Source organism: Rana temporaria, chromosome 3 (genome assembly GCF_905171775.1).
Source record: "Rana temporaria chromosome 3, aRanTem1.1, whole genome shotgun sequence".
NCBI classification, from domain to species: Eukaryota; Metazoa; Chordata; class Amphibia; order Anura; family Ranidae; genus Rana; species Rana temporaria.
The window spans coordinates 374,527,970-374,672,148 of NC_053491.1; the positions used below are offsets into that span (position 1 = coordinate 374,527,970).

A 144,179-nucleotide genomic window follows, 5' to 3' on the forward strand; every position below is an offset into this window, starting at 1 on the left:
GATTTGTCTTCCAACAAGACAATGATCCAAAGCAAAATCTACAATGGAATGGTTCACAAATAAACATATCCAGGTGTTAGAATGGCCAAGTCAAAGTCCAGACCTGAATCCAATTGAGAATCTGTGGAAAGAACTGAAAACCTTCCAACCTCACTGAGCTCGAGCTGTTTTGCAAGGAGGAATAGGCAAAAATTTCAGTCTCTCGATGTGCAAAACTGATAGAGACATACCCCAAGCGACTTACAGCTGTAATCGCAGCAAAAGGTGGCGCTACAAAGTATTAACTTAAGGGGGCTGAATAATTTTGCATGCCCAATTTTTCAGTTTTTTATTTGTTAAAAAAGTTTGAAATATCCAATAAATTTCGTTCCACTTCATGATTGTGTCCCACTTGTTGATTCTTCAAAAAAAATTACAGTTTTATATCTTTATGTTTGAAGCCTAAATTGTGGCAAAAGGTCGCAAAGTTCAAGGGGGCTGAATACTTTCGCAAGACACTGTATCAGTCGGTACCTGGGCGACAAGTTGAAGGAGATCCAGGCATAACTCATCTAAGGAGGATTATCTCTGTAATTACCAAATCAGAGAGGGCTTGTGGCAGGGGTGACTCCCTGAAGTTCACCAAGGAGGGTCTGTGGCAGAGACTTTATCATACAAATGTTCGAGTGAAACTCCGGCTGCCAGGTCAGTGAGAGAGGCCTGTCCGGGTGCGCTAAACCCACTCTGGCAGGAGTGGCGCAGAGAAGTGTTACGCTTGGGAGCAGGACTGTTTCCCTATCATCACGCCTGAATCTGCTGTTCTTTCTTCTTCAACTTTACTTTCCTCAGTACAAGTTTATTGTTTTTACCCGGCTGGGTAATAAAGAGCACAGCAAAGAGCACCTGTTGTGGACATTCCTTTACTTCTACTAAATGCAATACGCATCATTCACCCCTAGGAATTCGGAGGAGCCATGAGGTAAATGTGCCACCCAAAACAACCAGCAGCTCCTCGGGGGTAGTGCTACATTTGGTAAAGTGGATTGATCGTGGTGGACACAAGGAGTCATTTGTCTATGAGATTTATACTCATCCTTGAGGTGAGCAGGCATTTTAGCAGGTGGTGGTGTGCACTGAATATTGGATCCATTTAAATACGATTTTACACAGCGGTGACAGCTTTGGAAACCTACATATGAACTGTTTTTTTATTTTTCATAAATTGTTTTATGGAATGTATAATTATTTGTTTATATAAGATTTATAGATACACAGTGCTGCACTATTTTCACAAAAGTGATATGGTATCTGCTTACCAGAACTCCATGACTCTCTTTCTCAATAGAAGTCTGTATAAGATAAACGTGAAAGTCCAAAGTGATGAAAAAGTCTTTAGTGTCTTCCAAATTGAAGACTTCACTAAATAGTGCACAACAGGTTGAAAGTGCTGGTGCTCTCCTCCACCTCAATATCCTAGCCGCTCACCTTAAAATCTGACCCCTGTCTAACCAGCAGGTGAGATAAAGCAGATCCCTTCTGGGAATAATCAATGAATCGCCCTGGCCTGGAACTCCTAATCCCTCCCTTTCACCCTCTCTCTCTCTTTACTGGCTTCACCAGTCTTAGACCTCCCTCAGGTGACTCCGGTACAACATAGGATAAAAAAAACACCAGATCTAGTGCTCTCTGTTTGCCAAAGGTTTATTTGTCCAAGTAGTAACAACATACGACATACTCACAAAAGAAGCACTTCAGCAGTGCAGGCTAAGGATGCAATGAACAATGATACTTGCGGAATGACATCACCACTGTGACTCCTCCCCTATACGAGTTACATCAAATGGGTGTGACTTCATCAGTAAAGGGTGGAGACAAGGCATCTCACCGATGTTTGTTTATATACACTGCCATTCCCTAGTAATGTGCAGCGACTCCTCCCTTTATATCCAGATCCTTCTACAGTGCCGGCTGCGTTAAACACAACCACGTGTCTCACACAGGAACAGGAAGTGGCAAAATTGCACTAATACTAACGGGGACACTCGGTTAATACACCAAATCTTCCCAAATTTGGCTAAATAAAAATTAGCTGGTGACTCCATCACGCAAGTACCCTCTTCATACATACAGTGGGGATCGAAAGTTTGGGCACCCCAGGTAAAAATTTGTATTAATGTGCATAACGAAGCCAAGGAAAGATGGAAAAATCTCCAAAAGGCATCAAATTACAGATTAGACATTCTTATAATAAGTCAAAAAAAGTTTGTTTTATTTCCATCATTTACACTTTCAAAATTACAGAAAACAAAAAAATGGTGTCTGCAAAAGTTTGGGCACCCTGCAGAGTTAAAATCTTGTACTACCCCCTTTGACAAGTATCGCAGCTTGTAAAAAAGTCTTTCAATTCTTGTTTGAGGTATCTTTGCCCATTCTTCCTTACAAAAGTCTTCCAGTTCTTTGAGATTTTTGGGCTGTCTGTCAAGCACTGCTCTTTTAAGGTCTATCCATAGATTTTCAATTATGTTGAGGTCAGGAGATTGTGAAGGCCATGGCAAAACCTTCAGTTTACGCCTCTTGATGTAATCCCCCATGGATTTTGAGGTGTGTTTAGGATCATTATCCATTTGTAGAAGCCATCCTCTCTTTAACTTCAGCTTTTTCACAGATGGCATCAATTTACCATCCAAAATTTGCTGAAATTTTATTGAATCCATTTTTCCTTCTACTCGTGAAATGTTCCCTGTGCCACTGGCTGCAATACAACCCCGAAGCATGATTGATCCACCCCCATGCTTAACAGTTGGACAGAGGTTCTTTTCATTAAATTCTGTGCCCTTTCTTCTCCAAATGTACCTTTGCTCATTACGGCCAAAAAATTCTATTTTAACCTCATCGGTCCACAGAACTTGTTTCCAAAATGCATCAGGCTTGTCTATATGTTCATTTGCAAAGTTCAAACGCTGATTTTTGTGGTGAGGACGTAGAAGAGGTTTTCTTCTAATGACTCTTCCATGAAGACCATATTTGTACAAGTATCTCTTTATAGTGGAATAGTGTACCACAACTCCGGTGTCTGCCAGATCTTTCTGGAGGGAACGTGCAGTCAAACGTGGGTTTTGAATTGCTTTTCTCACAATCCTGCGAGCTGTTCTGTCTGATATTTATTTGGTCTTCCAGATCTTGCTTTAACTTCCACTGTTCCTGATGACTGCCGTTTCTTAATTACATTCCGAATGAGGATATTGACATCTGAAGACGCTTTGCTATCTTCTTATAGCCTTCTCCAGCTTTGTGAGCGTCAACTATTTTCAGTTTTCTAGACAACTGCTTAGAAGAACCCATGGTGCTGATTGTTGGGGCAAGGTCAGATGAGTCTGGGCATTTAAAACCTTTGAGATTGACATCACCTGGTCTTCCTAGACGATGATTGAGAACAATCCATGACACTGCCAGGTCTCAGCTTTGCAAAGGGGGCAGTGCATGCTATAAATTCTGCAGGGTGCCCAAACTTTTGCAGACGCCATTTTTTTGTTTTCTGTCATTTTGAAAGTGTAAATGATGGAAATAAAATCTAACTTTTTTTTACATATTATAAGAATGTCTAATCTGTAATTTGATGCCTTTTGGAGATTTTTTCATCTTACCTTGGCTTCGTTAATACAAATTTTTACCTGGGTGCCCAAACTTTCGATCCCCACTGTATATATAGCAAACAGTAAATAGTTCATATAATTACTCAAATACATATATAATTTGTTTTTTTAAATAATTTTAAATAGAGAAAAAACATATTGCAAGTCGACAATGAAGCAATTCAGGTCGAAGACAACATTCAAATCCCTCGGCCAGAGAACCTGAGGCCCCTTTCACATTGAGGCGTTTTTCATGCGGTACAGCGCTAAAAATAGCGCTGCTATACCGCATGAAAAATCATGCCCTGTAGTGTTCAATGTGAAAGCCCGAAGGCTTTCACATTGAAGCGGTGCGCTAGCAGGAGCGCTCCAAAAGTCCTGCTAGCTAAAATGGTGTCTGCAAAAGTTTGGGCACCCTGCAGAGTAAATATCTTGTACTGCCCCACTGCCCCCTTTGGTAAGTATCACAGCTTGTAAACGCGTTTTGTAACCAGCTAAGAGTCTTTCAATTCTTGTTTGAGGTATCTTTGCCCATTCTTCCTTACAAAAGTCTTCCAGTTCTTTGAGATTTCTGGGCTGTCTGCCACGCACTGCTCTTTTAGTGTCTATCCATATATTTTCAATTATGTTGAGGTAAGGAGATTGTGAAGGCCATGGCAAAACCTTCAGTTTACGCCATTTGATTTAATCCCCCGTGGATTTTGAGGTGTGTTTAGGATCATTATCCATTTGTAGAAGCCATCATCTCTTTAACTTCAACTTTTTCACAGATGGCATCAAGTTACCATCCAAAATTTGCTGAAATTTTATTGAATCCATTTTTCCTTCTACTCGTGAAATGTTCCCTGTGCCACTGGCTGCAATACAACCCCAAAGCATGATTGATCCACCCCCATGCTTAACAGTTGGACAGAGGTTCTTTTCATTAAATTCTGTGCCCTTTCTTCTCCAAACATACCTTTGCTCATTCCGGCCAAAAAGTTATATTTTAACCTCATCGGTCCACAGAACTTGTTTCCAAAATGCATCAGGCTTGTCTATATGTTCATTTGCAAAGTTCAAACACTGATTTTTGTGGTGAGGACGTAGAAGAGGTTTTCTTCTGATGACTCTTCCATGAAGACCATATTTGTACAAGTATCTCTTTATAGTGGAATAGTGTACCACAACTCCAGTGTCTGCCAGATCTTTCTGGAGGGATCGTGCAGTCAAACGTGGGTTTTGAATTACTTTTCTCACAATCCTGCGAGCTGTTCTGTCTGATATTTTTCTTGGTCTTCCAGATCTTGCTTTAACTTCCACTGTTTCTGATGACTGCCATTTCTTAATTACATTCCGTAAAGAGGGTATTGACATCTGAAAACACTTTGCTATCTTCTTATAGCCTTCTCCAGCTTTGTGAGCGTCAACTATTTTCAGTTTCAGTTTTCTAGACAACTGCTTAGAAGAACCCATGGTGCTGATTGTTGGGGCAAGGTCAGATGAGTCTGGGCATTTAAAACCTTTGAGATTGACATCACCTGGTCTTCCCAGACGATGATTGAAAAAAATCCATGACACTGGCAGGTCTCAGCTTTGCAAAGGGGGCAGTGCATGCTATAAATTCTGCAGGGTGCCCAAACTTTTGCAGACGCCATTTTTTAGTTTTCTGTAATTTTGAAAGTGTAAATGATGGAAATAAAATCTCAGGGCCAGATTCACAAAGAGATACGACGGTGTATCTACAGATACACCATCGTATCTCTGACTTACACTGGTCCTATCTATGCGCCTGATTCATAGAATCAGTTACGCATAGATAGGGCTTAGATCCGACAGTGTTACAATGTGTTACACTGTCGGATCTTATTTTCGATTTAAAAATGGCGCCGGGGGCGTTCCCGCTGATTTACCTTGAATAATATGGAAATCAGCGAGATACGCAAATTCACGAACGTACGCGGACCCGACGCAGTCTTCTTACGACGTTTCCGTAGCGGCTTTCCCGTCGTATACTTACCCCTGCTTTTATCAGGCGCAGCCAATGTTAAGTATAGCATGCGTTCCCACGTCGAATTTGAATTTTCTAACGTCGTTTGCGTACGCCGATTCACAAACACGTGCGTCGCAAGTCACGCTCACGTCGAAACCACTGACGTCCTAGTGACGTCAGTGGGAGCAATGCACGCCGGGAAATTCCCCGGACGGCGCATGCGCATTTAAATCGGCGCGGGAACGCGCCTGATTTAAATAGTACACTCCCCCTAGCCGCGGAATTTGAATTCCGCCGGGGGATTTAGGATCCACCGCCGCAAGTTTGGAGGTAAGTGGTTTGTGAATTAGCCACTTGCCTCTCAAACTTGCGGGAGCGGATCTTAAATCACGTAGATCCAGCGGATCTATAGATCCGCTGATCTACGTGAATCTGGCCCTAACTTTTTTTGACATATTATATTAGATATATTAGAGTTGTCTAATCTGTAATTTGATGCCTTTTGGAGATTTTTCCATCTTTCCTTGGATTCGTTATGCACATGAATACAAATTTTTACCTGGGGTGCCCAAACTTTCGATCCCCACTGTATATATAGCAAACAGTAAATAGTTCATATATTTACTCAAAAAACATTTCTTTTAAATAATTTTAAATTGAGAAAAAACATATTACAAGTTGATAATGAAGCAATTCAGGTCGAAGTCAACATTCAAATCCCTCGGCCAGAGAACCTTAGTCTTATAAAACCAGAAGGATTCCCTTTTACTGAGTTGTCTGATGTAGTGACCACCCCTCCAATGTTTTTCCACCTGTTCGATACCCCAAAATATAAGCGAACTGGGATCCTTATTATGCACCAATTTAAAGTGTTTTGAAAAACTATGGGTAGTGATCTCTTTTTTAATATTGGTGATGTGCCCCCTACTCGGATTTGCAGGTTCCTAGAGGTGCGACCTATATATTGAAACACGCACTCATATTCCAGCATATAAATCATGCCAAAAGAAGAGCAGGTTACAAAATCTTTAATCACGTATTTTCTCCCTGTACTCGTAGACAGGGCCGCCATCAGGGAGGTACAAGCAGTACACATGTAAGGGGCTCGGATGGCAACCCCCTTTTTCTGTAAGGGGCCTGGAGGTCCCCAAGGCCCCGGATGGCAACCCCCCTTTTTTTTTTGAATTTTTTTATATATGTATTTTTTTGTTTGTTTTTAATAAAGGGCCCAGAGGTCCTCAGGGCCCCGAATAGGCAACTCCCTCTTTTTTTTTTTATAAAATTATATATAAAATAAATTAATTATTTTTTATGTATATATTTTTTTCTTTTTTCTTTTTATTAAAGGGCCCAAAGGGCCCCAGGGCCCCGGATGGCTACCCCCCTTTTTTTATATATATATATTTTTATTTTTATTTTTGTAAGGGGCCCAGAGGTCCCCAGGGTAACCCTCCCAATTCGTGGCACCCCCGATTCTCAATTCACGGCTCCCCGCTTCTCAATTTTCTCAATTAGTGGCGGCACCCCCCACTTCTCAATTCGCGGCAGCCCCCTGCTTCTCAATTTGAGTTGGCAGCACCTCCCCCCCCGGTTCTCTGCTTCAGGGGGCCCATGCCTGAAGCTATGTAAGTGGCCCCATAATTCCTGATGGCGGCCCTGCTCGTAGATATCAATTCTTTCCTCTTTTTGGTATTACTTCTGGCATGACAAGGAGGCCCTACATCTGCCGCATGCAAAAAAAACTGTAAACAATACGATGCACTATTTGATGCGAAACGCGTCGAGGGACTCCACCACTGCCACTTTGTACATTTGAAAGCGCTGATCACCTTTTATAATGTAAGTGTTTTTACCCACATTAAACATTGGTACCTTTCAGTATTACGCTATGTGCCTTTCTCTTCTTCTCCTACATCTCTACATATTGGTTTACATTTTGGCCCACATTGGGTACCCCTGGAAGCGACTTTTTTCCTGATTCGATCCCTGGGTTCCTCTCTGATTGACGTGCGAGACGTCTCTGTGAGAATTGCAGCCAATGATCCAGGCCTGAGAGTGGTTTATACCCTGCTTTACTGGCCCTCTGGGCACATGTCCATTAGGGTACAGTATCTCTGGTAAGCCTTCCATTCAATGATCGGTGGTGGATTTCTTTACTGCACTTCATTCCGAAGCATTAGGACTATTATCACCAATTTTCATCACATTGGACTTTTTTTTCACATATATTTATTTAGATTTTTTTAGGGCTGTGGAAATTAACTATTAATTCATCGATTAATCTTTAATTTTTTTGATCGATCAAAATTATTTTGATTGGTACTCACCTCTCTGCCGGCTTCTGGGCCTTCAGGGAATTCCGTCGGAGATCCGGTGACGTCACGGACACCGGCGGGGCTTGCCGTGTCCATCTGAAGGGCTCCTTTGCTGTGCCTTCATATCTGCATGCCGGCGGGACCTTACTATCTGCCACACGCAAGGGCTGTTACACTTCCCTTTATCAATCTGGGATTCTACAGCCATCCACTGGGAGTTGTGATAGTTCCCTTCACGGGACATCTACATGCCGATGGACTGATGTTAACCCCTCCTCATCTGGATTCAGCAGTGGTATCATTGTACACATTTTTATACCAGTATCATACTTGGCTACATGTTTTTAAGACTGCTTTTGCTACCGTTTGGTATTACTCGCATCATTTTTACAGTTTATGTAGCTACATCGATTTTATCTCCAGTGCAATATTTATTTTGTTACCTACTTGAAGACTATAAAAGTTTTAATGCTATTCCCATTGAGCGCTGCCTTTGTGTGTTTTTTGTATCCTGCTATCCATTTTTCCAGTGGTTGGTAGCTGCACTGGGAATCAGACTGCAAGGAGGAGATCAGCCAAAAGTAGTTGGATCTGTATGTGCGTTATAATTAATCAAAATTAGTCGATTAATCGATTTAAAAAAAAAACGATTAATCTAACACAAAAATTTTGATCAGTAACAGCCCTAGATTTTATATATACACCATCCAGTGTCTATACATATACATCACTTTTTTGGTTGATATATTGTCATCATAATTTTTTCACCATTTGTTTGATGCACTGTTTATTCATCCTTTCATTGGGTGATCTATTAATTTTATGCGCTACACTTTTTATGTTTGTTTTGTATTCCACCATTGTCCATTGGTAGTGTGAGCTGCTTACTACTGATAGCGCAGCATTTAATTTTTTCTGATATTTGGCACTGAAATTGTATTTTTGCATATTGTATTTTTGCAAATTTTTTTGCAGGTTGAATCAAGTTCAGTATTCATTTTATTATTCGCACATTTATATGATTGGCAGCGCAGCACTGTTATGGTATTTATTCAATTAATGTGAAGTGGATACATTTTGTGTGTTAGCAGCAGCCAGGTTTTGCAAATTTGCACTAACGTTGTTATTTAGCAAATTTTTTCACAGATTTATTCATATTTTTTATCACCAATTCTAATTTTTGCTCTGATAGAAACTTAGGCCCAGATTCTCAAAGGCGCTACGACGGCGCAACACCATTTGCGCCGTCGTAAGTCCTAATCTGGCCCCGGGTATCTATGCGACTGATTCTTAGAATCAGTTAAGCATAGATACCCATTAGATCTGACAGGCGTAAGGCTCTTGCGCTGTCAGATCTTAAATGCAATTTTTTTTCCCGCCGCTAGGTGTCGCCGACGTCGTTTTCCCCGTCGCTTATGTAAATTAGCAAATTACGACGATTCCCGAACGTACGCGCGCTCGACGCAGAGAATTTACGACGTTTCCGTAGCCTTTGCGACGCGTAAAGTTGCCCCTGGGGTCTATGAGGCGCAGCCAATGTTAAGTATGGCCGTCGTTCCCGCGTCGAAATTTAAAAAATCTACGTCGTTTGTGTAAGACGTCCGTGAATGGCGCTGGACGCCATTTACGTTAACGTCTAAGCAAATAACGTCGGTGCAACGTCATTTAGCGCAATGCACGTCGGGTAATTTACCCGCGCAGTACGCTCGGCGCGGGGACGCGCCTAATTTAAATGGTGCCCGCCCCATTTGAATTGGGCGGGCTTGCGCCGAGCGCTTTTACGATACACCGCCGCAAATTTGCAGATAAGTGTTCTGAGAATCAGGCACTAACGCTGTAAACCTGCGGCGGTGTAACGTAAATCACATATGTTACGCTGCCCAGGAGCAACGTAATTATATGTGAATCTGGGCCTTAGTGTTGTACTGTCTCTCCTTAGCCAAGGAAGACGTGAGGGTACAGGAACACCTGAAAAATAGAAACGCACACAATATTCTATACTATATCTACCCCTATAGTAATATCTATCCTACAGCAAACATTTTTTTTTTTTATATACCTGAAATGCAGGGCTTTTTTTCAGGGGGAACTTGGGGGAACTCAGTTCCACCACCTCTGGCTCAGATCCTTTGGTGCCTGCTCACCACAATCACTTGTAAACACAGATGTCTGGTTTCTGTGTTTACAAGTGACAGCTTTGTAACCCCCTGAACTCTGCACTCTGTATGTAATGCAATTCTGGTATTTAATGCCCCTTAAAGACCCTTCTACTGTTTGTGAAATCTGAACGGGTCGTGGTTGAGTTCCTGCACCTATTTTCTGAGAAAAAAAGCTCTGCTGAAATGTAATGAAAAAGTATTATCACTATACATTACACTTAAAGAACACATATCTACATATTTCTATTTAGAACATTGTCTACTCTCAGCCGAGGAAGACAAGAGTGTATAAGGTAAACTCACATTAGTATATTTTTACATAATCTACAGTTCTACCAATTAAAGTGGTTGTAAACCCTCTCTGCCAAGTTGCACCTACAGGTAAGCCTAGATTAAGGCTTACCTGTAGGTGTTTGCAATATCTCCTAAACCTACACGGTTTAGGAGATATTTGCCAAAAAGAATACACCGTTGTCTAAAACGGCGCAGGCGCACTGAGAATGCCGGTTTTCTCAATGGGATCTGCCAGCTTTGACGGCTCCCGCGCGCATGCGCGGAGTGACGTCATCGCAGCTCCAGCCAATCACAGCGCCGGATCGGCGATACCCGGATGTAACCTTCCGGAGAGATGTCTGCAGCCGGAGGGGGAGACGAAGATGGCTTCAGGGGCTTCGATCTAAGGTAAGTAATGCATAATGAGCTAGTATGCTAGTCATACTAGCTCATTATGGCTTTGTCTTACAGGTTTAAAAAAAAAATTATTGGGTTTACAACAACTTTAACTGTACACTGAAATATTAACAGTATGAAGCGGGCCCTTCTCCATAGAGAGTAACACCTTCTTCCAATAAGGCCCCGTACACACGACCGAACATGTATGCTGAAACTGGTCCGCGGACCAGTTTCAGCATACATGTTCGGTCGTGTGTAGGCGCGAGCGGGCCGAATTCCAGCAAACATTTGCCCGCCGAGCCTTTTCCCAGCAGACAAATATTCCTGGACGTGTTTTAAAACCGTCCGCTGGAATCCTGCCCGCTCGGACATGTACGGTCGTCAGTACAGACCTACCGTACATGTCCGAGCGCCCGCCGTCCCTCGCATGCGTCGAATGACTTTGACGCATGCGTGGAAGCCTTTAAATGGCAGGCCCGCCCACGTCGCCGCGGCGACGACGCGGACACGCCCCGCGTATTTTTTACGTGCGGACTTCTGTACGATGGTTAGTACAGCCATCGTACAGAAGCCCTCTGGCAGACATGTACGGTGAAAACGGTCCGACGGACCGGTTTCATCGTACATGTTTGCCCGTGTGTACCGGGCCTAAGTATATACACATCCTATCAATATACCTAAAATACTACATTTCTAAACGAACGATTTCTTCGAGCGGCAACATGCACCCAGCCTAAATGTGCGTCCACCCTACGCCGGCGTAAGCAAGATACGTCGGCGGGGTGTAGCCTGGTTTTAGGCGCATATCTGTTTGTGGGTCTGGCGGACAGATACGACGGCGCACATTTGCACTTACGTCGGCGTAACTTGTTATACGTCGGCGTAAGTGCTTTGTGAATCTGGGCCACGGTCGGTCCAAACCGATGAAAACGGACTGAAGGACCTTTTCATCGGTCCAAACCGATCGTGTGTGGGCCCCATCGGTCAGTTATCCTTCGGTCAAAAATTTTAGAAACTTGCTTTAAAATTTAACCGATGGACGCCTAACCGATAGGTCAAAACCGATGGTTAGAATGCAAAAGAATCGGTTAAAAACCCAAGATTTTCAAATCAGCTCTGGAAACTACAGGATACACCATGCTTGCTTTTCCGTCTGTCAGCACGTGGATCCAAGATGGCGATTCATGCCATTGCGTCCCCTCCTTTGCAGAGCGACCACTCCTCCCCCTGCCAAAGGATTTGTCCAGCTGCTCAGCAAAAACTTCAGTGCCTGCCTCTTTCTTCCAGCAGCATGCCAAAACTGTTACGGAATCTGCCTTAACCCCTTAAGCACTGGTGTAAAGTGACAAAAAAGTCTCTGCCAGTCAGTGGCGTCTCCAGCTTTCATATTTAGGGGGGGCACATGGGGGGACAGGGACAAAAGTAGGGGGGCCAACTATAAAATGCAATTATATATATATATATATATATATATATATATATATATATCCTGGGGCCCTTTACTACGATCCCACTATGGGCCCTTTCACATGTTCTGCAGTGAGCTCCCTTCCTACTATACTGGTGCCCCCCAGGGTGGCAGAAAACAAGAGATATATGTCACCAGCACACCAAGAAAATATAAGGGTCCAAAGCAGTGGGAGAACTATCAGGGTTGCAAAGGTTGTCTTGCCACCGGGCCCTGGTGTTCTGCCACAGTGGGGATCCCCAGCTGTCCTGTCCCTGCTATTTACAGCGCTGGTCTGACGTCTGTCTCCTTGGCCTCGGCGGTAGTCTATTAGGACCTAGTGCTGGTGACATTATGGGTGCATGCAGGGGAAGGCTGGCACTATTTGTTATAGAGAGCCGAGCCCCCAGCTGGTCACCTAGCAGCAGTAATGCTGTATAACCTTCTCTGTTGACATGCTGATCGGCATGTGATCCAGGTGATGCTCCCAGTCAGATCTAATAAACACAGTATTTATTAGCATCAAGAGTACAACCACATAAATATAATCAACCGTATGATCAGCAGCCATGTGGGCTCTATGCCTGTAAAGTGCGGGCTCTATGCCTGTAAAGTGTGGGCTCTATGCCTGTAAAGTGTGGGCTTTGATCAATAAAATTACTGATATTTATGACTAGGATTTGACTAAGAGCATCACCTGGATTGCATCCCGATCAGCATGTCAGAGAAGGGTCCACTGCTGCTCAGCAACCTGCAGGGAGCTCAACTGTCTACAACCAATAGAGATGGGCTCCGGTGTGTTTGAAATCCCACATGCCCGATCACGCCAGGAAGCCGACACTCCACAGTGCTAATCAATGTATGGGCTGCCTAAGAGCTAAGACCAGCCATAGACAGTTTAAATCTCAGCTGGTTCAGCAGAAACTGGCTGAGATTTGAACCATTAATGAGCAGATTCTCTTATAATTATCACTAGTGGTTACTGTATAGCCACTGGTGATAATCACTGTTTGTCGGGAGAATATAATTGCTGGGCAGGAGGGATATTCCCCTGTCACCACTGTCTGTTGATGGGGGAATCATGCAAGTTTCTTTCCTGCAATCTGTGGATGCAGGAAAGAAATTTGCACCGTATATTATCTGCCTAACTGAAAGTGAAAGTAAATTGTGAATGTTTTGAAAGAACAGGAGAGGGGGAGGGAGACAGATGGGGGGAGAAGGGATGGAGATAATGCAGTTCAGTGATTACAGTGTACTGCAGTCTGCAGTGCACACACTTAAACACGGCCCAGGCTAGAATATCTGGTTGTGTGAGTGCTCGCATTATGCAGTGTCGGCGAGCAGAGGGAGGGGGAGGAATCCCCCGCAGAGCTGACTGGGGACGCTCTCCCTCTCGGGGAGCAAAATACAAAAAATAAATAAAAAATAAATAAAAAATTTTTTTTTTCTTGGGGGGGCACATGGTGGGGCACAGCATGATGTTGGGGGGGTCAGGACCCCCTCTGGCCCCCCCTAGGGACGCCTCTGCTGCCAGTTCACCTCAGTCCACAAAGTGATATGCTGACTTGTTACTTTGAAAGATTAGGCTGAAACTCTCCTCTGAGTTAAAAGACAATTAGGTTCTTCCCCATGTGGTTTACAAGAAACATAGCACAGTCTCTGAGGTACACAAACATTACTTGCTACTCTCCCACGGAGCCAAACAAAATTCCTGTGTAATTATAGTCCGTTACTAGAGGCGACCATAAAAATAACGCTTTGCCCCACGTTGGGGTGAAAGATGTAGCGACTCCCCCGATTTTCCAGGGAGCTTGATGGTGACTACTGGGGGTAGGGGTGGATGATGTACATTCCCAGGGTGCAAGTTTGTGGGCTTGGTGGGTGATGAACAAGAAAGAAATTGGGCGCCAGTCACTTTAATGCTTTAGAGAAGTTTATTTCTCAAACAGGAAAATGTAGGAGAGAGGGGAATAAGGCACAGGACACCCTTAATAACGATCAGAAGCAGGCAGATTGCCAGACTCCTTAGACAAAAATACGTGAGGTGAGGTAGACAGCAGTCCTGGAAAAGGAGCCTTTAAGCTGAACCAGCACATCTGTACTTTGTAGTTTCGTCTAGTAACTGAACTTTACTCATAGATTCACACACTGATTTCCTTGGATGAGTTCTCTCTGAAGTCCTCCCAGCCATTTCATAGCCTCCAGCTCATGAAAGTCCCCTCTGGTGCTTCCTTAGAACTCCATACCTCTAGAATTGTTTTGCCCCCAATAGGGGTAGGCTGGTACAGGCTACCAAATAATGTATTGTTATAGGAACAATCTTATGAACCAAGGTAACTCGGTTGGTTACTTAGGATTAATGTGACAATTTTAATCTGTACTGTTAAGTTAATACTTTCAATAAAAATCTATTGTTAAAAAAAAAAAGAATTGTTTTGCGGATCTTTGGCAGGCTTTTCTCTGCATAAACTTGAACAACTGGATAGGCCTCGGACAGGCCTAGCTGCTGACAGCCACCTGGATAAGCCTTAGGCAGCCAGGAACTGTACACACATCCACCCAGGTCGAAGCTCTGGGCGGGAACACTGACCCTGATTACCTGACTTTGTTCCATTAAATCGTTTTTCCCATACTGTAGTCCTCCTTAAAAAACTCTGGTCCATGGTGAGGTCTAGCTTGCGTATTTCAGGATTTATTGCAGACACACCGCTCTGGGATAACCCCAACTTAGTGGAAGTGTCCATCAGACGGCTTCCAGTCCTGGAGACTGGCCGGTATCTGCAATATTGCCCAATTGTATAATCAAAATGTACTTAAAGGGTCACTAAAGGAATTTTTTTTTTTTAGCTAAATAGCTTCCTTTACCTTACTGCAGTCCTGGTTTCATGTCCTCATTGTTCGTTTTTGCTCTGATGTTGCTGTAATTCTGCTCTGTTCTGGACACTTCCTGGTTGTCTGTTTCCTTTGGACCACAGTACTGGGAGCTTCTAGTTTCGTTTTCCAAACCCTCACTTCTCTATGGCTCTATACAGCACAGAGGCAGCATAACATGCTAAAACGAAACTGAAACTAAAGGTACATTATATGATTGTTTTTTATCTATTTTTAATCGTTTTTAAAAGGAATCAGTTAACTATAAAGGCCCGGATTCACATACATCGGCGCATATTTATGCCGCTGTAGCGTATCTTTTTTATGCTACGCTGACGCAGCGCAGAGAGGCAAGCACTGGATTCACAAAGCCAGTGCTGCCAAATCTGCGCTGGGTTTCTTAGGCGTAAGTCCTCGTAAGTGGAAGTGGGCGTGAGCCATGCTAATGAGTCGTGACCCCATGTAAATGATGGGCCGAGCGCCAGATAAATACGAATAACGAACGGCGCATGCGCCGTCCCGTGGACGCATCCCAGTGCGCATGCTCAGAATCATGTTGGAACGAATGCCTAAGATACGACGGATCACTGCCTACGGCGTGAACGTAACCTACGCCCAGCCATATTCACGTACAACGTAAACTACATAAAATACGACGGCTTGTGTTCCCTGGTCCATAACTTTGCATGGGTTGCGCCTCATATATGGGGAATAACTTTACGCCGGACGTACGACTTACGCAAACCGCGTATATTATGCGCCGGGCGCACGTACGTTCGTGAATCGACGTATCTCCCTCATTTCCATTTTTGAATAGGAAATCAATGGGAGAGCCAGATGTGTCCAGCGTAAATATGCGCCCACGATACACCGGCGTAGGCAAGTTACGTTGGTCGGATGAAGCCTATTTTTAGGCGTATCTCAGTTTGTGGGCATGGCGCATAGATACGACGGTGCATATTTACACTTACACTGCGTATCTCGAGATACGTCGGCGTAAGTGCTTTGTGAATCCGGGCCTATGTCTCTATACCCTGTAAACAGTCATTTGAGCAAAACATTTTTTTTCCTTTACAACTCCTTTAAATCATTTCAGGACTTGCAGACTGAATTTAACCTCCCCAGACACCAATTCTATAGATATCTTCAGGTTCGGCATGCCCTGCAGGCCCAGGGTCAGATTTCTGTTCTCCTACTCTCTAGTCATCCCTTGATAAAAGACGTATATTTTTTGGTCGGAGAAAAAGGGCCTTATATCCCATACCTATTCCAGTCTTTTGTCAACCGTACAGGACTCAGCGACTTTACCAAGTAGAAGAGGTTGGATGGAAGACCTAGGGGTCATCAATGGCGAAACATGGGACACATGCTTACAAGCAGGTCCTCTCACTTTGGTTTCACAATCACACAGACTGTCTCACCTGTTTCTGTTAAATAGGGCCTACCGCACGCCTATACAATAGTTTCGTTGGGGAAGAAGAGATTCTTCTCTATGCCCTAAACATTGCGGGGAAGAAGGGTCGCTCATTCACCTGATGTGGCGCTGTCCTAAGTTGCACCAGTACTGGGGTAGTATTACTGAGGTTATTTCCTCGGTTTACCAAGTTAGGGTCCCTTTGGACCCTTTAATATGCATATTGGGTGCAGTTGATGAAGAACTATACCCTCACCCAACTAATATTGCAGTGATCAGACTCTTGTATTTAGCACGAAAGTTGGTGGCTAGATTTTGGTTATCCCGCATGTCCTGACCAATAAACAATGGGTTGAACAGGTTAACCTCATCCTTATACGGGAGCACCTTATATATCAGCATAGAAATGCTGCCAGGAAATTTTATTCCATATGGCAGCCCTGGTTGGAGACCCCTGGGTTGGCACCCCCTCGACTGATTTTGACTCGGTTGCTGCAGGTATAAAGGGCATTTTTATTCAGGGAGGAGATCTGTCTCTGTTTGGAGTACACATCACATAGGTGCTGCAATCTAGGCACACGTCTTCGATTACGGTGGGAAGTGGTTCAGAAAACGTGGACAGACTGTGGGGCATAGTGTTTAAGTTGTGGCCCGTTGGCCTCATGTTTGGTTGTGTTGGGGGGTGAAGTCGCAATTGCCCGCCCAGCACTGCCTACCTTATCTTTTCTAGCAAAATGTGTCATGATGATATTCTTGGTGCCACTGTTTTATTTCACATGATGTACATGCTTTATTGATGTGTTACATGCTGTTTTCTTAACTGAGGTTTGTTCCCCCCCCCCTTTTTTTTGGCACAATAAAACATTTTTTCTGATTTAAAAAAAATATATAGTTTTTCCCAGCATGCAAAGCAGACAATATGATTGGCTGGGAAAAGCATGTTTATCCATAACTTGCATATACCGTAGCTCATCATACTAATGTCAAAAGCAACAGTGCCACCTACTGACAAATGGGAGAAGCCACAATGGAATAGAACTGGAACAGAAATCATTTGACACTTAAACACTACAAATTAGCCAGGCTGGCTACCACCCAGCATAACTAAATTTACCTGTAGCCATATTCTAGGGACAAAGGTGCTACATCTCCATGGGATCGGAGGCTGAACTGAGCTCTTTTCCATGCTCTGACCGGGAGAAGCAGACAAAATCCCCAGTCTCCCATATGGGCTATTATCAGTGGGTAGGGGTAGGAGGCTTGCCCCAAGTCCCTTTCAAAAGCCATTGTTGAGTCTGTCATATATACCATATCTGAGATTTTTCTTTAAAGCTTGGAGGGCAGCAGCATGACATTGCGCCAGCCCACTAATCCAATGGGAGCTGACATAAAGCGGAGTTCCACCCAAAAGTGGAAGCACCGCTTATCAGACTCCTCCCCCACTCTGGTGCCACATTTGGCACCTTTCATGGGGGAGCAGGTACCTGTTTTTGACAGATCTTGCCGCGGCGAGAACACTCAGAAGTTTGGCGCCCCTCCTCAATACCCCGCCGCCGGGCCATTCAGAAAGCGCAGCGCACTTCTCACATGGGCAGTAGGGAACTGGCTCCGAAGCCGAAAGGCTTCTCTGCCGGATTCCCTTAATACGAATGGCGCAGTGTTGCCAACCGTCCCTATTTTTATGGACAGTTCGTAAAAACAGGCACTTTTTTCCCCCGTTCGTAAATGTCCGTGGTTGCGGAAATGTGCCAGTAAAATTCGGCTTGGAACTGCGCATGGAGATTGGAGGCAGGGGGTGATTGGAGGCAGGGGGTGATGGTGGCACCACAGAGGGGGATGGAGGCAGGGGGCAATGGAGGCAGGGGGTGTTAGTGTCAGGGGGTGATTGGAGGCAGGGGGTGTTGGTGACACTGCAGAGGGGGATGATGGAACCGCAGAGGGTGGGGGATGGAGACAGGGGTTGTTGGTAGCACCGCAGAGGGGGATGGAGGCAGGGGGTGATTGAAGGCAGGGGGTGTTGGTGGCACCGCAGAGGAGGATGGTGGCATCGTAGAGGGTGGGGATGGAGACAGGGGTTGTTGGTGGCACCGCAGAGGGGGATGGAGGCAGGGGACAATGCAGGGGGTGATTGGAGGCATGGATGGGCACTGTGGGGTGGCACTGATAGACACTGTGGGGTGGCACTGATGTATCCATGTTGCCAGTCAGTGATTGGCATCTTTTTTTTTTTTACTGCCTTTTTTTTTTTTGCCCTTCCCTGGTGGTCCAGTGTGGCGATCCGAGGGGGGGCAATCAGCGCGAACCCCCCCTGTCAGGAGTGCCGCCGATCAGCTCTCCTCTAATCGCGTCTGTGAGACGCGAGTGAGGAAGAGCCGATCAACGGCCCTTCCTGTTTATATCGTGAACTGCAGGTCAAGGTCTGAAGACACAAAGGAGAACACTGCTGGGTTATCCTCTTACTTCTATAGATCTGGACTGGCTCTGCAGGTGGGGAAAGGGGCGGAGCTCTATCATCAGTAAGTTGCCACATGTAGGCTCCAGGAAGAAAAGTTTGGGGACTTTCACCCCTCAGTTCTCAGTTGTCTCATGTGCAGTACTTCTTTTCTGACACTAGATGTCCTTACCCTTTCCGACTCAAGGATGAGAAGTCTGTAGGGGCGGGACTCAGGGCGGCGAGTCACACAGGTTATAGACCAAGCGGTGACGAAGCAGTCTGTAGGAGGCGGAACTCAGTCAGTATGGGGGCGGGGTAAAGGCAAGTCTTCTAGTCAATCTGAGGGCTGAGTTCCTGGGGGTGAAGTAGTGGGCGGAGCTCGGTGCGGTGAGTCCGATAGAGGGCGGAGCTCGGTGCGGTGAGGTAGTGGGCGGTTCTCGGAGCAGTGACGCAGCCGGTGGTTGTTGACGTGGCCGTAGCAGTTGTCGGTGTGTCGGTGAGGCGGAAGGATGAGTGAGCCCCATAAGCAGGATATTGTCGCCATCTTCAAGCGGCTCCGGTCAGTCCCCACTAATAAGGTGAGCGGTCCGTGGGGAAGGTCCTGCAGGGCTGTCCGCTCCCTGGGCTGTGCCGGTCCTCATTGGAGGAGTACAGGGCCGGGAGGTGGCGGTGTCACCTGGTTACTAACTTTAGTAGTGTGCACACAAGTAGACAGGTCATTGGGGGTATGAAGGGAGCTTAGTGACCCCAGACAGAGCGATGGAGGAAACAGCTGGGTGACTCAGGCAATGCCAGGGGGTAGGTGGGTGGTGAGACAGCTGGGGGTCACAGGCATTGCTAGGGTGACACAGTGAGGGGTGTCACAGCTGAGTGACTCAGGCAATGCCAGGGGGTAGTTGGGTGGTGAGACAGCTGGGTGACACAGGCAATTCCAGGGGGTAGTTGGGTGGTGAGACAGCTGGGTGACACAGGCAATTCCAGGGGGTAGTTGGGTGGTGAGACAGCTGGGTGACTCAGGCAATGCCAGGGGGTAGGTGGGTGGTGAGACAGCTGGGGGTCACAGGCATTGCTAGGGTGACACAGTGAGGGGTGTCACAGCTGAGTGACTCAGGCAATGCCAGGGGGTAGTTGGGTGGTGAGACAGCTGGGTGACACAGGCAATTCCAGGGGGTAGTTGGGTGGTGAGACAGCTGGGTGACACAGGCAATTCCAGGGGGTAGTTGGGTGGTGAGACAGCTGGGTGACTCAGGCAATGCCAGGGGGTAGGTGGGTGGTGAGACAGCTGGGTGACACAGGCAATGACAGGGTGACACAGTGGGGGGGGGTCACAGATGGGTGACACAGGCAATGACAGGGTGACACAGTGAGGGGGGGTCACAGATGGGTGACACAAGCAATGCCAGGGTGACACAGTAAGGGGGGTCACAGCTGGGTGACACAGGCAATGCTAGGGTGACACAGTGAGGAGGGGGTCACAGCTGGGTGACACAGGCAATGGCAGAGTGACACAGTAAGGGGGGGCACAGCTGGGTGACACAGGCAATGGTATGGTGACAGTGAGGAGGGGCACAGCTGGGTGACACAGGCAATGCTATGGTGACAGTGAGGGTGGTCACAGCTGGGTGACCTGGCATGGGGGAGGGAGGAGACAGCTGGGTGACACAGTGAGGGGTGTCACAGCTGGGTAACCTGGCACGGAGAGGTGGGGGGGGACAAGACATCTTGATGACCTAGGCAGGATGGGGACACCTGGGTGTAGGAGCTGGTTGACCTGAGCAGTGGGGGGGGGGGGGCAACTTGGTGGACCAGGTAGAGTTAGGTGGGGGTGACAGGCATAGGGGGGGGGGGGCTGGCTGGGTGACCTAGGCAGAATATGGATGAAGAGGAAACTGGGTGGCTTGGATAGATTTAGGTGGGGGTGACAGCTGGGTGACCTAGGCAGAATTGGGTAATGGGGACAACTGGAGGGGGTAGGGAACATCTGGGAGACCCAGGCAGGGTGTCAGAGGGGCCAATATGGACAGCTGAGTGACCAGGGCTCAATAGACAGACTTGGTCCCCTGGGCAGAGTAGAGTACAGGGGTGGTAAGTGGCCAGCAGTGTGATTCAGGGTAGATGTAATCTGGGCTGTATGATGTGCAGCATATATATGGGCTGGTACATGGCTGTGTGGGATGGAGATGAGAGGTCTGGCTCAGCTGTGATGATGTCTTCTCATTCTATCTACATATAATTTTCTCTGGCTGACACTAGATGTAGAGAAGTGTCTGCTGGTATATGTGGTCACGTGGAGGGTGCTCCTCATCTGTATGTGGTGGAGGTCCCCCTTGTTATTGGACTCAGTCTGTACATCTCATGCAGTGACACATGGGACCTTCTCGCTGTGTGATGGGATATTCATACAGGTGTGAATAGAAATCCAGATGAAATAAAGTGGACTAACAATCCGGCCAAACTCCGACATGTGGTGTACTTCGTTCTCAGTGTGTAAGCAGCGTGCATGTTTAAAGTTTTTTTCTTTTGATGTGTGATCTGTAGTATGACCTGATATTATTATTTTTTTTTTTTTTTATCCCTTTAACAATCTTAAAATAAAAAGTCTTGTGTGTGACATAATCCTACAGGATAAACAAGCAATAAATACATGGTCATTCCATCATCTTAGAAAACTGCTTTGTTTTAGTACTTTGTAGTTGGATCAGGCAGCGCAGTGATTTCTCAGTTGCTTGTGTTCTCCAGTGCACATCTATCATCTGTTCTTTACAATCAGGGTAAAGAGAACCAGTCACAATTTGCCATGAGCAAGAATTGCAATATTCAGTCTTAAATTGTTATGAACATACCCAAAAATTCACCCAGCTATAAGAAAAACCTACTTACCAGGCCGTACTTCCATGTACCCAACTGTGCTGCCATCTTACATTCACGAAGCAGCTGTCACTTCATGATGATCATACAATAATCCTACGCCATTCTCCCACGAGATGAAAGGTAAGTAGGGCTTAAAATTGTGCGTCAAAGAGGACATATACAAATCTAAAATCAATCCAACTTTATTCCAAAGTTCAACTTCAGTTAAAAAGAGGGTACGCAAAAGAAAATCCATCACCTTCTCACAACTGACATCTTGAAAACATATCTGGAGTTTCAAGAAAGTTTGAATGGGGTGACGCATTTTACAATATTCTTGCTTTCTCAGGATCCGCCTCATTATAAAGAATGATTTGGTCCAAAGAATCTGCAGCAAAAGATATAAACAGAAATGGAGTACAAGGCTGACATCATAATAGACAGCAAGGGATGGTGTAGTACATGTCCACTAAGATAAAAATCTTAACAATGCCAATGCATGTAGGTCACGCCAGGTGTGCTTCCAAAGCGAAAAATAATATGGTTGAACTCTTCCTGAATGACAGAAACATGAATGAATGGGAATAGAATAACTTGGTTGCCGTTCATCCTCACAATATTTGTGTGTCTAACAGATCCCACTTGCCAACCCACTCACAGTAGCTATAATGCAAGTGGGTGGCACAACCAGATACTGCAACGTACCTATAAATTGCGGTGTACTTCCTGGTTTGGCGGTGCGCACGTGCATGCCCCCTGCTAACCAGTGCTATGATTGTGCACAGCAAGAGTTTGCCAGCAGATTTCAGCTGAAACCTGTTGATCGCCTGGGTCCAATCACTGCACAGAGTTCTGTGTTTACAGGCACACAGGACTCTGTGTACAAAAAACAGCAATCTGGCTGTTTCTCATCCCTGAAAGCGGGGAGGAAAAACAGCCAGATCTGTAAGTAAAAGCAGCACACTTTACACTTGTTAGGCACACACTTAACCCTTTTCCCCTTGATGAACCCCTTCCCAGCCAGTGTTATTGGTACAGTATTATTACTGTCAGTGACCCTTCCAGTCAGTGTCTGATTGCTCGCCACCCTATCGCAGTCACACTATAAGCCATATATATTACACTGCTCAAAAAAAAATTAAAGGAACACTTTAAAAACATATCATATCTCAACAGGCAAAAATCTCATGCTGGATATCTATACTGACATGGACTGGGTAATGTGTTAGGAATGAAAGGATGGCACATCATTTGATGGAAATGAAAATTATCCACCTACAGGGGGCTGAATTCAAAGACACCCTGAAAATCAAAGTGAAAAAATAATGCAGCAAGCTAGTCCATTTTGCTGAAATTTCATTGCAACAACTCAAAATGGTCCTCAGTAGTTTGTATGGCCCCCCAAATGCTTGTATGCATGCCTGACAACATCACTGACCCACCACTAAACCGGTCATGCTGAACGATGTTACAGGCAGTGTAAAGTTCTCTGCGGCTTCTCCAGACCCTTTACTGTCACATATGCTCAGGGTGAACCTGCTCTCATCTTTGAAAAGCATGGGCACCAGTGGCGGACCTGCCAATTCTATGTTCAATGGAAAATGCCAATCGAGCTCCACAGTGTCCGGAAGTGATCACAGAGCACACTAGAGGACGTCGGCCCCTCAGGCCACCCCCTTGAAGTCTGTTTCTGATTGTTTGGTCAGAGACATTCACACCAGTGGCCTGCTGGAGGTCATTTTGTAGGGCTCTGACAGTGATCATCCTGTTCCTTCTTGCACAAAGGAGCAGATACCGATCCTTCTGATGGGTTAAGGACCTTCTACGGCTCTGTCCACCTCTCTTAGAGTAACTGCCTGTCTCCTGGAATCTCCTCCATGCTCTTGAGATTGTGCTGGGAGTCACGGCAAACCTGGCAATGACACGTATTGATGTGCCATCCTGGAGGAGTTGGACTGCCTGTGCAACCTTTATAGGGTCCAAGTATCGCCTCGTGCTACCAATAGGGACACTGACCTTAGCCAAATGCAAAACTAGTGAAAAACAGTCAGAAAAGATGAGTAGGGAAAACAATGTCAGACACCTCCACCTGAAAAAAAATTCTTGTTTTGGAGGTCGTCTCATTGTTGCCCATCTAAATTTTTTTGGGCCAATTTGTTGTTGGGCAGATTACAAAACACAAATTGCCGCAAAAACACATTATATGCTTTTCTGCAGCTTCTCCATTGAAGTATATTGAACCAAAAAAAAAAAAAAAGCACTGTTTTGCGTTTAAGTCCTTGCCCTTTCCAAATACGCAGCAGCTGAAAAAAAAAATCATGGATGTGAACGTGTCCCATAGGAAAACATGTAAATGAACTGTAGTGTGTTTCTGCAAAAAGCACCAAAAAACAGAGGTGTGACCCCAGGCCTGAGATGTTTAGTAACATAATGGGGTTAAAAAAAAGTACAAAGCAAATAATCGCTACTGTAAGGGGTTCATTTTTTTTTTACTGTGGGACAGTGAAAGTAATATTTACAGTAGCGATTTGCTTTTTTGTACAATAAAGGGCTAATCTTATTTTTTTTTAACCCCATTATGTTGCTGGCCGATTATTCGATTATGAAAATTGTAATCGATTAGTTGTTGATTAATCGATTAGTTGTTTCGGCCCAAAACTGATTAACAACTTCCTCTGTATACACCCCTCCCCCCTCTGCTACTTAACTGACAAGATCTATATCCCAGGAGTTCTGATTCAAAAGTGTTGCTTACATTTTTTTGAGCAGTGTATATATAATCGTAAAGAATAAAAATCGCAATCTTTATTTTTCCCTTCCTGATCTTCAAAACGGCATGTCATGATCTTTCTAAGGCCCCTTTCACACGTGCGGACCGTTCATTTCATCAGTTCAGTCACATTTTTTTTTTTTTATCATAAGTTGTTGTCAGTCAACATCAGTTTCTCATCCGTTTCCGTTCATCTCCATTTTACATCCGTTAACATCCGTGTTTTTTTTTATTTTTTTATTTAATATTATTTTTTTTTAATGTATTCATATATCATTACATATTTTGGTTAAAAACGTATGTCAGCTGATCGGATGAAAAAATAGGGTTTTCTTCCGTCATGAAAAACGGAGCTTAGCCAAGGCGGGTGTTAGCGGATGATCATCCGCTATCCCATAGATATGCATTGATTCATGAACGGATGGATGAAAAAAACAGATGAACGGTCCGCACGTGTGAATGGGGCCCATCTAGTGCAGAGAGTCCTCTCAGCTTGGGGGGGGGGGGGGGGGATCCGGTAACTGTGCTGCACTTGCGGATCAGTTTGGAAGCAGCCCAGTAACCACTGCAGAACAGATATGCCCATATACACACTGTGATTTTATTAATAAGCTTTCCTTTAATAACAGTCTTCCATTCAAGTATCGCCAGCTGTTGCTGTCCCAGACAGAGTGCATTTGGTATCACTCCGCCTGTGATGTGGCTCTGCTCCGCAGCTGCTTGCTTCCTCTACCACTGACTTCATTCACAACACTGATGCTCTGGAATGACAGGTCAGCAACCCGTGATCTTGGCTTGTCGACCGCCCCCAGAGCACAAGGTCGCGGGCCACATCAGAGGGCTCCGCGGGCCACAACAAGTGGCACCCGGACCAGTGGTTGGGCACCCCTGCCGTAGAGAATAAAATGGTGGTTGTTGCAATAATTTATGTCACACCGTATTTGCGCAGCGGTTTTTCCTTTTTTTTTTTTTTTTTTAAGTATACTTTCATGAATAATAAACAAAATAAAAATTAAACCGCAAAGTTAGCCCATGTTTTTGGTATAATGTGAAAGAAGATGTTATACCGTGAGAGAATCGTGATCTTTATTGTAAGCCAAAGAATCGTAATTCTCATTTTAGCCAGAATCGTGCAGCTCTAGTTTGTAGACCCTATAACTTTACACAAGTAAAAATAATATACACTTATTGGGCTTTTGTTGTGTTTTTTTTCGTAACCAAAGACATAGCAGAATACATTTTGGTCTGAATTTATAAATATTTTTTTATTTATTTTTTCCCAAATGGCTATGTTTTATAAAAAAAAAGTAGAAAATAAGATATATTTATTACATTTCCAAATGTTTGGGTATTTTTTTATATAATGAAAAAATTAAACCCAGCAGTGATCCAATACCACCAAAATTATTTTTTGTATATAAGAAAAAATGATGTAAATGTAATTTGCGTACAGTGTTGCAAATTGTGCAGTTGCCAGTTAAAGTAACTGCTGAATCTGAATAGCAATAAATGCTCTGTTCATGAAGGGGGTAAAACTTTGCAGGGGTCAAGTGGTTCAGAAAAACAATGCTTTCTTTTCATGATCTTGTTTTGCAACAATTTATATATTTTTTTGCAATCCTTAGACAATAAAATGCAACAAAACTAAACAAACTGGCGGCAGAGGCAAGAGGAGGGGGGCTGAACTTCCGAGGGACAACGCCATGGCGGACTCTACTGAAAGTGGGGAAGGGTACCTGTCAAAAACAGAAAGGTGGGACGGGGGAGGAAGAAGCAGATAAGTGGAGGTCCCACTTTTGGGTGGAACTCTGCTTTAAAGTGTTTGTTACTTTTTGAATACTTTTAAGTGCAAAGGAGGCATTTGGATCTTAGGCTGCTGTGACGGTATCGGTATGATATCCCCGCCAAGCATTCCCTCCTCTCCATACAAGAACATCACAGGATTCCCCACACATGAGTCAAGACTGGATGCTGGAACCAAGACACTTTATTGACACAAAAACTCAGCTTATATGTGGTTACAGCCTGTTAGGAACGCCCCCCTCACACAGTGGGGTTTCCCATACAGATTATAGGAGACAAGTCGGAGCCGACCATGCAGACACGTTTCTTTAGATAAAGACATCACTGGAGTTAATTACTACACTGAAGCAATCAGATAATTAACATACTACTTCTCTAATCATTTAGCCTGATGATACAATACACATCTTTTAAGGGTAAACACAGATCTTCTTTACACAACACAATAGATCAATTAACGTTTAGAATAGTGAGGGGACATTAGCCCGTCAATAACCGGTCAGAGCAATGAATCACACATGAAATTCCTTTCTACCTCTAACCCATATGGCTAGCAGGGAGCAGTACACTGAGACATATAGGCAAATGTATCACAATGGCCCCCCTTTTGCTCCCTGCTCCGGCAAATCCGGTTGGACCTTCCCTGGTCCAGTAGGGTTGACGGGTTCAGAGCTTTTAGTCCGAGGTTAACTCCGTTTGGCATGACTGACCTCCCTTGGCAACTGCTTCAGACTCAGGTATGTCACCGGGTCGTCAGATCACACGCCGGTCAGTCCCCAAGTCTTTGTGCGATCTGCAAAGTCACCAGAAGTCAGTGTGAAGCCAGCGAATGGGTCTGTGCGCCGCCGTCTAGGTGTCCCACTATGGGAGGGGGCAGGTTATGGCTCTGAAGTGACAATCACAGGAGATTCATAAAAAGGAAAAGTTATATTTGTTGTAGCACTGGTGCTCAGAGTCCGGGGGGGGGGGGGGAGAGGGGACTCAGAGCCCCATAAGGTCAGCCACCCCCTGCTCCCTCCGCAGCCGCCGGTTCTCCTCTTGGAGCTTCTCCAGCTCCATCTCCAGTTCATGGAGCCTGGGGGGGTCAGCCTGCTGTGACCTCAGGTGGTTGTTCTCCTCCTCCATGCGGCTTATGCACTCCTCCAGCTCTATGTACTCACGGATCAGCTCCTGCTTGCTCATGTCCTGCAGGCTCTCCACGTGGTCCTTCATCATCAGGAACTGGGTGGTGGTGTAAGGGGCCACCGGTGGGCCCTTGGCGAACATCTCGGCCCGCATCTGGGACGCCCGCTGCGACTCCCTCTCCTCCAGTCGCTTCTTCTCCTCCCAGGTCCGCTGGTTATATGACTTCCAGGACCTCTTCTTCTTGAAGGGTGGCCGGCGGTGCCTCTTTCTGCCCAGCTCCCTCCAGGGCCCCTCCCGCTCAGGGCAGGAGCCCATGACCAGCTGACAATGGTGTTCCCTGTTGTCCGTAATAGCAGATTGTACCATGAGGGCTTCGTAAGGGGTGCCCAATGGTTCTTCCTGACCCAGCTCCTGGGGATCCCAAGCTGAGTCTACACAATGGGCTGCTGCTGGTGGGCGGTACCCAGGTTGAGACCAATTTGACCTGGTGTTGTCATTCATGGGGCAATTCTGCTTGAAGTGACCCAACTGTTTGCACCGGAAGCAGCGTTGTTCGTTGTCCTCCTGGCGTGGGTAGCGAGGGCTATATGTCATCGGTCTGTTAGGCGGTTGGTATCTAGCGGCTGGTGGGTGTGAGGGCGCCGTTGGTTGTGGGGGTTGTACCCGTGGTGTGACCTGGTTTGTCTTGCGAGTATCCGCATATTCATCCGCCAACTTCGCGGCCTCTGGTAGAGTCATGGGCCTGCGATCTCTCACCCAATCCTTGATGTCCGTCTGGATGTGATTGTAATATTGCTCCAGGAGCATTAGTTGCAAAATGTCCTCTGCGGTGGTGGCCTGGCTGCTGTTAACCCAGTTAGAGGCCGACAGGGACAGCTGGCATGCCCATTCTGCGTAAGAGTCTTCCGTGGTTTTGCGTGAGTCCCTGAACTTCTGTCGGTGGGACTCTGGGGTTACTGCATAACGAGCCAGGAGCGCTTCTTTAACCTCTTCCATACCGGGCAGTTATACACACTTCCATACCAGGCCTATTCTGGCACTTCTCTCCTACATGTACAAATCATAATTTTTTTGCTAGAAAATTACGCAGAACCCCCAAACATTATATATGTTTTTTTAGCAGACACCCTAGGGAATAAAACGACGTTCATTGAAACCTTTTATCTTGCACGGTATTTGCGCAATAATTTTTCAAACGCCTTTTTTTGGGAAAAAAATTGTTTCATGAATTAAAAAATTTTAAAAACAGTAAAGTTAGCCCAATTTTTTTGTAAAATATGAAATATGATGTTACACCGAGTAAATAGATACCTAACATGTCACGCTTTAAAATTGCGCACACTCATGGAATGGCGCCAAACTTCGGTACTTAAAAATCTCCATAGGCAACGATTTGAAATTTTTTACAGGTTACCAGTTTAGATTTACAGAGGAGATCTAGTGCTAGAATTGTTGCTGGCACTCTAACGCACGCGGCGATACCTCACATATGTGGTTTAAACGGCGTTTACATATGTCGGCGGGACTTGCGTGTGCGTTCGCTTCTGCGCGCAAGCTACCGGGGACAGGGGCGTTAAAAAAATTAATTTTTATTTCTTTTTTTTTTATATATATTTATTTCTTTTTTTACACTTTTTTTTTTAATTTTTTTTTTTTTTTATCACTTTTATTCCTATTACAAGGAATGTAAACATCCCTTGTAATAGGAATGTGTGTGACAGGTACTCTTTATGGAGAGATGCGGGGTCAATAAGACCCTGCATCTCTCCCCCAGGCTGGAAACCATGAGATCGGTGAAAAAAAATTCACCGATCTCATGCTTGTGGTTGCTTAGCAGCCGCAATCGCGGCTTTGTTTACTTACGGGGACCCGGGCGTGACGTCATCACATCGCGCCCGGGTCCTCCGACGGTCATAGAGATGACTGGTGACCATCTGGTCACCAGTCATCTCTATGCTTCCTGCGAGCGCCGGACGATTCGTTCTCCGGGCCCCCGATGGCACGGGAGAGCCCGGAGAAGCACCGGATGGCGGCGGGAGGGGGGGGATGTCCCCTCCCGCCGCCTGTAAGAACGATCTAGCGGCGGAACCGCCGCTATGATCGTTCTTACGTTGTGCAGAATCGCCGGCAGTTTAGAAGGATATCTGAATGATGCCTCTAGCTGCAGGCATCATTCAGATAACCACCCGGAAAGCCCAGGACGTCACATGACGTCCACTCTGAACGGCAGAAGTTCTTTGTGGACGTCATTTTACTATGGGCCGGTAGGGAAGTGGTTAACCCTGGCGTAGCTATGGATATCCTGATCTGGCACGGTCCGGAAAGCATCAGAAGCTTTGCCTGACAGTTTGCCTGACAATATTGCAACCCAGTCTCTTCTAGCTATTCGGTGCAGGTTACATTGTCGCTCAAAGTCTGCCAGGTAGTTATCAATCTCACAGTCCTTTTCATCAAAAGCTTTAAAAGCGCTAAACGGAATCTTCCTTGCGTCTGCTGTGCTGTACTCACTGTTCGTAGAAGGTGCGGCTGCTTGTTGGACTGCTGCCAGTTTTAACTGTAGCTCTGCGTCCCTTATTTGTTTATCCTTCTGTAGCTCTGCGTTTACGAACATGTCCATCACTTTCAGCACCACATCCGGCGTTGGGTTCGGGCCGAACCACGCTAGCTTCTCTCTCATTAGCTTGTTGGTTGGTGACTCCTCCTGAATCACTGGTGTCTCCATCTCTTGTACTGCTGGCGTTGCTGCAATCACGTCCTCCTGGTCTAGCTCCATTAATTCTGCTATGATGACCCGCTTGGTTTTGTTGCTAGCAATCCTTTTCAACGAACTTCCAGTAGTTCTTCCAGTGTCTGCTTGGAATCCGGGTGTGAAGGAGAGTAGAAGGGAAGATCCCGCTACTGCCAACCAATTGTGACGGTATCGGTATGATATCCCCGCCAAGCATTCCCTCCTCTCCATACAAGAACATCACAGGATTCCCCACACATGAGTCAAGACTGGATGCTGGAACCAAGACACTTTATTGACACAAAAACTCAGCTTATATGTGGTTACAGCCTGTTAGGAACGCCCCCCTCACACAGTGGGGTTTCCCATACAGATTATAGGAGACAAGTCGGAGCCGACCATGCAGACACGTTTCTTTAGATAAAGACATCACTGGAGTTAATTACTACACTGAAGCAATCAGATAATTAACATACTACTTCTCTAATCATTTAGCCTGATGATACAATACACATCTTTTAAGGGTAAACACAGATCTTCTTTACACAACACAATAGATCCATTAACGTTTAGAATAGTGAGGGGACATTAGCACGTCAATAACCGGTCAGAGCAATGAATCACACATGAAATTCCTTTCTACCTCTAACCCATATGGCTAGCAGGGAGCAGTACACTGAGACATATAGGCAAATGTATCACAGCTGCATTCACACCTAAGCGACAGCCGCGTTCGCGTGTAGCGGCAGATTTGCCGCGAGTACAAATGTTTCAATTTTTTTTTTTTCCTAAAAGTATTCCCATTGCTGTCTATGGGAAAACGCGCCTGTCGCGTGAAAAAAAGGGTCCGGGACTTTTTTTCAGGCGACAGGCGTTGCGCGTCTATGAGATGTGAACCATCTCCATAGACAGCAATGGGAATTCTCCCCTCTAGCGGCAGAAGCGTCCCGCGTCGGGCGTTTTGTCGCTTAAGTGTGAATGCAGCCTTATAGACCCCTGATTTCTCCATAAAGAGTACCTGTCGCTGACTATTACTGTCACAAGGGATGTTTTTAAAACAAAAAAATTATTAATGATAAAAAATGTAGAGAGACAGTGAAATAGAAAAAAATAATAATCAAACCACACATGTGAGGTATTGCCACAATCTTTGGAGCGAGAGCCAAAATTCTAGCATTAGACCCCCTCTGTAACTCTAAAATAGTAACCTGTAGAATTTTTTTTTTTAAAGCGTTGCCTGTGGAAATTTTTAAGTACCGTAGTTTGTCGCCATTCCACAGGTGTGTGTGCAATTTCAAAACGCGACATGTTGGGTATCTATTTACTCAGCGTAACATCATCTTTCATATTATAAAACAAATTGGGCTAACTTTACTGTTGGGTGGTGGGTGTTTTTTTTAATTTTATTTATTTTCATTAAAAAGATCCAAAAAAATTGCGTTTGAAAGACCTCTGCGCAAATATCATGCGACAAAATATTGCAACGATTGCTATTTTATGTTCTAGGGCAGGGATCGACAAATCCCGGGCGCCAGGTCGCCATGGCGACTAGAAATAGTGTCCTGGCGACTTGGTTTGGAAGGTGGGAAAAAAAAAAAAAAATTTTTTTTTTTTTTTTTTTTTTGTGAGCTGGTGCCATCTGGTGGTGAGCCGTTGGTATTACAAGTTAAACAGCAATTCTAATGTAATTTTTCACTATTTTCACTGCCATCTTCTTCCCCCAAACATTATATATATTTTTTATTCTAACACCCTAGAGAATAAAATGGCGACCGTTGCAAAACTTTCTGTCACGCAGTATTTGCGCAGCGGTCTTACAAGCGCACTTTTTTGGGAAAAAATTACACTTTTTTAAATTAAAAAATAAGACAACAGTAAAGTTATCCCCATTTTTTTTTTAATATTATGAAAGATAATGTTAGCAGAGTAAATTCATACCCAACATGTCACGCTTCAAAATTGCGTTTGAACACCGTTTACATATGCGGGCGCTGCTCACGTATGTGTTCGCTTCTGCGCGCAAGCTCGTCGGGACGGGGTGCGTTTTCTGGCTCCTAACTTTTTTAGCTGGCTCCTAGATTCCAAGCAAATTTGTCAACCCCTGTTCTAGGGTCTCTGCTAAAGAAAAATTACAGAATGTTTGGGGATTCTAAATAATTTTCGAGCAAAAAATGCAGATTTTTAAATTGTAAGCAACAAATGTCAGAAAAGGGCTTGGGCATGAAAGGGATAAAGACTGCTCAGTTCTCAGTGAGCAGAGAGCAGGTGACTAACAGTTTCTGACTCTGTGCTCTACCCTTCCAGCACTCATTGGAGTGCCGAGCTGTGAAGAATGGCAGCAAATGGCCCATTCTCTTAGTGGTGCACTGAGAGGCTGAACCAACTGCGGCTCAGGCATTTGGGTGGATCTGGAATGCAAATTTACTGCTACAGGGCGGCCGTTCTATATATACGTGATTCTGCAGTTATGGGTAGGGGGCATGTGCGGCTTCTGCTGTTATTTGTCACAGCCGAAGCTGATCAGCGGGCGCTGGCCAATGGATTTTCACTAGCACCCGCTGGATGGAGCTCTGCCTTTGCCACTTTTTGACACAAGTTAAGCCCCTTTCACACGATAGGCCTGCTCGGACCCGCCTGTACGTTTTTTTAGGCAGATCGGAGCGGGGTAGGCGGATGTCAGCAGAGATGTGTTCTCTGACACCCGTCTGCCATCTGATCCGCTGAAAGCAGATGTGTGGCGGTATCGTTAGCCATCCATCTGGCGGATTGGATAGGTTCTAATTAAAACAGACTTGAGTGATCTCCTGCTGAGTGGATCTGCTCTGTGTGAAAGGGGCCTAATGCCGCATACACACGAGCGGAATTTCTGACGGAAAGAGTCAAACGGAAGCTTTTTATTGGATATTCCGTCCGTGTGTATGCCCCATGTGACTTTTTCTGTCGGAATTAGATGGAGAACATGTTCTCAATTTTTCAGAATTTCCGTTCGTCTGGATGCAATTCCGACGGGCTAAAAACCACGCATGCTCAGAATCAAGTCGAGGCATGCTCAGAAGCATTGAACTTAATTTTTCTCTGCTAGTCATAGTGTTGTACTTCACCGCGTTCTTGGCGGTCGGAATTTGGTGTGACCGTGTGTATGCAAGACACCTTAAGCGGAATTCCATCGGAAAAACCGCCTGAGTTTATTTCGACAGGAAAACCAGTCGTGTGTACAGAGCATTAGAGAATGAAAGGATTTGCTTGCTGAGGTCAACAAAGTTGTTTTTAATTTCTAAACTAAAATATTGTATAACAGTCTGTATAATTGCCCAATTTGTTTAAGCTTCTAAATAAAATAAAACGCAATAATTGAATACTTGGATGTGTTTCCTAATTTTATATTGTTGCTTCAGTTTTGTTTGTTTTATTCAGGAGGAGGCAAATGTTTGCTTTGAGAATTCCCAGGAACAATAGTCACCTGTGTTTGTTTTTAATTTCTCTCTTTATGGTGTAAAGTACACCTGCCAGTTTCCCTTGGAGGTATTCTAGGGGCTGGGAGATCTGCAGGAATGTTTTTGTTTTGCTGATCTGAGTCAGTCTTATTTAATTATTATTATATTAATATATTAAGGCTGAAGATCTGCTTTAAAAAAAAAGGGGGGGGGAGAGAGAAAGACAGTTAGAAGCTACAAATACTGTTACTGCTGACACTAAGGACACTTGCCTGTTCAGGGATCCCACAATGATGTCAATCGGCTTTGGGAGAAGGCGCCGGCATTGTAAGTAAGAGACTTGCTGTGCTTTCTGAATGGTCCCACCATTTTCTGGGACCTGTGTGTGTCCCAGAAGGCAGCAGCAATGAGGAGGAGGGCCAGAAATCCATCGCTGTGGCAAAACCAGGTACCCCCTACCCTACTATATTTTTATTTTTTATCCCTGCAAAGAAAATCCAGCACATCTCTTCTTGAAAGCACCATATAGTAAACTCAAAAACACTGATAGGCACACATTTAACCATTTGATTGCTCTAGATGTTTAACCCTTTCCCAGCCGGTGTCATTAGTACAGTGACCATGCATATTTTTAGCACTGATCATTTAGCACTGATCACTGCATTAGTGTCACTGGTTCGCACAAAGTGCCAGATTGTCCACCATTGTGCCATTACTGAACAAACTAGGGTTGTTCCGATACCACTTTTTTAAGACCGTACCGATACTTTTTTTTTTTTTTTTTTACTCGCCGATACCGATACTTTTTTATTTTGTATGTCATGTGTCAGTAGTGTGTTTTTTTATTTATTTATTAAAATTGTTATTTTTTACAATTCTTTTTTTTTTTTTTTTTTTTTCCTGTTGGGGGGGCTTTGGTGAGATTTCCGGGGTCTTAACAGACCCCTGACATCTCCCCTTTGAGAAGGGGACTAGGGACACAGATTCCCCAGTTCCTTTCTCTGCAGCCTCCGCTAAAATAAATGGAGAGAAGACAGCGACTCCTCTCCATTCATAAACTGAAGCATGGTAAACACAGGTTACGATGTTTCGGTTATGTGACTGGACAGAGTCTGTTCATTCGGAGAAGGAAGGAGCTGGGTTTTCCAGCTCCTACCCCCGCTCTCTATCCTGACAGATTGAGAACAGAGGGGGACATGGAGGGGGACACGGAGCGCGGAGGGGGACACGGAGCGCGGAGGGGGAGAGAAGCACGGAGGGGGAGAGAAGCACGGAGGGGGGACTGAAGTAGGATACAGGGACAGTCGGGGGTGATTGGTGCAGCTTTGGGGGGGAGTTTCAAGCACCGATCACCGCTGTATAAATTTCACTAAAGCAGATGAAAGGGGAGGCTTTATTGAAATGTATACAGTAGAGCTGCACGATTTGATCTTGATTCATCCCCCCCCCTACCCCACGATCTCCGGATGACCTACGATTTTCGGGTACAGCCATAGTAAAGTCCCTGGCTTAGGGCTAGCTCTGGAGCGGTGGCCATCTTGGTATCTTGGTACACCCGGCGGCGGCTGTCTCGTCAGGAAGTGACGTTTCATTGTCGCCATCTTGCTCCACCCCACACAGTAATGTTAGTGAGAAGGGGGCAAGCGGACATCTTGTTACACCCAACAGAGTATTACATTTCAAAGTTATTTTCAACACAAAACTGGCCTTGTGTGCTTAAATACAGTATATGAAAATCTGACACTCTGTTTACATGTTACATTTTAAAAGCAGCAGCAAACCTTACATGCTTGCTAATGTGACAGAACACCTCTGATTTTCACATTTAGTTAAGGTGTCCTTTTATGAAAATGCGGTTAAAGCGGAAGTAAACCCATCTATTTGATAGTTTAAAAAAACAGTTAACATTCCCGGCATGCCGGATATGCTAGGTGTCACATTTGCTTGTGCTCTCAACCAAACTGTCAAACCATCCAATGGCTGGTTTCATAACTGATCACATGTGCAGCATCGTGGCAGTTGCAGATTAAACAGAGGCCAAGATGGCAGCTTCCTTGGCTGAAAACAATAGGAGGGTTTACTTCCACTTTAATTACCGCTATTCAGTTCTCAGGGAAGATCGCTCTCCTCTGCCTGTTTATGAAACTTTGTAGCTCGCTTCTCAGGTTGAGATGAGAAGCGATCTACAAACGGCAGGAACTCCTAAAAACAGCTCCTCACTGTAATCTCGCGTGATGTAGCGGGATTACAGTATGAGGAAGTGAAAAATACAAAAGTTGAACACGAATCAGTACACGTTGTACACCACATATTAATAAAATAATAAAGCTAAAATCCCCCTACCAGGGTTTGACAAATTTGCTTGGAACCTAGGAGCCAGCTAAAAAAGTTAGGAGCCAGAAAACGTGCCCCGTCCCGACGAGCTTGCACGCAGAAGCGAACACATACGTGAGTAAGCGCCCGCATATGTAAACAGTATTCAAACCACACATGTGAGGTATCGAATCGATCGTTGGAGCGAGAGCAATAATTCTAGCTCTAGACCTCCAAGTACTCTGGGAAATGCTCGGTATCGATACTAGTATCAGTATCGGGACAACCCTAGCACAAACCAATCAATATAGGCTTCATGGCTTTTTATTTTAATTTTAATTTTTTTACCAAAAATATGTATTAGAATACATATTGGCTTAAATTTATGAAGAAATTTCATTTTTTGGGGTTTTTTTTTCGGAGGCTGGTATTTTTTATTCTTTCTTTGTTTATAGTGCAAATAATATTAAATGCAATGGTAATCAATACCACCAAAAGAAAGCTCTATTTGAGGGGGGAAGAAATTATATCAATTCAATTTTATGTATAGCGTTGCATGACTGCGCAATTGTCAGTTAAAATAACGCAGTGCCAAAATAACAAAAAATGGCCTGGTCATGAAGGGGTAAATCTTCCAGATGTCAAGTGATTATACACAATTTACATTTAAATCTTTCCCTGAATTAGTAATTTCTTGGCGCATGTGCAGAACTACTGCAGTTATTCAGAATTGCCCAAGGTCCATCTGTGCATGCTCCATCACCACATGAATGACTCAGGCTCCATGTACACGGGACGCTTTTACAACTGCTCCTAAATGATTAAACTTGACAGATAGTAACCCACATTTAAAACGTCAGTTTTACCGTGTTTACGTGGCGCGTTTAGCGGCGTTTGTGTTTTAGAAGCGTTTCAAGCGTTTTTTGTTTTTGCCCTATAAACAAAACGCTGCTAGTCGCGTTTGGCATCTGAAATGTGGAAATCTTCTGTGTCTGAACCCATTTTTTTTTGCTTTCAAAGAAACGCTGTTAAATGCAACTGCCTAAAAATGGCAATAACAAGACTGTGTACATGGTCGCTTAGGATAACATTGAATGAGTTCAGGGGCAGTTGAAAAAAGCATCCAACTGCCTCTGAACGTACGTTTAGCAGCGTCCCGTGTACATGGGGCCTTAATAGTGTATGTTCAACGGTGCTGCTGGCTTAAAGTGGATGTAAAGCCACTCTTATCCTTTCTAAACTACTGCCATAGTGCTGATCTATAAGGATATAGATGCCTCCTGCATGTATCCTTACCTGTCAAATGTCTGTTATAAGAACTGAAAAACTGCAGATTCTGTGGGTGGATCTGTTGTCTGGAGCTCTGTGTGTGGAGTCGTGATGTCACTCCCCGCCCTCCTCTACACTCCCCTTGTCAACATGCATTTTGTCCTGTGTATTCCTTACACTAAATTGTGCTATGATCACCAAAATCCAGAAAAGTAACCACATGACTTCAGAAAAGGAGTGGGGATGGGAATTAAAAAATAGTGCCTGTCTCAGGCTAGTGCATGAGATATGTAAATAACCTGTCATTCACAGCAAGGGGGCGGAACGGACTAAGGTTTTTCTCTGAAGCCCGTTTTATTTCACTGAACAATAAGAGGATTGCTCAGAGCTGGATTCACTTTGTGTGGTAAGACTGGGCACAGATAAGAAATCTTATGCTGTACATTGTGACATAAAAAAAAAATAAAAAAAAAATTGGGGTTTACATCCACTTTAAAGTTTTTTGCACATCGGTCCTGAGCATTGATGGTGGCCATTGAGGGCCATGAACACTGCATGCTTCAAACATTAGTACAAAGTTACATGCTTATAGTGTACTGACCAAAAAAATACATTTGTGTGCATGAGGCCATAGCAAAGACATGAGTAATAGGTGTTCTCTGTCTCATGAGGTGATGGGCAACGCAGGAAGTTGTACAGCTCCAAGGTTGCGGTCAAAGGTCTGCAGTTACATCAGGCTGGTGATACAACGTGGAACTTGGCCACTTGTTTATTCTTTAATCAGTCTCAGGTGCTTGTTAAAAAACATAATACATTTTTTTGCACATTGCTCAAATTCCCTGATAAATTTCCCCCTTTTTTTTTTCCTCTAGTAATCTGTAAATTGATGGCATAAATCCCTGGTGAAAACTTTGTGGGTGAAAACTGGCTATTTAATACAGTATTATTACTACTACCATTGTTCTACTAATGTTAGTATTTTTATCCTGTGGAAATACCTGATACAATGATGAGGAGGGCACTTTGCAAGGCATGCTTTATATTGCTGCTGACCTGCTAAGTATCGAGTCCGCTCAGCAGGTCGCATAGGGCGAGTACAGAGGTGGGAGCTTTGTAGTGCATAATTGGTCTGTTTGGATATTGGATGCTCAGCTGGTCACATGACCTATGTCATGGCGTTGCTTGTGTTAGCTGGGGTTACAATCGCATTTTATGTAAATCTATATGAAGAGTCGGCCAATCAGGGGTTTGCCTATAGGTCTACTTTAAAAATTTTGTAGAAGTTTCTTATAAGATGGAAAGTCTTCACTATTTGAAATCCTGTCCAATTTAAAAGGAATTCTTGCATAGCATTTTTATTGTCCTTCAGCTTTAAGTCTGGCTGTAGTGTATTAAAGCATGGCTGACTTTCATATTTAAGACCAATTGTGTCTCTGATATGCAGACTTAATTTTAGCAGTAAATTAAATGGATTTTTTTTTATTTTTTGACGCAGTGTCACATTATTGCCATTTTCTTATGTTTTAGTCATGCTTCGACTGTCGAGCCAAGAACCCCAGCTGGGCCAGCATCACATACGGTGTTTTTTTATGCATAGACTGCTCAGGAACACACAGATCTTTGGGAGTGCACCTAAGTTTTATTAGGTAAGTGCTTATGCTGTTTCCTCTTAGCTTTTATTAAAGTATAAAGTAAGTGTGTTGTGTTTTTTTTTATTTTTTATATATAATATATTATTATAATATATATATATATATATGTGTGTGTGTGTGTGTGTGTGTGTGTGTGTGTATATATGTATGTGTATATATGTATATATATATATATATATATATATATATATATATATATATAAATTACACATACACACACTTGTTACACTTGCCTGCCCTGTCAGTGGTTTTGCACAGGGCAGCCTGGATCCTCCTCTTCTCAGGTCCCTCTTCGCTGCTCCTGGCCCTCCCTCCTGTCGAGTACCTCCACAGCAAGCAGCTTGCTATGGGGGCAGCCTAGCCGAGCTGCAGCTCTGCGTGTCCATTTAGACATGGAGCTGCCGTTCGGCCCCACCCCCTCTCTCCCCTGATTAGCGAACTGACTTTGACAGCCGCGTGAGCCAATGGTGCCGCTGCTGTGTCTCAGTTAATCAGGGGAGAGGGACTCCTGGACAGAGAGGGGGCTCAGCTAAGTAATAGGGGGTACTGCTACACACAGAAGGTGTGGTGTTTTTTTTTTTGTTTTTATCCTAATGCCTAGAATGCATTTAGATGAACCTTATGTCTTGCAACCCCTTTTTAATACAATGGTTACATCTTCAGATGACATTGGGCCGGATTCTCGTAGAGCCGCGCATCTTTCTGCCGGCGTAGCGCATCTCATATGCGCTACGCCAACGTAACATAGAGAGGCAAGAACAGTATCCACAAAGCACTCGCTCCCTACGTTGAGCCAACGTAACATAAATTATTTGGCGTAAGCCCACCTAATTCAAAGTAGGTGGGCATGATCTACTTAAATGAACCGTGACCCCATGCAAATGATGGTCCGAACGAACGGCGCATGCTCAGAATCGCGTCGAAGATACTCCCTAAGATTCGACGGCTCAATGCCTATGACGTGAATGTAACCTACGCCCAGCCCCATTCACGTACTACTACGTAAACAACGTAAAATACGACGGCTGTTCCGTCGTCCATACCTTTGCATGAGATGCGCCTCCTATAGGTGGAATAACTTTACGCCGGACGTACGCCTTACGTAAACGGCGTATAATACTGCAACAGGGGCAAGTACGTTCGTGAATCGGCGTATCTCGGTCATTTACATATTTGACGCGTAATTCAATGGAAGCGCCCCTTGCAGCCAGCGTAAATATGCGCCCAAGATACAACAGCGTAGGGAACTTACGTCGGTCGGACGAAGCCACATTTCAGGCGTATCTTGCATTAAGAATCAGGCGCATAGATACGACGGCACACATTGACACTTACGCGGCGTATCTGTAGATACGTTGGCGTAAGCGTAACCTGAATCCAGGCCATTGTCTGCAGGAAATCTGTGCTTTGCTTGCTCAATGGCAGCTATCCAAGATTTTGCTAAAATAATTTAATATTGAGGGGAAGGCAAGGTACGGTATCTGAATTAGGGCTGCAACTAATGATTAATTTCATAATCGATTAGTTGGCTGATTTATTTTTTCGATTAATCGGATAATAGCCTTAAAAAAAAAAAAATAGAATTTTTTTATTTTTCTGGGCCAATTTGTTGTTGGGCAGATTACAAAACACAAATTGCCGCAAAAACACATTACATGCTTTTCTGCAGCTTCTCCATTGAAGTATATTGAAACAAAAAAAACAAAATAGCACAGTTTTGCATTAAAAAGTCCTTGCCCTTTTCAAAAAATTGCATGATATAGAATTTATATATATATATATATATATATATATATATATATATATATATATATATATATATATATATATATATATATATATATATATATATATATATATATATATATATATTTTCTATATAATTTTTTCAAAATGTTGTATACTGTTTCATTGCCCACAAAATCACATTTTCTGGAGGTAACCTTCTTTTTCCATATACCCGGGATGGTGGCAATGCTCATGGCAGACTGTTGGGAGTATATTCTTTCAAGGCTTTATATAGTTTGCAGAGTTGTTTTGGATCTGTAAATGTAACCTATTACCAATATTATCGTTTTATGTTCCTGGAAGGACTGCTGATATGTAGATTGGCTCAGGGCTTGACAAATTTGCTTGGAATCTAGGAGCCAGGTTTTTTTTTTTTCCAGCATGCCGAATGGCTGGCTTCTGTTGGACCGGCTGCCAACACACGGGCCGAATAGGAGCCAGTTTTTATTGAACCGACCAATGTTGCCTGGCATTTGGCCTGTGTGTACAAGGCTAGATGGGCAGCGACTCCGTGCAGGAAGGTGGGGATGATAGGAGATTCAGTAACTCATGCCACCCTAGGCCCCTTGCACATGGGCGCCTCTGCTAAGCGGAATCCGCTTGCTCAGTGGAGATTTTTCCGCTAATCCCCGCTGAGCAGGTGGATGACAGGTCCTGTCTGCTCTGTTTATGCAGAGCGAACACGGACACAATCCTGTTCATCCTCTATGGGTAGATCGGATGGAAACGGACTACCTGTCCATTTCCATCCGATGCCATCTGATCCCCTGGACAGATGGAAAATGGGACCACCATCCATCTGTTTTTTTGGCAGACAGGACCGGACAACGGTGGGTGTCAGCAGACACATAAAGGTGACTGGAGGGTCCGATCAGGTCTGTCTGAAAAACTGACAGGTGGACCTGATCGGACAGCCCGTGTGAAAGGGACCTTAGGCTGTGGCACGACAGGGAGAGAATGGGGGGAAAAAAATATATTATTTCAATGGTAAAAACAAAAAAACTGTTTCCATCTTTGTGGGGGTGTAAATGGTACTGAGGCCGTTCCAACCAGTGCCCCATACTCCCGGTCCACTCACCATTAAGAACAGGGCTCCAGATAAAGCCTACAACACTTTTTTAACCTTTTCTCCTTTTGTAAAGGAGCTGGGCAGTGAGAACAGGCAGGGGAAACCCTCGGCGCTGTCAGTGACTGCTTGTCGCAGCCCTGGTGCTGTGTCGGTATGGGTCCTCCGTCAGATAATGCTTGCGCAAACTGAGCCGCCGAAAATCTCCAAGGATGAACAGCTGTTCTGTACCTGTAGACGGCGCATGCGCAATCAACACTCCACTCGCTCCCGATGCTCGGGGCAGGTTATTCATTGAATGCAACAATTCCCCCAAAAGAGCACTTCTCAAGAATACGTCCTCCCCTTTGAGAAAAGCATCTGCTGCTTGTTGTATTCCGTCCCTTGTTGTATGCAGTGAATAACCCGCCCCGAGCATCGAGAGCGGGCGGCGTGTTGACTGCACATGCTCTGTGTACAGGTACAGAACAGCTGTTCATCCTCTGATATTTTCGGCGGCTCCGTTTGCGCCTGCGCAGTCCAGCCCGGGCATTATCCAACGGGGGTCCCAAACCAACAGGACAGCGGTCACCACAAGAGGGCGCCAGTTCCCCGAAGAATAGCATCTCGCTCCAGCAGGTCGCAAAGCCGTGGGCTCAATTACCGGCCGGAGCGGCATCATGCCGCTGTGTAGCCCAAGCGCCAGGTCGCTTTTTTCTGTCGCCAATGTGACCTGGCGCCTGGGGTGTGTCGAGCTCTGGATTAGCTAATTTAATGAAGCTGGTTCAGCAAGGATTTGTTGGATTTTGATCCAACTATGGTTGCAGCGCCGATTAGTGTATTCTGACAGTAGAGGAGTCCCTGCAGCAGGAATTATTTCTCTGCCCATGTTTGTGTGGATAGGGGAATCCATCTAATCTTCTTTTTTACCATCAGCCCAGTGGCTGATCGTAAAAAAAAAAAAAAAACGAATTCCTGTATGGCTAGCTTTAGCCATTAATGGTTTGTTGGCTGTGCCCATCCACCTGTAAAATTGGGTGTACTGTGTCTGCATTTGTGCCTGCAAGCCTTGTAGCTGCTGATAAGGAGTCTTGTTGGACTTGTTTAAGTGTGTTTTGTAAAGAAGAGATTACGAAATTCTCAAATTTATTTATTTATCTTGTGTTTTGTCACCTGGATCGACAGGTGAACTTGCAGGAACTGCATGTAACTTGTTGACTCGGTTCAGAAACCTTTTCATCCACAAATGTCTTTTGTTGAAATGGTGTCTCTGGGATCATCAATCCATTTGATCTTTGCACATTTGTAATTTCATCCATGGTGTAGCAATTTATTTTCTTTACCCTTTTTGAGGCCTCATGTACACTGTGGTTGCTAAACTGCCGGTTAGGAGCAGTTGGGCATTTTTTTTCTGAAGCCCCTTAACTCTCTTCTATGTTATCCTATGTTTTTATAGGAGTTTACAGGCAGCTGAGTTTACTGCCATTTCTCTGAAAGCACAAAAAGTAGTGATCGCCTAAATAAAAATATTATTATTTTTTTTTATACATTTTACCAATTGTATATAAATTTTTATTTTTTTATAGATCAACCGAATTGGACTCAAATTGGTCATGGTTTCAGCTTCGATGTATGCAAGTTGGTGGAAACACCAATGCGGTAAGTGTGTCAGTAATATAAATGTGTTGTTTTTTATCTGTCAGATCTCGAAACCATCTGTAGCTTTTCTGTTGATTAAAGTGGACTCTCCTGCTTCAGCTTGTGTAGACCACCCTTGGCAGGCCTTTCTTCGCCCCACCCCCTTGAATATAATACCTGGAATGCTCCATCTTCTACAAAGTATGTAAATGCTACCAGTACAGGACACGGGCAGATTCGAAGACTGTTTAATTATGAGCAGGTACCTTTAGGTGATAGAACGCTGGCAAAAGAATTGTGAGGACCCCAATAACCTCTCCTGCTCCTAAGCCTCAATTCTAGGCTAGTGTCTGCATTTTAAGGTACCTGGATGACCTACAAGAGGGCTTGATCTGTCCAGATTCTATTCTGCAAGATTCAGCAAGTGGCTCTTCAGTTGCAGACCTTGGATCCTCTGTCTCCAAAAATCTGCATGGACTCTGACTCGCTGCTTGGAGTCCTTGGGCTTTTTCCTGGCTTTGTCCTGGCTATGGCTCTGGTGTTTCTTCCTCCTAGCAAAAATCATACTGCTGAGATCTCCAGTATGGGAATTGCTAACCCTCAGTGTAGTTTTGCATGAGGGTCCTGACTTGAGACATGCATCTGTTGCCAGAGGCCAGACACTTTCTAACATGGTTGATTTCCAATCTGGTGCTGGAGTCGGGGAAAGTCCTGTCCCCTGTTTACTTGGCCAGTGCTCACGGGGGATCCTAGCCTGTTGGGCTGGGATGGTGTGCTTGGAACAGTGACTGTACTGGAAACTTGTTTGAAAGAATCCTGACTTCCCATCAACATTTTTGTAACTTTCAGAAGTGGACAGACTGCCTTCAGGAACTGCCACAGCTGTGGCTTACCTCAATCGGTACGGTGGGGCCAGAAGTTGAGCAGACTAGATTCTGCTTTGGACAGAACATTCGCATTCCAGCGTTGTCAACCGAACACATTCCAGGTGTGGGAAATTAGCAGGCAGAGTTTCTCAGCTGCCAACATCTGGACTCAGGAGAGTGATCCCTTCACCCAGCGGCCAAATATTGGCTTTGGCGGTTCATTTTAAGTAAGACCCCTTTCACACTGAGGTGCTTTGCAGGCGCTGTAGTGCTAAAAATAGTGCCTACAAAGCGCCCTGAAAAAGCGTCTCAATTCGCTCCAGGGTGAAAGCCTGAGGGCTTTCACACTGGAGCGGTGCGCTAGTAGGACGGTAAAAAAAGCTGTAGGAGTGATGAATACACCGCTCCTAAAGCTCCCCTGCCCATTGAAATCAAGGGGCAGCACCGCCGGTTTTAACCCTTTTTCAGCCGATAGCGGAAGTTAAAAGTGCTCCGCTAGCAGCCGAATAGCGCCGTTAAAACAATGGTAAAGTGCCGCTAAAATTGGCTGCTCTTTACCACCGACTTCCCCACCGCCCCAGTGTGAAAGGGGCCTATCTGTTAGCATCTCACTCCCTGCTTATCGCTTTTGTGCAGGGGGTTGCTCATATTGCTTTCTAGTAATGGTTCATTCTACTAGATCCATCAGGGCATCTGGTGCTTTTCAGCATCAAGCTTCTGCTTTGCAGATTTCTTGGGCTACTACTTGGTCTTCAGTTCACATGTTTATAAAGTTGGATGTTCAGGCCTCAGCTGATGCTGCTTTTGGTAGCAAGGTGCTGCAGACCGCTATTTAAATTGGGTACTAGACCTCCTTTTTTCTGTGATAACTGTTGGCTGCTTTTATTGCCATTCTACCCTCCCCTTATTAGTATTGCTTTGGGGCATCACAGACCTCTCTGAATCTGTATGTGTTCTGCAATATAATTTTACCTATAAAAAACATTGCTTGGCGGCAGTGTTAATTTTGAAATCAAATTTCAATTTAGTTTTAGTCTTTTGACTAAAATGCCATTTTAAATTTAGTTGTATTTTAGTCGGCTAAAATCTCCAGTACATTTTATTTGACTAAAATCGTATGCGTTTAGTTAAATTTTAATGGATTATTTTTTTTTAGAACTGCCAAACATTACATACTCCATGTACTCCTTCTAATAACATGTTTATTATTAATGGTATTAAGGTTTGATCATGCACTACAGACACAGATTTAGCCATTTTGATATAAATTCAATTTAGTTTTAGTCCTAGTCTTTTGACTAAAATGCCATTTTAGTTTTTGTATTTGTTTTTTTACTATAAAATTTTACTTTTTGGTTGACGAAATTAACACTGCTTGACAAGACAGGACGCAGGCCACCCTCTCTTCTGTAGTACTCTGATTGCTTGCTAAAGAACTGAGGTTTGCTGGGAGTGGAAGGGGGTTATATGAGGGACCACACATTTTTTTTTTTTTTTTTTTTTTTTTCCAGTGTCCAATCACCTGAAGGTACCTGCCTATAACCCACTCATCCCTAAATCTGCCTGTGTCATGCACTGTACTCCAGGGCTCCTTCTCCCTCCTCCTCATTTTTTTATTATTGATTTTTAGTGTAAATCTGAGGTTTTTTTTTACCCCAGAGCTCATATTTATGCAGTCCTGTCATGCGTTTTTTTTTTTTTTTTTTTTTTTTCGCAGTGTCAAAATAAAAAGTAAAATTAAATAATAAGAAAAAAGTAAATAAGCTTTGAAACGCCCCGTCCAGCTTGTGCACAGAAGCGAAAGCATACGTGAGTAGCACCCACACATAAAAACTGTGTTCAAACCACACTTGTGAGGTATTTCCGCGATAATTAGAGCGAGAATAATAATTCTAGCCTCAGACCTCCTATGTAACTCAAAACTAGTAACCTGTAGAAATTTTTAAAGATTTTTTTTTTGGGGGGTAAAAGGTAAAAGTCTGTCGCCATTCCACGAGTGGGTGCAATTTTGAAGAAGTGTTTTATATAGAAATTTTATATAGAAGTGTCGAAAAGAGGCTCGGTTCTTAGACCCCTTTTTCACTGAGGCGCTTTACAATGTGAAATGTTCGAATGCTTTCACACTGGAGCAGTGTGCTGGCAGGACACTCAAAGTCCTGCAAGCAGCATATTTGAGGTGCTGTAAGAGTGGTGTTTACACCGCTCCTAAAGCGCCCCTGCCTATTGATTTCAATGGGCAGCGGTGCTTTGCGGGCGCTTTTAACCCCTTTTCGGCCTGTTGGCGGGGGTTAGCAGCTAAAAAGCGATAGCGGTGGCACCTTTAACCCAAAAGACACAAAAACAATGGTAAAGCGGTGCTGCTAGGTGTGAACGTGCCCTTAAGGCTGTATTCACACCTGAGCGTTTCAAAGTTGCACAGTTTTTACCGCAATTTTCCCGCAATTTTGTTCAGGTTACCAATGTAAAAGGTAAAAAAAAAAACCTTGCACTCTGCCCCAAAGAAACTTAGATGTGAACAGGTGCCATTGAAATTAATGGTATTTAATGGCATTTTGCTTGTCTGGCATTTTTTTGGGACGTTTTTAGTTGCCAAGGAAGGGGCCGGGAAGCTGGCCGCTGTGTCCTTAACAACCCATGAGTCCTCAGCGGGCTTCCCTGCTGAATGTAAAAAAAAAAGAATTGCTGGCTAAAAAAAAAAATCGTGGAGAAAAAAAAATAGCGTGGGGCCCCCCCCCCCCCCCGGTCCATAACAGGCCCTTGGTTCTAGTATGGATTCGGAGGGGACCCCCCCACGACAAAATGTATTAAAAAAAATGGTGTGGGGTCATTTCATTGGTCTCTTTAGCATTTGACTCATCACTGCTGAGCACTGTCTTGTGGGAGTAAGGGTATGTGGGGGACACGGTCATCCTACACCTTGGAAAAGTCTTATGGAGAATGCAATGCTGGATCAGAGGGATAGATGACCCGGTCTCCCAGGATGCATGTATGCTACCTGTGCTATTGCAGAACTGCCATTTTGATATTTTTAAAGACCTGCCAAGTCTCTAAGCAGAAATGCTAATTGTGTTTTCTAATTTACAAATGAATGGATAGTACTTTATGAAATGATTAGTACAAAGAAAAAAAAAACATAGCCACAGCCAGTGCTAAGCTGTGTTGTTGCAAGTGCACTGAATTGGCTAAAATTGATTGTAAAGTTTTTCCTATAAAAATAACAAACCCGTTTAACTTTACCGCCTCCACCTGTTGCAGTGGATTTGCATAGAGGAGCCCAGATCCTCCTCTTCTCGGCTCCCTCTTCTGTGCTTCTTGCCCCTCCCTCCTGTTCAGTGCCCCCACAGCAAGCAGCTTGCAATGATGGCACCTGAGCCGAGTCACAGCTCCCTCTGTCCATTCAGACATAGAGCCCTGGTCCCTCTCTTCCCTGATTGGCTAGCTGACTTTGACAGCAGTGGGAGCCATTGGCACCGCTGCTGTGCCTCAGCCAATCAGGAAAGAGACTTTTGGGTGGCTGAGACACTCATGGACAGAGATGGGACACGGGTAAATATTCTGGGGGCCCGAGAGGGGCTGCTTTACACACAAGGCTTTTTTCATCTTGATGCATAAAGACTTTCCCCTCTTCAAGGTAGGATATTTTGTATTTTATTAATTTGTTTATATTATTTGTAGATCATTAAAAGCATCACTGAAGTTATGAGGTCTTGTCTCTGTCATTCAATAGCATGCTGTGTTGTAATCGATCTTGTACAGACTTTCTTTTTAAATGTATCTTGCATGAGCTTCTTCTTTGCCAGAATTGCACCATGCAGGAATATTTTGCACTTTTGACATTTTCTTTTTTTTTTTTCATTTTTTTTTTTTTCATGCAGACTACCTTCTTTCGACAACATGGCTGTACCACAAATGACTCAAACGCGAAATACAACAGTCGAGCAGCAAACCTGTACAGGGAGAAAATTAAAGCGCTTGCGTCACAAGCAACAAGGAAACATGGCACTGATGTAAGTTCTGTGGAAAACCAATTTGTTACAGGGCGCAACTAAAACCTATTCAGTTTATCTCTGAAATACATTTCCCCATGTTTTGATGTTTTGCTTCTTAACCATGTCCGCTCCGGAAGAAACACAGGATCTCGGTCTCCCCTACTAGCAGAACAGCGATCTGCCTTGTTTACATAGGCAGACCGCCGTTATGCCTCTCTCGTGAACGATCGGCGGGTCCCGGCAGACATCGGGTTCGCCAGACCCACTGATTGGCTCCCGCTGTGATCAATCACAGTTTGTTTATGGGGCAGTCGGCAGGTGGTTAATAAAAGCTTGTCTGCTGGACTACAGTATTGCACCCACTTCTCTCCCATTCCCACCCATTTCTGCCCCTCTACACATGCATGCATACATCCATTTTTCTTTCCCAGCAAAACAATGTTGCTTCCTGGACTCCCAAGGGTCCTGACAGTCCATCTTCCTTGCTATTGCAATCTGGCCACAAAAGCACCAAAGTGGATCCATGTTGGCATGGTTAGTTTGCAGTTCCCAGTTTGCTACAGAATGCCATGCCAACCCACAGCATGTGTGTAGTCCCATAGACCACATTGCCCACATACTCCCTACCCAGCTCTGCCTCACACATAATAAAAATGGGGTTAGCTGACGTCCCCAAGGGAAACTCCTCCTGCTACTTCCAGATGTGTTGCGAATATCCCAGGAATCTTATGATGCTTGTGTTCCCAAACTGAAATACTTTGATGTGAAGTGGACATCCCAGGAGGCAGTATTTCAGTGAGGGGATAATGCATATTGTGCTGTTGAATATATGTACAGGCTTTCTGGGGGTGTCATACAAGTAATTTGGATCTGGCCATGAAACTTGCCTTCCTGCACATGTTGACATACCGCAGGTCTCAGTTGAGCCCAAAATACTTGATTACCTATAAATGTTGGGATCATGGCACATAAAGGCAAAGGAAATAATCATCTCATACAGGTGAAACTCGAAAAAAATTGACTATCGTGCAAAAGTTCATTTATTTCACTAATGCAACTTGAAAAGTGAAACTAATATATGAGATAGACTCATTACATGCAAAGCAAGAAAGTTCAAGCCGTGATTTGTCATCATTGTGATGATTATGGCTTGCAGCTCATGAAAACCCCAAATCCACAATCTCAGAAAATTAGAATATTGTGAAAAGGTGCGGTATTGCAGGCTCAAAGTGTCCCACTCTAATCAGCTAATTAAGCCATAACTCCTGAAAAGGGTTTCCGAGCCTTTAAATTGTCTCACAGTCTGGTTCAGTAGGAATCACAATCGTGGCGAAGACTGCTGACCTAACAGTTATGCAGAAAACCATCATTGACACCCTCCATAAGGAGGGAAAGCCTCAAAAGGTAACTGCAAAAGAAGTTGTATGTTCCCTAAGTGCTGTATCAAAGCACATTAATAGAAAGTTATGTGGAAGAAAAAGCTGCTCTAGCAGCAGGGATGACCGCAGCCTGGAGAGGTTTGTCAGGAAAAGGCCATTCAAAAGTGTTGGGGACTTTCACAAGGAGTGGACTGAGGCTGGAGTCGGTGCATCAAGAACCCCCACACACAGACGGATCCTGGACATGGGCTTCAAATGTCGTATTCCTCTTGTCAAGCCACTCCTGAACAACAAACAACGTCAGAAGCGTCTTACCTGGGCTAAAAAAAAACAGACCTGATCTGTTGCTCAGTGGTCCAAAATCCGCTTTTCTGATAAGAGCAAATGTTGCATCTCATTTAGAAACCAAGGACCCACAATATGGAGGAAGAATGGAGAAGCACACACTGCAAGATGCTTGAAGTCCAGTGTGAAGTTTCCACAGTCTGTGTTGATTTGGGGAGCAATGTCATCTGCTGGTGTTGGTCCACTGTGCTTCATTAAATAAGGGTCACTCTATAGGCGTCAACCAGGAGATTTTGGAGCACTTCATGCTTTCTCCCGCAGACGAGCTCTATGGGGATGCTGACTTCATTTTCCAGAAGGACTTGGCACCTGCCCCCACTGCCAAAGGCACCAAAACCTGGCTCAATGACCATGGGATTACTGTGCTTGATTGGCCAGCAAACTCGCCTGACCTGAGCCCCATATTTCTGGGGCATTGCCAAGAGAAAGATGAGAGGCATGAGACCGAACAATGCAGAAGAGCTGAAGGTCGCTATTGAAGCATCCTGGTCTTCCATAACACCTCAGCAGTGCCACAGGCTTATGGCTTCCATGCCACGCTGCATTGAGGCAGTAATTGCTGCGAAAGGGACCCAAACCAAGTACTGAGTACATATGCATGCTTATACTTTTCAGAGATCCGATATTGTTATGTACAATCCTTGTTTTATTGATTGCATGTAATATTCAAATTTTCTGAGATTGTGGATTTGGGGTTTTCATGAGCTGTAAGCCATAATCATCACAATTTCACGGCCTAAACTATCCCATATATTAGTTTAACCTTTTTAAGTTGCATTAGTGAAATAAATGAACTTTTGCATGATATTCAATTTTTTCGAGTTTCGCCTGTATTATCCATCCATCCCTTTTTTTTTTTTTTTTTTTTTTATATTATTTATGTGCTATAATTTTATTCTGTTTTCATCTTTGCATGCATAAAAAAAAAAAAGTCTTAATTTTACAAGTAACAAATTTATTAACACAGGATGCTTCTAGAGGGCACCAACTCTACTTTAGGGCCAGTTCACACCAGACGCAGTTCCGTACAGTTTCGTGTGCATTTTTTCTGCACTAAAAATGCATGCACAGTGTTTTCCATGTATTCCAATGGCTCCGGTGCAGAAACTGACTGCATGGTGTGAACTAGAGCCATTGGAATACATGGAAAACACTGTGCATGCTTTTTGTGCATAAAAAAAAGCACACGGAACTGCGTCTGGTTAGAACTGGCCCTTAGAGAGAAGTGGAGGAGTGTGTCCTCTTTGGCAGTACTCAGCTGTGTGCAACTTAATATCCTGCTATTCATGTCTTTTATATTTATAGCACTATGGTAAACCAAATATTTCAACCCTGTTCTCTTTTTTTTTGTCCTGCGTCCTACCTTTTTGCTTTTGTTATTGGAAAAGGGGTTTTGACATTCTAAGATTGGAAGTGCCCAACTATCACCCTGCACAGAGTTCTGTACTTGCCAGTATGTCCATCCCTGGAAATGGGTGGATGGCTGGACATGGCTCATATTCTAAGTTTGTGGTAGCCTTTAAAGTGGACTTTGCTGTAAAATGCAGGGTCCACTCATACTGACATGGCCCCCTGCCCATTTAAAAATTGCCTAATGTTACTGGTTCCAAAATGTATCTATAAGGAAAAAGTTGCATATAAACTTGCCCTGCAACATTTGTTACCCACGATACCTGAGTGAGGATGAGCAACTGAAAACTTGTGAAAAGGCACTCTGTCAGGAGGCTCTTCCCACAAGAATTTACCTGCTCTGCCTTCCCCAAGAATCTTCCTGGAAAGACTGGCATACCAAGCAGTGCAAAAGATGTTGGTAAGGTGAGTATATCATTTTTTTTTTTTTTTTTTTTTACAGCTACATTTTGGAACTACTAACACAGGGTGATTTTAGAGAGAGAGAGAGAGATGGGTCCAGATATTATGTTATATTCTAGTGCTTAATCTAAGCTGACGTTTGTTTGTTTTTCCTGTTAATTGCAGCTGTGGATAGATGGCTGCGGGGTCCCACCACTCCCACCCTCACCGCAACAAAAGGAGGAAGATTTCTTTGCTGCACACGTTGAGGTATTGATAAAGGAGGGAGCTATCGGGGAATGTTAAGTACTGGGTTGGGCCCATTCACACCACATGCATTGCAGAGCTTTTTTTTTTTTTTTTCTCCATTGGAAACACATAGAAAGTAGGTTATATGGGTTCTAATGGCATAGTTCACACCAGTGCAGTGAATTCCAGTGCTTTTCAGTTCCATAAAAAAAGAAAAAAAAAGTATAACATGCTGCCTTTTTTTTTTCATGCACAGAACTGTACTGGAATTTGGTAAAAAGCATCCAAAACGGACCCAATACAGAAGAAAAAAGTGTGTGTGTGTGTGTTTTTTGTTTTCTTTACCGATTTTTCAAGTGCATTTTAGTTCCCAAATTCCAAAAGCATACATTAAAGCGGGAGTTCACCCATTTATAAAAAAAAAAAAATTCTCCCCTTAGCTTCCTGCTCGTTCGGTCTAGGGGAATCGGCTATTTGTATTAAAATATGAGCAGTACTTACCCGTTTTCGAGCTGCATCTTCTTCCGTCGCTTCCGGGTATGGGTCTTCGGGAGCGGGCGTTCCTTCTTGATTGACAGCCTTCCGAGAGGCTTCCGACGGTCGCATCCATCGCGTCACTCATAGCCGAAAGAAGCCGAACGTCGGTGCGGCTCTATACTGCACCTGCGCACCGACGTTCGGCTTCTTTCGGAAAATCGTGAAGAGATGGATGCGACCGTCGGAAGCCTCTCGGAAGACTGTCAATCAAGAAGGAACGCCCATTCCCGCAGCCCATACCCGGAAGCGACGGAGAGGATGCATCTCGTAAACGGGTAAGTACTGCACATATTTTAAAATAAATAGCCGATTCCCCTAGTAAAAACGAGCAGGAATCTAAGGGGGAAAAGTGCCCTCTAAGGGTGAACCCCCGCTTTAACATGCAAAGTTAACTTTAACAAACTGCATTGGGGCAGCAAACATGTTTGAGCAACATTTGGTAGATGTTCAAAAAAATTGTTAACTTCTATTAAAATGCAGGAGCTTTAATGTGATCTTGAGAACTGATATTTCCCTTTTGGCTTAATAATTCTAAATTTCTAACAGCAGGTCATTGACACAAGTAGTACAGACTGGACACAGACACTGATGACATCAGAACCTGCTTTACAGAGTCCTCCACAAACCATCGCTGATGGCAAAGAAGGTATGATTACGGGGGATTACTGGGCTGCTTTTCTGGTATTCAACAAGTTGGAGAAGTAGGTAATTTCCTTAAATTTACACCACAAACCAGATTGCCAACCTGAAGTAAACCTCTATCGTAAAAGACCACTTAGCCCTAATCATGCTGATGTTTTTTCTCTTTCGTTCATAGACGGACACAGCATCCTTTGACCTTCGGGTTATGTTCTTCCTACCAGGAGATTTTAGGCAGAATTTCCACAGCACTCAAGGTGTTAAAACTTTCCCTCATGCCGCTCCTCCCAGGGGGCGTGGCTCCCCCAGGCATAACCCACACCCTGCTCCAGCAGCTTCAGTTTGTTTCTGCCTAACCGTCAGGAGAGTCAGGCTCTCTCTGGAGTCCTGGACTCTGGAGTTTTTTCTTGCAAATTTTTTTGCATTTTGCGAGTTTTTTCCTCGCTTTTTTATTCTATTTTTATTTTTGAATCCTGCGATTCTTCTATCAACAGCCGACTGGGTGACAGGCTGGGTCCTCGACCCTTGTAGTCCCCCCAGGTTCGGCCTTCGAGCGTGTGCCGGCCCTCAGCTCCGCTTTGGGACGTCCACGACAGGCCCCATTGCTCCAGGGGCGGCCGGGGAACTTCGGTTCTAGGGCACACATATGACCGGTCTCTATGGCCTTGTCACAGTGTGTCTGGCTGACAGCCATGCCGTTCGCGGACGTTGGTTCTGTCTGGGATACCTCCAGCCGGGTAGTCGCAGGACAGGTAAGTAGTGGCCCCTTACTCAGGTAAGTGGTCTGGCTGGAATGTTTTCCCTTGGGAGGTCGACTGAGGGTTTTCCCCTGCTTTCCTCTCTCCCTTATTCCTCTCCCTCCTTCCCCCTTTGGGTGACGGCTGTGCAGGGGGTTTTTTCCCTGGGGCTCATATTTTTTTCACTCGGGTATGGCTGGGGCTGTTCTGTGTCACTGCAGGGGACTGTGGTGGACATTCTGGGCATTTTTGTGTGTGCTGTGTGCTGTTTTGGTGTACTGTCATTTTTGGGTACACTGTCTTTTTAAAACTGCGCAACGGCGGCCATTTTGCCGGAGCCGCGCTTGTATTATTCGGCGGCCATTTTCTTGTGGCCGGCGCCGTTTTCAGCACTAGTTCGGCCTCTAGTGGCCGTTTCGGCGGGGAAAAAAGACCGCGAATCATCTGAGGGGACAGACGCAGCGCTGCAGCTTCTCCTCAGCACACACTTGTCCTTCACAGACCGCGCTGTACCAGGGGGGTGGTGAGTCTCAGGGGGCCCCAGACTGTGCTCTAGCGGCCGGGAGGTGACCTGTGGGGGACTTTTTTTCCTGCCATTGGCAGTGGGGGTGACACGGCAGCTGCAATATGGAGCCTGAATCAGGCCCCTCATTCCTCACAATGCCGGAATTAACCCTTAGCGCCCCTCCCCCTGCCACATCTGTTGAATCGGTGTCGGCTGTCCTGGAGTCTTTTCTCACCAGGTTTGAAGCTGCCAGTGCTCGGTTGGGGGGTAAAAAGCGCCCCCCCCCCAGAGGCTGTTTCTGGGGATATCTCTGACGCAGAATCTGATAACGCTGTTGCTGCTTCTGGTTCTGTCATGTCAGAGGATGCGGGCTTAACCCACATGGACAGCGAGGATGACTCTGCTGCGGAGTCTGCTGACAAGGAATTTGTTGGAGCTCTTATTACTGCGGTACGTGAGACTCTTCATTTAGAGGATGTGGCGGAGACACCAGCGGTGTCAGTCCCTTTTGGATTCCGCAAACCACCGCGTACCGCTAAGGTATTCCCCTGTGTTCCTTATTTGGACAATTTGTTGTATAAGGAATGGGATACACCGCAAAAGGCTTTTACTGTTCCTAAAAGCTTTGCTACCCGTTACCCCCTGGAGGAGGACTTTTTAAAAAAGTGGGTCACTCCTCCGTCGGTGGACCCTCCTGTGTCCAGACTGAGTAAGGCTACTACGTTGCCTGTGGAGGGGGCTCCTGCTTTCAAGGACCCCGCTGATAGGAGAGTGGAGGCCGTGGCCCGCTCCCTGTTCTCGGTGGTGGGTTCGGCGGTAAGGCCGGCTCTGGCCGGCGCCCTGGTTGCTCAGACGCTAACTGAAAGGGCGAAGCTCCTGCTGCAGGATCTGGAGGTCCAGGGTGCTTCCGAGTCCTCTAGGGACCTGGCTGAGCAGTTGATTCAGGGTCAGAAGTTTCTCTGTGAGGCGGCTATGGATTCGATTCCTTTGCTTTCCAGGGCTTCTGTCTACGCAGTGGTTCTGCGCCGCCTTATATGGCTGAAGTGCTGGTCGGCTGACCAGTCCTCGAAAAAGGCCTTGGTGGATTTGCCCTTTAAGGGCGGACGGCTCTTTGGGGCATCCCTGGATGACATCATTAAGGATGCCACTGGAGGTAAGAGCACCTTGCTCCCTCAGTCGGGGAAGGGTAAGGAACCTCGCCGCAAGCAAGGTCCTACTTTTACTACCCCTAAGCGTTTTTTTTCGTGCGCCCAGCGCGGCTGGAAAAGGTCCGCAAGGGGCAAAAGCCCCTGCTGCCGGGCGTAAGCGCCCCTGGTTTAACAAACCAAACAAGCCTGCGGACAAGCCTGCTTCCGCATGAAGGTCTGCCCCCGCCCGGGTCTCGGGTGGGGGGACGGCTTCACGACTTCGCGGATCGGTGGAACTCTCTTCTGACCGACCGTTGGGTTTGCGAGGTGGTCGCCTCGGGGTACAAGATAGAGTTCCTCTCTTGTCCCCCAAACAGATTTTTTCCATCCAACCTCCAGCTTCCTCAGGATCGGCGGCTAGCCCTATCCGGGGCTGTCCAGGATCTTCTGGACAGAGGGGTGGTTGTGCCGGTTCCCTCGCTGGAACGGTTTCGGGGGTTCTACTCCAATCTGTTCGTGGTTCCCAAGAAGGGAGGGGTTCGCCCTGTCCTGGACCTAAAGGCCCTCAACTCCTTTGTCAAGGTGCAGCGATTCAGGATGGAGTCGGTCCGTTCTATCATAGCGGCCCTCCACCAGGGGGACTTCATGGCGTCCTTGGACATCATGGACGCATACCTGCATGTCCCCGTTTGCACAAGCCACCAAAGATATCTGCGTTTTGCGATCGGGGAGGACCACTATCAATTTGTGGCCCTCCCGTTCGGGCTGGCGTCGGCACCACGGGTGTTCACCAAGGTGCTCGCCCCGATCCTGGCCTTGCTAAGGCAGCGAGGGATCGCTATCGTGGGATACCTGGACGACCTTCTCCTGAGAGCTTCTTCAAGCTCAGAGTTAGAGGAGGACGTGTCCATCACGTGTCGGACTCTGCAGGAGTTCGGCTGGCTTCTGAATCTCAAAAAATCAGTGTTGGTTCCGTCCCAGAGGCTGGAACACCTGGGGCTGGTTTTGGATTCGGGGGAGGCAAAAGTGTTCCTCCCATCGGAAAAACTGCGGACCCTGCAATCTGCAGTGAGACAGTTGTCGACCCAGAAGTGGTCGTCTCTTCGCTTCTGCATGCGGGTTCTGGGTCTGATGGTGGCCTCCTTCGAGGCGGTTCCGTATGCCCAATTCCACACCAGGGTACTACAGAAGGAGGTTCTGTCACGATGGGACAGGGTCCCATCTTCTCTGGATCGCCAGATTCGGTTGAGCCATCTGGCCAAGTCTTCCCTGGCATGGTGGCTGACGTCTCCGGTGCTTCGGTCCGGGAAGTCTTTTCTTCCGTGCCGCTGGACAGTGGTCACGACGGATGCCAGCCTCTTCGGCTGGGGGGGCGTCTGGGGCACCCAGTCAGCCCAGGGGCGCTGGACTCAGGAGGAGTCCCGCCTGCCGATCAATATCCTGGAGCTCCGAGCGATCAAGCTGTGCCTTGTCAGGTGGTCCCTGGAGCTGCAGGGCCGTCCTGTCAGGATCCAGTCCGACAACGCCACGGCCGTGGCGTACGTCAATCATCAGGGCGGCACAAGGAGCTCGGCCGCGGCGACGGAGGTCGCTCACATACTTCGGTGGGCCGAAAGGTCCGTTCCGGCCCTGTCAGCGGTATACATTCCGGGAGTTCTGAATTGGCAAGCCGACTTCCTAAGTCGCACGACTCTGGATCAAGGGGAGTGGTCTCTCCACCCGGAGGTTTTTCAGATCCTGTGCCAAAAATGGGGCACTCCAGACGTGGACCTTCTGGCGTCCCGTCTCAATCGGAAGGTACCACGGTTTGTGGCCAGGTCAAGGGACCCCTGGGCAGACGCGTCAGACGCGTTAGTGGCTCCCTGGGGTCAATATCACCTGATTTACGCCTTCCCTCCTCTAAGGCTCCTACCCCGCCTGCTGCGCAGGGTGGAAGCCGAAGGGATTCCAACGATCCTGATCGCCCCAGATTGGCCGCGTCGCTCTTGGTACGCGGACCTGGTACGTCTGGTGGCAGACGCCCCCTGGCGCCTGCCTCTGAGGGAAGATCTCCTGTCTCAGGGCCCGATCTTCCATCCTGCTTTACGGTCACTGGCTTTAACGGCGTGGCTGTTGAGAACCAGGTACTGAAGGACCGGGGCCTGTCGGGTCCGGTAATCTCTACCATGATGCGTGCACGGAAGTCCACTTCTCGAAAAATTTATCATCGTACATGGAAAGCATACATCTCTATGTGTGAGGAGATGAAGTGGCACCCCCGTACTTACGTGGTGTCCCGGATCCTGCTGTTCCTACAGCGGGGAGTGGACCAGGCTCTTGCCTTGAGCACGATCAAGAGTCAGATTTCTGCTCTGGCTGTTTATTTTCAGCGTCCCGTGGCAGCGCACTCTTTGGTTCGCACGTTTGTGCAGGGGGTCCGGCATGTGGCCCCCCCGGTGCGCTCTCCGCTACCTTCTTGGGACTTGAACTTGGTCCTCTCGGCGCTTCAGCGTGCCCCCTTTGAGGACATTCGGGAGATCCCCTTGCTGACTTTGTCGCAGAAGGTGGTCTTTCTGGTAGCTATTACCTCTATCAGACGAGTGTCTGAACTGGCGGCCTTGTCTTGCAAGGCCCCCTACTTGGTCATCCATCAGGATAAGGCGGTGCTGCGCCCGCGACCTTCTTTTCTTCCGAAGGTCGTTTCGGCCTTTCACATTAACGAGGACATTGTTGTTCCATCATTATGTCCTCAGCCGAAGAACCCGAAGGAAGACGTTTTACATTCTCTAGATGTGGTTCGGGCCCTTCGAGTTTACTTGTCGGCGACAGCTCCGTTCCGGAAGTCGGACTCGCTGTTCGTGTCTGTGTCCGGTCCCAGTAAGGGCCTGGCAGTCTCGTCGGCCACCATTTCCAGGTGGATCCGACAGGTTGTGCTTCAGGCCTACGCCCTGAAGGGGCGGGCGCCTCCCTTTCGGGTCACGGCGCATTCGACCAGGGCGATTGGAGCCTCCTGGGCTTTCCGACACCAAGCCTCTGTGTTACAGGTGTGTAAGGCTGCGACCTGGTCGTCGGTCCACACTTTCTCAAAGTTTTATAAGGTGGATGTGAGTGCATCTTCTGATGCCTCATTCGGCCGCAGGGTGTTACAGGCGGCAGTTTAAGGTTGGAGTTCCTCCGTTGAGTAACTCCGGTTTTGTTTGGGGTGTAACCTGTTGTTTGCTGTGTTATTTTTCCCACCCCTCGTTTTTTTGACACTGCTTGGGGACGTCCCGAAGGTCAAAGGATGCTGTGTCCGTCTATGAACGAAAGAGAAAAAAGGATTTTTGTACTCACCGTAAAATCCATTTCTCTGAGTTCATAGACGGACACAGCACCCACCCCTCCTTGGTTTGTACTGCTTGTTACGAACTGAAGCTGCTGGAGCAGGGTGTGGGTTATGCCTGGGGGAGCCACGCCCCCTGGGAGGAGCGGCATGAGGGAAAGTTTTAACACCTTGAGTGCTGTGGAAATTCTGCCTAAAATCTCCTGGTAGGAAGAACATAACCCGAAGGTCAAAGGATGCTGTGTCCGTCTATGAACTCAGAGAAATGGATTTTACGGTGAGTACAAAAATCCTTTTTTTCACCTTAAAGTGTTTGTGAACCCATTTGTATAAGTCTATGCCGGACCCTCTATTGGAGCCTGGCATAGCACACTGTGTAGGTCATTTTAAAAAACAAGCAGTGTAAATACTGATACATTTTTTTTTTTTTTCCAGCTGTCTTCAGGCCGGTCACATGACTTGCAGTCTCTTTCCAGCTCCGATGGATGGCTTCTGCAGGAGGAGCCGTGATCTCCCTCTGACATCATCTGGGGAGATCACGTGGCCGCTCTGCTCCTCCCACAAAAGCTCTGTCTTGTAGCTGAAAAGCGAGTCACGTGACCGGCCTGAAGACAGCTGAAAATCTGTATTTACACTGCTTGTTTTTTTAACCACTAAGGCTCCATTTACACGAGGCGGACTCCGTTCCTACGGAGTCCGCCTGCTCCCGCCAGCTCAGCGGGAGATCAGTCCGCAGATCTCCACTGAGCCGACGGATGACAAGCTCCTCTCTGCTCACTGAGCGGGGAGGGGCTTGTCGGGCACCGTTGTCTCCTATGGAGCGATCTGATTAAAACGAACAGCATGTCCGTTTTCATCAGATCTTACCCGATCCGATCCGCATGGATGGATGGGGACCTCCCCCCCCCCCCCATACGTCTGTTTTTAGCGGATCGGGTCGTATGTCAGCGGACATGTCTCCGGTGACATCCGACGCTCCATAGGGATGCATGGATCGGCCGTTCAGGTCCGCCGTCCAAACTGACAGGCGGACCCGAACGGTCCGTCCGTGTGAATGAGGCCTTAATCCCTGGACCATTATGCAGCTAAAGGACCAGGCCCCTTTCTTTATCGTACATCACGGGACACAGAGCGGCATTCATTACTATATGGGTTATATGGAGTACCTTCAGGTGTAGACACTGGCAATCTCAAACAGGAAATGCCCCTCCCTATATAACCCCCTCCCATAGGAGGAGTACCTCAGTTTTTACGCCAGTGTCTTAGGTGTTAGTCATGGTTTAGCTTGCCTCCGCATCCTTGGGATTAGGTGAGCTACCGGTTCTGTCCAAAAAAGCCTCAGCGCTAAAGTGGTCAGTAACCGGACCCCAAACCCTTGGGGTATAGCCCATAATGCTTTTCTTTTTAGAGAGCTGGACCCTGGGCCCAGAACTTAGAAACCTTTGGGTACCTAAAGTTTTCTGTTGCCAGGGTGCTATATGGGCCCAGGACAGTGGATCCTTCATAGGAACCCAGGGCCTGAAGGTCTAGACATCCCCACGGAGATGGGGGAAGATTGGGCCTCTTGCTTGGCAAAGTCCTGCGGCATGGAGCAGGTAAGTGAGGGGAAAACTTGCGGAACTTGGTTCTTAGCAGGTTTTTTTCTGGGGGGTCACAGGGGACATGCCTAAAGTTATGCACTGCATCTGGCAAACTAGTCACATATCATAAAGATAGGATGGCTCTCTATGTATTATTCCCCATAAGATGTGACCTCCCTTGTAGTGTTGGAAAAGCATTGAGTGGGGCCTGTGTTATATAAAAATATATGTGTGTGTCAGAGAGCTTTGCTTACCTGCAGGCCTCCAGGCGATGCTCCATTCAGTCTTCCTCCTCAGAGCCTGCAAGCAGGCAAAACGCTGACCTCCTCATGGTTCCAGGCTGCAGGCTGCAGTTTGCTGGAACAGAGAGGTCCCTTCCTCCCAAAATCCCCCCCCCCTCCCCCTGTCGGGAGGGGCATTTCCTGTTTGAGGTTGCTGGGGGGGAAGGGCGGGTCAGTGGCTTAAAGGAAGGGGCGGCCCTTCCTTGTTTGTTCCATCAATACTTTGGAACTGAGGAGAAAGACCAGAGCGGCAGCACGGGGCGCCGAGGACACACAGTGGCCAGAAAGGATATTGCAGTCTTCAGAGGACTGTTTTGTCAAGCCTAGAAATAGGCTGTTTCTTTTCCATCTCATAGTTTTTCTTTGCAATACTACTCAGGGGGACAGAATGTTTTTTCTTTCCTGGATTTGAAACAAAAACGAAAAAAAAAAAAAAAAAAAAAAAAAAAGTCATCTAGGGGAGAGGAAGCATTTTTTTATCCCCCAAACAGGTGTTTGGACAATTAACTTTTATAGTTCCAAATACCAATAGGTAGCAGGTGTACCTCGGTATTGTACCATGGTATGCCGCTGTTTTCCCTACAGGGAGCCTTGGGGCCATCGGGATCTGGGGCTGGAGCTGACGCGGGTCAGTCCAACCCTAAGATGGTCATGGACGAGGTATTACTCACCTCTTTAAAAGAGATGCAGAAAAGCATGGGAAAAATGATATCCGCAGCTATGCGGGGCAGTAAGCGGAATAGATCTCCGTCGCCCGAGCGCGGACCCTCAGAAGAGGAGGTCCTTTCCTCAGGGGAATTGGACGACCTCTTGGACACGGACCAAGTAGGTTCAGGGATCGAAGACCCGGATACAGAGGAGTCTGGGGCAGTCTCCCTGAGGGAGAGCTGGTGGATTCAAGGATTGTCGGACTTGGTCCATAGGACATTCAACTTGCCAGTACCAGATCTCCAGGTATCGACGGTTTCAGCTTTGGGCTCACTGAGGGCGCCTCAAAGCAATGCTGTGTTTCCGATCCATCCTCTATTAGAGGGAATTTTGTTCCAAGATTGGAACAAGCCAGATAAGATCTTCTTACCACCTAAAAGGTTCTCTGTCCTATATCCTATGGAAGAAAATTTTTCCAAAAGATGGGCTACTCCTGCAGTGGACGCAGCCATCTCATGTGTTAACAGATCGTTAACATGCCCTGTAGAAAACATACAGGTGTTCAAGGATCCAGTTGATAAGCGCTTGGAAGCACTACTTAAGAACTCCTTCACTACTGCAGGGGCAGTAGTACAGCCAGCTGTGGCTGCGATTGGGGTCGCTCAAGCATTATCGGATCAATTTAAGCAGATGCTTAAACTTATTCCGGCCCAGCAGGCAGAAAAATTTTCGGATGTCCCTAAGGCCATGTTTTACGGTAGACGCAATCAAGGATTCTATCCAGCAAGCGTCACGTTTATCGTTATCCCTTATCCATATGAGAAGACTCTTATGGTTAAAAAGCTGGGAGGCTGAGCCCCCATGCAAGAAGCTCCTGGTAGGGTTCCCCTTCCATGGAGGACGACTCTTCGGAGAAGACCTAGATAAATACATTCAGACCATTTCAAACGGCAAGAGTACTCTCTTGCCAACTAAGAAGAAGGTTCAGGGACCTGCGTTTAAACGACAGTATTCCCCTGGGCAGGGGCCCTCTAATGCCAAGCAGTATCGACGGCCTCCTGCAAAAGCAAACTTCGGCTTCAACAGCAGATCACAAGGACAGGCTGTTAGAGGCAAAAGGCAGTGGTTTCGCAAACCAGCAAAACCAGCCCCCAAGCCAACCTTATGAAGGGGCGCCCCCACCCACGAAGGTGGGGGGAAGGCTGCGACTCTTTTCAGAGATTTGGGAAGCCAGCATTCCCGACGAGTGGGTACGGTCTTCCGTGGCCACAGGCTACAAATTAGATTTCCTAAGGTTTCCTCCTCCTCATTTCCAGAAGTCGAGGATTCCAAACGATCCGGAAAAGGGAGCCGCATTAAGATCGGCATTAGATCATCTACTTTCCCAGGAAGTAATAGTAGAGGTACCAGTCCTGGAACAGGGGCTGGGTTTCTACTCCAACCTATTCATCATCCCAAAATCCAATGGAGATGTCAGGCCAATTTTGGACCTAAAGATGGTAAATGCATATCTAAAGATCCGCTCATTTCGGATGGAATCCGTGCGGTCAGCAGCTGCCACACTCCAGAAGGACGACTTCATGGCGTCCATAGACATAAAGGATGCCTACCTTCATGTTCCAATTTATCAGCCACATCAAAGATATCTACGCTTCATGGTGGCTTCGCGTCACTTCCAATTCGTGGCGCTTCCCTTCGGGTTGGCTACGGCCCCCCGGGTGTTCACGAAGGTCCTAGCTCCAATCCTAGCCAAACTAAGGATCCAAGGGGTCACGATCCTAGCATACCTGGACGACCTCCTAGTCATAGATCACTCGTCTCCCGGCTTGGAGCGAGCAGTGGCCCTCACGGTCCAATACATCGAGAGGTTCGGCTGGGTCCTAAATCGAGAAAAGTCAGCTTTCCAGCCCACAAAGCAGTTGGAATATCTCGGCATGAGATTAGACACAGAACAACAAGGAGTGTTCCTACCTCTGAGGAAGGTAAAAGCCATCAAGGAATTAATCCTACTGGTTCTAAGCAAGAAAGAACCGACTATTCGCCTATGTATGAGGTTACTAGGCAAGATGGTGGCCACATTCGAGGCGGTACCATACGCCCAGAGCCACACTCGCATCCTACAGGCAGCCATCCTGTCAGCATGGAGCAGAAGGCCACAGGCCTTGGATATCCCGTTGCCGCTCTCATCAAGAGTCCGACAAAGTCTGTGTTGGTGGTTAGACCCTCAGAATCTACTGAATGGGAGGTCTTTCAGCCCAGTGGCTTGGAAGATAGTGACCACAGACGCCAGCCTGACGGGCTGGGGAGCAATTTTGGATGGTTGCACTCGCCAAGGTACTTGGGCAAAGCCAGAGAAGCAGTTGCCCATCAACATCTTGGAGCTCAGAGCTGCTCGACTAGCCCTCAGGGCTTGGACGTCAAAATTGCAGGGGTTCCCGGTGAGAATTCAATCAGACAATGCCACGGCCGTGGCACACATAAATCACCAAGGGGGAACCAGGAGTCAAGCCGCTCAGAGAGAGGTGAGCTTGATTCTTCTATGGGCAGAGGCTCATGTGCCCTGCATATCGGCAATATTCATTCCAGGAGTGGACAACTTTCAGGCGGACTTCTTAAGCCGCCAGACTCTATGGCCGGGGGAATGGTCTCTGCATCCACTAGTCTTTCAAGCACTCTGCCAAAGATGGGGAGTGCCAGACGTGGATATCATGGCATCGAGACTCAACAAGAAACTAGACAGGTTCATGTCCCGCTCAAGGGATCCGATGGCCTGCGGAACCGATGCGTTGGTTTGCCCTTGGCATCAGTTCAAACTTCTTTATGCGTTTCCCCCGCTCCAGTTACTACCCCGCCTGCTGCGCAGGATCCGGGTGGAGCACATACCAGTCATCCTGGTAGCTCCAGCATGGCCCAGAAGGGCATGGTACTCACTAATCTTAAGGATGGTAGTGGGAGACCCTTGGACTCTTCCTCTACGGCCAGACCTGCTATCGCAAGGTCCGATCCTCCACCCTGCCTTACGGCATCTAAATTTGACGGCCTGGAAGCTGAATCCCTGATTCTCAGGGGTAGAGGTCTGTCTCAGAAAGTAATCTCTACCCTAATCAGAGCCAGGAAACCGGTCTCTAGGGTGATTTATTACAGGGTCTGGAAGGCCTATGTAGGCTGGTGTGAGTCCAAGCGATGGCTTTCTCGCAAATTTACCATCGATAGAGTATTAAGTTTTCTCCAGCTAGGAGTGGATAAAGGATTGGCATTAAGCACAATCAAAGGACAGATTTCTGCTCTGTCAGTGTGGTTTCAGCGGCCGCTGGCCACCCACTCGCTGGTTAAGACCTTCCTTCAAGGGGTCTTACGTATTAGACCTCCAGTTAAATCCCCGCTTTGTCCGTGGGATTTAAATCTTGTTCTGTCAAGTTTACAGAAACAACCGTTTGAGCCGTTGGCTGATATTCCTTTGGTTCTACTGACAAGGAAGTTAGTATTTTTGGTTGCCATAGTTTCCGCAAGAAGAGTTTCGGAGCTGGCAGCCTTATCCTGTAAGGAACCATATCTTATTTTGCATAAGGACAAGGTCGTTCTCCGCCCTCATCCTTCCTTCCTTCCGAAGGTCATATCCAGTTTTCATTTGAACCAGGATTTGGTATTACCATCCTTCTTCCCTAAACCTACTTCCAGAAAGGAAGGGTTGCTGCATACCTTGGATATCGTCAGGGCCATGAAGGCCTATCTTAAAGCTACAAAGAAGATCCGGAAGACAGATGTGCTGTTCATTCTACCGGATGGGCCCAAGAAGGGGCAGGCAGCTGCAAAGTCCACCATTTCTAGGTGGATTAAGCAATTAATCACTCAGGCCTACGGCTTGAAAGGGTTGCCTCCTCCAGTATCATTAAAGGCTCATTCTACTAGAGCCATGGGCGCCTCCTGGGCAGCACACCACCAGATCTCTATGGCTCAAGTTTGCAAGGCGGCAACCTGGTCTTCTGTCCACACGTTTACAAAATTCTACAAGTTGGACGTAAGAAGGAATACTGATACTGCCTTCGGGCAGGCAGTGCTGCAGGCTGCAGTTTGAGACCCTCGGATTCCGGGGGCTCCTCTTGTTCGAGTTAAATTTAAAAATTTTATTTTTCTCAACTAAGTTGGATTTATTATGATTTGAGTATATCTCTAAATTAAATCCTTTTGTCTTGGAGATGTTCTCCCTCCCCTCATTGTAAGCATTGCTTTGGGACATCCCATATAGTAATGAATGCCGCTCTGTGTCCCGTGATGTACGATAAAGAAAAAGAGATTTTTAATACAGCTTACCTGTAAAATCTTTTTCTTGGAGTACATCACGGGACACAGAGCTCCCACCCCTCTTTTTTGAGGACCATTTTGGGAGGCATACTGCTTGCTACAAAACTGAGGTACTCCTCCTATGGGAGGGGGTTATATAGGGAGGGGCATTTCCTGTTTGAGATTGCCAGTGTCTACACCTGAAGGTACTCCATATAACCCATATAGTAATGAATGCCGCTCTGTGTCCCGTGATGTACTCCAAGAAAAAGATTTTACAGGTAAGCTGTATTAAAAATCTCTTTTTTTGTGATTCGGCACTGCGTTGCTTTAACTGACAATTGCGCGGTCGTGTGACGTAGCTCCCAAACAAAATTTAAGTATTTTTTTTTTCCGCACAAATGGAGCTTTCTTTTGGTGGTATTTGATCACCTCTGCGGTTTTTATTTTTTGAGCTATAAACCAAAATAGAGCGACAATTTTAAAAAAAAAAACAATATTTTTTACCTTTTGCTATAATAAATATCCCCTAAAAATATATATAAAAAAAAAAAAAATTCCCTCGGTTTAGGCAGATACGTATTCATCTACATATTTTTGGTAAAACAAATCGCAATAAGCGTGTATTAATTGGTTTGCGCACAAGTTATAGCGTCTACAAAATAGGGGGTAGTTTTATGGCATTTTTATTTTTTACTAGTAGTGTTGTGTGTGTGTGTGTGTGTGTGTTGTGTTATTTTTTTATTTTATTGTGACTGCGGCATTATGGCGGACACTTTTGACACTATATAAAAATGCACTGATTACTGTGAAAATGACACTGGCAGTGAAGGGGTTAACCTGTAGGGGGCGCTAAAGGGGTTAAGTGTTCCCTAATGTGTTTCTTGCTGTAGGGGGGTGTGGCTGGGTGTGTGACGTCACTGATCGTCATTCCCTATGACAGGGAACAGACGATCAGTGACAGGCTCACTAGGAAGCATGGGGAGAGGTTTGTTTACACTTGCCTCTCCCCGTTCTTCAGCCTTGTGACTCGATCGCGGGACACCAGCCATGATTTTTGTGGTCAGTATAAAGAAGGCATACCGGAAGTGGCAGGTTCAGGGAGGTGTGTGTGTGTTTTTTTTTTTTTTTTAACAGTTTAGAGAGGCAGATTACACGGCGCAAGCACTGTGCTGTTTTAATCTGTTTTAAGGTACCAGGATATGAACTATATTTTTTGGGTTAACAAGCACTTTAAAGTGTAACTAAGCCTGCCTACCTGCCTACTCACAGCATTCTCTAGCATATAAATTGAGCTGTGTATGTGCAGCTTGGCCAACTTTTCTAACACTGTCCATCTGCACCGGGATGACTAACGCATATGTGCAAGAGTAATGTCATCCTGCACCAGCCAATGAAGATGGCTGAAGAACAGCACCCAGAAGAAGATGCCAGCGAGGGATTGGGTCCATTGAAGGGAAGTTGCGTTGAGCCAGTTTACTGCGAAGCTAAACACTATGTTCAATTTTTTCCCTTTAGCCAAGCTGCTGGACTGGCCAAATTTCAGTCGGTGCATATCCAGCTTTTTTGCTTTTGAACGCCAGTCTGAAGAGCATTAGTTTCAGCTAACATTTCAAAGTGGTTAAATAATTTTACTACATGGCCAAATGTATGTGGACACTACACCAAAAGTTATTGAGTTCAGGTGTTTCCAGTGAAGGGTACTGTTCATGTTAATGCATACAAAGATGTTTTCGACAATTGCGCACTTCTACCGTGTGGTAACCGTTTGGGTAAGATTAATTTTTGTTTTAGCGTGACTATGCTCTGTGCTAAAGCCAGTTCCATAAAGACATGATTGGACCAGTTTGGCGTGGAGAAGTCCCGATCATAACCCTCATGTACACTTTTGGGATGACTTGGAAAACATAATAAGCCAGGCCATCATCTCTCACTCCCCCTTTTTTTTTTTTTTTTTTCCCATCAATTATGTAGATTTGTAATGTTTTGTATCTTTTTATTTCAGGTGATCCAGAGATTGGGCCAAGTGTGGATTGTCTAAGTATGTCCCCAAAAGCTGCTTTAGGTAACAGAACAATTATATTTTTATTACAATTGCAAATACACACAAATTATTGTGTTATGTCATCTTCTGTGCACAGTTTATATGCAGTGTATGTCTGTTGCAGTGACCCTCTGGTCCACCAAACTGTGGTCATGGTTATAAAGGTGGCCGTGTCCAAATTGTCACATAATCAGTTGTGGGGAATTCCTGTAAAATGTTAAAGTAGTACTTCTTACAAAACCACACTTGGGTCAAATAAAGCCATCCGATGTATAAAGAGATAAAAAAAGACATGACCGTACATCTTTGCAATACATGCACAGCTCCCCATGTTTTGTATCTTTGTAAAGCTGTTGTAAATTGCTGGACGTGATGATGACGACGACGACGACGACACAGCGTTCATGTGATCTGCTGCGGGTGTCAATGCTACCCCAAAGCTGTTTGCTAAATGCAGTCCAGTGTGGCCAAAAAACAGGTCCTGCACCCTTTAAAGCGGTGTGGTTTCAGCCAAATAAAATGAATGGCTCAAATCACGCCACACAAATATTGCATATGATTTGCACAGGAATATGATGCGATGTGTCGACCTAGGCGCAAAGATTTTAGGTGGGGAAATTGCATGCGTCTTACAGAGATGCAAGTGTGTGTGTTTGTTTGTTTGTTTGTTTGTTTTTTTTTTTTTTTTTTTTTAGGCACAAACTGTAAAGTACTGAGTTTTTTTTTATGCCCTTGTTTATTGTCTCCCACCGTTTTGGAATCCCACTTCTACTACCCCAAAAGTGTATTATTTGAGCATTTGACTTATTTTGTAGCAATCTACTTGATAAAATAAAACACCAAAAAAGAGAGTGATTCCTTTTTGTAAGTTGTGGCAGCTGTCCAGCCATGTTTGACTTCTAGTGCTTTTGTCATTTCATATACATGTAAAAGCTTATGTGTTAGGGTTTATGTAAACCCATTAGCACTACCTATTGCATATAAGCATTAAATACAACCCTAACAATAACTGTCCATCAATAAATCAGTTTCAGTAATCTCACTATTTTCTGGTCACATGATGTAGCCCATTTACCTCTGCACCGCACTGTATAGTAGAGACTAGTTTCCGCATGTGACAAAGCGCTAAGGGCAAAGCATTAGATGAAAGAACACATCCCTAGAATACCTTTTAGATATGCATGGTCCTCCCTGGTGGCTGAGTGTTGCAGCTGTGCAATCTGTTCTAAAAGCTGGTCTGAGAGTATGATTAAGCAACTGGCACAGCTAAAATCTGCCTGCCCCAGTGCCCTGCGGGGAGGAACATGCATGTCCAAATTGATGCTAGGGATGTGTTCTTTATCCAACATTTTGGTTTCAGAGCAGAGCATGGCTTCCTCCCAGGGGAAAACTGGGGCATGCACATTGAGAGTGATAATGCAAAAGACAGGATCAGCTGGAATAGCATTGCCACTCTGAACAGGGATGCCATAAATACCCGATTTGATCCTGTAATTTTCTATCTAAAGCTGGCTACATATTATACAATTTCCTTTTAGATTTACCTTCAACTATGTAGTGCAAGGGCCTGCCTGATTGCATACAAAATTAAAGTGTTTAGGTTTGACCTCCAAATTAGATGGTTTTGGTAAATCTAAAGGAGAATTGTACAAGAAAATTGTTTAATGCATAGCCAGCTTAAGAATATGGTAATGAAAGAAATGTTGACACAGAACAAAACATTTCAGAGCCAATGACAAAAAAGGTTTAGGCTTACTGTCACTTTAAAGTGGATGTGAACCCTCCATACACTCAGTCAAGTGAACAGCCTCAGATGATACACAGGGATGAACCAAATCTCCCTATATAGGTTTTACATGTATATCTGCTGTCATCACATTTATATACTGTTTAGAATGTTCAGATTCTGTTCGGAAATGTTCTCTTCCTGTTTAACACAGAGCATGATGTCTGGGCATACAAGATAGCTAAAATTGCTGATTGGAGGAAATGCACACACCCCCTCTCATCATAGGCAGAGACTCTCAGAGGTGTTTTGTAGCAGGCAGCTGGCCATGTTACAAATCTTATTTTGGCAACCTCTCCTGACTTTCAGGCTGCTTTTATCTGATGTGTTCAAGAATTTGTCAGGAGTTAACAGGCTGATAACAGAGGAATGGTCCAGGAGAGAGCTATGGGCTTGGCTCTTTGAAGAGAGATAACAAAATACTACAGATTCAAATTTCATGAATTGCATCCGCTTTAACAAATCCTTTCCTGTATGGATATTTTCAGATACCCCCTGCTCAGCAAGAGGTATGGGGCGAGCAGAGTGACATTGCTACTGTCCAATAGATGCTTGGATGAGAGTATTAGAAATAAGAGTAGTTTTTAAGATTGAATAGTTAAAAAAAGATTCTTTCTCAAAATAATACAGTGCCTCAGCAACTCAAAAACAGAGTGAACCTGTGGGAACGTAATCTGGCATTACATACTTATTTTTTTCTTTAAAATTTTTGGGCTCCTTTCAACGTCTCCTTTAATGTAGCAATGCATACAACACTGATGGCCAGCATGTGTCTAGCAGTAGACACTTACCTCTCATGTGACATTGGCCTGGTCTACTACTCAGTCATTCAGACACTGAAGATTGCATTGTTCAGTGGGGAAGTGTGCCCAATCTCTTCGAGGAATCGGAGAACTTCTAGCTGGTGCTGGAGTGACAAAACAAATTGCAGAAGATACCTGCTGATCATTTAGCTGTATCCCCCTCCTGGAAATATTAAAAGTGGAATTAAAGTCTTTTTTTTTTTTTTTTTTTTTTCAATTGCAAGCAGTCAGGCTGTTTATTGCAGAAGAGACATGCAATGTCTCTTCTGCAATAACAAACTTGCCTGCCTACTCGCAATCTCTCAAAATGTACACTGAGCTGCACATTCTGGAACATCCCGTGTAGGCCAATTTAAGATGGTTGAAGCACCCAGAAGAAGCCAGGGAGAAGATGCTGTTAAGGGACCTTGCGGGCATAGGACTATTTGTGCTATGGTAAGTATCTAGGACTTTAGTTCTGCTTTAAAGTGTAGAGTCAGAAAATACATGCATGATGCAGGCTGTCGGTAGCGCTAGTATATTAGTTTTGATTTTCTGAGCACCGCCTGCGTTAATTTTATTACCTCCATGATCTTTTCATTGGCTCTGTTTTTCCACATCCTATAATAAGTCAACTAGTCAGCAAAATTAAATTTTCAGGTTGACTGAACAAACCATAGTAGACTGCAAGAGGTACTTAATGCGGAGTTCCACCCATTTAAAAGTCAGTAGCTACAAAAAGTGTAGCTGCTGACTTTTAATATTCGGACACTCGCCTGTCCCACAGTCCAGCGATGTGTGCAAACAAAGCCCTGCTCCTCTCCCCCTCCTCTCTGCGGCACCGGCATCACTACTGTGGGTGCCCGGCTGTGGCTTCACAGCTGGGCACACACTGCATGTGCAAGCTGCACTGCGTGCTGTGATTGGCGGGGCAATCTTCTGGGACCTGTGACAAGTCCCAGAAGATTGCGGGGGAGGGGGGAGAGGAGAACTTTTGGCACCGCCGTGCCAGGGAGGAAGTGAGAGCTGGATGCCTCTAAAAAGAGGGTATCCCCCAAAAATGATATGCCAAATGTCAGGGGGCCCTCCTCCACCGCCGATAACTGTGATCTTGTGGCGAATTCGCAGCAGAGACCACCATTATCGTTTTACAGGACCGGCCGCTAAAAAGATGGATATCTCGGTTGTGGCAGCAGCTGCTGCCATTACCGATATATCTATCTTTAAAGTGCTGACGTATATGTACATGAGCCGGTCCTTTAAAATAAAAGACAACCACTTTGAACATTTATTTATTTTTTCCCAAAGAAAGGGACGAACCCTCTGCTGCTTTATATGCTTAAAATGTATTGGCTGGAGTTGGGCTTTAATTTTCTTATTACTTGAGGTAATAGTGTGACAGCACTGCAGTGATTTCTGCAGTTACGGGGTTTATCTAGGAAAAAAAACAACTGCTTTGTAAATGCCAGTGACAGACTGCTTCATTTTTGTCATTTTGCCCAGTGTTCCATTTTACGTATTTATTTGTTCCTGCAAGTTGCTTGTATAAAAGGGTAAATGCAGGAGGGGTGACCTCAAACATTTGAAGGGATTTTTACCCCTATAACTTTGACATGTAGGTTTATCAGTACATCCCTTTCCCATAAAGTATAGTTTGTTTTTGTAGTACTGCTATAAATATGTGTCCCTTTTTTTTCTTTTATCTTCTATGTTGCAGACGATTCTATGAATTTAGTATCTGCAGGAAGCACATCTCTGACAGGTGATCCATATCCTGTTCCTAGTTGCTTCAGTCTCCTTCTGATCTATCCTGCACATCCCTGCACCCCCATATAATTCACTGCAAGATCTTCTGTGTAAAACTTCTGCATAAAACTCATACACAGTCAGAGTTTACATGTGTACCAAAAACATAAGCCAAGACCAGGGCAATTTGGTTGGGGAAGAATAAGAACCACTTTTAACCTTTATTTTTATTTCATGTCACTGTCACGGCTGGGTTGATTTTTCTCTTCTTTTTCTTTTTCACTGTGACAAAATAACTGAAAAGCTTTAGATTTCCTTGTCACCAGAGCTGGGTTAGGGGAAAATTTTACAATTGGGATCCCTGTCCTGGTGACAACTATCTAAGAGGTTTTCTAATCACTTTGTAGAGATTTCTTCCCACTTCCTGTTGCGTTTCCAGAACAGAAAGAAAAGCAGAATGCAGCACGGCAACTTAATCAAGAATTGTTTTGGCTTTTATTATACTCTTAAACATTTAAATATAAGGGCCCTTATGGATGCCAAAAAAAAAAACCTTTCATGAACAGCACAGCTAGCACATGGTACAGATGCACTCAAGTAGAAACATTCTCTGTGATGAATATGGGGTAATTGGGTGGTTTCTGCTGCTCAGCAAGTCCTACGATTTGAGTGTATGGAGCAAACCATACTCCATACACTATTACTGTGCTACACAATGATGATTGTTCGTACCCTGTGCATTGGATGACATTTGAGCACAGGAAATAAAACCTATATGTAATTCATGCTTGCTAATTTGCATGGCTTTATCTAGGCTTTGCTGTCTGTGCTTATGTACCTAAATCTGTAAATATTTCCTTACAGAAATCAGTTCCTCGCTGATTAAGAAGAAGCCTGGCACAGCCAAGAAAGGGGTAAGCTGTGTTATGTTGTATTCTCACACTTCGGGGCTATTCATTAAACTTTTGTTTAAAAAAAAAAAAAAAAAAAAAGTCACAAGCATTCATCCAGACTGCTCAGATTTTTTCCGATATTTACATATACAAATAAAATTACTTCTGCTTCATCTAGTGGGCAAAAACGGGATATATTTTTTTTAAAATGCCTCAATCAGAAAATATACTGTACTAATTTTGGCCACTAGGTGGAACTGACCATTATAGAAAGTCTTTGTGTTAGAGAAAATACAGGGAAAAGTTTGTAACAGTTGTCCAACTAATATATGGACACCCCAACCCTTAGAGCCGGTTCACACAGGGGCAGCACGACTTGCAGAGCGACTCAGCAAGGCGAACTACCCACGACTTCAGAGGCGACTTGCAAAATGACTTCTGTATTGAAGTCAATGCAAGTTGTCCCAAAGTAGTACAAGAACCTTTTTTTTACCAGAAAACTTCAAGTTTATTGAGATGCAAACAAGGTACACGCATATACAATTCAGTGGACCAACATCGTCCAATTATTTAACCACTTGCTTACTGGGCTCATAAACCCCCTTCGTTCCCAGGCGAAATTTCAGCTTACGGCACTGCGTCGCTTTAACTGACATTTGCGCGGTCGTGCGACTTGGCTCCCAAACAAAATTGGCGTCCTTTTTTCCCCACAAAGCTTTATTTTGGTGGTATTTGATCACCTCTGCGGTTTTTATTTTTTGCGCTATAAACAAAAAAAGAGTGACAATTTAAAAAAAATATATATATGTTTTACTTGTTATACAGAAAATATATATATATATATATATATATATATATATATATATATATATATATATATATATATATATATATATATAATGATGTCTGCGCTGTAAGAAACTACTACTAAAAAAAATCAAAAAATGGCAGGGGAAGAGGCTGGTGGGGGGGGGGGGGGGGGTGTGTAAGTGAAAAGGGGGGGAGGGAGCCACAAAAGGGCCCAAGGGGCAGGGGAAGTGTAATGTACGTACACAATGGAAATACAATATAGGCACTTGTGGCTAAGTGAGTGCAAAAACGAAAATGCACAAAAAAGAAAATGCGCAAAATAGGCAAAAAGCAACAGTGGATATGCAGTTCAGTGAATGTTCAGTGCCAGTCCCAATTTCACATCAAGAAGAAAAAATAGGAATCCAGGTGAAACAAATAAGTCGGTAGGTAAGTGAATATTTTGAAGTGGAAATTCCAAAGCCAGATCAGTGAAAAATGCACAGCGCAGCGAATCCAAGATACGTGCAGCCCACACCGTTTGTGATCCTAGCAGCTTACCTCAGATCTGTCATATAAAGCCAAGACAGTATATGTTGATTCAACCTCTCAAAGCATGGATATCTTCCTGGGATGTGACTGGATGATACTGGTGGTTCTCATCTCAGGCCATGCATGTGGGAAATACAAATAAAGACACTATGGTATAGTCCTGTCACCACCAGGGAACCTCTATCTAGGTAAGTGGATGTGAACTTACACAGTATAATAGGACAGGGTGCCTATCTCCACGAGCGCCGAACTCGTTAAGGTCCTAGCTTCTCTCTGCCACAGGAAATCCACCCTTCAGTGTCAGTGACACCAGCCGCTCACTCAGAGATGGTGGTAGTGGGGACAAGGGAGAGAGAAGGAGGGACACACATTGCGTAATACCGTACAAATGGTTTATTAAAAGGAATAAAAAAAAACATCTAAAAACTCACATGCAGCAGGCTTAGAACGATCGAAACATCCACCAGCGCCGCGCTCGTCTGCCGTCCGTCGGATGCTGCAACTAATCAGTGCTCTAGTCCCGACGCGTGTTCGTCACATCACGTGAAGTCACGTGATGTGACGAACACGCTCCCAGCCATGCCGCATGCTATTGGGATCAATGGCGTCCGTGCGCCTTTTTGTGTGCGGGTGGTTGCGGCTGCTGGAACAAGTGCAGACCCACAATGAGAACCACCTGCTCAGATGTGAACCTTGCCTTCGTACAGAAAAAAAAATTGTTGCATTACAAATTTATAAGTCAACCACTAGTTTGCCTGACACTGATACGGTATTTTGGAATGTAACAAATTTAGTTCTACAATAAAGACATGCTGACCATGTGTTCTTATTCACACATATAAACAAAAGAAAAAACCCTCAAAACTGTTGGTCTCATGCGGTGCTGGATTATTTTACATTCTTGAGCATACATTACCTTTTTTTTTTTTTTTTTTTTTTTTTTTTTGTCTTTTTCTGAGAGACGCGTACTTGTAGCTCTTTTTAATATACTATTTTTCATGTTGCAGCTTGGTGCCAAGAAAGTAGGCATGGGGGCTCAGAAAGTGAGTGGAAAAAGCTTCAATGAGATTGAAAAACAAGCTCAGGCCGTAGATAAGCTGAAGGAGCAGGAACTGGTCAATGCCCCCAAGAAAACCGAGGAGCCAGTGTGAGTATCCCACTGGGAACTGTGCGTGTTGGGGGGGTGGGGGGCGGGGGGGTGATCTAAGCAGTAGCCATGTGTAATAAAAAGTCCCATATGGGCATATGCAGGAATTGGGAAATTCCGTCCTTTCTTTTTTTTTACCATTAATTAAAGCAAAGATTTGTTCTGCCTATATTTTGCCTTTCCTGGTTTCTCCTCCAATACTACTTGTGCCATAAACAGATAAAATCATGGAAATGTGTGAACAGGCTTAAGTGTTAAATGGGAAGATAAGGCTATTGCTAACTAAGCTTAAACTTGCTCCCAGCCCTTTCTAAATCTTTTTCGAAACTACCCTCTAGCAGAAAGATGCATATACTTGCCTATTCTCTGGTCCAGTCACTTAATCTCCCCAACAGCTAGCTTCAGTGGAGAGAAGAGATCGCAGGCAGCTACAACGCCTGTGTGGTGGCATCACCCATAGGCCTACTTTGGAGCATCTGTTAGCTGTCTCTCCTCTCCCTTTAACCACTTAAGACCCGGACCTTATGCAGGTAAAGGACCTGGCCAGTTTTTGCGATTCAGCACTGCATTGCTTTAACTGACAATTGCGCAATGTGGCTCCCAAACAAAATTGGCGTCCTTTTTCCCCCCACAAATAGAGCTTTCATTTGGTGGTATTTGATCACCTCTGCGGTTTTTATTTTTTGTGCTATAAACAAAAAATAGAGCGACAATTTTGAAAAAAAAAACATTTTTTTAAATTTTTTGCTACAATTTCCCCAAAAAATATATATAAAAAAAAAAAAAAATTTTCCTCAGTTTAGGCCAATACGTATTCTTCTACATATTTATGGTAAAAAGAAATCGCAATAAGCGTTTGGTTTGCGCAAAAGTTATAGCGTTTACAAAATAGGGGATAGTTTTATGGCATTTTTATTAATATTTTTTTTTTACTAGTAATGGCGGCGATCAGTGACTTGCGACATTATGGCAGACACATCAGACACTTTTGACACATTTTTGGGACCATTGTCATTTTCACAGCAAAAAGTGCTATAAAAATGCACTGATTTACTGTGAAAATGGCAGTGAAGGAGTTAACCACTAGGGGGCGCTAAGCGGTTTTGTGTGCCCTAAGGGATTGATTCTTACTGTAGGGGGGAGTGGATGTAGGCATGACATCACTGATCGTCGTTCCCTATATCAGGGAACAGACGATCAGTGTCACTGCCACACAGAAGAACGGGGAAGGTGTGTTTACACACACCTCTCCTCGTTCTTTAGCTCCTGTGACCGATCGCGGGACACCGGCGACGATCGGGGCCCACAGCGTGGTCACGGAGCTTCGGACCGGTTCGCGCGACTGTGCCATTCTGCCAACGTATATTGTCGGTAGGGGGTCCTTAAGTGGTTAAGCTGCTACTGGGAGGTGATCATGTGACCCAACTGGAGTACTCTATGAATAGATAAGTATATGCATCTTTCTCCTATAGGGTAGTTAAAAAGGACTTAGAAGGAAGTGTGAGCAAATTTAAGCTTAAACAAATAAATACATCTCCATTTAAATTATTACAGATATGTAAAAATTGTGACGTTCATGTATAAATCCCACTCGTGAATAACATCCTCGGTGAGTATAGCAGAGGTTCCTTTCCACCACCATGCAGACATGCTATGCACTCGCCAGACTTAATTGACCCCTATTACAGCGAGTCAAATTGCGTATATGGGAAAATCCAAGATGTCATACATGAGGTCACAGGAATGAATTCAAACGGCTGCTGCTCAATTCAATATATACCAGTATGTAGATAACTTATTCAAAGCTCCAGTGTTGCCATAGGGAGAGGAAAGAACACTCTCTCATGGTACAGTATTTCAAATCACTTATTTAAAAAAGGTTGTATTGCACTTGCATCAAAGAAGACCAGGATCAGCACGTATTGTATAGGAATAGCTGGTTTGCACTCCACCTGCGTTCCACCTGCGTGGAAATTATATGTATCAAACACCACCCAACGCCTTTTCGCCAGCCGACGTCTGACGTCTACAGGGGTCTACGTTCGATGTAGACGTCAGACATAGGTTGATGAAACGAAGTTGGGTGGTGGTTGAGATTGTTTGTTTGTTTGTGAGAATCGAGTACTTTTATGGACACTTTTTGTTTCTTACAGTTGTTCAACATTATTCATGTCTTCACCTGTTTATGGCCCATGTAATATTGATTACTACAAGAAGGCAGTGATCTGTATGATAAAAAGCACTTGTGATTTGTGGCACAGAGCCGATTTATATTAGCACAGTACATTTTATTTATGGCTGCTTGTGGTTTCAGGGTTGCGTCTCTACGTCTAGCATACAAAGAGATGGAAATTCAGAAGCAGAAAGATGAGGAAAGGATGAAAAATATGCCTGCTAGCAAGAAGGCAGAAGCAGACCGTCTTGGGATGGGATTCGGCAACCGCAGGTGAGAAAACGTGTGTGTGTGTGTGTGTGTGTGTGTGTGTATGTGTGTATATATATATATATATATATGTATGTATGTATGTATGTATGTGTGTATATATATATATAGATAGATAGATAGATAGATAGATAGATAGATAGATAGATAGATAGATAGATAGATAGATGTGTGTGTATGTATATATATATAGATAGATGTATGTATAGAATATAATAAATATATTATACATATAAAATTAGGGTTGTCCCGATACCAGTATCGGCACCGATACAGAGCAGTTGTGCGAGTACTTGTACTCGTACAAATGCTCCCGATGCTTCACCGATACTTGGGATGAGAGGGAGAGAGGCATTGCATAAACAGGAAGTCAGCGGGCGGAGTTTGCGGAATTGTGGTCGGAGCAGAGTCCTGGTGCAAGTAAGCTGGCAGGGGTGGAGGGCACAACGCGCAGCTGCATCATCCATCGCTATCATTGTCCAGTAACGCTATGTGTTGCCTTGAACATCCCGACGCCCAAATTGGTACACCCTCGGCCACATTAAGCCAGCAGCAGACATCTTGTTACACCCAGCCCATATAGTTTGAGCTGGGTGTAACAAAATATCCGCTGCTGCTTTTATGCAGCCGAGTGCAGGGTGTACCAAGATGGGTGCCGTAGGCAGTATAGTAAAATATTTTAGTTTTCTTTTTCCTCTAAGAGATCAGTGCCGAGCCATCTGTCAGTGCCCAGACATCCGTGTCAGTGCCCAGCAATCAGTGCTCAACAGTCAGTGCCCATCCATCACTGCCAGCCATGAGTCGGTGCCAGCCATCAGTGCATGCCATCTATCAGTGCACTGCTCACCAATGCTGAATCAGTGCCACTTATCAGTGCTCATCAGTTAGTGCCAGGCATCAGTGTGTGCCACCTATCAGTGCCCAGCCATCAGTCAGTGCCAGCCATCAATGCGTCACTGTCACATGACATTTAAAAAAAAAGTATCGGTACTTGTACTCGGTCTTAAAGTGGTATCGGGACAACCCTAGTATATATGTAAAGAGATGGAGAGATTTTATATAGATAGATTCGTATCCTTTTTTTTTTTTTTTTTTTTTTTAACAAGATCCGACTGATATTTTTAAACGTGTGTGTGTGTGTGTTTTTTTTTATTTTTTTTCTCTCTTAATTCCTTAGCGGAATCTCTCATTCGGTCCTTTCTGAGATGCAAACTATCGAGCAGGTAGCCCCAAGGAAAACCAAACCCAAAAAGATTTACCAGGAGGAAGAGCCAGAGGATTTCTTCTCAAGTTCCTCGCGGTCCCGGTGAGATACCTTATTTTGTGTACTTGTCTGTCAGAACCTTATCTTTACACAGCTGTCACTAATGCAAGTTTTTTTTTACATTTTCCCCAACACTTTATTTCATAAAGTTAGGTAAAAAAAGTTTTTAATAAAACAAAAAAGGAAAAAAAAACCACTAGGTTTTAAAGCTTCTCGCCCCGTACACCAAAAAAGCAAACTGGCGCATGGGCTCTGTCTGCGTACAAAAATGGCAATTGCACCACACATTTGTGTATAGTTGCACATTGGCATGAAAGCAATAATTCAAAGTTTATCATTGTTTAGTTAACTCCACATTGATTACCTTTATCCAGTTGCCCACATTTGGTGTGTTTAAAAACATCCATATCCTCTCCTCTGCACACAAGGTGTCTCTTATAAGTCCAGGAGACTGCCTGCAGTTTCTTATCTCCCCTGCTCACGCCTGTGCACAGCCCCGTGAGATCTGGTGTCTTTAGAAAGATGAGCTCCCAATTCTATGACTGGGAGCCAATCAGAAGCCTTCCTCATTTGTTGATCACTGAGACAACCAATTAATGTGCATCCAGAAAGTATTCACAGCGCTTCACTTTTTCCACATTATATTACAGCCTGTACATAAGTATTCGCAGCCTTTGCCATAACACTCAAAATTGCGCTTAGGTGCATCATGTTTCCACTGATCAATCAAGTTGTAGAAACATTGCAAGGATGGAGTCCACTTGTGGTAAATTCAGTTGATTGGACATGATTTGGAAAGGCACACACCTGTCTTTTATATAAGGTCCCACAGTTAACTGCACATGTCAGAGTACAAACCAAACCATGAAGTCCAAGGAATTGCCTGTAGACCTCCGACAGGATTGTATCGAGGTACAGATCCGGGGAAGGGTACAGAAAAATTTCTGCAGCATTGTAGGTCCCAATGAGCACAGTGACCTCCATCATCTGTAAATGGAAAGTTTGGAACCCCCAGGACTTTTCCTAGAGCAGACCGCCTGGCCAAACTGAGTGATCGGGGGGGGGGGGGGGTAAGACCTTAATCAGGGAGGTGACCAAGAACCCGATGATCACTCTGACAGAGCTCCAGCATTTCTCTGTGGAGAGAGAAGAACCTTCCAGAAGAACACCCATCTTTGCAGCACTCGGCAATCAGCCTGTATAGTAGAGTGGCCAGATGGAAGCCACTCGGTAAAAGGCAAATGACAACCTGCCTGGAGTTGGCCAATAGGCACCTAAAGGACTCTCAGGCTCGGTTCACACTGCATGCCGATGCAACTTACAGCAGGGTTCCTGTGCGTCCTGGTTCACTGTTTCAGGTCCGATTTCAGCCCAAAGTTTGGGCTGAATTCAAACCAGAAACGGACAAAAAGATGCACAGGGCTGTGCAAATTTGCACCGGAGCCGCATCAGAGATATGTGGACCGGCTCCATAAAAAGCCAGTCACAATCTCCTGCTATTGCCAACTGGATGCGGAAATTCTGCATCCAATTCGCAATAGTGTAAACCCAGCCTCAGACCATGAGAAACAAATTCTCTGGTCTTCTGAAACAAAGATTAAAATCTTTGCCCCGAATGGCAAGCATCATGTCTGGAGGAAACTAGGCACCGCTTATCACCTGGCCAATACCATCCCTACAGTGAAGCATGGTGGTGGCAGCACTAGTCAGTCAGAATCGAGGGAATGATGAATGCAGCAACGTACAGAGACATCCTTGATGAAAACCTGCTCCAGAACACTCTGGACCTCAGACTGGGGAGAAGGTTCATCTTCCAACAGGACAACGACCCTAAGCACACAGCTAAGATAACAAAGAAGTGGCTATTGGGAAAACTCTGTGAATGTCCTTGAGTGGCCCAGCCAGAGCACAGACTTGAACCCGGTTGAACGTCTCTGGAGAGATCTAAAAAATGGCTGTGCATTGTCGCTCCCCATCCAACCTGATGGAGCTTGAATGGTCCTGCAAAAACAAATGGAAGAAGTTGCCCAAAATAGGCGTGCCAAGCTTGTAGCTTTAAACTCAAAGACTTGGGGCTGTAATTGGTGCCAAAGGTGCTTCAACAAAGTATTGAGCAAAGGCAGTGAATAATTTATGTACATATGATAGGATTTTTTCATTTATTTATAAATTTGCAAAGGTTTCAAACAAACTTCTTTTCATGTTGTCATTATGTGTTTGTAGAATTTTTAGGAAAATAATGAATTTGATCCATTTTGAAATAAGGGTATAATATAACAAATTGCGCAAAAAGTGATGTGCTGTGAATGCTTTCTGGATGCACTGTACAATGATCATTCAGTGTAACATTTCTAAACAAAATCAACACAGTAGCTGTCTTATCTCCTTCATTCACTGACATTGTGCACAGGGAATTGGTTAACTCCTAATTAACCAGAACATGCTCTCCTGTCCCATGTTTCTATTTAAATTATTTGTTGGGGAAAATTATACAACACATACTGTACATCGCATATTTTAAGGGTTTACTGTTAAAAATACATAGTTTGGGGTATATCTGTTTTATTTTAAATCAGTAAGAACTTTTAAATTACTGATATGAGAAAAATGAAATGTATGCAAAAAAAAAAAAAAAACGCCCAAAACTTTCTTTTGTAAATAACTTTAACATGCTTTGTACCAAAAATACTATTTTATTGGTACAGTAAGTAAACGAGCAGCATAATAAAATACATACAGTGGATATAAAAAGTCTACACACCCCTGTTAAAATGTCAAGTTTCTGTGAAGTAAAAAAATTAGTCAAAGATAAATAAATTTCTGAATATTTTCCACCTTTTTTAATGCGACACATAAACTGTACAACTTGGGTGAAAAACAAACTGAATTTTTTTTTTGGGGGGGGCGCGGGGTAGAAAATAAACGAAAATAATGTGGTTTTCATAAGTGTGCACATCCTCTTATAACTGGGGATGTAGCTGTGTACAAAATTAAGCAATTGCATTTAAACTCATGTTAAATAGGAGTCCGTACAGGCCAAATAAAGTTCAGCTGTTCTAGTAGGTCTTTCCAGACATTTCTTAGTTGTATCCTTGCCATGGTCCGTAGACCGTTCCAAAGTATCAGAGGGATATCCTTGTTAAAAGGTTTTTAGTCAGGTGAAGGGTACAAAAGAATTTCCAAGGCAGTAGATATACCATGGAACACAGTGAAGACAGTCATCATCAAGTTGAGTAAATATGGCACAACAGTGACATTACCAAAAACTGGATGTCTCTTCAAAATTTATGAAAAGTCAAAGAAAACTGGTCAGGGAGGTTGCCAAGAAACCTACAGCAACATTAAAGGAGCTGCAGGAATATCTGGCAAGTACTGGCTGTGTGGTACACGTGACGACAATCTCCCTTATTCTTATGTCTGGGCTATGGGGTAGAATGGCGAGAAGCCTTTTCTTATGGACAAATGCGTCCAAGCCCTGCTGAATTTCGCAAAAAACACATCTGAAGTCTCCCAAAAGCACGTGGGAAAATGTGTCGTGGTCTGATAAAACCAAGGTTGAATTTTTGAGCCTTAATTCCAAAAGATGTTTGGCGCAAAAACGCTGCACATCACCAAGAGAACACCATACCCACCGTGAAGCATGGTGGTAGCATTATGCTTTAGGGTTGTTTTTCTTCAGCTGGATCAGGAGCCTTAATCTAGGTAGAGGGAATTATGAACAGTTCCAAATACCAGTCAATATTGGCACAAAACCTTCAGGCTTCTGCTAGAAAGCGGAACATGAAGGTGAACTTCATCTTTCAGCATGACAATGACCCAAAGCATACATCCAAATCAACAAAGGAATGGCTTCACCAGAAGATTAACGTTTTGGAATGGCCCAGCCAGAGCCCTGACCTGAATCCGATTTAAAAATCTGTTAGGTGATCTGAAAAGGGCTGTGCACAGGAGATTTCCTCACAATCTGACATATTTTGCGTGTTTTTGCAAAGAGTGGGCAAATATTGCCAAGTCAAAATGTGCCATGCTGATACTCATACCCAAAAAGACTGAGTGCTGTAATTAAATCAAAAGGTGCTTCAACAAAGTATTAGTTTAAGGGTGTGCACACATATGCAACCATATTATTGTGTTTGAATTTTTTTTAGGTGGAGAAAAAAAAAAGTTTGTTGTTCAACCAAGTTGTACAGTTTATAGGTCACATTAAAGGTGGAAAAAGTTCTGAAATGATATTTGTCTCTTTTAACAAGGGTGTGTAGACTTTTTATATCCTCTGTACATTTTTCCTGCAGTAATGGTTCAAAATATTACTGATCAAACTTGAGAAAATTCAATTTTTTTTTTCTTTCAAGGTGTGGTTTCCCCCACCCCCTTAAAATGCAAATACATTTAAAATAATTCTCAGGGGACTAAAGAAAGCCCTGTTTATCCCTCCCCCTAAAAAGGTAATTTCTGTATCATAAGTAATTAAAAAGTTATAGACTTGTGAATAGACACATAGCAGAAATGTGAAAATTATGGTCTGCTCCATAGGGGTAAACAGGTGTGAGAGCCCAAGTCCTTTTAAAGAGTCGCTAATGGACAATTGTGGGTACTGTAGATTTTCACTTTTACACTAACATGCACTATTTCAGGGACTGACATATTTTTGTATTCACTGCAGCCTCATCTTTTAATTTTACTAGGAAATGGGTAATATATTGTGGGTGCATTTAAAAATTTTTGCTTGTGTACTTTGGTGAAAACATAGCTTTGATCAGTTCCAATTATATTTAACAAAAGAAAATTGCAACATTTTAATTCTCCAGGGTCTCTGCTTTCAGAAAATATACTTAATTTCTGGTTTAAAGTTACTTCAAGTCTAAAATTTGCATGTGCCCAAAAAATGGCATTGGCAGTGAAAGGACTAAACTAATGCTTGTATACTACTGTAGGTGATCTAAAGTTATAAAAGTCACTGGCTTTTATTTACTGGTTTGTGTTACACACTATGGGCCAGATTCTTAAACGAGATACGACGGCGTATCTCCAGATACGCCGTCGTATCTATGCGCCTGATTCTTAGAATCAGTTACGTATAGATTTCCCGTAGATCCGACTGGCGTAACTGTGTTACACCGTCGTATCGTAAATGCATATTTACGCTGGCCGCTAGGTGGCGCTTCCGTCGAATTCCGCGTTGAGTATGCAAATTAGCTAGACATTTACGCCGTTTACATTAGGCTTTTCCCGGCGTATAGTTACCCCTGCTATATGGTGGCGTAAGTGCTGCGTACCAATGTTAATTATGGCCGTCGTTCCTGCAACGAGATTTGAAAATGTTATGTTTGCGTAACTCGTCCGTGAATGGGGCTGGACGTAATTTACGTTCACGTCAAAACCAATACGTCCTTGCGGCGTATTAGGAGCAATGCACACTGGGAGATTTCCACGGATGGCGCATGCGCCGTTCGTGAAAAACGTCAATCACGTCGGGTCACACAACATTTACATAAAACACGCCCCCCTGTTCCAAATTGAATTAGGCGGGCTTACGCCGGCCGATTTACGCTACGCCGCCGCAACTTACAGAGCAAGTGCTTTGAGAATACAGCACTTGCCCGTCTAAGTTGCAGAGGCGTAATGTAAATCCAGATACGTTGCGCCCGCACAAAGATACGCAATCGTACGTGAATCTGGCCCTATCTCTATAGATTGTAAACTAGATAAAACAAACTTTTTAAAACTATTTTCACATGGTATAATGTTCCACAAAAGCTACATGCCTTTTTCTGCAGTGTTTCTAATAAGTGTTGGAAATGAAGTGATTCTGTGGGAACATCATGTGGTTTTGCTCAATCCTCACTGCGTTGAGGTCTGATGGACGAGGAGATGGGTACCTGTCAAAAACAGACAGATAAGCAGAGCTTTCACTTTTGTGTGGAATTGTGCTTTAAATGCAATACTTTTTTCTTGCTCCTTCTTGTGAAAAACACTTTAGGTCTGCTTCCCCACCGCCGATCAAAAGAACGGTTTGAAAAAAACAATTGCACTTGAGTAGTAAGGATTATTTTTAATGCTGTCTGCCCCCACTGGAGAGATTCACCCTTGCTGATTGTCATTAAAACAGTGATGGGAATTTCAAAATTGCAGTTGTCACAGGAACAGGAGTTAAGGGTAAAATCTCTCAAAGGGGACACCTGGTGCTTTGACAACTAATAGACACTTAAAAAGTAGAATTGAAATGACCTTGCGGCTTGCTGCTTTTTTATCCAGATACCGGGAGGATCCGCTGGACCCCGTCAGCTCTTCTTTTCTGAGATGGGATGAGAGTTCTGATAATTTTTGGAAGAAGGACACTTCAAGCAATGACTTCGATATGACTTTGAGTTCCAAATCCACAACCAGCTATGACGACAGGTATAAAAATGTTCATTTTTAATTTCCCCAGCAGGTGGGAGTTGAATGTTAAGATAATGAAACTGCAATATATACTTCACAGATAAAAGTGCTGGGACAAAATAAGTGTGTGTGTGTGTGTGTGTGTGTGTGTTGTTTTTTTTTTGTTTTCTTTGTCTGAATTTCTCACTTCCTGTTCCTCCTCAGTAAGGTGTTCAGTAAGCTGTTCTAAATGACTTTCCACCGCTTGGATGATGGTGGAAAGCTTACTGAGGAGAAACAGGAAGTGAGAAATTCAAACAAAGAAAAAAAACATTTAGAAGGGTAATTGAAGGAAAAGGTAAGTGAACCAACAATGCACTAGCTTAAAGCGACATATTTAGAAAATAAAAAACAAACCTTTACAACCCCTTTAACTCTCCGAATTTATTACCACTTACGTGGTGTCATCTGCCTGGCTGTTCAGTGTGGCTGAACTGTGTAAAGCTCACGAGTGAATGAACAAATACAAATAATTTGACAGGAAAAAGATCTGTCTTTTTATGTATTTTATCTATTGATCTAGTTGTTTGCCTGGAGTTTCTTGTAACGATCTGACATTTGTAAGCATTAACTGCTTTTTTTTTCTTTTGTGTGGCGTAGCAATGTAAGTTATGCATTTTCACTTTGTGTCTTAGACCAGCCACTCGCCGTAAGCATGACATAGAGCCAGGCCCCATTGTAGAAGATGCTCAGAAGAAGTTTGGAAACGCCAAATCAATATCCTCTGACATGTACTTTGGGAAGCAAGACAATGCCGATGTGAGTAAGCGTTTTTTTACCCAGGGAAGAATTTTATATAAATATGAACTAAAAGGAACAGGTTTTGAAGGGAATCGGTCACAAGGGAATGCATTATGAAAATGGCCATCTTAATGGCCATCTTAAAGCAGAGTTCCACCCAAGAGTGGAACTTCTGATTATCTGATTCCCCCAACCCCCCCCCCCCCCCCCCATTGCACTTAAGAACCATTTTTAGTTCCCCCAACCTTCTGAATTTCCTTTTTATATTTTATTGAGACTGCCCATGATGGTGCCTATGTTGTTGGGCAGTTGGAGAGTACTTGGAAGTATGCCCATTTGCTTTATTGGTCTAGTTTGGGCAATCTATCTTGGGCACTTTTTATGCCAGGTTATATTCTCTTTAAAATATATGCCCAGGCATTAACCACATTTACCTCTAAAGCTCCCTCTCGATCTCTAGGTCAGTGTATATCAGGGCTATGCAATTAGCGGACCTCCAGCTGTTGCAAAACTACAAGTCCCATCATGCCTCTGTCTCAGGGTGTCATGCTTGTGGCTGTCAGAGTCTTGCTATGCCTAATGGGACTTGTAGTTCTGTAACAGCTGGAGGTCTGCTAATTGAATATCCCTGGTGTATATCAACCTTTTTTAAGTCAAGGCACCCTTTAAAATTCTGCACCCTATTCCAAAATATAAAGAACTAAATGAATATTTTTACATACTGCAGCATCATCCACACACATGGAACACTCAACATTAGAGGTAATTTATTCTTGCAAAGCAATATACCTTTGCACACTTGTACCCACACTTGTCATCTCCATAACTCGGCTTACGTGATCCCAGTGAGGAAGGAGAGGGAAGGGTGAAATGAGCATGATGTGCAGGCACCTGATATCGTCCGGATCAGTCAGTGACATCATTGGTTGTTAGGATGCCAGCGGCTGGCCTGCACAGTGCCCAAAGCTGTAATTCTGCATGTTAAAAATCTTTTGGCTTTGTGTAACAAGGCAGGCTTGATCCACCCATTGGCATGTACACACTTTTTGGTTTGTTTGGAGCAATTTTTAGCCACTTTTTTTTTTACGGTCCTGCCAGCCCACCACTCCAGTGTGAAAACCCTCAGGCTTTCACACTAGAGTGAAAGGAGATGCTCTTTCAGGGCACTTTGCAGGTGCTATTTGTAGCGCTATAGCACCTGCAAAGTGCCTTTATAAAGGAAGGAAAAATATTCTATTCCCCATTTTTTTTTTTTTTTTTTGGTTGGCGGAAGCTGAGGGTTCCCTGGAATCCCCGATAACTTTCCATGCTGGCGCTTTCCTGTGAGCACTTCCCCTGTCGCCTTCTGTCAATGCTACCACTAAAAAAAAAAACTTTTTGTTGTCAAACGCTTAGAGTAGTGGTTACATTGCTCCCTTGGTCATTCTGAAAGTGATTGGGCCTAGCAATTGACCGCTAGGCCTGAGCACTTTCAGAAGAGTTTGCAAGCTGGCTTCAACTGAAAAAAGATTGGTCGGGGGGGGGGGGGGTTGGGTGCTGGTAAGGTGCGTATCAGTGGTTTGGGGAGGGGAAAAGTTCTCCAAAGAGACTCTCTCTCACTTTTCCCTGAATGGGCATGGTGACCTTTTTAGTATAATTTAGTATAATTTTATTTATATTTTTTTTACTGTGAAAAGAATAATCCATATATCCAGATACAATAAAGTAATCATGCCATGTTAAAAACACTAAAGACCTTATCAGAGTTGTAAATCTTGCAATAATGTTATTAGGCTCACCAGCCAAAGTTCACACCTAAGCCTTGGTCTGATCGTCCGTTCATATTTATGCTATAATCCTATAGCACTTCACAAAGTGCAACAATTCTTGTACAAATTCCTCATTGTTTGAAGATATGCCATAGAATAACCAAGTCATTTGACTTGTGCTTCCCTTTCAGTATGAGACCAGAGCACGGCTGGAGAGACTCTCTGGAAACGCCTCCATCAGCTCTGCTGACTTGTTTGATGAGCAGAAAAAACAGCCTGGTGGTAAGCAGGAGTTAATTTATCTGTCATAAATGGTCGCTCTGCTCACAAAACATTGCTTGCTTTAAAAAGGATAACTTTATTTTGAACTGTATGCTAATCCTCCAATTACAAACAGGACCATGCAGTAAGGATACATTTTATTCCGGAAATATCCTTCTACAACCCAGTGAACAAAAATCGCAGAGATAACTTTTTCGGATGTCCCGATCCTTTATCAAGTTAAGATGAGCTTTGAAATTGAGAAAGGGTGGGGATGCTCAAAACTGTATTTCCTATGGTTTTTGTTCATTGTGTTGTATAAGGATATTTCTGGATCAAGCCCTTACTGACCTCCTTTAGTTGCAGGTACTGTGGGGTAGTTAATCCTTGCACAGCAGAACCGATACTCCTTCTCCCATCAGCTCAATTCCCCCACCCAGCAGTGATTTGGCAGCCTTCCGATTTCCTAACATAGATCAGGAAGTGGGGAAGCTGAATTGCGGCGTCTCTGCTGGGAGGGGGGAACTGAACTGCTGAGAGAAGCTTTAGTAACACTTGTGACGTTAATTACTCCGTTGTGCTTGCAACTACATGGACATCGGTGAGAGCTTGATGTAACTACTTGGCACCTATAGCCAAAAGTCTGCTACAGCATGGGCCTAAAATGCTGGGAGGGCGTACGTAGATGTCCTCCCATTCTCGCCCTGCCTGCTGGAGCACTTTGTGATCTGTATGTCCTTGGGACTAGGCTGATCACTGATTGGGCTAAAGGGCCAATCGCAACGGGCCCTTTACCACATGATCAACTGTCAGCCAATGACAACTAATCTCAGAAGTAAACAGAAGCCAAGCCGGTTGTCAGATCCCCCCCCCTCACGCTATCGGCATGAAGAAAAGATGAAAGCCGTTAACAGGCTTCTGTTGGAGGGACATCGATCCCCTTAGTGCCCATTAGCCCTTCTAGTATGTGCCCATCACTGCCTTATCAGAGCCACCCATTGGTGCTCATCAGTTGCCATCAGTGAAGGAGAAAAATTTCCTGTTTTTGCTAAATTTTATAACACAATATGAAAAATGTGTGTGTTTTTTTTTTTTTTTTTTCTTGCTTGTTTAGCCCAAGTCCCACAAAATGCTTTCTCCCTGTCCAATGAGAGGTTTTCACTGTAGGCAAGGACAGCAACGGATATCCTTCACCTGACACATTGTAACACTAACGAGTCACATGACACCAGGGAGGGATAATGGCTAATTGGGCCAAATTTGGACATTTTCACTTAGGGGGTGTACTCACTCTTGTTGCCAGCGGTTTAGACATTAATGGCTGAGTTGAGTTATTTTGAGGGGGACAGCAAATTTACACTGTTATACAAGCTGTACACTCACTACTTTACATTGTAGCAAAGTGTCATTTCTACAGTGTCGTCGCATGAAAAGATAGAATAAAATATTTACAAAAATGTGAGGGGTGTACTCACTTTTGTGAGATAGTGTACGCTGATCAAATGCTGGTTTTCCAACAGAAGCTGGTCTTTAGATCGGCTTTTGTTGAACGGAGAGGAGTACACATGTACTGAACCAGCTGACTTTTGGTGTGTGTATTATGCAGCTTAGTCCTCTTATCATTTTGAGTGTCCTAGTTATTAGTTTTGGTCAATGCACTGTTACTCAAATTGGTTCAGTTCAACCTTGTGTATGCAGAGTTTTTTTCTAAGCTTCTTCTTTTTATTTTTTATTTTTTCCTCCAGCGAATTACAGCCTGTCCAATGTTCTACCAACTGGCCCGGATATGGCGAATTTCAAACAAGGTGTAAAATCGGTAGCAGGAAGGCTTTCCGTACTGGCCAACGGGGTTATGACCACCATTCAGGTTCGAGTGTTTTAAAAAAACGAAATTTTATGAATACTATGTAGTATGTGGCCCCTCAGTATATTGTCTGGGCAGAATAAATGATAAACTAGAACCAGGTTAAAAGAGAACAACCAGAGAACATTACTGTAATGCATACACATTTTCCTGTGTTTAATCTCTTTAACCACTTGCTGCTCATAGTCTATATGTGAACGGCCTGGACTTCAAGTGGTTACAATAAGATGGAATCTGTGAGTCTACTTTTTTTTTTTCAGTAATAGTGTCAACTTTTAAGGTACTGAGAAGGTGCTACCCCCTTTTTGTCACTCATGGTGGTTCCTAGGCTCTCCCATTTCTCACGGGCGTCCTGGATCATGGTAAACTCTGCCGAGATGCTGGGTGGGAGTTTGTTCCTTGATCTTCTTGGTGACTAATGAACCCGGAAGCATTGACCATTTCATCACTTCCAGATTTTAGAGCTGTCTTTCCTCAGCCACTTTGGCTGGTGAGACAGCTAATCAAGTACGAACTGATGACTCCATAAAGTTGATTGTAAAACACTGTCCCGTGTGTGTGTGTGTGTGTGTGTGTGTGTGTGTGTGTGTGTGTGTGCGCGCACGCACACACACAAAGGTTTGTTATTATAAACAGCAGTTGTATCACATGTTGGGGTATTGTCGTGAACATCGGATTGAAAATAATTCAAGAGCCATCATTCAATATGATATTTTTTTTCATAACCTGTAAAGGATTTTAACCACTTACCGACTGCCTCACATAGATATACATTGGCAGAATGGCACGGGCAGGCAAAGCAACGTGTATATATAAGTTGCTTTGCACCTGCCCCCTAGCGGGCGTGTGCCACCGCGGTCTCCGTGAACGTGCCCCCAGGACCCGCAGACTCAATGTTCGCCGGTGTCCCGCAATCCGGTCACGGAGCGGCAGGGGGGGGGGGGGGTGTCTTTGTAAACAAGGCACCTCTCTGTTCCGCCTGGTGATACAGCACTGATCGTCTGCTTCTTCTCATCGGAAGCTGTGATCAGTGACGTGTCACAGTAAGCCACGCTCCCGAACAGTTAGAATCACTCCCTAGGATACACTTAACCCCTTCCGCTACTGGTTAACCCTTTCACTGCCAGTCACATTTATACAGTAATCAGTTCCTTTTTATAGCACTGATCGCTGTATAAATGTGAATGGTCCCAAACTAGTGTCAAAAGTGTCCAATGTGTCTGCCATAATGTCGCAGTCACGAAAAAATCGCAGATCGCCGCCATAACAAGTAAAAAAAAAAAGAATAAAAATGTCATAAAACTACCCCCTATTTTGTAGACGCTATAACTTTAGCACAAACCAATCGATATGCGCTTATTGCGATTATTATTATTTTTTTTACCAAAAATATGTAGAAGAATATGTATCCGCCTAAACTGAGAAGTTGCTTTAAAAAAAAAATGGGGATAATTATTATAGCAAAAGTACTAAATATTGCTTTTATTTGAAAAAAATAAATAAAAACAGCGGATGTGATCAAATGCCACCAAAAGAGAGCTCTATTTGTAGGGAAAAAGGGATATGAATTCTGTTTGGGAGCCACTTCGCACGGCCGCGCAATTGTCTGTTAAAGTGCCGAATCGCAAAAAGTGGCCCAGTCATTTTGGCAGCTAAATGGTCTGGGGCCGAAGTCGTTGATGGTGTTGCCTATGGAAAATGTTTGGGTACCATGGGTTTTCTCTGTTTTATGGGCACGTGCAATTTTAAGACCTCACATGATTGATATCTAACTAGGCAAGACAACCTAGCTTTTTGTTTCACTAAAAAAAGCGTATTATATTGTGCTTGTGAACACGAATGAACGGAATGTTATTTTGTTTCCCCCAACATTATCTTTGTGAACTGTTGCGCTATTATAGTGCAACATAAAAAATTGCAACTGCCGCCATTTTATTCTTATTGCTCTCTGTTTTAAAAAAAAAATGTAATTGCGGGCTCCCCCCACATCGTTTTTTTGGCATGGGGGTTCCCCTTAAAATCCATACCAGACTGAAGGGCCTGGTATGCTCTTGCAGGGGGGAACCATTGCCTTTATCATTATTATAATACTAATTTATTTTTTTATTTGGCATGGAGTTCCCCCTAAAGATTCATACCAGACCGCCTAGTATGGTCAGGAATCGATCGGATCCCTGTTCATTGAAGTCGGCCTTAAAGTCACAGGGCAAAGTCGGATCCACAGTCGTACGCTTCACAAGTGTGAAAGGGGCCTAAGGCTGGGTTCACACTGGTACAACATGACTGTCATCCTACTTTGCTCTGCAACATCAGTCCTACATCGGTCTTGCTTCCATCGAACTTGAATGAACAAGATAAGATTTTGCTCTGACTTTGTGATAGTATGACTTGTTGTTTGACCATTCAAAACAAACCCAGTGCGACATAAATTCTTTTTCCTGCTGCTGTAATCGCCATGTCAGATGTCACAATGGATGGTTAGGACAAGGATCCGACTTTGATCCGGCTTCAGTGATATTCAATGGGCTGAGGAACCTTTTTCAAAATCGGACCACTTAAGACGGCTTTCATAGGGAATCGTTGATTTATACACAACATGCGACATGAGCTCCCAATTTCGAAGCGTTTATCGTACCAGTGTGAACCCGGGCTAAGGGCTGGTGTCAACAGGTTTTGGGCTTTTCTGTCATTAGCTTGACATTGGTTTGAGACTCTTCTGTCATTTAGAATTTAACGGGTGCTTTTTCACCTGTTTTTTTTTTTTTCTTGCCTTTTATTTAGCCTGCTTTAAGTGGGTTTTGCACTCCCATAGACTTGTATGGGAATGCAAAACCCACCTGAAGCAAACAAATCCCATCTATACAGTCAATGGGTCTTGTCAGTAGCTGAAGGGTATTTCAAACTTTCTGTTTGCAGATACCCAAATGAAATTCAGAGGCACATGGTTAGGGGATAAAAACTGTAGAGCAACACCGTTTTCAGCAGTGTTAATTTTGGCAGCAAGTTTCGATTTAGTTTTAATCTTAGTCTTAAGACTAAAATGGCATTTTAGTTTAAGTCCCATTTTAGTCTTCTGCAATTGTTTTAGTCGACTAAATCTCCAGTAGTTTTTAGTCAACTAAAATGTAAAATCTCCAGTACATTTTAGTAGACTAAAATCGAATGGGTGTAATTTAATTGTAATGCATTAGTTAACATTTCTGAGCATTGCAAAGAGGTACAAGTAGGGGGATCCTCCGATCTCCACTTCAGCAGAATTTCCCATCTAGCATAGTATAGTGAGAAAGTCAGGCATAATTTAGAATACCTATCCCCGTCCACTTCTTCCATATGGCTCAACGACAGGATTCTCGGGTCAACCTGTATATTTGTCCCGCTTACATCAGTCAGCTTAGAGGCTACAGCCACCCAATAGGGCCAGAGTTTCAGACCAGGCCAGACCATATTCCAGAACGTGCCAATCTCTTGCTTACACCTTTTGACAGTTGGGGTCCCGTTGCGGGTAAATGCGTGCCAGCCTCTGTGGTGTAATGGGCCCTGTGGAGAAATTTTAATTGTATAAATCTGTCTTTCGCGCCAATCGTAGAGGGGATATAAGAAGAAAGGCCTTTTTTTTTTTTTTTTTTTTTTTTTTTTTTTAACTGGTGGTAAACCTCCGACATGAAATGTGAACAAAGCTTATCCCTCTATAGTGTGTGTGTGTGTGTGTACACATTCCTGCCAAGTCAGTGCGGAGTATTAGCTTTGCTGATTGCAGAGCTAGACATCTGACCCAGTGAGGTAGACCACTGTAGAGGGACCACTGTTTTCACCCAGAGAGAAAGGGTCCTTTACAGGATGATGGCTGGAGACAGGCTTTTCCACTCGGGCTGTTGCTGCTTTTTAAACAAAATAAGCTACAGGACTTTCCACACTTTTTTTTGTTTAACTGAAAGTTCAGATGGGATTTAATGATTTGCTATTAAATGTCAGTTATTGCTTCTTTCTTCAGGACCGATATGGATCTTAACGGCTTAAATGATTATGTTGGGCACGAAGACCGGACATCCACATCATGTGCCAGGAAACTGTGGCTTTTCAATTCCCGCCAGGTTAAAGAGAAACGTACACTGTTTTACTGTGCCTTTATCTCACATGTGCGCAACGTGGAGATCCTGAAGTTTGTTCCCTTCGTCTTATGGATTTTTGGGTTTATTTTCACCAGCATCAAGCAAAAAATGCATCCTCTTTTACGGTCTCTACTTTAAGCTTGGTGTACAGAGGACCACGAAGTGAAGGCAAATTATAGTCTGGACTGCTAAAGCTTAATCTTTTTTTTTATTGTATATTATAGGCCACTAAGGATATCCATGCTATAAAAATCTACACCAAACAATAGAACACTTTCCTCTTTTAATGCCTGCATTGCAGAATATCCTTTTTGAGCTAATAATTTAATGTTGCTATTTATCTTGTAATTGTAATCAATAGTTTATTATCTGTGTGCAGCCTTTGATTTCAGAGGAACTACAAGTCCAAGCATTCTGGGTCCTATAGTTCCAAGACAACTCGAGGAGCCTACAGTAAATAATAGACACTAGTGGGCGATTTATTTCGACCAAAGTCACAAGGAATACTCAGGTATTAGTGCTTATAGGTAGAACGGCATTGTCGTTTTTTCTGATTAAAAATGGACCAGTTACAAACCTCTGGCTGCATGACAATCATTTTCCTCAATGTAATAATCAGTCAGTCTGTTCAGAGAGATAACAACTGTATAACAGTCTGTCTTTAACAAATTTATTAAAATGGACATTCCATGGCAAATGGCAGCTTTTTTCCCGGTATTCGTAAGCATTTGTGAGGAGAAAAATACATTTTTCTAAAATATATATATATTTGCTCGCCCATACTGATGTCATGCCCTAGCAGATATTCTGCGTATCAGTGGGCTAATTCCTCTGCTCATAGACTTATCCACCATTTAACCCTTGCATTCGGTTGAGGTTCCACTGCGAGGGTAATTCTTCTTAATTTTTTTTTTTTTTTTTTTTTAATGTGGCCTGGATTGGGGCTTTTAAGGTGGAACTAAACCCTCCCTCCTGTCCCCATGGACAGTGCCATTTGTGTTGCATTGGTGGCAAGATGTTAAAAATAAATGCATTCATAGAACATTTCTAACTTGAGCTTTGTTTTTAGGAGACCGGTAAATTGTTAGGTTTTGTTCCACTTCGGATTTAAGACATTTATTTTGAGAATCTTTTGCAATCAATCTTACATTAAGACGATTCTGCCAGTAGAAGCACTCCTGTAGTAGGATAACACTAAGGCCCCGTACACACGATAGAATCCATCCGCAGATAAATCCCAGCAAATGGGTTTCTGCGGATAGATCCTATGGTGTGTACACGCCAGCGGATCTGTTTCCGCGGAGAAATCTCCTCTGGGATGGATTCCAGCAGATCGGATATTTGCTGTGATGCACAACAAATCCATCTGCTGGAATCCATTCCAACGGATGGATCCGCTCGTCTGTACAGACTTACCGGATCCATTCGTCCAAAGGGATTCCCCGCACGCGTCGTAATGATTTGACGCATGCGTGGAATTCCTTATATGACAGCGTCGCGCCCGTCGCCGCGTCATAATCGCGGCGACGGCGCGACACGTCATCGCCAGAGGATTTCCGCGCGGATTTCAATGCGATGGTGTGTACACTCCATCGCATCGAAATCTGCGGAAATCTTTGAGAGGATTTATCCGTGGAAACGGTCCGCTGGACCGTATCCGCGGATAAATTCTCTCGTGTGTATGGGGCCTAAGCCACTTCCTGGCATTGAGGAGCATTGTTGTCAGCCTGCCATGTGAACTTTTTCAGTTTGCCACTGGGCTATCTAATAAACATGATGGACCGCCCAACTTGGCTCAGCCAGAGATTTGGGAATTTGCAAGTATTTGAGAAGGAAAGGTCACCAACTTCATATGGTGCCAGGTTCTTTCTTAATAATCTTCTTCTATTGTCTTGGTCCCTGTGGTTAGAGTATCGTTTCTTGTCACACTGGACTCTGCCACATCCTAATCTTCAAGTTCTTCCATATAGAATGTGCAGGTAGGGAGTAGATCTAATTGTATGGTGTAAAAGATCCTAAAACCTTTGTAACGGGAACCTTCACATTCCTCACCAGCATTTTTCTGCTGCAAGGCAATAGGTTAACTTTAATTGTAGAATTCTCACTTGTGACAGCCATATTTCTTCTTAATCGGAAAACAACACTTGGGGTTTTGCAGCAAGCCAACTGGCTTTCCATAAGCGTATACAACGGAGGTCATTGCCAGAAAGTGGGCAGCAGTGGTGCTTTGACATGTACTACCTTTAAATATTTACAGTTTTAACAGACAGAGTTGAACTCGGTTTACAGCACCCATATTGATTTGCAGTAATTGCATGTGGGTGTGGCCACCATTGGATCAGATTATGCAATCTACTGACCTATTGAGAGGGGGGATCCTTAAAGTGAATATAAAGCCTAAATATTTTGTACCTTACTGCGTTGCTTGCATTTAGGGTAAAAATGATTTAGGCATCAGTATTCCCCACACCCTGGATTTTGATTGACTGCATCAAGAGCCAATGCAGTTGTATATAACATTTTATAGGGTGCCTTAATGCAGTGCATAATCGTGAAGGGTACCAAGTTCTAAAAAAGCCTATATCTTTAATACTCAATTTCAATGAAAGGAAGCCTTTATTACCTTGTACAGGCTCTATTGCAGTAGGATGTACCCCCTAGCATGGAAAGCTAAATGCTTCAGCAAGTCCTCAAGCCAATGTATAAATACTGTCGTCTAAAGAGTCAGCAGGAATAGAAATACTGTTGTGCCTCCAAAAGATAAAAAAAACGGCTATGAATAGCTAAGCTTTTTTTTTTTTTGGACAGACTAGAAGGTACAATTTCTGTGAAGACTTCATTTTTGCAACTGTATTTGGAATATATTCCCTTACTATTTGCGCAGGTGACTGATGGTAGCTGGCTCAGGAACCAAGGGAAAACGTCTCCAACAGGAGCTTGAATGGCAATCAAATTTTCCTCACTGGTGACTCGTGCCACCCAGGACAGGAAATAAGGGCAAATTTTCCGAACGGGAACATAGACTGGTATAACACCTGGCAAAAGTCTCAACCGCCTCCAACTCCTTTCTTTTTTTATTTGTTTATTTTTCTGATCTAAACCACCACAACTAGTGAAAAATGTTGAGCCTTCTACGAGCTTTTTGCCAGAATGTCCAAGTATGTACAGCGTATTCGCTCTTTGTGGCACACTTGCCTAGGAAAGCTATCGCTTCCTGCATTGATGTCCCCGCTCTCTTTCATAGCCGGTGCTTCAGTCTTCACCTAGTCTTTTGCCGTTCAGGATCTTTGGCCACCTTTGTTGGCTGGGTCAGGATGGTGTAACTCCCGTGCATTGTCCCGGCACTTACTTCACTCTGGCACAAAACTGTGCTGAGACTACACTGAGCTGCGCAAGCTTGGCTTAGTGTACACTTAGAGAAAAAGACCGGCTCTACTGTCGGATGGTTCTGCCTGCCTGTTGGCATCTTTTTTAGATCTGTAATTCTACTGAATTGGCAGCTTGTTTTACAGAATTCCACACTATTGGTCAGATTTTGCAATGCAGGAGTTTGACCCAACTACCAGCAGTCCTTAGGCCCCATTCACACCTGAATGGTTTGTAGCTTGAAACTGAAAAATGCTCAAATCCAAAATCCATGGTTTTCAGTTGTTCCTGTTCACACCTCTCAGCCTGGTGTCAATTGTAGCTCCAAAAAGTGTACAAGCTGTTTTTTTGAGCTACAGGCTTCTAGCATATTTGGCCCCAATAGGCTTCAATTGGAGCATCTAAAAATGCATGAAATGCGCATATCACAAGGCTCCCCCCCCCCCTAATTACTTTGCATTGGCTAAAATGTATAATAGTAATATAGCTTAAGCTTTAGATGCCTGCAAAAACACTTAAGAAGCTTAAACACTTAAAAAGCCTGCAAAACAACCAAAAATACTCGGCTCAAGCGTGAATGCAGCTTGAGGCCCTGTTCACACATGGCAGAAACACTGGCTCCTGCTAGTGATTTTAAAAACACGTGTGTGTTGCAACAAAGGAGCTCGAGCACCAAATTTTGTTACTGAGCCAAGTGTGATTTTTGCCGGGCCCCAATTTGAAATCACATGCAGAATGGCGCTGACTACCCGTGACTCCCAATTGCCCAAATGTGAACAAGGCCTTAGATGTGTATCTGTATGTAACAAATGTACAAATTTTTTTCAGTAACCTTCATGTTTCAAAACGATTCCCCAAGCCACAAGGTGCAAATTCATTGAGTTAAATTGAAGCCATCAACACTAGATCCTGAGTCACATCTTTGTGTTTTGATAAGTCATTCTGATGTATTGTTAAATGTTATTTGGAGGGTTTGTGTGCAAACAAAAATAGTTTTCTGTTTAAAACTGAGAGAAAAAAACTATTTAAAAAAAATAGGTCTGCTCCCATGTTTGAAGTTCTGCTACATTATGCTAATTTCAGACTATAAAATGAAAGAGTTTAGTATATTGATCGGAATTTAATAGAGCGACAGTGACACTAAGAGTTGTCATGTTTTAGGAAATAAAGGTTTTATATTGAGCAGATAAACTGCTGTGTTTTAGACAGCATGATCTACATTGTCAGACACTATGCAATTTTAGAAGAGAGTTTTGACCTGTAAAGCATTTGCTATTTTTGTTTCCTCTGTATATTTTTGTCTCGTTTGTTTAATCTGACGATAGATGGATAACTTTTGTTAATAATTTGTATTCCGCAATAAACTTTACATTGCAACAGAAAAAAAAAAATGATCTTGTGTTTTTGGCAGGATCTCCATGTTAAAAAGCTTTAAAACAACTTTACGAACAAAACAATTGCTTTTAAAAACTGCATACAGTGAGGCATAATGCCAAACGCACTGAACATTAGCTTTTACTGTTCTGTACAAGTACAACTATACACACATTTTTAAATGATCCAGCACATAAATATTCCTCTGTTTACTGCAAATATCTTAATTGTACAGTACAGGACACAGGCTGGACATTCATAGATTCTGGGTCATAAGCTGCCAAGCAATTGGATGCTGGCAAAGCTTTTATACATGCCCCCTTTGGGCACAAACATATAACCCTAACCCACTCTGTGAGACCTCAGTTTTTTAGCAAGCAATGCAGACCAACACAGGAATAGAGATGAGGGTTTACTCCAATATATGGAATTTACAGGTAAGGCAAAATTCCTTTTATCTTAATCGTTCAGGACACAGGCAAAGCCTGGCGCCATACAGGGATCTGCGACATGGAAAGGCAAGACCATTTCTTCCTGTTTATTGGACATTTTCTGTAGCCATATAGCAAGTATGAGGCTTACTATATTCACTACTTGCAATACACCTATTTAGTATATTCTGAGTAGTATTCATTTTGTACATTAAAACACTCAGGAAATTGTTTAACGTTATTCACTTAAGGTGCTTAAATGTTCAAACCTGACAATACATTTTCTTCCATTCAGAGTTTTTAGTATCAGGTGGATGACTGTGTTACAAAACGCCACAGGTGGCAATGTAAAGACTTATTTTGCCCAGAGCCCTTATAAGGTACTGAAGCACTTCCTTCAGCCCTATTTGCTATTATGACTAAACTACAGGACAGTCAACACCTGGGTTCCTGTGCGTCCTTCTCCAGACATGCTTACTTCAGTTATGTAACTTGCCTCATAAGTACTCTGGGCCGGATTTACATCTCGGGAGCCTGTAGGCAGAGAAATCTGAAGCCAACATTGCGGCCGGTGTAGGAGTAAAGTGAAATAAAGACACAAAGAGCAGCTAAAACACTTCTCAGAGAGCGCATGTGTTATCAATACCAGCACACACACAATCAGGCTGGCACGTGAATAATTTCCACTGCAGATAGGTGCCCCTCTAGGAAGGGTGCCTGTAGACACATGCCTACAGTGCCTATTGAAAAAAACAACCTGTAAGTACTTCCAGTGGAAAACTCACTAATAGTAAGGGCAGATACCACAACAAAAGCTCAGGCAAACCTTCCCTCTGGCAATGGGCGGGCTACAAAGCACTCGGACTAAGTGACTGATGTTGCTTTCCCTTGCCACTAAAGCAGGATTCTATTTTGCCACCAGTCTCTTCATCTGATTTTAACTCTATCTCAGGCACACAAGTGGTCTATTTGACCCTGACTGTTTCTCTGCAACTGTGTCAATTTCTCAGACAACTACCTGTTTTACTCCAGCTATCACTGTCCACAGCCCAAAAGCACCAAGGTTCTTCTCTACCCAAGTTGAAAGCTTACTTGCCAGTTGCCTCCCTTAGAGGTAGAAATGGGAAAACTTCAAAGATGACCCAGAGGCAGTTGGGGAGGCTGCAGAAGATCTCTCACCTCCCATTCTCCAATACACTTGATGCTAATGGCCTCCCTATATGCTTGCCAATGTAGATACGCTCATTTCTGCTGAGCACAAAAGCCTTTAATATAGTCGCAATTGATTCTGTCTCACCAGGCCTTTCTTGCAGAGACCTAAAAATACATTTCCCATTGATGACGAATATAATGGGCAATTTGATTGTGTTCCTCCTGAAAAGGCTTTAACCTCACAGAGAATCAATGGCAAGCTACTGTATAGCCAGTGGAAAAAGAATGGCCACCTCATCGGTGCTTTCTGATGTTTTGGCCTCACCTTCTGCACCCAGAGTATTATCAAAGGTTTTTGCACCTCTACTTGCTCTCAAGAACTCTGGGCATTCGGGTTACTGGTTCCAAGATGATCTTCTTCTAAAGGATACATCTCCCTTACAACTGTCTGCAAATGTCCAAAGAGACTATCCAGATTCTTCAGGCTTTCGGTTGAGTAATCCACTTCCAAATGCCTTCCCTTTCTCTGGAATATTTAGGATTTTTTCTAGACATGGCTCAGGCAAAGGGTTTTCCTACTGGAGATAAAAAAAAAAAAAATCTTGTTTTCCAAGGTCTCATGCTTGAACCTTAACCACTTTATGACCAGCATGTTAAATCCCCTTCCTTTCCACGATATTTTACTGTCATTAATTACTGTATTTATAGGCGTATCACACTCCCTTTTTTTACCCTGAAAATAAAGGGTAAACTGCATTCGTGTTCTACGCAGGGGGCTGTGGAAAGTTTTTTTTTCCCCAGAAACTTCCCTCTTAAAGTTGGGGTGCTTGTTATACGCCGATAAATACGGTATTTGAATGACAATTTACTCAGTCGTGCAACACCATACCCAATTGAATTTTATATTCTTTCTTTTGGGGGTATTTAAAGAGGAACTGCAGTCTGCTCACATAATTTGTAATGAAAACATCTGTCATTCTGAAGCTTCCCTCCAACCACTTTGCAAATTATTTTATATATACTGTAATTCTGTACTTGCCAAATATTCTGCAAAAATCTCCCTCCACAGAGTCTGGCTGCAACCATTTTAACTGTGGGCAGCTGAAGCTGCTGCCTGTTCACTTCCTGGATTTAAACAGATACACACCTCCAGTTCTGCAGCTCTCATTGGCCCTCATGTCTCATCCTGCCTTCCCTCCCTTCCTGGCAAACTCTCACAAGAGTGAGAGAGCTGTGCATGATGTCATAAGCCTAGGCTTTTTACCAGACAAATAACAGGAAGTGGGCTATAATAAGGTATTTACTGGCAGGAAAAATTAATGATTTACTATCCAAAGTTAAAACAACAAGGGCAGAAGATTTAATAGATGGAAAAAATGACTGAAGTTCTGCTTTATTCACCAGTGTGTGGTTTGGTATATATTTTTTCTTTCTTTTACTATATACAGGAAAGACCAAACATTTTTTTTTCTTGGAATTAGTTGAAACTTTCTTCATGAATTTTAGGACAAAGAGTATAAACATAGTTTATACTCTTTGTCCTAAAATTCATGAAGAAAGTTTCAACTAATTCCAAGAAAAAAAAATGTTTGGTCTTTCCTTTATATAGTAAAAGAAAGAAAAAATATATACCAAACCACACACTGGTGAATAAAGACTCCGTGGGGGGAGATTTTTGCAGAATATTTGGCAAGTACAGAATTACAGTATATATAAAATAATTGTGTATATACAATATGTGAAATGTACCGGTATCTAATTTCTTGAGGCCCTATAATACCAGTACAGTACAAAATTGTATTTTATTTTACAAAGTTGAAATTTTTAACAAGTTATTTCTCATACACAGCATAAGCATACTTGCAAGTATTCCTAAAACATTCTTCTACTCCTCAAGTAGGCAATACTACATGCATGAGACTTTTTCAGTGTCTGGACCGATTATGCATCGGGCGTGTTATCTTGTGTATCACACAAATCAACCATTACAGTACTGTAATCGTCCCTCCCAACTTTTTGAGATGGGAATGAGGGACACCTACTAGCAAAAAAGCATGTAGACATAGGACCCGCCCCCTTAAAGGAGAATTAACCTAAAAAAATTTAAACACACTAGGGCTTTTTTTTTTTTTTTTTTAACCACTACAGGGAATATAGCTTAGTGTAGCGTCGCCTATATCCATCTCAGTTCCTGTAAACCAAGCAAGTCTAACTTGCTATTCTGTGACTGCTCCCGGGAATGCCATGTTCCCTGGCCAGGAAGAACAAAAGCGTTCCAGGAGTTCAGTTGTCTGCATTGCTGGGACTGCGGTCTCACAGGAACTCTGTCCAGACATGCAGATGGGGTCAGTTCAGACAGCAGGCAGAGACAAGGTCGGCACACAGACAAATTACTGGTTCAGGCAGCAGGCAGAAATGTGGTCAATAAACAGGCCAGGGTTAGTACAGGCAGAGGCAACATTGGTTTGATCGTAATAAAGGAATACTGTTGCTGGCTGCGCTGGTCTGGTGACAGTGGGACTTGTGTAGTAGCAATAAAGAACACTGTTGCTGACCTACACAGATCTGGAGACATTGGGAACCAGTGTGGCAGGAACACTGCTGTTGGCTACCACTGGTCTGGAGACACTGGTGTGGCAGTGATAAGGAACACTGTTGCTGCCATACACTGGTGATACTGAGACTGGTGTGAGGATGATCAGGAAAGCTGTAACTTGCTGCATTGGTCTGGTGAGCTTCGAAATCGGTACACTGGTATGGTGGTGGTCGGAACTGTGGCTGGTTGCACTATTGGGGCTTGCTCGTACATGAGGTTGGGAGTGGTAAAATGTATTTCCCCTGTGTGCCCGCTGAGTGCTAACCATTCAAGTGACTGGGGTTGCTTGTGTGGAGTCCAAGGGGTTAAAGCAAAAGGTGAGAAGTCAAATTCTCTATGTCTTAGGGACAGTATGACTGGTGGTGGTGATGAGGGACAATGCTACCACTGGTCTGGTGACATTGCACTGCTGTGGCAGTCATCAGAGACAATGGCTGGCAGCATTGACCTACAATGACATCAGAGAAGCAAGTCATTTGTAAATGTTCACCACCACAGTTTTATTTATTTTTTAACATACTGCCAGCAGTGCAGTAAACTTCTTTTTTTTTTTTTTTTTTTTGTACATTGAATGCTTATACAACCATCATGGTTGTATAAGCAATCAATTTTGATACTGTATGACCACTGATGTGAAAGTTGGAATTGGCCACAGCTAACACATTGCGCAGGGCCTCTGTGGCTGGCCCTGTATCATGTGATTGATGTGATCAATCAGAGATCACAGTAGTAAACAATGGCAACATGAATGGCATCCATTGTTTATTACTGGTAATGTGATTGTCCCTGGATCCAAGTGATCATTGTGACCAATCACAGCAGCTCTGCACCCTGATCTGTAAGCCACTATGTCTGGTGGGCACAGCTTTCATGTCTGGTGCCACTGTTCACCACACAAAGTGCACATGAGGTGTGCTTCTGGGGGCATTGTACCTGCATGTCCTCCCAGAATGACATTTGTCCCACCCAGCCATAATGGGTACAGTGAGCTTTTAAGGAACCGTCAAATATTTAAAGAACAGCTGCTATCTTGTTGGAATATAAACTAACCCTGAAAATGTTTGATTCTAAAAAATGCTGTTCAAAACATCCTAAATCTAGTGCAATATATTTAAGTTACATAGTCATCAATTCAAATGGACCTCTATCAAGTTGCCATGTGGAAACATATTAATGTAAGCAATCTGTGAAACATATACCGTAACCAAAAAATAATAAGCAAATTATAAAAAGTCTGTGCAATTCATATGTAGCGCTACCCCCCCAGGAGCCGCTGGTTAGATTTGGGATCGGCATAATTATGTTACCTCTGTGATGTGTCTAGGGATGATGATGGTGAGGAGCAATAACGGAATGTCCAGATAGCAGGGTGACGTTTTCTGTGCTTTTTTTTACTGGTCCAACATGACCAACAATCAAACTGAGGTAGATAGAAGTAGGTTGGTGAAAAGGAGAACTTGCAGATTCAGGCCTTTGGATAAACAGAAGCAGTCCTGCTTCCAATAGCAACTCTTACTTCGTCGCCACTTCAGCCGAAGTGGGTAAAGTGCCCCTGGACAGGTCCCTCTCACAGGCCTGGCAGCTAGAGCGTCACTTAGAACCTCTGGGAGGAACAAGTCTCTGCCACCGACTTGGCTCTATTAGAATTAGGATTAGTGATGAGACCTCTGCCACAGGCCCAATACTCAGGAACATGGATAGTAGAGCGGATCCTCCAGTCAATAATTTGCCTGAATCTCCCTCAGGTAGACTTTGTATCTTTGGGGTCACCGACTGACAGTTTGCAGCATACAACCTGTCAGTGTCCGGTCACCCAGATCCCCAATGGTTCATCTAAGCCCTGTTGGATCACCTGCCTCCGGGTTCACCTCAGACCGACTCCCCATCGAACAGCACAACTCGCTTGGGATCTTCTTAATAAGAGATGGGGGACCCAGTAAGTCACTGGGGCCCCTCTGCAGCATCAGCCGCTCCGGGCCATGAGGGCCCAGAGTGAGGAACTCCGCGTAGCACGTGCGCCCCGGCCTGGTAGGCCATATCACCCGGGGCCCATGATGTGCGCACACCCTGAAGGTGGGTGCCGCACCTGGAACCCGCGAAGAACCCCACAAAATGGCGTCCACCACAGAAATACCCTCCCCCAGCATGCCCCGCGAGGGAAATACTCCTCTCATTGGCTGCTGGAGAACGGCGCTCCGCCTGGACCCCTCTGGCGCCACCTGCCTGCAAAGATGGAACTGTATCTTTGGAGCACAGCATGAACCCACAGGACAGTCCAGGAATGGCAACAGCCCAATTTAAACAGATCAATATGAATGAGCGCAAAGTAACTCTCATTCCCCAACTAAATTTGACATGGCACCTGTACTGAAAAGTCCACAGGCGCTACACATACAAGTGCAAAAAGTCCCAATATAATAAATCGGTATCAAATTCTTTCTTTTCCTAAAATTCCTTTCTTCCCCCACACCACAATAAAATCCACCAAATATACCAAATAAACTCGCCAGAGGTAAATGCTAGTAATATTATAAACTAGCTAACAGTGCATTCCACTCTGGGAGTAATGGTCTGCAATGTCCTCTATAAGATGCTCACAGCCACCAATGCATATATCCAGGCAGAAAATAAAATCTTGCATAGTGTGACGATTGTTTAAAAATGATTTTTTTATTCTTTTAAAAAACAATCCAATACACTTACATGTTTCGTCCTTCAGGGGCGGTAGGGGCATCCATGGAGGATGTTGAATGATGAAACGCATAGGGTGGGGCTTGGATGGTACATCACCACACATGCCGGGTGTGTGTTCACAGCTAGCAATAGTGGAGTGGAGATTAGACGAGTCTTACTTTTGTCACTGGAGTATGCGGGATTAGCCTCCTCAAGTCCGGTTCAGGGGTATGATCCCTGAATGAGTCTTGATAATGTCAGAGGACGAGGACCTTAGAATGCTAGAGCATGGGGGAGAAGAGGCTGCAGCACAGAGGAGTCTGCAGGAGCAAAGGGTAAATTAAATTTCCTCACCAAGTCCCCTAGGCCTGTGGTCATCAACCCTGTCGTCAGAACCCACTAACAGGCAACATAACTGAAATACATCGTAGGTGATATAATTTGCTGCTCAGTGGTTGCAGTATTCTAGTCTGCATCTCCCTAAGATAATACATAAAACCTGGCCTGTTCGTGGGCCCTGAGGACAAGTTTGATGACCACTGCCCTAAACAGAAACAAACTGTTGATCCTTGCAGTGCAGGCACAGCCCCACAGCAAGAGAGGACCTTTAGTTTTCCTGGAGTTCAGCTTTAAGATTGTTTGGACTATACAAAGCTACGTGAGGGTAGCTATCCGGAAAATACAAAGACAAGTAATTTGGTGGCACATAACTTGATCCTACGGCTGTAACACGATTCTTCTGAGAAAGAAACTGCATTGTCTATGATGTATCTATGAAACAAATTGATATAGAGCATCTGTGTCATGTGTCACTGCAATACAAATGACTTAATTGTCAGTGTAACAGTATCCGGTTGTCACCTGTGAGCCCCAGCCCTTTATCCACTAATGTCACATGATCGGTTACCTACCAGCACAATTGTCTGCTCTTTCTGTGCAAATCATAACTGAGGACCCAGTCACACTTGTACGTTCCATTGTGGTGCGTTAATGCACTTTATGGCATGCGTTAACGTGCGTTGCATTAAGCCCATTCATTCTGAATTGACTGCACCATGACGCATGGTATATGCACTGTGCTGCGCTGTGAATTCTACAGCGTGTTGAAGCGCCATTCACAATGACTGATCCCATAAAGGACAGCACATAGAACCATTGCTTTGCCACAACACAAGTGTAAATGGGACCTAAAGGGTCCACCAGGAGTAATGGTGGGATCACTTATAGGGCACGCTGCCCTAAATTGCAAACTACTACGCACCATAACTTCACCAAGGGCTCCTACAAAATAAAGCAGAACAATGTCAGCTTGCACTCGTTCACACAGGGTGTACTATAGTGGATGCCCATGCTAGGGCCGTGTTTACCTGCATGGGGATGCACATGTGTTGCATGCATTCCTCTGTAGGCAGTCCTATTCCAGACAATTGGGATGCAGATGTTGCTCCCGATTTAACATCTGTGTGGGTGCACAGCCCCAAACACAGACAATGTGTGTTTGGAGCATTGTACAGATGTCAAACCAGGAACAGCAGCTGTGTCTGTGCAGCTGCGTCCCAATTATCTTGAATGGTACTGCATGCATGGGGATGCAGAGAATGCCTATGCATCCCCATGCAGGTAAGCATGGCCCTGGCATGAGCATACACCACAGTACACCTCACATGTCTATTTATATAGCTTGTTTGAAGTGATTTTTTTTTTAAGTAATAAACATTTTATTCGTGTAGCACCCTGGAGTTTAGGCAGGGATGCTTCGCACAAATTTACTTGTCGCCACTAAAGGACTAGTGTTGCTCACGAATATTCGCATTGCGAATATTCGACTCGAATATAGCATATTCGAGAAATCGCGCTATATTTCGAAAATTCGCGGTGAATATTCGCAATTCCGAATATTCGATTTTTTACAATTTTTTTTTTTAATCAGATCACATCCTAGATATCTCCATCGACGTCTAAAAGCATTGCTGGTATCATTAGAGACCCTGGGCCGAGTAGCTGAAGCGTTCATTGAATTTTCCAGAAAGATCGCAATGCGATTATTCGGCAAACGCAATATCGCGCGATTATTTTCCTCGCCCCGATCTTCCGCATCAGAGCGATTTTTACAGTTTCATTTTTAAAACAGATCACATCCTAGTGATCTCCATAGACGTCTGAAAGCATTGCTGGTATGATTAGAGCCATTGGGCCGAGTAGCTGAAGCGATCATTTTATATTGCCGAATATTCGCAATGCGAATATTCGGCAATAGGAATATTGCGCGATTATTTGCTCCGCCCTTTTGCATCAGAGCCAATCAGAGTTCTCCTTCCACACTCGTCACAGGTTAGCAACCAATAGGAACCTGCCTGCATGGACATTATATAAGCTCACTCCCAGCACCATTTCATTGCAGATTCAGAAGCTGGCTATAGAGTGTGGAGGCTGTTTCTGTGTTCCTGGTTTCCTGTGTCTTTGTTCTTGATTGATTTAGATCATCACCAGCATTGCTATTTAGTGATTCCAGTGGATCTTTTCCAGTATATCAACTGCTTTTTTCAAAGCAATAGACCCAAGAGCTTTTTTCAAAGCTACGTTTTGTGCTGTTTTGTGCTGTTTTTTTCATTTGTGTTACTGTTTGATCCTGCAATCCTCCCTGTTCAGTGATATTTGCAAGAGATTTCAGAACACATTTTGCTGAGCTTTCTAAAAGAGCTTTTCTAAAAGCTAAGTTTTGTTCATCTTGTGTTACTGTTAGATCTTGCAGGTTCGCTGTTCAGTGATATTTGATAGGCATCTCAGTTCACATTTTGTTTAGTTTTCCCTAAAGAGCTTTTATAAAAGCTAAGTTTTGTGTTCAGTTTAGTTAAATTTTGTGTAGTAAGTGTACACACTGTTAGTGTACATTTATTTCATCTAGCTTAGCTTAGTGTGTGTTTAGTGTCTGTGTTTTGTGTTTAAAAAAAAAAAAAAAAAAAAGTTAGTGTTTGTTTAGTGCTTTTTTTTTTTTCTTTAATTTTGTAGTCCTTGTCTGGTGTACTACTTTTCTTATAGTTTAGTAGCTGTCTGTGTACGTCTTTGTCTGCGTGCCTGTCTTGTAAAAAATACACAAAAACACATTTTGTTCACATTTACCCCCCCCAATAAAGTTTACCCCCCCCACACACATATCAGCAATAATGAGCGGCATCCGTGGCCGTGGCAGCAGGGGTAGGGGAGTTACTCCCAGTGCTGGATCGCTGCCAGCACGGGGTACCTCTCGTGCCCCTACTAGTGGTAGAGGATCGGGTGCAAGGGGAGTACGCCTGATCCGGGAGTTCTTCCCATCGGGCAGCCGCCCGATATTGCCATCTCAGGCTCAAGTAGTGGTGGACTACATGGGGCACAGCAGTGCCACTGAGTCGTCGGTCCCGACTCACAGTAGTACCACCATTACACCGGTGCCTGTACTACCCCCCCCCAGCCCCCAAGAGTCCAGCATCTTACTGTTCGACAGCGACAGTGAGAGGGATCTCTTGGGGGAGGCCATGCATCAGGCAGACCTCCAGCTCTGTCCTGATGGTCAGGACCTTTTTGAAGGGATGGATGAGGAGGATGGGATACCTGCTGGCAGTATCCCAGAGACATCCCTTCAAACTGGTGCTGCTGTTTTGGTGCAGGAAACAGCAGCACCTAGTCAGACCCAGGCGTGGGTGAGGGGACAGCGGAGCCAGGCTAGAGGCTCCATGTCACGTGGTTCCCTCAGACCAACACATCTCAGCCCTTGGTCTGACATCTCTGGGGGCGAAGAGGGTGACCCATCATGGTTGCCATCTGACGCGTCGGCTCACTACGTCAGTGACGACGGGGAAGGTAGGCACCCTGGTGAAACGGTGCGCCAGGTCACCACCAGGGAGACCATCGTCAGGGTCTCCACTGGTGATGGCAGCAGGAGGTGTCAGGAGGAGGAGCAGCAGCAGCAGCAGCAGCAGCAGCAGGCAGCTCCACCTGTGCGCACCGAGTCCCAGCAGGTGCAAGTAAGCGTCACCCCATCTGACAGGAGGGCGGTGCTGGAGTCACCTGTCTGGAATTTCTTTACCCTGGTGGCAGACAACCCTACCGTGGCCATCTGCCGGATTTGTAAAGTGAGGGTGAAGAGAGGGAAGTGTTTGGCTCGGGTGGGTACCACAGCCCTGAACCAGCACCTGAGGATAAACCACTGGGCGTTGTATGACGAGATGAAGCGTGGTGGTGGTAGCAGCACCACCACCACAAGTGAGCAGGGTACAGCAGCCCCTGCCACATCTTCATCTCTTTCCAGCAGGTCATGCCCCCCCGCTCCCTCTAGTAGAGGTACTGGTACCGGCAGCCAGACCTCTACTTCCACAGCACCCTCCACGTCTGTGTCCCGCACTGCCGTCCGGCGCCAGGCGTCGATTTCAGACGCCTTTGACCGCACCACTCCCTTCCCCCCTGGAGACCGACGTGTGCGTTCCCTCAATGGGCTCCTGGCAAGGGTTATTGCCCAACATCTGCTGCCCTTCAACATAGTTGACAGCAACACCTTCAGGCAGATGTTGGAGCAGGTCCAACCCCAATGGCGTGTCCCCAGCCGCCATTTCTTTGCCAGGACTGGTGTCCCTGCCCTACACCAGCACATTGTGCAGAATGTAACCCTGTCGCTGGATCACGCTGTCAGCGACAGGGTTCATCTGACAATGGATGGCTGGACCAGCAGGCATGGGCAGGGACGCTACATCAGCTTCACGGCCCATTGGGTTTCCCTCCGAGGCGTCGGTGAGGGATCGTCGGCAACCGATCTTGTGGTGCCGCCCCGGGGTGTCCAGGGGAGAACTGCTGGTCTCCCTCAAGCCACTGTCTCCGCAGCTGCTGAGCCTCCCAGCAAGCGCCCCCGTAGCTACTCAAGTGTGGGGCACGTGCGCTGTCAGGCCGTGCTCCAGCTTGTTAGTTTAGGGGACCGGAGACACACTGGAGAAGAAGTGCTGAAAGCACTTCAAGCTCAGGTCCAGAAGTGGCTGACACCCCGAAGGCTCCAGCCAGGTATGGTTGTCTGCGATAACGGCAGCAACCTACTCGCCACCCTCCATGCTGGCAGTCTGACGCACGTGCCCTGTCTGGCACATGTCCTCAACCTGGTGGTGCAGAAGTTCCTGCGCACTTATCCAGGGTTGAGTGACATTGTGGCAAAGGCGCGTAGGATTGCCAGCCACTTCAGGCGCTCCCCAACCGCTACCGCGTCCCTGTCCAAATTGCAGCGGAAGTACAATCTGCCCCTTCACAGGCTGATTGTGGACAGTGTGACGCGGTGGAACTCCACCCTCCACATGCTGAAGAGGTTGTGGGAGCAGCAAAGGGCGGTGAGGGAGTACCTGATGGAACTAGGCACTGAGAGGGCTTCACCACAACTCCCTTTCATCGCCTGTGCGCAGTGGGGGCAGATAAACCAGGTCTGCCAAGTGTTGTCCTCCTTCGAGCAGGCGACCAAGATGGTCAGCAGTGAGCAAATTGGCCTCAATAGCGTGCTGCCAATACTGTTCATGCTGGAGAGGACACTAGATCGCCTGCTCGAGGCTGGGGAGAGTGCCTTGGTGGAGCAGGAGGAGTCAGCAATGCTCCACCGAGACCAGGGCCAGGACGAGGAGGAGGAGGAGGAGGAGGATGATGATGAAGAGGAGGAGGAGGTGGTTGCTGGTGTCGTCCCGGAGTCAGGGCCTGGTCAGGAGGGAGAGCCGGTGTTGGGGGCACCGATAGTCCGGGGGTTGGGCATGTCTGAGTTTGACCAGCAGCGCCTCAGGGATGAAGAGTCGCACCTCATTCACCTGGCCAGCATTGAGGAGTCACAGCGGGCTGTGCTCTTCCCCATGGCTGCCCACATGCTGAGATGCCTCAGGAGGGACCCCCGGGTTAAGACCATCAAGACGAGGGATGATTTCTGGATGGCCACCCTTTTGGATCCCAGGTGCAAGGGGAAACTGGAGCAGTTCATCCCAGCCAGCCGGAGGCAGCACCGGATGGAGGAACTGCAGGCAGCCATTGTCAGACGGTTGGAGCAGGCAACTCCCCGGCCTCCAGTTGTCCCCCCTCATCTCACCCAGCAGGTGGCTGCACCCAGCTGCAGCCGAGCAGGGGACCTAATGGAAGAGATGAGGATGTTCTTCCAAACCGAGCGACCCAGTACCACCACCAGCAGCAGCAGCAGCAGTCACCACCAGCGGCTGGCCCACATGGTGGCAGACTACATGGCGTCCGTCGGTGCTTCTGACAGTATGAGCACCGACGACCCCATGGAGTACTGGGTTGCCAGATTGGACACCTGCCGCGAGCTCGCTCAGTATGCGCTGGAGTTATTGTCTTGCCCCCCCTCCAGCGTACTATCTGAGCGGACATTCAGCGCGGCAGGTGGGGTGGTCACGGACAAGAGGACCCGTCTGTCCACAGACTCCGTGGACAGACTCACATTCATAAAGATGAATGAGTCCTGGATCGGCGGTGACTTTCTGGCACCCGTCGTCGGTTCAGGGCGCTGAAGGGTCCCTTGCCATGCATTCCCTGATGAAGCCCCGGACCTGATGTATTTACAGTGCTGAATATAACTATTTCAACATCAGAGAAAATCAATGTTAATATTTGGTACAGTAGGCTTTCTTTGCAATTACAGCGGTCAAACATTTCTTGTAGTTTTACACCAGCTTTGCACACACTGGAGGAGGGATTTTGGCCCACTCCTCCACACAGATCTTCTCTACATCAGTCATGTTTCTGGGCTATCGCTGAGAAACACGGAGTTTGAGCTCCCTCCAAAGATTCTCTATTGGGTTTAGGTCTGGAGACTGGCTAGGCCACGCCAGAACCTTGATATGCTCCTTACAGAGCCAATCCTTGGTTATCCTGGCTGTGTGCTTTGGGTCATTCTCATGTTGGAAGACCCAGCCTCGACCCATCTTCAAAGCTCTAACTCAGGGAAGGAGGTTGTTGCCCAAAATCTTGCAATACATGGCCCCGGTCATCCTCTCCTTAATACAGTGCAGTCACCCTGTCCCATGTGCAGAAAAACACCACCAAAGCATGATGCTACCACCCCCATGCTTCACATTAGGGATGGCGTTCTTGGCATGGTACTCATCATTATTCTTCCTCCGAACACGGTTAGTGAAATTATGATCAAAAAATTATATTATAGTCTCATCTGACCACATGATTTTCTCCCATGACTCCTTTGGATCAGTCAAGACAATTATGTCAGCAGTTATTTCACACCCTATATACTCTTATTAAGACTGCTGTACATCATGGCAACTCCTGCCCATGTGATATGACTCTGTATCAACTACTACTGTTAATACTACTACTGCTGCTTCAGCTGCTGCTGCCGCCCAGTCAATACACCTATGTCAGCAGTTGTTTAACACTCTATATACTCTTATTCCTACTGCTGTTCATCATGGCACCTCCTGCCCATGTGATATGACTCTGTATCAACTACTACTGTTAATACTACTACTGCTGCTTCTGCTGCCGCCCAGTCAATACACCTATGTCAGCAGTTATTTCACACTCTATATACTCTTATTAAGACTGCTGTTCATCATGGCACCTCCTGCCCATGTGATATGACTCTGTATCAACTACTACTGTTAATACTACTACTACTGCTGCTTCTGCTGCTGCTGCTGCCGCCCAGTCAATACACCTATGTCAGCAGTTATTTCACACTCTATATACTCTTATTAAGACTGCTGTACATCATGGCAACTCCTGCCCATGTGATATGACTCTGTATCAACTACTACTGTTAATACTACTACTGCTGCTTCTGCTGCTGCTGCCGCCCAGTCAATACACCTATGTCAGCAGTTATTTCACACTCTATATACTCTTATTAAGACTGCTGTACATCATGGCAACTCCTGCCCATGTGATATGACTCTGTATCAACTACTACTGTTAATACTACTACTGCTGCTTCAGCTGCTGCTGCCGCCCAGTCAATACACCTATGTCAGCAGTTGTTTAACACTCTATATACTCTTATTCCTACTGCTGTTCATCATGGCACCTCCTGCCCATGTGATATGACTCTGTATCAACTACTACTGTTAATACTACTACTACTGCTGCTTCTGCTGCTGCTGCTGCCGCCCAGTCAATACACCTATGTCAGCAGTTATTTCACACTCTATATACTCTTATTAAGACTGCTGTACATCATGGCAACTCCTGCCCATGTGATATGACTCTGTATCAACTACTACTGTTAATACTACTACTGCTGCTTCAGCTGCTGCTGCCGCCCAGTCAATACACCTATGTCAGCAGTTGTTTAACACTCTATATACTCTTATTAAGACTGCTGTACTTCATGGCAACTCCTGCCCATGTGATATGACTCTGTATCAACTACTACTGTTAATACTACTACTGCTGCTTCAGCTGCTGCTGCCGCCCAGTCAATACACCTATGTCAGCAGTTGTTTAACACTCTATATACTCTTATTCCTACTGCTGTTCATCATGGCACCTCCTGCCCATGTGATATGACTCTGTATCAACTACTACTGTTAATACTACTACTGCTGCTTCTGCTGCTGCTGCTGCCGCCCAGTCAATACACCTATGTCAGCAGTTATTTGACACTCTATATACTCCTATTCCTACTGCTGTTCATCATGGCACCTCCTGCCCATGTGATATGACTCTGTATCAACTACTACTGTTAATACTACTGCTGCTTCTGCTGCTGCTGCCCAGTCAAGACACCTATGTCAGCAGTTATTTGACACTCTATATACTCCTATTCCTACTGCTGTTCATCATGGCACCTCCTGCCCATGTGATATGACTCTGTATCAACTACTACTGTTAATACTACTGCTGCTTCTGCTGCTGCTGCCCAGTCAAGACACCTATGTCAGCAGTTATTTGACACTCTATATACTCCTATTCCTACTGCTGTTCATGATGGCACCTCCTGCCCATGTGATATGACTCTGTATCAACTACTACTGTTAATACTACTGCTGCTGCTTCTGCTGCTGCTGCTGCCCAGTCAAGACACCTATGTCAGCAGTTATTTGACACTCTATATACTCCTATTCCTACTGCTGTTCATCATGGCACCTCCTGCCCATGTGATATGACTCTGTATCAACTACTACTGTTAATACTACTGCTGCTTCTGCTGCTGCTGCCCAGTCAAGACACCTATGTCAGCAGTTATTTGACACTCTATATACTCCTATTCCTACTGCTGTTCATGATGGCACCTCCTGCCCATGTGATATGACTCTGTATCAACTACTACTGTTAATACTACTGCTGCTGCTGCTTCTGCTGCTGCTGCTGCCCAGTCAAGACACCTATGTCAGCAGTTATTTGACACTCTATATACTCCTATTCCTACTGCTGTTCATCATGGCACCTCCTGCCCATGTGATATGACTCTGTATCAACTACTACTGTTAATACTACTGCTGCTTCTGCTGCTGCTGCCCAGTCAAGACACCTATGTCAGCAGTTATTTGACACTCTACAGTTGTATTCAAAATTATTCAACCCCCACTGAAATTTATTGTTTTGCCCAGTTTGACATTGATTTTGATCATTCAGTCATCCTGCTTACAATTAAATCAAAGAGGCACGTGTAGGTCACACAAATATAACATAACATTTATAATGAAATAACCACAAATGTCTTTTCTGTGCTCACATCATTATCAGTTTTATTCAACCCCCAATTGACATTCAATTTTAGTACTTAGTACAACATCCTTTTACAGTTATAACAGCTTTTAAACTTGAAGCATAGCTTGACACAAGTGTCTTGCAGCGATCTACGGGTATCTTCGCCCATTCGTCATGGGCAAAAGCCTCCAGTTCAGTCACATTCTTAGGCTTGCGCACTGCAACTGCTTTCTTTAAGTCCCACCAGAGGTCCTCAATCGGATTTAAGTCTGGTGACTGCGATGGCCACTCCAAAATGTTCCAGCCTTTAATCTGCAACCATGCTCTAGTGGACTTGGAGGTATGCTTGGGATCATTGTCCTGTTGAAAGGTCCAACGTCTCCCAAGCCTCAGGTTTGTGACGGACTGCATCACATTGTCATCCAATATCTCCTGGTACTGAAGAGAATTCATGGTACCTTGCACACACTGAAGCTTCCCTGTACCTGCAGAAGCAAAACAGCCCCAAAGCATGATTGACCCCCCGCCATGCTTCACAGTGGGCAAGGTGTTCTTTTCATCATAGACCTTGTTCTTCCTCCTCCAAACATAGCGTTGATCCATGGGCCCAAACACTTCTAATTTTGTTTCATCAGTCCACAGAACACAATCCCAAAACTTGTGTGGTTTGTCCACATGACTTTTTGCATACTGCAGTCGACTCTTCTTATTCTTTGGAGACAGCAAGGGGGTGCGCCTGGGAGTTCTGGCATGGAGGCCTTCATTACGCAGTGTGCGCCGTATTGTCTGAGCAGAAACTTCAGTACCCACATCTGACAAATCTTTTCTCAGTTCCTCAGCAGTCACACGGGGACTTTTCTCCACTCTACGCTTCAGGTAGCGCACAGCAGTCGCAGTCAGCATCTTCTTTCTGCCACGACCAGGTAGCGTTTCAACAGTGCCCTTTGGCTTGAATTTGCGAATGATGCTTCCCATGGTGTCTCTTGGTATGTTTAACATCTTTGTAATCTTCTTATAGCCATTGCCCTTCCTGTGAAGAGTAATCACCTCTTCTCTTGTCTTCCTGGACCATTCTCTTGACTTCACCATGTTTGTAACCACACCAGTAAATGTCTACAAGGAGCTGCGTATCACAGTCATTTTAAAGCTGCCTGATTGGTGCTTATTAGGCTTTATTGCTGCTCCCTGACATCCACAGGTGTTTTCAATACCTGATTGAAAACATTTCAATGAACCTCTGTTCTTCAGAGTGGTAGTCTTTAAGGGGTTGAATAATTGTGTAAATGAAGAATTCACAAAATACACATTTACTACTGTATTACAAAACCAATTGATGTCATTTTAGTTGCATATGGTTCTTTAAGAAGTCCTTGTAGGATTTCATTCTGAATACAATTACACATGTACACTAAATTCCCTAAAACCCTTTACAGCATTGGGGGGTTGAATAATTTTGAACACAACTGTATATACTCCTATTCCTACTGCTGTTCATCATGGCACCTCCTGCCCATGTGATATGACTCTGTATCAACTACTACTGTTAATACTACTACTGCTGCTTCTGCTGCCCAGTCAAGACACCTATGTCAGCAGTTATTTCACACCCTATATACTCTTATTAAGACTGCTGTTCATCATGGCACCTCTTGCCCGAGTGATTTGACACTGTATTGTCAATGTCTACTACTACTATTACAGCTCAGTCAAGACACCTGTGTCCCAATTTTTTGGTACACTATTGACTACTATGACCACTACTGATGCTGTAAAGTATTCCCCAAGTGTTTTTATGCTATGTATTACTATTACCACTACTGCTTGTAAATCATGCCTGTGTGATACTTAGTGGGAATGCTTTAATAAGCATTCCTAGTATGGATACCCGTAAATGTATTAATCTTAATTAGTGTGAATGCTTTAATAAACATTTCCAGTATTGATATCCGTAAATTTAGTAATCTTATTATTCCTTACGGTTTTTGGTTCTGCGTAACTTCGGCATACTTTCAGTTATTGAGACCATTCAACTGTAAAAATGTTCGTCTCGTTCAGCTAATGATGGGACTTCTTCAAGTTTTTTTCTACTTTTTACACTTTTATAAATTTTAAGCTTTTAGACCCTTTTTTTAAACATTGAAGTCAATGAGAACATCCTTTTCCCCTTTGAATTCACATGCCATGCCAAAAGTTTCAGCTACTTCATACTTTCACTTACAGACACTGAAAAAACTTTAAAGCGGTCACAAAATATTTAGCTATCCGGCTATGACTTTTCAGATCGTTATCGTTTACAATTTTTTGGTGAAAACGCAATTTACGTTTTGCGAATTTTTCACAAAAATGCAATAGGTTATAATGTAATCCTATGGAGGGGATTTAGAGTCTGTCATGTGACCTTAACATTGGAGATCTTTGTAATTAAAAATATCTTTACAAAAAGGGGAAACAAATTGGTCTCACGCCCACAAGATCTACTTTTCATACACAATTTTTATATCAAAACGTAGCTATGCTTGTCTGGTTTATGGCAATGTGACCAATTCTGCGATACGTATTTTAGTTTTAATTATTGGAGCAACAGCCAGAAATTATGTCTCATAGACTCTCATGTGAAATTATCTAAAAAATGTTGCTGCAGAACTCACAAAGACGCTCTTTTCTAAATCGCAGACATGGCCACATTTTTAAGTTTATCTACATAAATTTCATATCGATGCGTTTACAAGGGCCGTGTATTTCAAACGGTGTAGTCGTTGTATCAATTGCATGTACGTTTGAGGATTTATTAAGCTTTGTTTGGAGGCTTAAATCATGTATTAGATCTGTGAATTAAAAGCGTTTGTAATGTTATTTCTTTCCATAAATAACTTTCCTGACCTCAGTGCAATATTCCTCCTCACTGACCTGGGGGGGAGGGGAAACCTATTGAGGGGGGAGGGGCGACCAGGAAGTCAGCATACTCTATACTTTGCAGATAGAGAAAGAAGCTGTGTGTCCTAAAGATAGTGTAGTGGTTATGGTGAATGTCTTTGGCAAGGGGCTCACCAATTAAGCTATTCAGCATTCCCACTCGCATTTTCCTCAGGAAATGCATTGTCTAGTTATATTATATTTTAATACTCCTGCTGCTGCCTCCATGCTGAGTAAAGCTTCATGACCTCTCTGGCACAGCGGATCCACCAACAGCCTCCGCTACAAGCTACCAGACCGGACTACCAGACCGGATCTAAACAGCAAGTGTAACTATAACAATGAACCTTATGTTAGACCCTGTTTTGCGGCATTTATACTGCAACCATTGGGCTGACTGCAAGAGCTCATCTGCATTCTCTCTCTTTCTTGCTCTCCCTCTCTCTCTCTTTGTATATATATATATATTGTTGCTTTTGTTATGTTCATTTTTCAACAGTTTATTTTGTGTTCGTCGTGTCTGTGTCGTGTGCTTTAGTTTGTCCTAGGTTAATGTTAAATAAAATAATAGTATAAAATGTTTTTGCTTATTATGAAGTTAAATGTGTTGATGTTGATTTGTTTGATGTGAAGTTAGATGTGTTGAAAAACCTACAACTCTATCTCAAAAAGAAATGAAACATTTCCAAAAAATAAGTTTTTTTAATACAAAAATAAATTTAAATATAGCTCTCAATCCGTTTCTGAATGCGGTGCATTTCCGCAATCTGACCCGATAGCTGCTGCTCTAGCAGAGCATTTTGTTGGGTGAGGTAGCTCATCTTCCGCTGGTTCTGAAGGATCTTCTGGTGCGTCTTTTCGATGAGTCTGTTTTGCCTCCTCATATCTCTTGATGCTTTTAGGATATAATAAAAAAACATTTGGATTTCAAATAACGTTACCAAATAAATAAATATTTTTTTTTGCTTATTAATCAATCATTATCATGTGTATACACTTGTTATGTGTCTAACACATCCCGGGAGTGCAGAATTATTAGGCAAATGAGTATTTGGACCACATCATCCTCTTTATGCATGTTGTCTTACTCCAAGCTGTATAGGCTCGAAAGCCTACTACAGATTAGGCATATTAGGTAATGTACATCTCTGTAATGAGAAGGTGTGTGGTCTAATGACATCAACACTCTATATCAGGTGTGCATAATTATTAGTCAATTTCCTTTTCTTTGGCAAAATTGGCCAAAAGAAGGATTTGACAGACTCTGAAAAGTCCAAAATAGAGAGATATCTAGCAGAGGGATGCAGCACTCTTAAAGTTGCAAAGCTTCTGAAGCGTGATCATCAAACAAAAGAAGCGTGTGGAAAAACAAAGGTGCAAAATAACTGCCCATGAACTGAGAAAAGTTAAGCGTGCAGCTGCCAAGATGCCACTTGCCACAAGATTGGCCATATTTCAGAGCTGCAACATCACTGGGGTGCCCAAAAGCACAAGGTGTGCAATACCCAGAGACATGGCCAAGGTAAGAAAGGCTGAAAGACGATGACCACTGAACAAGACACACAAGCTGCAACGTCAAGACTGTGCCAATAAATATCTCAAGAAAGATTTTTCTAAGGTTTTATGGACTGCTGAAATGAGAGTGAGTCTTGATGGGCCAGATGGAAGAGCCCGTGGCTGGATTGGTAAAGGGCAGGGAGCTCCAGTCCAACTCAGACGCCAGCAAGGTGGTGGTGGAGTACTGGTTTGGGCTGGTATCATCAAAGATGAGCTTGTGGGGCCTTTTCGGATTGAGGATGGAGTCAAGCTCAACTCCCAGTCCTACTGCCAGATTATGGAAGAGACCTTCTTCAAGCAGTGGTACAGGAAAAAGTCACCATCCTTCAAGAAAAACATGATTTTCATGCAGGACAATGCTCCATCACACGTGTCAAAGTACTCCACAGCGTGGCTGGCAAGAAAGGGTATTAAATAAAAAAAAGTAATGACATGGCCTCCTTGTTCACCTGATCTGAACCCCATTGAGAACCTGTGGTCCATCATCAAATGTGGGATTTACAAGGAGGGAAAACAGTACACCTCTCTGAACAGTGTCTGGGAGGCTGTGGTTGCTGCTGCACGCAATGTTGATGGTGAACAGATCAAAACACTGACAGAATCCATGGATGTCAGGCTTTTGAGTGTCCTTGCAAAGAAAGGTGGCTATATTGGTCACTGATTTGTTTTTGTTTTGTTTTTAAATGTCAGAAATGTGTATTTGTGAATGTTGAGATGTTATATTGGTTTCACTGTTAAAAATAAATCATTGAAATGGCTATCTATTTATTTTTTGGTTAAGTTGCCTAATAATTCTGCACAGTAATAGTAGTCACCTGCACACACAGATATCCCCCGAAAATAACTAACACTAAAAACAAACTAAAAACTACTTCCAAAAAAATTCAGCTTTGATATTAATGAGTTTTTGGGGTTCATTGAGAACATGGTTGTTGTTCAATAATAAAATGAATCCTCAAAAAATACAACTTGCCTAATAATTATGCACTACCTGTATACTTCTAGCATCAATACCATATTATGGTTCTACAATCTGACAGGTGCGCTTTATATGTTGTCCATTTTTATATCTACATTTTGTTGTTGAAATGTTATTAATCATTGTGCACATATTTACCTTCCTGAATGAGGCTCACAGGACCGCTCTCTTCCTCCTGCTCTTCTGCTTGAGAAGTTGGGGTGGTGGGGGGGGGAAGCTCCTCAGCTTGCTCCTCAACAGGAGCTGGGGTTGGGGAGTGGGAGGGCCCTGGCTGCTCCTCCTCATGCATCTCCTCCTCTGCCGCATCCTCCTCTGCCGCATCCTCCTCCTCCTCCTCATCGGCCTGGCGCCTTCTGCGCTTGGCGCGGACAACTGGCATTGGAGCTCCTATAATAACACAATGTTCATATATTATAAAAATGTTTTCTAATGACGTATGCAAATTCTGTGTACTCTGCTGTATTGTATATGAATACAAATTGATTTATATAGACAGTTAACCAATGGGACAATGTTATATTAAAGGGTCTTGTGGGCACTACAGGGGACTGAGCGTGAGCTGGGATGCAACCATGTTAAAATGAGCTGTTTTTGTCTACTTTGTTTTGTTCAGACCATCTCATGTTAAAAAAAGGGCCTGATGGAGCACACGGGATTACTATAACAACCCCACTCCTAACACAGGAATTTAGTGGTAATCTATATATATAAAACTCAACGTGTGTGTGTGCATAAATGTATGTATGTATGTATGTATGTATGTATGTATGTATGTATGTATGTTCCAGCATCACGTACAAACGGCTAAAGATATTTATATGAAACTTGGCACACAGGTTACTTATATGTCAGCCACAAACATAGGATAGGTGGTTTAAACCTTACCCACCCCCACTTGCCATGGTCGGGGTTTTTCTTTAAAGTCCCATGCAAAGCAATGGGAAAATTATGTTCCCACATAACTTCTGTGTTCCTGTCTGCTGTCCCATGTCTTTTTTCAACAGTACTATGAATACCTTGGCTGGTGGTGATATATGTTAGCACAACATGGCATCTTGGTTAACAACATCTGACCTTACATGAATTACATATGACCTTACATAACTGTCACCAAAGGAGCTGCGGTGGCTCCACGCGATTGCCACTGCACTGACAAGTGATTCACCTCTGCAGCTAGGGGTTCGGATCCCGCTCTCGGCTACCTGTGAATTGAGTTTGGTGGTCTCAGCCCCGCCCCTGGTGGGTGTGCTATGCGAGGTTGGGTTGGGAGGACCCCCTCACACCCGCCATTGCCAACCGGGGCATGGAGAAAGGTGGCAGATTGCCTCTGGGGGAGGCCTCCCAACTCCTGCAGGCCGGCTCCTCTCTCTTTCGAGTTCACGCACAAAATACACTTTTTAAAAAAAAAACATAACTGTCAACAATAACTTACCTGGATGATATTTAGCCCGAAGACGTCTGACCTGATCCATTTGGCGCCTCTTCAGGTCAGACCACTTCTTCACAATTGCATTGTGGTCGTGTTGGCCGCCAAAGTCAGCGATTAGGGCGCTGACCACAGCCTTTTTGTCTGGCTGCCTCCGCAGCTTATCGTATCCTGTTTCCAGGAACTTCTGCAAGATGAAGAACAAAGTATATTGTAATACTTCTGTTGACAGCCTTATGGATATATGACGTAAATGTATGCTATTCAACAATTGGAAGCATTCTCGCCTTATTAATCAATGACAGGGGTAACATGACAGATTTTATATCCTGCCATTTCGGTCGCCACCTTTTTTGCATAAATATAGCAGCCATTATCATTTGCATAATTATGAATATATTATTAACAACACAGGATACACGTATAGAGGAGATATGCGTTGCTAACTCTTTTCCCTGTCAGGAGCCTAACGCCCCGGGGGTCAGAGACGGGACCTTTTCGGAGGGCCACTGACGTATGTACCCGTCGCAGTTTTTTGTGATGTCACTCTTTAGGTGTGTGCACATTTTTCACTGCATCCGGGTGGAGTTTTTGGGTTGTGTTTTGCACGCCACAGGCTTTTCAACAGGAAAAAAACAGCTGGAGGCAGGATGGTTGCAAAACACTACGGGTTTGTTACCTAACTCTGGGTTTCAAGACCAGTCCACCTCCAGCTGTTGCAAAACTACTACTCCCATCAGCCACGGTCTGTCAGTGCATGCTAAGAATTTTACTTTTGCTGCATCTAGGGTGCCACAGTTTAGAGACCCGTGCATAAAGGCCTGAAAAACGGGGGCCTGCAGAACTTACAATACTAGAAGTGCCAGCATTCCCAGGCATGCTGGAAGTTGTAGTTCTGCAACATCTAAAGGGCAATATGTATTCGAACGTCCTTGGGCCTTGAGGACACTGAAGTCAGGACGTTCGCATACGTCCTATGTCCAATAAAATGTTAAATTCATTATGCTAAATAACAAGGAAAAGTGCCTAAATACACATTTGCCAACCAGGGTGTCTGCAGCTGTCCAGGCATGCTGGGACTTGTAGTTTTGTAAAAGCAGGAGACACATTTTTTGTGAAATACTAATATCTGATCATATATACTAACTTTTAAACTAGACTAAAATGCAGTTGAAGATGATGAAATAACAGTGGTCAAAATACTTACACAAATCAGCAACTTTTCCTCAGACTTAGTGAAATTGCTTCCAACCATGTTGCTGTGTGATTGCGCTGCGATCATAAGTTGGAAACTGGCAAGGCTCCAGGAAATGGTCGCGTGTTGTTCGCGCAATTGCGCATGCGCGATCGAAAAATCGCAATCGCAATATGTTTTTTGGTTAAAATATCATACATATTCGATTTCAGAGTGCTGCTACAGCAGTTTTCGAAATATCTGCAATCAATTTCGCATTCGCATGTTGCGATATTTCGATAAAATATCAGGAATATTCTGAGCCAATCAGAGCGCTCCTCCAGCATATCTCGAAATTGCGCAATAAATATCGCATTCGCATGTTGCGATATTTCGATAAAATATCACGAATATTCTGAGCCAATCAGAGCGCTCCTCCAGCATATCTCGAAATTCCGCAATAAATATCGCATTCGCATGTTGCGATATTTCGATAAAATATCACGAATATTCTGAGCCAATCAGAGCGCTCCTCCAGCATATCTCGAAATTCCGCAATAAATATCGCATTCGCATGTTGCGATATTTCGATAAAAAGAATGTAAGATGATGAAACTCTCTAAGGAGTGTCAACAAATTAAAACAGCGCTATCAAATAACTGTGCATATTTGACTATATAAAATACATTACTACAACCCATATGTAATGATATACAGTGATAATAAACAAAATATATCCAGTTTAAGAAATAAACACTAAACTGTGACTGTAATAATAAACACCCGTGATTGACTTAAACGTGAAGTGAACGCACTGAAAGTGCAAGAGACAGTCTTTAAAAATAATTTAGAACGTGGCCAAACAAAGCAAAGTTCATGTGTATAAGGATCCTGCGATCTTCAAATTTTTCCAAAAACTTCCACCACACCCGACAGTGCTCAGTGACTCCTCCCCCATCAAATGGACACTCACCGGATAGGTATGCCTCACACTCTCGTGTTTTGGCACAAAAAACCTTATCAGATGTAGTTGTTCCCGTCAATAAAGATGTAATCCAAATATGACATCCAATCAGTTCCACATATATGTCAGAGAGAGACAAAAGAAGTGCAAATAGTGTGATACCATCAAAGGTTTAATAGCACACCAAAATAAAACTTCAAACAGTGCACTCACAAACAAAATCTTGTAAAACAGCAGAATATCACATCAAGAAACTCCTTCAAACGTCAAAATGGTGAGAAGCGGTCACGGCGGACCCCCGATCAGCGAGAAAAAGTGAAACCAATTCTCCTACTCACGGTGCCATGGACTTCTGTCAGATGCAGCTGCACATCCACTTAAATAAAAAACTTCAAACGCACTCTGCATCCAAAAACGCAGCACTCACTAGTAAAATTAGACTGTATGGCAATACCCCGACATGTTTCGTTATAAAAACTTATTCATGGGACTAACCACACAGTCATAAATGGTTACCTTATATCTGATGTAGTCAGATCAATCAGCCTATCAGTCCTGGGCGTTTTCCCACTTCCTCCAAAACTGTGGGCGGAAGTAAACGATAATCCCAAACTCCTGTGGGCTGACAGCATCATCCACCACCACTGGCTGGTGTATGAATCAATCAGCCAGTGCGATAGGCGTGGCGCCAGTCCCCAGATTCCAATAGGTGAGAGAGTATGTTAATCACATCCCCCAACAGCAGCAGTCTGAGCCAATCACGTGCTGCACAGCGCATCCCGCTCCGCCTACAACGATGGGCGGGCCTAGAGCGCTTATGCAGCCAAAGCTAGGAGGAAGTCAGCGCCTCCTCCATTGGCTGGCTGTCTTACCCAGCAGCCACAGCGGTAAGCCGACCTGATAGGTCGAGCAGACGCTGCTCATGATAGGCTCGCCGCGGGGAATGGCTTCTAACAACACAACAGGGGCAAATCAGCTGTTGTATAGGCAGACGTGGGCGGCGGAAATGAGAGGAAAAAAAAAAAAAAAAAAACCGATTTCCGGGTGTCCCCGTGACCACGAATCACATCTACAGCACAATCATTACACTGTGTTTATATTGAATAGCCATACAACAGTTCCTAATTAAGTCATCAGCTGATATATATCAATCATGCGCTGGAGTATATCAACAAATACATATAAAAACATTTGTCACTGGATGAAGGCAATAGTCAGTTAAAATAAATTAATAACATTTTGCATTAGTACATATTAGTATCAAACGCTAATTGCAAATTCATATAAATGATTAAATATATATAATTAAAATATATCTAAAATATGTAAAAAATGCATTAAAAATGAAACTCGATAAAATCAATCTAAAACTGGAACTAAATACAAGTGGTGAATTAGTGATCGCTGAGCTGATCGCAAATGGTCACCGATAACACCACCACTGGAGAAGGGATTAATTAATAGCAAAATATCAGATAAATGAATAAAAGAGTACATATACTGAAAAGATGCCAGAAAGGGTAATACTAAACCCACGGAGGGAAAGGTGTGGGTATGATAAATGTCTAAGAATTATTGATGAAGCAATTCAAGTCTACCTCTATATTCAACCCCCGCGGAAAAAGACATTTTAGCAAGAATATCCAGTGAGTTTCGCGCTGTGAAAGGTCACGGACTCTGTGTGACCCCCTCCAAGATGGGTAAACCACATCTATGCCACAAAATTGAGCAAGCGTGGGGTCCTGGTTATGTACCTTTTTAAAATGCATGGAAACGCTATGTTCCTCAAAGCCTTTTTTAATATTTGCTAGGTGTTCTGATATGCGGATTCTTAGAAGTCTTTTAGTCCTCCCAACATATAATAACCCGCATGGGCACCATAGCAAATATACAACATATGACGAGTTGCATGTACTGAATTCTTTAATGTCAAACATTGTGCCATCGGAGCTGGTAACTTTGTTAATTCCTTTGTTGTGTTCTTTCACCGTGCGGCAGCAAATACACCTTCTGCAAGGAAAGAATCCTTTCAGATCTATTTTCAATTGGCGATCAGGTGGATCCAATATTTTGCGGACCACTCTATCGCCAAAATTGGGCGCACGTCTATATATAAAACGTGGCTGCTGAGGAATCACTCCACCCAGATGTCTATCTCTGCTGAGGATGTGCCAGTGTTTCTTATATATGGTTTCAATTTCCTTATATTGGATGTGGAAGCCCGTCAGGAAGCTCCACTGGTGTTCATTTGTGGATGGTTCTTCTATTTTCTTCTTAAAACAATCTTCTCTCGGCTTCTCTGCGATCTCTTGAATCATTGACACCAGGTTGATCTCATCATATCCCTTTTGGGCAAATCTCTTCTTCAGTACATTCGCCTGCTCAAAATAATCTGAGTCATCAGTGCAGTTTCGGCGCACTCGGAGAAATTGCCCTTTAGGGATATTCTTTATCCAAGCAGGGTGGTGTCCACTTCTGATCGATAGATAACTGTTTCGATCAGTGCTTTTAAAGTACACCTTTGTTTTCAACCTGTCATTACATCTTTCTATAGTTACATCCAAGAAGTTAACTGAACACGCACTGATCACATATTCCAGTTTAATGTTGTTCACATTGTTGTTCAATACTTCAAGAAAAACTTTGAGATCTGTTTCCGATCCCTGCCAGATCAAAAAGATGTCGTCAATGTATCTCCGATAGAAGATAAGTTGAGATCTTTGATCTCTGAAGATACTTTTGTCCTCCCACTCCGCCATAAAAAGGTTGGCGAGGCTAGGGGCATATTTAGCTCCCATAGCCACGCCAACCTGTTGTGAAAAAAAGAAACCATCGAACCAAAAATAATTATGCGACATACAGAAATCGAGGGCTTGACCCAAAAATCTTTTTTGTGTAAACGGGATCTCCTCCCTCTTACTCAATGCCCAATTGAGTGCCAGAGCAGCGTCCTCATGCTGTATTATAGTATATAGTGAGGCGACATCCGCCGTCACAAGGAAGGTTTCAGTACCTGGATTTATTCTTATATCCTCCAGGGATATGAGCAGATCAGCTGTATCCTTTAAGTATGCTTTGGTTTCCCGCACACTTGGCTGGAGGAATTTGTCCAAGTATTCACCCAACCTTGCCGTGACGGACCCAATGCCGTTCACTATTGGACGGGCCGGTGGCATGGTTGCATGTTTGTGTATCTTCGGTAAGGTGTAGATAACCGGAACTCTACACACAGAAGGAGCCAAATATGCTTTCTCTTTAATATTCAGGGCATTGATCTGGAAACCCCATTGTATTAAGGAATCCAGTTGTGTTTTGTATGCTTCTGTAGGGTCAGAATTCAACCTCTTATAGGTGGTTCGATCTTCCAACAGTGTGGACAGTTGCTGATGATAATAGTCTTTGTCCATCACTACTACTCCGCCCCCCTTATCAGCAGGGCGGATAATGATGTTCTTTTTGTCTTCCAGTAGCTTGATACCTTCCCTGATATAATCAGGATTGATATCTTTTTTCTGTGGCAGATCTTCTATATCTTTTAGCACAAGCTGTTTAAAGACTTCAATGTAGTGATTGTTGGAATTTTGGGGGTTGAAGAGCGATTTATTCTTCAACCCACTGTCTATGTTCCTATTGGCTGTAGTGCTCCTCATTGATGCTTCGACTGGGTGGCTCAGAAAATATTTTTTCAAATTTAATGTTCTGATAAATTTGTGGGTATCAATATAGATGTTAAACTTATTCATGGCCTTTCTAGGGGCACATTTTAGGCCTGTATCTAATACGTTGAGTTCTTTTGCACTCAAAGTAACCCGACTTAAATTGTAGATACCAGCTCCTATGTTCTCCTTGCTCTTTTTTTCGGATTGCTTGCGTCTTCCAGCCCTGCACCCCCTTCTTCTCTTTGCAGGTATTCCCCAGCTCTGTTCATCAGATAAGGTGGACCAGTCTTCTCCCCCCCTCTGTTCATTGGTTGTAAATTCCTCTTCGGAGTCCCCCCTCTTCCCCCCCTCCCTCTCTGTCCTAAAAAAGAAGCAGACTGGGGTTGGTGATGATATTGATCAGATGGAGGGTATTGATACCATTGATGGTAATCCTGCTGGGGATAGTAGTGGGATTGATCTGGAACACCATAATGTTGTTGTGGCCGAGGGGACTGGTAATAGCCACTATACTGACCATTCTCCCTATTATGGCGTGGTGGTCCGGGTGATTCATAATATGATTCGGGATGCCCACCCTTAGCACCTTGCGGTAAGTTATTACGTGGGTGGTTTCCTCCCGTATGGTCAGCTTTTTTCAAAGGACCCTTAGGTTTTCCTGAATCCTTCTTTAGAGCAGCAACACTCGTTTTAGACTGCTGTTGTTCTGTTGTGTCATTCACTGGATCTCCTTCAGAGCCTGTATTACTCTGCCATGCGTAGATTTTGCTGTTTTTAAAATCCTCAGAATCTCGGTTGTACTTTTTTACTTTCCTTTTCTGAGTGTCCCTATCTACCTTCTCCAGTTTCTTTTTCATACTATTGTTGAACTCTTTGATCATTTCTGATTCCTTGATTGGCTCTAATTGTTTTTGTATGATTTTAATTTTTTCATTAATTAGACTTAGTTTAATTTGTTTCCTCTTCAGAACCAGAACCTGTAGTTCTTTCCCGACTTTATTAAAAAAATTAAGCCATTCATCCATATACTTTACATCAGTAAGACCGTCTTGAGGGGTGACTTCCCACCTCAGACTCCTAAAAATTAGACCCTCTTTGTTGTAGTGTTCGAATGTGAAGACATCCCACCAGGCCTTTACCTGTTTCTCTAACAGGTTATCTAATGCCTTCAGGATGCTGGGATAATCTTCCTCACAGTCTGTCATTTCTTGACTGGAGGAAAAAATAGAGTCAGCACTTATTTGTCTGTTGGACAAAAAGTCGATAGCGTCCATGGCTGCACACGGTTAAAAAATAAAGATGATAGTAACAATGGGTGATCTATAGAATGCGCCCTAAAAAGTCGCCCACCGTTGCGCCTATGGAGGAGTGGATGATGCCTAGCTGCTGTTTAGAAGATATTAAGTGAACAAAAAGAATGTAAGATGATGAAACTCTCTAAGGAGTGTCAACAAATTAAAACAGCGCTATCAAATAACTGTGCATATTTGACTATATAAAATACATTACTACAACCCATATGTAATGATATACAGTGATAATAAACAAAATATATCCAGTTTAAGAAATAAACACTAAACTGTGACTGTAATAATAAACACCCGTGATTGACTTAAACGTGAAGTGAACGCACTGAAAGTGCAAGAGACAGTCTTTAAAAATAATTTAGAACGTGGCCAAACAAAGCAAAGTTCATGTGTATAAGGATCCTGCGATCTTCAAATTTTTCCAAAAACTTCCACCACACCCGACAGTGCTCAGTGACTCCTCCCCCATCAAATGGACACTCACCGGATAGGTATGCCTCACACTCTCGTGTTTTGGCACAAAAAACCTTATCAGATGTAGTTGTTCCCGTCAATAAAGATGTAATCCAAATATGACATCCAATCAGTTCCACATATATGTCAGAGAGAGACAAAAGAAGTGCAAATAGTGTGATACCATCAAAGGTTTAATAGCACACCAAAATAAAACTTCAAACAGTGCACTCACAAACAAAATCTTGTAAAACAGCAGAATATCACATCAAGAAACTCCTTCAAACGTCAAAATGGTGAGAAGCGGTCACGGCGGACCACTTCTTCACAATTGCATTGTGGTCGTGTTGGCCGCCAAAGTCAGCGATTAGGGCGCTGACCACAGCCTTTTTGTCTGGCTGCCTCCGCAGCTTATCGTATCCTGTTTCCAGGAACTTCTGCAAGATGAAGAACAAAGTATATTGTAATACTTCTGTTGACAGCCTTATGGATATATGACGTAAATGTATGCTATTCAACAATTGGAAGCATTCTCGCCTTATTAATCAATGACAGGGGTAACATGACAGATTTTATATCCTGCCATTTCGGTCGCCACCTTTTTTGCATAAATATAGCAGCCATTATCATTTGCATAATTATGAATATATTATTAACAACACAGGATACACGTATAGAGGAGATATGCGTTGCTAACTCTTTTCCCTGTCAGGAGCCTAACGCCCCGGGGGTCAGAGACGGGACCTTTTCGGAGGGCCACTGACGTATGTACCCGTCGCAGTTTTTTGTGATGTCACTCTTTAGGTGTGTGCACATTTTTCACTGCATCCGGGTGGAGTTTTTGGGTTGTGTTTTGCACGCCACAGGCTTTTCAACAGGAAAAAAACAGCTGGAGGCAGGATGGTTGCAAAACACTACGGGTTTGTTACCTAACTCTGGGTTTCAAGACCAGTCCACCTCCAGCTGTTGCAAAACTACTACTCCCATCAGCCACGGTCTGTCAGTGCATGCTAAGAATTTTACTTTTGCTGCATCTAGGGTGCCACAGTTTAGAGACCCGTGCATAAAGGCCTGAAAAACGGGGGCCTGCAGAACTTACAATACTAGAAGTGCCAGCATTCCCAGGCATGCTGGAAGTTGTAGTTCTGCAACATCTAAAGGGCAATATGTATTCGAACGTCCTTGGGCCTTGAGGACACTGAAGTCAGGACGTTCGCATACGTCCTATGTCCAATAAAATGTTAAATTCATTATGCTAAATAACAAGGAAAAGTGCCTAAATACACATTTGCCAACCAGGGTGTCTGCAGCTGTCCAGGCATGCTGGGACTTGTAGTTTTGTAAAAGCAGGAGACACATTTTTTGTGAAATACTAATATCTGATCATATATACTAACTTTTAAACTAGACTAAAATGCAGTTGAAGATGATGAAATAACAGTGGTCAAAATACTTACACAAATCAGCAACTTTTCCTCAGACTTAGTGAAATTGCTTCCAACCATGTTGCTGTGTGATTGCGCTGCGATCATAAGTTGGAAACTGGCAAGGCTCCAGGAAATGGTCGCGTGTTGTTCGCGCAATTGCGCATGCGCGATCGAAAAATCGCAATCGCAATATGTTTTTTGGTTAAAATATCATACATATTCGATTTCAGAGTGCTGCTACAGCAGTTTTCGAAATATCTGCAATCAATTTCGCATTCGCATGTTGCGATATTTCGATAAAATATCAGGAATATTCTGAGCCAATCAGAGCGCTCCTCCAGCATATCTCGAAATTGCGCAATAAATATCGCATTCGCATGTTGCGATATTTCGATAAAATATCACGAATATTCTGAGCCAATCAGAGCGCTCCTCCAGCATATCTCGAAATTCCGCAATAAATATCGCATTCGCATGTTGCGATATTTCGATAAAATATCACGAATATTCTGAGCCAATCAGAGCGCTCCTCCAGCATATCTCGAAATTCCGCAATAAATATCGCATTCGCATGTTGCGATATTTCGATAAAATATCACGAATATTCTGAGCCAATCAGAGCGCTCCTCCAGCATATCTCGAAATTCCGCAATAAATATCGCATTCGCATGTTGCGATATTTCGATAAAATATCACGAATATTCTAAGCCAATCAGAGCGCTCCTACCGCAGTTATAAAAAAATCGCAATTATTTTCGCATTCGCAATAGCGAAAAATCGCAATCAATTAATTTCGATAAAATATCACGAATATTCGAATTTAGCGAATATATCTCGAATATTCGAATATATATTCGAGATATATCGCGAAATCGAATATGGCATATTCTGCTCAACACTATAAAGGACCAACGCCCTTATTACCAGGGACCACAGTGCGTAACTAAAGCAAGTACCAGAGCAGTATTCTCACCAAACAGGCTCGGTGGAGAATCAGGAAACTTCAGGCGTAATCAAGTCAGGGACCCAACCAGTGGAGGTGACGCTTGCAAAGCAGCCTTGTCTGTCAAGCCAGGGGCCGAGCAGGCCAGCGTGGGTGAAGCTTAAGAAGTATCGGGAGTGCCAAGCTAGGGAGCCAGCAGAGAAGTGGGGGTGACACTTGAGGAAGATACCACCGTAAAGATTGGAGGAGCTCAAGGGATTCATTGGGTGAATCATTGGGTCTAGTGAGAGACCAGGAGCTCAGTGGGCTAAAGCACTACAAGAAGGAGTTGTAGTGAAGGTAAAATAACTGTTACTCGTTGTGTTAGGAACTGTTAAAGACTGTTGCCATAGGAGACAGCATTCCTGCACGTGCAGATTAGGGATGAGCCGAACACCCCCCCCCCCCATTTGGTTCGCACCAGAACCTTCGAACGGACTGAACGTGCACGCAAACTTTAGAACCCTCATTGAAGTCAATGGGACTCGAACGTTCGAATTCAAAAGTGCTAATTTTAAATGATAATTTGCAAGTTATTGTCCTAAAACAGGTTTGGGGACAGGGTTCTTGACCCAGGGAACATCAATGCAAAAAAAAAGATTTAAAAACTGAAGTTTTTTCGGGAGCAGTGATTTTAATGATGCTTAAAGTTAAAAAAAAATTGAAAAATTCCTTTAAATATCGTACCTGCTGGGTGTCTATAGTATGCCTGTGAAGTGGCACATGTTTAGAACTGTCCCTGCACAAAATGACATTACTATAAGAAAAAAGTCATTTAAAACTGCTTGCAGCTTTAATGTAAAGTCTGGTCCCTGCAATATGGATGAAAATCATTGAGAAAATAGCATGGGTTCCCCCCCTCCCCCCAGGTCATTACCAGCCCCTTTGGCCCTATATACTTTGAACAGCAGTATACAGGCGGTGCAAACAAGACCGGGACTGCAGGTTTGTTGTTAAGTAGAATCTGTTTGTAATTTTGAACTGGTACTTTTTTAAAGTGTAGCTCAAGCCAAAAAATCTATTTTTAAGCTTTTCCGAAAACATAGAGAAGGGTTATCACTCCTGTAACATTTGTTTTTCAGTCTGTGCGCATCTGTTCAGAAGATTGCGTCTCACTTTCTGTCCCAATGACAAATGATTTTTTGAAAATTTGTTTTTTTTAGTAAAACAAGGATTGGTGATAAAGCATCAGTGGACAGGAGACACCTCTTACAGAAGAAGAGAATTTCCCTTCCTAGGGGTAGATTTCCTCTCACTTCCTGTTGTCTCCTTCCGTTTGCAAGTAGGAGTCATTTGTAAGTTGGATGTTTGAAAGTAGGGGCCTGCCGTATATACTCTGCAGAAATTTGGGCCCTAGGTGTTGGCGTTGGTGTTGCCACAACACTGTAAGCGCTCACAGTTAGTCTTGGTGGGCGCTGGAACGCCCTGCTGTGAACTATTATATCAATAATTGTAATTACATGCCATTGTTGAACAGTGGTAGAAAAATTGGGCCTTTGGTGCTGGCGCTGGTGCCACAACACTAAGTTCTCACAGTTTCTCTTGGTGGGCACAGGAATGGGCCCTGCTGTGAAATATTAGATCAAGAATTGTAATTACATGCCCCTGTTGAACTGGGGCAGGAAAAATTGGGCCTTAGGCACTGGTGTTGGTGCCACAACACTGCAACGCTTCACAGATACTCTAGTTGGAGCGCAGTAATAAGCCCTGCTGCAAAGTATTGCATGAAAAATTTTAATTACACGCCCCTGTTAAACAGGGGCAGAAAAATTGGGCCTTAGCCACTGGTGGCGGTGCCCAGAACCAAAAATGTTCTTACAAACTATCAGCATGATGATCATTGAGGAGGAAAAGGATAGTCACTCAGCATAACAGGATAGTCACTTAGCATCAGCATAAGCAGTCTTGAAGGGATCTGACATTTCAAAAAAAAATATTCAGTTACATCAGCATCAGGGGCTTGGTAGCTGGTGGTGATCCAAGCCTGATTCATTTTTATGAAGGTCAGTCGATCGACCAAGTCGGTGGAGAGGCGCACCCTGTGATCGGTTACAAAGCCTCCAGCAGCACTGAATGTGCGCTCCGAACGAAAGGCTGGATGCAGGACAGGCCTATAGCTCAATTGCATATTGTGCAAGCTCTGGCCAGTGATCCATCCTCAAGACTCAGTAAGCCAGAGGATTTTCGATGGGAAAGGTGTCCAAGTCTGATCTAGCCCCTAGGTATTACCACACCATGTAAAACAGGCGCTGGCTATGGTTGCTGGAACTGGTCTTACCTTGGGGCTGTGGACTAAAAAATTGTCTGAACGCATCGGTCAGACAGCCACCTTCTCCACCGCTCCTTCTGTGACTGACCGAAGCCTCCGCAACACGTTGTCCAGGACTTTGTAACCTCCCAGTCTGGGAAGGCGTTGCACAGACCTTTCTGCAAGGCCTCCTGAAGATGTTTCATCTTCTGCTCCCTCTGCGCCGGCAAGATAAGGTCCGCAACCTTACCCTTGTAACGTGGATCAAGGAGGGTTGCCAGCCAGTAATGATCCCTCTCCTTGATAGCACGAATACGAGGATCCTTCCGCAGGCTTTGCAGGATCAGGGAGGTCATACAGCGTAGGTTTGCTGAGGCATTTCGGTGCGGAGTCCTCTGGGTCACATAGGACAACATGATCCGCAGCCACCTCGTCCCAGCCACGTACAAGTCCATGGGTTTCTTGGGACTGTAATTGATCTTTTGAAGACTGCTGCTGATGCTGAGTGCTAGGCTCCATCTCCATGCTGACACAATCCACCTCCTCCTCCTCCTCGTCCTCTTCCTGTGTGATAGGCGGGCAAGCAGGAACACTGTCTGGATAAAGGGGGCCTTGAGAGGTAAGGAAGTCCTCTTCTTCCTCCATTGGTTCTACCTCAAGGGCCCCGTCCAATATTTCATGCAGCGTGTGCTCCAACAGGTGGATAAGAGGGACAGTGTCACTGATGCATGCATGCACTGTCACTGCTCACCATCCTCATGGCCTCCTCAAATGGTGACAGGACAGTGGATGCATCCCTGATCATGGCCCACTGGCGTGGGGAAAAAATACAAGCTCCCCTGACCCTGTCCTGCTGCCATATTGGCACAGATACTCATTGATGGCCCTCTGCTGCGTGTACAGCCGCTGCAGCATGGCCAACGTAGAGTTCCACCTGGCAGGCATGTCACAGATTAGGTGGTTCTTGGGCAGGTTGTATTCCTTTTGGAGGTCTGCCAGCCGAGCACTGGCATTATATGACTGTTGGAAATGCACACAGAGTTTCCTGGCCTGCTTCAGGACATCCTGTAAGCCCGGGTGCCTGCCCAAGAACCGCTGCACCACCAAGTTAAGGACATGAGCAAAACAGGGCACATGGGTCAGTTGTCCCTCTCTCAGGGCCGAGAGGAGGTTGGTGCCATTGTCGCAAACCACCATTGCTGTCTTAAGCTGGCGTGGCGTCAACCACCTCTTTGCCTGCCCCTGCAGAGCTGACAGAACCTCTGCCCCAGTGTGGCTCCTGTCCCCCAAGCACATCAGCTCAAACACTGCATGGCATTTCTTTGCCTGCGTACCTGCGTAGCCCCTTGAACGCCTACGGAGCACCGCTGGTTTCTGAGGACACATCAGCACAGGAAGAGGCCACAGAGGAAGAAGAGGAGGGGGTGGAGGAGAGAGGTGTGTCACAACCAGTAGTAGCATTTTGGAGGTGTGGTGACGGAACAACCTCGAACACTGTACCTTGTCCTGCATCCTTCCCAGCTGCCAGCAGAGTCACCCAATGCGCTGTGAAAAATAGGTCCATGCCTGCTGGACCGTGAGTCAGCGGTAATATGCACCTTACCACTGACCGCCCTGTCCAGCGAGGCATGGACATTGCCTTTCACATGCTGGTAGAGAGCCAGAATCGCCTTCCGTGAGAAAAAGGTACCGCACATTCCACAAACTCACGGAAGGGTGCAGAATCTACCAACTGAAAAGGCAGCAGTTGAAGTGCTAGCAATTTAGCTAAGCTAGCATTCAACCGCTGGGCATGTGGATGGCTGGGAGAGAACTTCTTTCGGCGCTGCAGCAGCTGAGGCAGGGAAATTTGCCTGGTACAATCTGACGTTGGTGTACCAATAGTAGATTGCCCGCAAGTACTTGGCTGTGACACACCTAATTCTACACCTTCAGTCCTATCAGTGCAGGCTTCAGAGAGGACTGAGGGTATAGTGGGGTTGGAGATCCCAGCTGATGAGAAGCAAGGAGCGGTCCGCTTTGTTCTTTGGTGTGGGTCTTTGAGGTACGCTTGCCAACGAACTGCATGGCAGGTCGACATATGTCTGGTCAAGCATGTGGTGCCCAAGCGGGTGATGTTTTGGCCACGCGAGATACGCTTGAGACATATGTTGCAAATAGAAGTGGTGCGATCTGATGCAGTCGTCTCAAAAAAGGCCTGCACCAAAGAACTTTTGGAATAACGCTGAGACAGCAGCACCCTGCACATGCGGAGCTCTGCGTTGTGATGCAGTCGTGTGCTGCCCTTAAGCTGGCCCCTGGAGGGCATTGTGCCTCGTTGGAGATGTGCCTCCTCCTCCTCCTCTCTCCTATCAGGCACCCACGTGTAGTCAGTGACATTATCATCCCCTCCCTCCTCATCACTGTAGAAAACCTGGCAGTATGCTGCAGCTGGGAGAACATGACTGCCAGATTAAAAGAAAAAAGAAAAATACCGCGCTTTACCATTTAAATTGACTAGCTAAGCTGCAACATAACAGTGTCATACAAACACAGATCACATAAGAAACAGAGAGAATGTTGCGCTATTAATAAAAACTAAACTAGACAAACAGTTGATAATAAAAAGATATTGAGAATGTTGTGGATGCAAAGAAAACCCCTAAATGAAAGAGGAATAAAACAATAACTGGCAAAAAGAGTCTTTGTATCAATCAACGATCGTTGCAAGCAAGTTCTTCAATAATGAATAGACTGTTGAAAACATAGACGATAACCAACACCACTAGATAAAAAAGTGGAGGCTTACCAAATGGCAAGCAATAACCAGCTTGCGGCTGCAAACCCCAGCCAGGGCCTTTTGATGATCCTCGTAGGGGGATGACAAGGGGGTAGATGTTGAAGCTTCCCACTCCAAGAGCCACAAGATCACGGCGTGTCACACACAAAAAGAAGGAACTCAATGGTGAAATACAGCAGGACCAGTGTGTACAAGTTATTCGTGACTCAAGGGACCACCACCACCAGAACACCCTAATTTTAAAAGGCTTACCAGAACATAGGCAATATAAACATGTGGCTAAACCCCTAGCCAGGGCCTTTAGGATCCTCTCGCAGTGATATATCCTACAGGTCCTCCGGTATGTAAAGGTCAGTGGGTGCATGGAAAAAACGATAATGCCCACATAGTGAAGTATGCAAGTTGAGGGGTTTATTTAAAAAATAGTACACTTACAAGTTAAAAAGCAGGATAATAGATAGAAGCCGGCCGGCTCTAACAATCGCCCGTCCACACGGAACGAAGAAAACGTCTTGCGTCAGCACGCTACCTTCCCGACGCACGTTTCGTCACAAGTTGACGTCATCTATTATCCTGCTTTTTAACTTGTAAGTGTACTATTTTTTAAATAAACCCCTCAACTTGCATACTTCACTATGTGGGCATTATCGTTTTTTCCATGCACCCACTGACCTTTACATACCGGAGGACCTGTAGGATATATCACTGCGAGAGGATCCTAAAGGCCCTGGCTAGGGGTTTAGCCACATGTTTATATTGCCTATGTTCTGGTAAGCCTTTTAAAATTAGGGTGTTCTGGTGGTGGTGGTCCCTTGAGTCACGAATAACTTGTACACACTGGTCCTGCTGTATTTCACCATTGAGTTCCTTCTTTTTGTGTGTGACACGCCGTGATCTTGTGGCTCTTGGAGTGGGAAGCTTCAACATCTACCCCCTTGTCATCCCCCTACGAGGATCATCAAAAGGCCCTGGCTGGGGTTTGCAGCCGCAAGCTGGTTATTGCTTGCCATTTGGTAAGCCTCCACTTTTTTATCTAGTGGTGTTGGTTATCGTCTATGTTTTCAACAGTCTATTCATTATTGAAGAACTTGCTTGCAACGATCGTTGATTGATACAAAGACTCTTTTTGCCAGTTATTGTTTTATTCCTCTTTCATTTAGGGGTTTTCTTTGCATCCACAACATTCTCAATATCTTTTTATTATCAACTGTTTGTCTAGTTTAGTTTTTATTAATAGCGCAACATTCTCTCTGTTTCTTATGACTGCCAGATTGCTGTCCTTCTTGGGCATCCCCTCTCTCTGGGCTCACGTTACTGCCTTCCTCTAGCTGTGTACCATCATCAGAGCCTTCAAAACACTGCTCATCCTCCTGCAACATGTACCCAACACTGTGGTCAAACAGTTCAGGGGACTCCTCAGGAGGACATGGTAGGGCTAGGGAAGGAGTAACTGATGCCATTGAGCAGAGGGAAGAGGCCGTGTTGGCAGCTGCTTTGCCAGACAAAGTACCCTGAGCCTGGGTGAGAGAGGATGAGGACGGCTTGGTCATCCACTCTCCAAGTCTTCGGCATGTTGCGGCTCAACACGGCCAGCTGCCGAAAAAAAGGACGAGCATGTCCCACTGCCACGTGCTGATGAGGATACACCGTGTCCACGACCAGCACTGTTGCCTCTAGACGCAGAGTCTGATTGCCCTCTTTTATCGGCTCGTGACTCTCTGCCTCTCCTTGTTGTCCTTCCAGACATACTAATGGCCTTCAGGGAGATGTAGCTGCACAAATACTGACAATACCTGCTGCTCACTGCCTGTGGTATTAATATGAGCAGATCTCTGCCTGTAGGAATTAATAAGAACACCAGCTTTACGTAGCTGTACAGAGGACACAGACAGTACACCACGTGAAAGTACTTGCAGAATGATCCCCTGCCTGTGGTATTAATATGAGCAGATGCCTGCCTCTAATATGAGAAACACCAGCTTTACGTAGCTTTAGGTGCACACTGTACAGAGGACACAGACAGTACACCACGTGAAAGTACTTGAAGAATGATCCCCTGCCTGTGGTATTAATATGAGCAGATCCCTGCCTCTAATATGAGAAACACCAGCTTTACGTAGCTTTAGGTGCACACTGTGCAGAGGACACAGACAGTACACCACGTGAAAGTACTTGCAGAATGATCCCCTGCCTGTGGTATTATTATGAGCAGATCCCTGCCTCTAGGAATAAATATGAGAAACACCAGATTTACGTAGCTTTAGGTGCACACTGTACAGAGGACACAGACAGTACACCACTTGAAAATACTGCAGCTAGCACAATCACCTGCCTGCCTGTCAGTATATAAGAAAGTTATGAAAGAGAAACTAGATTGAGCTTCGGTTAATCCTGAGACTTGCTGCCACATCCCAAAATAATTTGAGAACACAAAGAGAACCCCAAAGGATAGTGCAGGCAGGAAGCCAGACAAGGATACTGTGAAAAAGTACAAAAAGTACCGTATTTATCGGCGTATACTGCGCACTTTTTCCCCCCGAAAATAGGGGGGAAATCATGGGTGCGCTCTATACGCCGATAGCATACCTCGGAGGGGAAGGAGGGGGACGAGCGCCTGCCGGAAATCACCGAGCCGTCATCTCCTCTCGGCTCTCACTCGGCTGCATGTCACACACGCACGGTCCCGCCTCCGCCACCAGCATTGGACCAGTGTTCTGTCTGTCACAGGAGATGGTCCAATGCCGATAGCGGAGGCGGGACTGTGCGTGTGTGACGTGACAGCCGCCGAGTGGAGATGACGGCTCCGAGGTATGCTATAGGCCCGGGCAACTAGCCGGCGACAAAGTCCTGCTCCTCCCTGGGGATTTCATACAGCCACCCTCTCTACTTGGACGCAGATTGCGTTTTGACAAGGTAATTACAGATCTGACAAGCTTCCATTGTAACTACCAAGTAGTTACAAAGTCCCTTTGCAGGCGGTTTATGTGTGGGAGGTAATTGGTGTACAGGTACAATTTGCTGTTGATCTTTGTACTTTACAACGAGCAACTGAAGATCAGTCCAAAAATACTACCAAGGTTAACTTTGCACTTGAAAAGCCGGGCTCTGGTCTATTTCAGTCATTATTGCATATGTCATACGTGATTTCTTATTGTGCAAAGCACACACTTCTTAGGCTGGTTTCATTTTAACTGCATTTACTATTTGCACTAAAAAAAATTGTTTTTACAGAAAACTCCCTCTTAAAATTGGGGTGTGCGTTACACGCCGGCGCGCGTTATACGCCGATAAATACGGTATATATAAAAGTACAAATTGTATTATAAAACAGGTAAATGTTTAAAAACATGGAACATGTATTAATGGAAAAAAAGTTTTAAAAACGGTCGTTTTTTTCAGGACTCCTGAAAAAACGACCGTTTTTAAAACTTTTTTTTCCATTGATACATGTTCCCTCAGGCAAGACCCGGGTTCTCAAAGATGTTTTCACAGGCATACTATAGACACTCAGCAGGTACAATATTTAAAGGAATTTTTCATTTTTTTATTTTTTTTATTTAAGCATCATTAAAATCACTGCTCCTGAATCTTTAGGTGCAAACTACAGAGGACACAGGCAATAAATCACGTAAGAATACTGCAGCTAGCACAATCACCTGCCTGCCAGTAGATTAGGAAGAACTGATCTAGCTAAACTATACAGTGTATAAATCAGGGCCGGATTAACATAGGGGCTGATGGAGCTGCAGCTCCAGGCTCCTTTCTCAAGATAGGCCCATTTGGCCAAAAAAAAAAAAATTCTGGAAAAAAAGATCGACTTCGGGGGTTGTAGCTCGACGACCAGAGGTCACAGAAACCCCACATTTGGGGGGTAGGCAGTTGAAGACCTACCCCACAACTGGTCAAAATATGGGACGGCTATCATGTATGGTTCCGGAGATACGGGCCTGCTTGCACAGCCTGTCAGAAGCTACATTCAGAGCGCCAATATAAATACAAGCTGACACACTACAGCAGACTGATAGGATCACAGGGCTTATAATAATTATTTGTATATTACTCATGGTAATTAACCCCTTGCCACCCAAGCCAATTCTGACACTTCTCTACTACATGTAAAAATCATCATTTGTTTTTGCTAGAAAATTACTCTATGGTGGTCTTTGCACTTTTTATGTTGCACGGTATAGAGCTGCACGATTCTGGCTAAAATGAGAATTGCAATTTTTTTGCTTAGAAGATAGATCACGATTCTTGCGGCGTAACATCATCTTTCACATTAAAACAAAAAACAAAACAAAAAAATGGGCTAACTTCACTGTTTTGTTTTTATGGTTTTTATTATTCATTGAAGTGGGCAAATGCAGTGTGATATAAAATATTGCAGCGATAGCCATTTTATTCGCTAGAGTCTCTGCTAAAATATATATAATGTTTGGCGGTTCCAAGTAATTTTCTAGCAAATAATATTGCTTTTTAACTTAAGAAACAAGTGTTGGACTTTAAGTGGTTAATTTTCTTGCATTTACACACAGAAGTTTGATCTAAGAAGGAAGTTAGTTACAATGTTTCATGTTGTTTACAAACTTGGCAGACTGCCCAGATATTTTCTTTTGACAGCTGAAAGTCTCTCCACTTGTTATATGAAAGAATCGGCAAACTCTGCATTGGAGATCGTCAGGGGGGTTGAATCGAGATCACTATTTTTTTTAACGATTACTTGTGCAGCTCTAGCACGATATTTGCGCAGCAATTTTTCAAACATGTTTTTTTTGGAAAAAAACTGTTTCATTCATTAAAAAAAAAACACTAGTTTTTTGTGTAGTCTACTTATTATATGATTTATATAATTTATGTATACTTACTGTTATATATTTAATTCTTAAAACTTCAATAAAATATTTGAAACAGAAAAAAAAACACTAGTTAGTTAAGTTAGCATGATTTTTTTGGTATCCTAAGCGATGCTTTAAATTTTTTTTAGGTTACATGTTTAGAGTTCCAGAGGAAGTCTAGTACTAGAATTATTGTTCTCGCTCTAATGATCGTGGCGTATGTAACCTGTGTGTATCTGGCTCTGATACTACCAGTGCCTACCCAGCCACTGACTAGTATCTCTCCCCAGCCTGCTGACCTGTGGATGGAGGAATCACTCCTGCAGTGTTATTGTGTTCTGCCAGTGAATACAATGATCAGTGTTGCTAACTATAGCTGGCAGCACTGATTGTTTTGGGAAAAACCTAACAGGCTGGTTGTACTCAAGTTGATTAATAGATGTACTTGTGTAAAACCAGCTACCTAGCCCATACATAGATCGACTATGGCTGGTCTCCGGATAATTGGCATAATTTCAATCCATGTATGACCCGCTAAACCACTACGCAGTCCCTAAATATCCTTCCACTCCTGTACATAGTGCTCACTGTCATACTCTCCACACTCCTCTCCTGTACATAGTGCCCACTGTCATACCCTCCACACTCCTCTCCTATACAGAGCGCCCACTGTCATATCCTTCACACTCCTCTCCTGTACATAGTGCCTGCTGTCATACACTTCTCTCCTGTACATAGTGCCCACTGTCGCACTCCCCATACTCCTCTCCTATACATAGCATTCACTGTCATACCCTCCACACTCCTCTCCTATACATAGTGCCCACTATCATACCGTCCACATTCCTCTCCTGTACATACTGCCCACTGTCATACCCTCCACACTCCTCTCCTGTACATACTGCCCCATCATACCCTCCACACTTCCATCTTCACCCGGTCTTCCTTCTGGGTTCTGTGCCTTTGGTCACTTGCCTTGGCCAGGCTGCGTTGATGTCATTCCCACGCATTTATTTATTGTTTATAAAAGGCCCTACGAAAATCCTCAGCACCAGGCCCATGATGTTCTTAATCTGGCCCTGGTATAAATATATGTACAACACCTGGGATGTATATATATCCTGCTCTATCTACCTGAAAAAAATGACACTCTCTCTGTCCTCTCGGTCATAGTGCATGCTTTGCCAATCATCAGCCAGCAATGCCGCATTGAATTATGGTCTGTAAAACGTAACTAGAATTTGGCGCGAACTACCCGTTTTGTTCGTATTTCGACGAACGAACGAACATACGATGTTCGAGTCGAACATGAGTATATTAGGAAGAGCGGATCTAGCTACACTCAATACAGTGTATAAATATATATACAACACCTGGGATGCATATATATCCTCTACACACTGTAACTGACTAGCCTGAATGCCTGCTCTATCTAACTGCAAAAAATGACACTCTCTCTCTGTCTCTCTTGTCTCTGTAAACCACCGCAGAAGGCTGCCAGGGAGGCGGCCTTATATAGTGTGGGGCGTGTACTAAACCCCCTAAGCAATAATTGGCCAAAGCCACCCTGGCTTTGGCCAATTATGGCTCTCCGTTTTTTTCAAGCTGTGATTGGCCAAGCATGCGGGTCATAGTGCATGCTTGGCCAATCATCAGCCAGTAATGCACTGCGAGGCCGCAGTGAATTATGGGCCGTGACACGCCACTCTAATTTGGCGTGAATGGCACATAACGTTCGTTATTCGATGAACGGTCGAACATACGATGTTCGAGTCGAACATGGGTTCGACTCGAACACGAAGCTCATCCCTAGTGCAGATGTGGCTTCTCATTGGAGGCCTTTTCCTGCATGGCTGTTTCCATATTAAAGTCTAGGAGTCTGCTAATTGAACTTGCAACTACTCAAGGGTGTCCTGGTCCTAAACCTCTTTCCCCCAAAAATTGTTAAGAGAAATAAACTAAACTTTTTTTGCATTCAAGAAGTCTCTGGTGCCCAATAACTTAACTACTCTGCACCCACCATGCCTCACAACTCACCACATACAGAAGGATGTCGGCTATCCC

The 144,179-nt window shown here is 44.3% G+C and overlaps 1 protein-coding gene across 2 annotated transcripts; it reads left to right on the plus strand.

Moving 5' to 3' along the window:
- The first annotated feature begins 19,292 nt into the window (after positions 1–19,292).
- On the plus strand, positions 19,293–95,205 carry ARFGAP3 (ADP ribosylation factor GTPase activating protein 3). 2 transcript variants are annotated; one of them, XM_040345557.1, is made up of 17 exons: positions 19,293–19,473; positions 38,715–38,833; positions 43,259–43,331; positions 48,052–48,183; positions 51,867–51,950; positions 53,013–53,112; positions 67,571–67,630; positions 71,895–71,939; positions 72,788–72,837; positions 75,165–75,304; positions 77,619–77,750; positions 78,925–79,053; positions 85,267–85,410; positions 86,067–86,190; positions 88,112–88,202; positions 89,927–90,048; positions 94,037–95,205. In XM_040345557.1, the coding sequence occupies exons 1-17, from the start codon at positions 19,405–19,407 to the stop codon at positions 94,052–94,054; spliced, it is 1,632 nt and encodes a 543-aa protein (XP_040201491.1). In that variant the 5' UTR covers positions 19,293–19,404; the 3' UTR covers positions 94,055–95,205. The 2 variants fall into 2 exon arrangements, with proteins under 2 accessions (XP_040201491.1, XP_040201492.1); XM_040345558.1 differs by lacking the exon at positions 71,895–71,939 and having other exon boundaries at positions 19,294–19,473.
- The last annotated feature ends 48,974 nt before the right edge of the window (positions 95,206–144,179 follow it).

Coding starts and splice junctions, on each gene's coding strand:
- ARFGAP3 (XM_040345557.1), top strand. CDS start 19,405: ATGAGTGAGCCCCATAAGCAGGATATTGTCGCCATCTTCAAGCGGCTC. Junction 48,184..51,866: donor CAAGGAAACATGGCACTGAT/GTAAGTTCTGTG, acceptor TGTTAATTGCAG/CTGTGGATAGATGGCTGCGG. Junction 75,305..77,618: donor AAGAAAACCGAGGAGCCAGT/GTGAGTATCCCA, acceptor TTGTGGTTTCAG/GGTTGCGTCTCTACGTCTAG.